General features: G+C 34.2%; 14 protein-coding genes and 1 long non-coding RNA gene across 15 annotated transcripts in view; 2 read left to right on the forward strand and 13 right to left on the reverse strand.

Annotated features, from left to right (window-relative positions):
- Window positions 1-6,084: 6,084 nt before the first annotated feature.
- On the reverse strand, window positions 6,085-7,289 carry LOC131928629 (venom toxin OcyC11-like). Its single transcript, XM_059284699.1, has 3 exons — window positions 7,097-7,289; window positions 6,778-6,871; window positions 6,085-6,278 (listed from the first exon to the last, which is right to left on the reverse strand). Exons 1-3 carry the CDS (start codon window positions 7,173-7,175, stop codon window positions 6,164-6,166), a joined length of 288 nt encoding a protein of 95 aa, XP_059140682.1. The 5' UTR covers window positions 7,176-7,289; the 3' UTR covers window positions 6,085-6,163.
- A 5,761-nt stretch (window positions 7,290-13,050) lies between these two features.
- On the reverse strand, window positions 13,051-18,523 carry LOC131928626 (uncharacterized). Its single transcript, XM_059284696.1, has 3 exons — window positions 18,376-18,523; window positions 16,113-16,206; window positions 13,051-13,254 (listed from the first exon to the last, which is right to left on the reverse strand). The coding sequence occupies exons 1-3, from the start codon at window positions 18,518-18,520 to the stop codon at window positions 13,152-13,154; spliced, it is 342 nt and encodes a 113-aa protein (XP_059140679.1). The 5' UTR covers window positions 18,521-18,523; the 3' UTR covers window positions 13,051-13,151.
- Window positions 18,524-24,812: 6,289 nt separating this feature from the next.
- LOC131928630 (venom toxin OcyC11-like) lies at window positions 24,813-25,973 on the reverse strand. Its single transcript, XM_059284700.1, has 3 exons — window positions 25,830-25,973; window positions 25,511-25,604; window positions 24,813-25,011 (listed from the first exon to the last, which is right to left on the reverse strand). The coding sequence occupies exons 1-3, from the start codon at window positions 25,906-25,908 to the stop codon at window positions 24,897-24,899; spliced, it is 288 nt and encodes a 95-aa protein (XP_059140683.1). The 5' UTR covers window positions 25,909-25,973; the 3' UTR covers window positions 24,813-24,896.
- Window positions 25,974-33,744: 7,771 nt separating this feature from the next.
- On the reverse strand, window positions 33,745-40,603 carry LOC131928628 (uncharacterized). The gene is made up of 3 exons (XM_059284698.1): window positions 40,443-40,603; window positions 38,849-38,942; window positions 33,745-33,928 (listed from the first exon to the last, which is right to left on the reverse strand). The coding sequence occupies exons 1-3, from the start codon at window positions 40,585-40,587 to the stop codon at window positions 33,826-33,828; spliced, it is 342 nt and encodes a 113-aa protein (XP_059140681.1). The 5' UTR covers window positions 40,588-40,603; the 3' UTR covers window positions 33,745-33,825.
- A 6,571-nt stretch (window positions 40,604-47,174) lies between these two features.
- On the reverse strand, window positions 47,175-48,364 carry LOC131928634 (venom toxin OcyC11-like). The gene is made up of 3 exons (XM_059284704.1): window positions 48,169-48,364; window positions 47,850-47,943; window positions 47,175-47,350 (listed from the first exon to the last, which is right to left on the reverse strand). The coding sequence occupies exons 1-3, from the start codon at window positions 48,245-48,247 to the stop codon at window positions 47,236-47,238; spliced, it is 288 nt and encodes a 95-aa protein (XP_059140687.1). The 5' UTR covers window positions 48,248-48,364; the 3' UTR covers window positions 47,175-47,235.
- A 2,848-nt stretch (window positions 48,365-51,212) lies between these two features.
- On the forward strand, window positions 51,213-67,571 carry LOC131928637 (uncharacterized). Its single transcript, XR_009383817.1, has 4 exons — window positions 51,213-51,256; window positions 51,442-51,491; window positions 64,773-64,822; window positions 67,433-67,571. It is a non-coding gene; the product is annotated as an uncharacterized LOC131928637 (long non-coding RNA).
- LOC131928636 (venom toxin OcyC11-like) lies at window positions 62,505-63,736 on the reverse strand. The gene is made up of 3 exons (XM_059284706.1): window positions 63,501-63,736; window positions 63,171-63,264; window positions 62,505-62,668 (listed from the first exon to the last, which is right to left on the reverse strand). Exons 1-3 carry the CDS (start codon window positions 63,577-63,579, stop codon window positions 62,557-62,559), a joined length of 285 nt encoding a protein of 94 aa, XP_059140689.1. The 5' UTR covers window positions 63,580-63,736; the 3' UTR covers window positions 62,505-62,556.
- A 1,885-nt stretch (window positions 67,572-69,456) lies between the features above and the next one.
- LOC131928635 (uncharacterized) lies at window positions 69,457-76,318 on the reverse strand. Its single transcript, XM_059284705.1, has 3 exons — window positions 76,157-76,318; window positions 74,557-74,650; window positions 69,457-69,640 (listed from the first exon to the last, which is right to left on the reverse strand). The coding sequence occupies exons 1-3, from the start codon at window positions 76,299-76,301 to the stop codon at window positions 69,538-69,540; spliced, it is 342 nt and encodes a 113-aa protein (XP_059140688.1). The 5' UTR covers window positions 76,302-76,318; the 3' UTR covers window positions 69,457-69,537.
- A 6,954-nt stretch (window positions 76,319-83,272) lies between these two features.
- Window positions 83,273-84,503, reverse strand: LOC131928638 (venom toxin OcyC11-like). The gene is made up of 3 exons (XM_059284708.1): window positions 84,294-84,503; window positions 83,962-84,055; window positions 83,273-83,459 (listed from the first exon to the last, which is right to left on the reverse strand). The coding sequence occupies exons 1-3, from the start codon at window positions 84,370-84,372 to the stop codon at window positions 83,348-83,350; spliced, it is 285 nt and encodes a 94-aa protein (XP_059140691.1). The 5' UTR covers window positions 84,373-84,503; the 3' UTR covers window positions 83,273-83,347.
- A 2,882-nt stretch (window positions 84,504-87,385) lies between these two features.
- On the reverse strand, window positions 87,386-88,725 carry LOC131928639 (venom toxin OcyC11-like). The gene is made up of 3 exons (XM_059284709.1): window positions 88,461-88,725; window positions 88,122-88,215; window positions 87,386-87,543 (listed from the first exon to the last, which is right to left on the reverse strand). The coding sequence occupies exons 1-3, from the start codon at window positions 88,537-88,539 to the stop codon at window positions 87,441-87,443; spliced, it is 276 nt and encodes a 91-aa protein (XP_059140692.1). The 5' UTR covers window positions 88,540-88,725; the 3' UTR covers window positions 87,386-87,440.
- Window positions 88,726-90,594: 1,869 nt separating this feature from the next.
- LOC131928647 (neuropeptide Y receptor type 4-2-like) lies at window positions 90,595-91,611 on the reverse strand. The gene has a single exon (XM_059284723.1). The coding sequence runs from the start codon at window positions 91,609-91,611 to the stop codon at window positions 90,595-90,597; it is 1,017 nt and encodes a 338-aa protein (XP_059140706.1).
- Window positions 91,612-108,391: 16,780 nt separating this feature from the next.
- LOC131928648 (uncharacterized) lies at window positions 108,392-108,976 on the reverse strand. Its single transcript, XM_059284724.1, has one exon. It carries the CDS (start codon window positions 108,974-108,976, stop codon window positions 108,392-108,394), a length of 585 nt encoding a protein of 194 aa, XP_059140707.1.
- Window positions 108,977-128,835: 19,859 nt separating this feature from the next.
- On the forward strand, window positions 128,836-129,864 carry LOC131928649 (G-protein coupled receptor daf-37-like). The gene has a single exon (XM_059284725.1). The coding sequence runs from the start codon at window positions 128,836-128,838 to the stop codon at window positions 129,862-129,864; it is 1,029 nt and encodes a 342-aa protein (XP_059140708.1).
- Window positions 129,865-133,176: 3,312 nt separating this feature from the next.
- LOC131928650 (uncharacterized) lies at window positions 133,177-139,506 on the reverse strand. The gene is made up of 8 exons (XM_059284726.1): window positions 139,328-139,506; window positions 139,027-139,042; window positions 138,720-138,765; window positions 137,113-137,379; window positions 136,276-136,403; window positions 134,584-134,672; window positions 133,799-133,872; window positions 133,177-133,478 (listed from the first exon to the last, which is right to left on the reverse strand). The coding sequence occupies exons 1-8, from the start codon at window positions 139,504-139,506 to the stop codon at window positions 133,177-133,179; spliced, it is 1,101 nt and encodes a 366-aa protein (XP_059140709.1).
- A 294-nt stretch (window positions 139,507-139,800) lies between these two features.
- Window positions 139,801-144,179, reverse strand: part of LOC131928651 (uncharacterized) — a 7,349-nt gene continuing 2,970 nt past the window's right edge. The window contains exons 5-8 of the mRNA XM_059284727.1: window positions 143,806-143,869; window positions 140,899-140,993; window positions 139,974-140,108; window positions 139,801-139,824 (exon numbers count right to left, since the gene is read on the reverse strand). Coding sequence (XP_059140710.1) covers window positions 139,801-139,824; window positions 139,974-140,108; window positions 140,899-140,993; window positions 143,806-143,869 — 318 coding nt within the window. The remainder of the gene's footprint in view (window positions 139,825-139,973; window positions 140,109-140,898; window positions 140,994-143,805; window positions 143,870-144,179) is intronic.

A 144,179-nucleotide genomic window follows, 5' to 3' on the forward strand; every position in this document is an offset into this window, starting at 1 on the left:
TTAAGTGTTTTACATATGGGTAAGTGTTTTACATATGATTAAGTGTTTTACATATGGGTAAGTGTTTAACATATAGTTAAGTGTTTTACATATGGCTAAGTGTTTTACATATGGGTAAGTGTTTTACATTTAAGTGTTTTACATATGGTAAGTGATGTACATATGGCTAAGTGTTTTAGATATGGCTAAGTGTTTTACCTATAGCTAACTGTTGTACAGTGTTGCATTAATCACATGGTGTAGCCTAGGTGTTTTACAAAATGTGGTTACGTTTTTTGTTATATTTAAAAATTAGCTTTTGTGTCATTTATTATCCAAAACATCTTCATTCAATGATTTAATCTCGACAACTCGTGGAATCAAGTTAGCCTCTGCAATTACTTGGGCCCCCGCATATCACAGCTGCATCGAACACGTTAATCTTACAATCACAAACATGTTGGTGTAAAATTGTGAAATAGCGCTCTTCGTATTTTGAATGCAACATGTGTTGCCATTTAACTATTATACAATTGTGACTCAATGGAATCGAACTTAAGTTTTCAAACAAAACCATCGAATATCTATCAACGTGTGATTATGAACAGGCTTACGCTTGTCAGTTTACAAGTCAGCATTATGTACAAATGTACCGGGTTCGATACATTGTACTTGTAGTTATTTTGTTATTCTCTTATTCAAATTAAAAAAAAAATGTTCCATGTTTCAAGTAGGGCCTACTGCAGGCCATGTTGTAAACAGCTGTAATGTTTAAGCGTTTATATGTTGCCATAATAAATATACATTGCCATGGCCGCCGTGAAATGTTTTCAGAGAACTATTTCAACATTTGTTATAATGTTATAGAAAAAGGTGTTCATTTGTTATATTTTAGCCATAATGGACTATTATGATTATTGTTTTTATGATTATTGTTAATCTGTTTCTTAATTTCGGTTTTATTTGGTGCTTGTTTTGATTATGTGGACTAATTGTTTGAGAATTATATAAATCATTATTATAAAGAAATTACATTTTGTTTTAAATACCCTATTGTTATCGTTTAATAATGGTTTTCTAGTATATAAATAAGCTAGTTTAAAATACAGTATGGAGTGGCGATATTTAAATATTTACCTCAATAAAGAGATTGCATGAAAGTTACATTTTTCAGATCTTAAGTTAACTTGTATGTTTGAGATCCATCTCGCTCACACCCCACATTTTTTTTTAATTATATCACACGTGAGCACGTTCTAAAAATAAATTGATATACTCAAAAACAACCTGAAAGATGTTAGATTTCATTTTCGTTTACAGAAGTGGAGCTTTAAAATTAAATTTCAGTTGATTATGTTTAGAATCTTGAAAACATCTTGATTTATCATTTAATTCTGTGGGCAGTCAAGTTTAGGAACACAGCAATCCGGGTACTTTTTGGTCGTGTCGTAGGTAACCTTACACTCAGGTGGGAAGCTCACGCTACCGCATCTGAAAAAGATGATAAAATAGCAGCGTGAATTAGTGATCTCAAAGTATGATCGGTAGCTCTGTCAGTTCACAATGTTTCCACCATGTCGAAAACATCTATAAATATAATTCTCTTCTGGGAGACGCTAGAAAACAAGATGTAAACGCGCTCCTTACCATCCCCACCCTTTCATGGTCTTAGTGAGCTGTGTTCACTCTAAATGTTTACAAGCAGAGTCGGGTTTAGTGACGACTATTAGGGGCAGATAATTTAGTTTGAAACGATTTTAAACGTAGGGGGTGGGGACGGAGGGGGTGGGGATGGAAGGGGGTGTTAGGGTCCATAACGTGCAACTTATAGTGTTTTAAAGAAATATTTTCAGTGGCAGCGTTGGTACTGTCGAATTCACAAATTAAGAATTACTGAAAAGTAGAAAAAACAACAACTAAATAGCGGCGTATGTTATGCCGCGGGCCGGCTCGTACCATATAGTTTTGTCAGTTCACAATGTTTCCACCATGTCGCAGCTGGCATGTAAATCTAATAACACTACCAATATGTTCACAAGGATTTTTTAAGACAGCTTACCTAAAAATGAAGCGGGAGTGATCTCCCCTAAACTTTCTCGAGTATTCTTATAAAACACTACGGGGGATGGCTACTCGGGATATAGACATGCTTTTTAATCAATTTTATAAAATTTAGCTTTTAAAAATAGAATTGAATCGCGTAGAAAAAAAAGAATTACGCACCAAGTGAACAGCAAACAATACGTGTAAAATTAACATAGTAAGGAACAATAGCACTTTATTCATTCATATAAGTTTCTGAGAAATCGGAAATAGATTAAAGTATTACTTTCGGGCACTGGAAATTACAAATCATTTGACAGAAAACAGAGAATTAGATCTTTTACTTATATGTGAAATTTTGTCAATCAGAGAAACAGTATTTAAGTAATATGCTTTTAAAAAGCCGAAAGTAGACTAAGTTCCACTTCCGGTTTCCGTAAATCGCTGAAAAGTTGATACCGAACTACAAATTTGATACGATATTAATACATATGACATTTCATCATCCTATCTGTAAAGGTACTTAATTTATCGTTTTCAAAGACAAGCATACACACATCACACACACAGACATACGGACACAATTGCAAAACTATTTTTTCCGTCTCATGGAGGTATAAAACGTCGATTTTTTCACGATTACATACTTCCTTTATACTTCTTAAACGAGAAAGTAATAGTTCTCGAAAAATTTTATTTGGAATGAATTATTAGTATCATTAATATATTTCACAAGTGGTGGAAATAAGGCATATGTAAATGAAGAGTAAATCAAAAACTCTTTTTAAACTAAAAAAAATGAAAAGACTTACGTGTAGCATTGGTAGCTTCCCTTATAACAGTCACATTTCTGACATCCCTCGGGGTACCATGATTTGCCTGGTTTCACTCCTTTAGGACAAGACCCTGGTGAAAAAACGAACATGTTCGCTTAAAAAAACAGCAATCACGGTGTTTTTTGTTTGTTGGGTGAATGTATTGGCAAAATATGCAATCCAAATTTTAAATTTTAAATTAAAAATTCTAGCGTGTGTAATGGGGTCTACGATTATATTTATCTGCGACATTACTACTATAAATTACACTATAACTTAGGTGAAGGCGTGGTCTAGCGGTAGAGCGCTAGACCGCTAATCCAGGTTCAAGTCTGAAGAATGTCCCAGAGTCCACTCAGCTCTAATGGGTACCTAACTCACGTTAGGCCTAACCACACTATACATTCTTGTGAGGAGGTCTTTGAAACAGATGAGCTCTACTTCATCTGCCCAAGTGTCTGGATGACACCATATCTTCATTGATAAGTACGGCATAAGACACATTTCCGTGCATACTAATTAGACACATTAAAGATTAATACTTGTAATTGCTATGCAGAATTCAACTCATGTTGTCACTATCTTATTCATAAACTATCCCCAAATCATGTCTAGTAATTACTCTGTACTCGTCTCGCCATACTCACACTGTACACATTAATACAGATAAAACAACAGCAAATACTCTCTATGATCAATACAAACTAACCCTAAAGATTCTTTAGTCATTCTTTATGTATTACTGTATCGTCTTACCAGTCACAAAATAATTCCACACTATGACAGCTTGCGTTGTTTCTACTCTACTTTAAGGACAAGATCAAAACGAAAAAAAGTAACTAATATCACGTACAAAAAAAATTAAATTAATTTAAATCTCTTACCTAATCCCATGGATACTGAGGCCGAGGCGCAGCTGACTAGACTGAGGCAGACGACGAGGGTTAAAACTATCTTGTTCATTTTGGACTGGTACTGTGTGATCACTACGTGAAATCTTTCCTAGAGTAGACTAAACACCTAACCACTTATTATATAGATCTAAAACCTACATTTGTAATCGTGCTTTAAAGTTAATTTCAATAAATTATGCAAATTGGATTGCTTCAGAATAAATATCCGTTGAAATTTGACGTAAATAAGCAGTTAATTTCTCATCAGATAGTAATTTAAATCGTGTAATTAAATCAGATGTGACACTAAATACATGTAAATTTGCTGACAAGGTTATTTCTAGTGTGCTGCTCTCTTTTAAAACTGAAAACAAGTATAGCGTAAGCCAGTGGTGAAGGTAGTGATGGTTGTGTTCGATGTGGTGTTATATCCTTCTCAGGAACCAAATAATAATATTGACGGCGTAACGATTATGCCAGTTTATTTTTACATTACACATTATTCAAATTTTAATTATAATACACACACATACATACATACATACATATATATATATATATATATATATATATATATATATATATATATATATATATATATACATGTATACATGTATACATATATACATATATACATATATACATATATATAAATAGATAGATAGATAGATATAAATATAAATAAATATATATATATATATATATATATATATATATATATATATATATAATTATATATATATATATATATATATATATATATATATATATATATATATATATATATACATATTCATATATATTTCTGTCTACTCCACTGGACTAAGCAACTATACAGAGGCTTGTGATAGGTGTTAACTGTGTATGTGTTGGTGTCTTTTTATCAATGTGCCTGTTTTTAACCTTTTTTTATCTGAATGTATTATGTATCTGTTTGTTGTTTGTGTTATTATGCGTTATCCCGATGTCTGCTATATTCCCGTGTTTCTGTTTTGCTTCAAATAAATGTGTATAAAGTTTTCTTCATATAATAAAATCGAACTGTACTTCATTCGCCGATAACCCTTCTACTTTAAAGTATAAAATAAGTGTTATGAATTATAAGAAGTTAGGCATAGATCAATGTTTACCTCAAAATATTGGAAATCATCTCATAGGTGAAAAATAAAGAAATCACAAATATCAAATACGATTTATTCCACATGTTTTACTTAATTATCGTTTTTTATATGTTGTTTGGTATTTGCAAAGTATTATGCAAACTGATGATCAGAATTATAAGAAGATAGGCATAGACCAATGTTTACCTCAAAATGTTTAGAGTCATCTCATAGGTGAAACAAAAAGAACAAAAATATAAAAAACAATATATTCCACCTGTTTTACTTAATGTTCGTGTTTTGTTTGGTATTTGCACAGTGTTAACTATAGGCTACAAGACATGCAAGAAAAAGTTGATGCAATAGGGGCCATCTCTCAGCGTAGGTCTCAAGATCAACAAAGAAAAGACAGAAGTGATGAGAATTAACAATAACCAGGAGGCCCCAGTGACAATAGACGGAAGACAGGTAAATGATGTGGAAGAGTTTGTCTACCTTGGCAGCAAGATCAGCACGTCGGGAGGCACAGATAAGGAAATAATTTTTTGAATTAGTAGAGTTATTTGCGATTTCACAGTTCTGCGACCCATATTGAAAAATTCTGCCATCTACAACACGACAAAAATTAGGATACGAACTCAAATGTCAAGTGAGTTTTACTATAAATGAGCAGAGACATCGAGAGTCTCTCAGGCAAGCACAGAGAAGATACAGACCTTCGTGAACAAATGTCTAGGACAGAATTTGAAATTAAAGTGGTAGGACAAAGTGCCGAATATAGAATTATGGCAAAAGGAATGCAGGAGTTTATGATAGTACAAATAAGAAGAAGGAAGTGGCGCTGGGTGGGGCACACTGCGAAAGGCTCAATCAAATGTACCACCCACAATGGAAAGCAGAAGAGAGAGCGCACAAGACAGACCTGCAGGCGGAGTCATCTCGAAGAACTGAAACCAACAGGGATACCTTGGCAGATTGCAAAATTAATAGCCGGAGATCGAACGAAATGAAAGGAAATAGTGGAGGCCCTATGTTACATAAGGAGCAAAGAGTAAGGGTTAATGCATCTAATTAAGTGTAATTTTATGCCATTATGAATTTCCTCATTGTCTTGACCTGCATGTGAAATTTAAAACAACTTGGTATAGTAGTTTGGTTTTGAATTTTGTCCTCAATTTTGGACTTAAGCCGCAGCAAAGGAAAAAACGCAAAAGCACGAACAAGGAATCAGTTTCAATAACTGCTGGTAAAAAAAAAGTTGAACTTCATTATTTGCATTGGATTTAAATTTTAATTTTGTTATGTTCTTAACGTTTTGGAACTTGTTAACATTTTAATCTTCACTTAAATCGTCTGGACAGACAAGTCTAGGTTCACAGCAATCTGGGTAATTTTTGGTGGTATCGTAAAACGCCGTGCACTCAGGTGGGAAGCTGACACTACCGCATCTGAAACAGTGGTAAATACAACAGAAAGATTAATTGTACTCTGTTTATGATGATAACAGTGCCGTATTTTCAAACGTTACAAATACAATGTAACTACAAGAAATTAGGTATTTGGAGAATTTATCTAAATAATCTCGCTGAAAAAATAATTCTTGTCGGGGATGAACTAGTGTTATATTAAAGAACTATCAACAGATGTTTCAAGTTATGAAAAGTGGGGTTCGGAAAAAAGTGTTAGTGTTAGTTTAAAAATGTGTTATGGTTGGTATGTAATATATTTTGCCCCTTGTACAACCAAGCGCGATCCAAAACATTGGCCCCATACGCCCTACTCAAGGAAAAACTTAGGGGGCACCCGCGGATCTGGTGACCACAATCCAGTTTAACGACGAAGTTAGACATATTGTTTGAATCCTTCTAACATAAACTCAATTAAGAACGCACAAGAAGATGAAGAAGTTAAACAATGTGTTCTAGTTGGTATGTAATAAAAACTTACGAGTAGCATTGGTAGCTTCCACCATAACAGTCGCATCGCTGACATCCCGATGGGTACCATGATTTGCCAACCTCTACTCCATCAGGGCAAGCTCCTGGTAAAGGCAAGGAACTTTAATGTTTAGGAAACAAAGCTGTATAACCTTTTTTGCGACTAAAAAAATAAATGTACGGGCGAAAGATTTAATACAACTTTAAAAAAATAATAACTTCTGTATATTGATAGAAATGCAGTTTCCTTTCTGGTACGTATCACATGAAAACAGAAACAAAAATAACTTGAACAAAAAATGATACTGAAAACGAAATTTTTCTCTTACCCATTCCATACGACGTAGAAGCCGACACGTAACCAACAAGACCGAGGCAGACGACGAGAGTTAAAACTATCTTGTTCATGTTGAGACTGGTCTGATAACAGATGATAAGTGGTAACGTTTGCTGGCGTAGACTCAACAACTGACTAGTCGAAACAACTTGTTATATACACTTTTATTTTGGGTCCAATTTGAAAATTAATTTAAATATTTAAATTACGCACTTTCTATTGCCTTGAAAAAAAAAACTAGAAGTAGACAATTGGCGAAAACAAACAGCCCGTTTATTTTCAGACTGTAATTTGAAAAGGTAATCAATTCAGGTACATGGTTGACGAAGTAAAACGTTAACTACGTTTTAATTTGCTGAGGTGGGTTTTTTTTTTGTCACATCGTTATCATGCAAATAAAAACATTTACAGCCTTTTCTAGTCAGGATCATCATGTGGGATGAGTAATAACAGAGTTCTCTCCCTCGCTTCCCTCTAATTGACTCACAAATTGCTAACCGTCTCATGTTAAGTTTAAGTTTGGGGGTTTCAGTCTCAATGGAAGTGTTGTTTGTTAGGGGGTTTATGACCGTGTGGTTTATGTCCAGTTGGTTTATGTAAGAGTGAGGACATGTCGCGGACGATTTGGCCAGGGGTTTATGTGAGGGGGGGGGGCTGTTATGTCTAGGGGGGATGGAAGGGAGGGTAGTGTCGAATTCACTAACTATGAAATATTAAAAAATAGAAAATCAAACAACTAAATAGCGGCGTATTATACGACGCGGTTCAGCTCATAAGAAATAAATATCATAAGTTTATTAAACAGTTTATGTAATAATTCGTTACGTGTTTGTTAGTTACGTGTTACTTTTTGTTACGTTGTGTAGTTTGTATATGCTAAATACTTTCGCTCATTATCAAACCTTCTTTTTGTAAAAATGTTTGTTTGAAGTTCTGCGCTACGTTAATTCAATCGAACAGGTGTCGCCGAGTGAATCATTACCTTATTCAACTGCGACTTAACTAAAATGTTTAGAACAAGTTGTTCGTGATCTAAAAGCTAGAAATGAAATTAATTTACATACCTTTTGACACAACCGTCTGACACGTAGTCCGACAGGTATGATAAGGTTTACTTATATCTATCTACTTAATACTTTATTGTTTATGTAAAATAATTGTACATTCCTAACTAGGATGTTGGGAATGCAAAATCGTGTTGTTAATACTTTCATAGCACATTACGACACCATACAATAATGTCGCATCTGTAATAATGGTTTTTATCTCCTGTAATAATTATAGATTTACAGGCTGTTGAAGCTGTGATGATGGAAGACGAAAGAAACTATCACGTAAGTTTTAAAATGCATGCGCTTTTTGGTGTGAATTATTTAACGATTTCCGGTAACCGGAAGGAGTGCTTTATTGTTATGGAAATAAAATAACTTGAATACTACTTTATTCAGGTAGATGAAATGTCATACATAAGCCCACGATTATATAACTGGATTAATTTGTTTAAATTCTTGATTTCCTTGACATATCCTAAATTTTGTTTTCTAAAAAACTTATAACTTTAGTACTCTTAGGGTGACTAAACAGTATGTATAAAAATTACCTATTTTTCTATCAACATTTGAATAATTTCCGGTAATCAAAAAGGGACACTTTACTCCTTTTCCAGTTTCTCAGAAACCGTCAGAATTTGATGATTTTATATCGTAAATACATTCTAAAATCTTTTAAAATCAGACATCCCGTAAAGTACCCCTTTCGGTTACTGGAAATTACCCACGATTCAGAGGATTCAAAAGAATAATATTTTAACCTTTTATGACATTTTTCCCAATTACCTGAAAAGGTACTTATGTTTTCAGTACTTAAGAAACCAGAAATTGAACAAAATACCATCGTATTCAAAGTCGAGGTCAGTCGAGGTCACCTATTGACCCCTCTTCGTGAATTTTTCGGCCAACCGGCACCTGTCCTCGTGTTCTATTGACCCAAGGCAGGATTCTGCCAAAATTTGACGCACCTGCGACGCCGGGAAGTGCCCTGTCGGGTACCCGACTACTTTGCTTTATATATATAGATTTCTTCTTAGTTTCTTGTGACGTCGTTCTCGCTGCCTGTGAAAGTTTAATTTTTGAGTTTTTTATTATATGCATGCCTTCCGTACGCATACATTTTACATGCACACATACGTAGACACATAGCCCATTTCATTTGTATATAGTAGATTACATTTTCAACACATCTTGAAAACTTACCTCCGACGAGTTGCGAAGTGTATTGCTACATGTATTTACAGAATTACCCGTAAGCCCAGCTTTTTAAAATAATGTAAAAGATTTATCGTGCTAATATTGCAACATCTTATGTGAAGCTGTCAAATGGCCACTGTCGTAGCAAAGTGTAGTGCACTGACCAATCTTCCATTATAATTTAGTTAGTTCACTTCTCGCGTGTCCTCTGATTCCCGATCAATCCTCTAGCAAATTGGTGTTAAAAATTCTTATTTGTTTAAAGGTGAACTTGAAAATAGAACTTTAGCAATGTCGACAATATGTGCAGTTTTATAAAAAAAAATTGGAAAGCCAATCAAACGTGTTAAATTTTACTTCCATAGTGATAGTAATATAAAGTTAACAAAATAATGTTTTTCCATTCTTGTCTTCTGATTACATTTATTTGAATTAATTTATATTTTAATTCATTCATGAATATAAGAATTTTATGATTGTTTTTAGGGGAAACCTTGGTTGTAAGTTTATTCAAGAAAATAAAGCGGGAGTGATCTCCCCTAAACTTCCTCTAATATTCTTAGATAACAGTAATTGTGATAAAAATTCTTAAGTAAGAAGATGAAAAGTAAAAGCTCAAATTTTCTACCTTCTGTCAAATTTTGAGAAATGTTTGTGGACCAAAACAACTTTTCAGCGATTTCCGGAAGTGTAATTTATTCTATTTTCAATTTTTCAAAAGCCTATAACTTGAGTACTATTGTATATAGATAAATGCAATTTCACATGTAAGTAAAATATCTAATTGTCTGCTTTCTGTCAAATTTCGAGTAATTTCGTTGACCGAAAGAAGTAATTTAGGCTATTTCCGATTTCTCAAAAATCTCATGTGAATTTATAAACTACTAATAATATTCTACACTAGTATGAACATTTAATTTGGCGTTTACTTGGTGCGCAATTCTTCTTTCTACGAGATTCTATTCTATTTTAAAAAGTTTAAGTATTTAAAATGGATTAAAATTATGTCTATATCCCGAGTTGCCATCCCCTGTTGTTTCATATAAAAAAAATTCGAGAAAGCTTAGCGGAGATCACTCCCGGTTTATTTTTTTAAATTCCAGGCAAGTGTCCTGAACAAGGCGAACATTGGGTTTCAATTTTCATTACTTTTAAGACTCGCGACATGTGTCATTTACTCAAATTTATGTAATCAAACATCTCGACTTGCAAAATTTGGATTTGCGACAGTTCTTTGATATAAGTAAACGTAATAATAATACTTCATTAGAAAAACCATGAGGAAATTTATTGATAAAAAAATGATCAATATTATTTCATAACGACCCAATTGCAATTGTTTGCACAAAGCTGAATTGTGATTGAATATACAATGTAGCTTTTGGAGGGTTAAAGAAGTAGCTTCACAAGTCGTAGGTTGTTTGTAAGGTCGGAACCAAGTGACACCATTTAGAGGGTAAAACCAAATAAACAAAAAAATAGTAGAATGTAATTACTAAACAATGCTTTAACCAGTTACTATGGTAGAATATTGAAAGCAAGCGAAGTTTTTGGAAACGGGGTAGGGTAACACCCTCAATTACCACACCGGGTGACACATGCCCTTGTGACGCCACTGACATTACTAAGTGTTACCATAGCCCAACATCAATAACCTGAGTACGACTATACGCCTTGTTGTTTTTCTCCGCTGTTCAGGTGCGGAGTCGCCAACTTTCCCTCTGAATGTACGGTGACCTACGACTACACCAAAAAGTACCCTGCTTGCTGTGATCCTACCCTTGATTGCCCATCGGATTTAAATGAAGATGAAATTGTTTACGTACTTTAAAACGTAATCAAGGGAAAAATTCATTGAAAATAAATAAAATATTTAAATCTAACATAGTTTTACATAGTTTATTCCCACGTTTTATTTAACTTGCTTTTGCGTCTGTTTGTTTGTTTGGTTCTCCATCAAATCTTGCGATCGAAATTTTGGAGCACTTCCCAGTTAGCTAGCGCGTTGAAATTTTCAGGGAAGCTTTGTTTCCGATGACAATAGAATATTCAATTGTTATTATTACTAAATTGATCCATGGAAACATTTTATTGATCATTTTAGACCACTATATATTTGTACAAAAAAACGTGGGAAAAGGGGACATAACCCAGTCATTGTAATTTGATGAAAACAAGGTTCGGTACTCTCCCTCTTTTGGCTTACGGAGTTTTTGGTCACGCGGTGTTTGTGTACAAACAACCGGAACAACTGGTGAACAGTATGGGGGAGACGATATGGTCGAGTGGTTGGGCACACGATTGCTAACCCACTCGACACGGGTTCAAGGCACGTGTTTTTTACGAGTTGTCTTCGTTTACCCAAAAAAAAAGTGAATGCGAAAAGATAAAATCGATAGCAAGATTTTAATGCGAACAAACAGACAAAGACTAAAAAGTAGAAAATAATTATCATTAAAAAAAGTTTTAAAAAACCCACGTTTTCTGATTGAACTAAAAAGTAGAAAATAAATGCTATAAATCACAATAATGCAAGCGATCACTCTACTATAAGCGATGAAAAACGTTGGGCGCCGTGATTTTCTTACAGTTTCTAATACAGTTGACTCTCTACAAGCTCCCTAATAAAAGTCAATAGTATTATCTAATCAATAGTAATATAACTTTTACTTCGGCGCCCCACGTTTTTCATCGCTTATAGTAGAGTGATCGCTTGCATTATTGTGATGTTTAGCATTTATTTTATACTTTTTAGTTCAATCAGAAAACGTGGTTTTTTTTAAAACTTTTTTAATGATAATTATTTTTTTAATTAAAATCATTTATGTAAGTTTAACAAAGAAACGTAAAGGGTTCGTGCCTCACATGGATAAAATTCGAAGAGAGAGAGAGAGAGAGAGAGAAAGAGAGAGAGAGAGAAGAGAATTATGGAAAAATGTGAAAATTATGGACACACGGACAAGATTGCAAAACTATGTTTTTCCGACAACATGTGTTGCCATTTATCTATTATTTAACTGTGACTCATAGAAATCAAACAAAGCCATCGAATATGTATCAGCGTGTGATTAGGATCAGGCTTACGCTTATCAGTTTACAAGTCAGCATTATGTACAAATGTTCCGGGTTCGATGCAGTTTACGTGTAGTTATTTTCTTATTCTTTTAATGTGAATGTTAAAATACTTTTTAAAAAAATGTTCCATGGTTTAAGTAGGGCCTACATCCGGCCTAACTGTAAAGAGCTGTAGTGTTTATGCACCATAATTATGTTGCAATAATTATTATCCATTGTCATGTCAGTGAAATGTTTTCAGAGAACTATATCAACATTTGTGAAAATGTTAAGAAAAAAGTTCTTTTTTTATATTTTAACCATAAATGACTTTTATGATTATTGTTTTCTTTTTTTTTTTAATTTCGGCTTTTTATTTGGTTTTGTTTTGATTAAGTTAACTAATTATTTAAAACATTTACATTATTATAAAGAAATTACATTTTCATTTACTATCGATTAATAAGGGGTTTCTAGGGAAAAAAAAGAAAGATTAAAATGCAGTCTAGATTGACGCTATTTAAATGTTTGCCTTACTTTTGCAGATTATATGTTAACTTTTATGTTTCAGATTCATCTGACCCCCACGTTGTTATTGTATCACACGTGCGCACGTACTAAAAATAAATTGATAAACTCAAAAAAAAATCAGAAAGATGTTAGATTTAATTTTCGTTTACAGCAGAGTTTTAAAATTAAATTTCAGTTGATTGTGTTTAGAATCTTCAAAACACCTTGATTTTTCATTTAATTCTGTGGGCAGTCAAGTTTAGGAACACAACAATCTGGGTACTTTTTGGTCGTGTCATAGGTAGCCTTGCACTCAGTCGGGAAGCTGACACTACCGCATCTGAAAAGATGTAAAAATAGCAGGGTGAATCAGTGATCTCAAGTTGTCTGTCAGTTCACAATGTTTTCACCATGTCGCAGCTGGCATGTAAATCTAATAACAATTCACATAGGAGCACACTAACGATACGTTCATGGGGAATTTTTAAGACAACGTATCTAAAAAAAAGGGGGAGTGATCTCCCCTAAACTTTCTCGAATCTATATATATAAAAAGCAATGTATGTCTGTGTGTCTGTGTGTCTGTGTGTCTGTCCTTTATGCATTACTACACCTCTCATGACATCGCCGTGAAACTTTGGGAAGTTGTTGAGAATATTCCAGGGGAGGTTTCTGCGGAAAAAAATATTTCAAATTCGCAGGGGTGGCGCCCCGACAGGGCGCGATTTGTTTTTTTCTATATACGGTATATAAAAATAAAAGTCGATTTTGGTTTGGCATCGTTCATCCGATAGCCATGAGACTTTGGGGAGTTCATTATACCACTCTAGGGAAGGGTTCTGTATAAAAAAATAATTTTTAATTTCGCAAGGGCGGCGCCACGGGAGGGTCCGATTTTTCTCTATATACGGTATATAAAAATAATAAAAGTAATTGCAGTGACACCGTTCATCCGATAGGCATGAAACTTTTGGGAGTTCATTATAACACTCTAGAAAATGGTTCTGTAAAAAATAATTTTTAATTTCGCAATGGCGGCGCCACGGGAGGGTGCGATTTTTCTCAATGTAAGCTATATAAAAATAAAACTCGATTTTGGTCTGACACCGTTAATCCAATAAGCATGAAACTTTGGTGAGTTCATAAGAACACTCTAAGGAAGGGTTCTGCAAAAAAAAAAAGTAATTTGGCAAGGGCGGCGCCACGGGAGGGTGCGATTTTTCTCTATATGCGGTTTATAAAATTTCGGTTTCACACCGTTCATCCGTGTACCATGAAACTTTGGGGGAGATGATTAGATCACTCAATAGTAGGGTTCTGCAAAAAATATTGTTTAATATTGCAAGGGCGGCCACCCCGGGGGGGGACGATTTTTTTTTTCTCTATACACGGTTTATAAAAAATAAAACTCGGATGCGGTTCATCCGAGTACCATGAAACTTTAGGGAGTAGATGAGAATACTCCCGAGAATATTTCTGCGAAAAAGAAAACTAAAGTTTCTTATGGGCGGCGCCATATAGGGTACAACTTTCGTCAATACACGGTTTGGCGCCCAGAGTATTAGAGCGACTATGTTGGCACTTGGCATCCGTTAATCGAGCGTCCTGCATAGCGAGTAAGTGGTACTACTATATTCAGCGGTAAAACAACAACAGGCTTCTTAAAAATAACTTTGTAACGCGAGGAAATCCTGTACAGTTTCGTCACCTTGCGAAAGATGAAAAAATAACTTTTTAAATATTATCAGCCTACTGTAGAGTTTCGTCACCTTGCGAATGCTGCAATAAGCATCTCTTATTAGACGACTCAGTCAAAAATTGAGATCGAGCATCTAATAATAGAACATTAGTAACACTAGCATATTGCATCAGTCACACTGATGTTTAAAACACGTCAAATAATTTATTTACGTGTTAAACAAAAATTTCTGTTTATTTGTGTCACTTTAGCGAATGACGAAATCTGCATCATTATTAACAGGATGCTATTTGGCACGATGGCGCCTGTTAGTTTTAAGGAGACAGGGGCCGTACGCTACGCCTATGCGATAGTGTAATCGGGGGTTGGGGGGCTCCTGAGAGCGCCCCTCTACGTCCCTGACACATGGGTGGTCACCGAAGTGTGTTCTACCTCATTATTTCGATGAGTGATTAATGTGAACTCAAGGAAAACCCGTGTCCCGATCATTATTATCCAAGCGCAAGCATTGTTTACATTTAAATAACACAGTTTTAGAAAAGAAGGACACGCGTTTAACAACATATGATTGGTAATGCATTGGTGATATCCTTCTAATATATTTCGTCAGACTTTCTTCTATATCCGCGGCAACGCGCGGGGGTCGGGTACGCTAGTATTCTTATAAAACACTACAGGGGATGGCAACTTGGGATATAGACATGCTTTTTAATCAATGTTTAAATATTTAAAATAGAATTGAATCTCTAAGGAAAATGAATTACGAACCAACTTAACAGGAAACAATACGAGTAAAACAGTGCGGGACATTAGTATGTTATATATTCAAATAGCTTTTTGAGAAATCGAAAATAGCTTAAAGTACTACTTCCGGAAATTACAACACATTTGACAGAAAACAGAGAATTAGATCGTTTACTTATATGTGAAATTATTTTGTCTATCAGTGCTCAAGTAATATGATTTTGAAAAACCGAAAGTAGACTAAGTTCCACTTCCGTTTACCGGAAATCGTTGAAAAGTTGATACCGTACTAAAAATGTGATATAATACTAATATATATATAATATATATACATATATATATATATATATATATATATATATATATATATATATATATATATATATATATATATATGTGACATTTCATCAAACTAGCTGTAACGGCACTCAATGTTTCGTGTTAAATGGTAAGCATACACACATCACACACACAACACATACACACACAGACACACGGTCACATTATTGCAAAACTAAGTTTTTTCGACTCAGTGAGGTATAAAACGTCGAGATTTTTGAAAATCTCGAATTCGATTTTTTGCACGATTTCAATATTTCCTTTAATACTTCGTATACGAGAAAGTAATAATTCTCAAAACTTTTCTTCCTGAATAAAATATTAGAATCATATGTCACAAGTAGTGGAAATAAGGCATGTGTGAATGACGAGATAATCTAAATTCTTTTTAATTAGAATAAAATGAATAGACTTACGTGAAGCATTGGTAGCTTCCCTTATAACAGTCACATTTCTGACATCCCTCGGGGTACCACGATTTGCCTGGTTTAACTCCTTTAGGACAAGCTCCTAGTAAAATAAAGAAAATGTACGGTTGAAAAAAACCCAGCAATCACGGTGGTTTTGTTTGTTGGGTGAATGTATTGGAGAAATTTTAAATTTTAAATTAACTTCTAGCGAGTGTGATGGTGTCTACGAGTATATATATATATATATATATATATATATATATATATATATATATATATATATATATATATATATATAAATATATATATATATATCTATATCTATATATATATCTATATATATATATATATATATATATATATATATATATATATATATATATATATATATATATATATATACGCGACATTACCACTATACATTACTCTATAATTTATGTGAAGTCGTTGGAGAGAGCTAGACTGCTAAACTGAAAGTCTCGAGTTCGAATCTGTGTTCAACTCAGAAGAATGACTAAGAGTCCACATCTGGGTACCTAACTCATGTTAGTCCTGACTACACTATCCTTTCTAAAGCCGAAGTTTTTAAACATAAATTCATGTGCCCAAAGCATCTGGATTATACTATGAGTAAGGCATCAGACAAATATTTCCGTGCATGCTAGTTAGACACATTAAAGAATATATATATATATATATATATATATATATATATATATATATATATATATAATTATAAATATATATATAAGTATATATATATATATATATATATATATATATATATATAGATATATATATATATATATATATATATATATATATATATATATATATATATATGTATATATATATATATATATATATATATATATATATATATATATATATATATATATATATATATATATATATTATGTATATATATATATATATATATATATATATATATATATATATATATATATATATATATATATATATATATATATATATATATACTAGCCGTCCCGGCCAGGCCCTGCTCTGGCTTCTGTGAAAAACCTTTCTGTTAAAGACCGTTACCTTTGTCTTTAGTAATCATCATAAACCCGGCATTGCCCACCCAAACCACAACCAACCAAAACAACAAAACGCAAACATAACGCTAACACAATTACAATTACAAATACAAACGAAAACAAAAACCTAACAACAAACCCAACCACAACCACAAACACCAATACAAACACAAAGAAAAAACAAACAAAAAAGCAAACGAAAACTAAAACCTAACAACAAACCCAACCACAAACACCAATACCAACAAAAAAAACAACGAAAAAGCAAACGAAAACAAACCAAATCCAAACGCAAAACCAACCAAAAACACAAATACAAACCCAAACAAAAAAAACACAAACAAAAACGAAAAAAGAAAGAACAAAAACGAACCAAATCAAAACGCAACCACTAACGCAAACCCACCTAAACACAAAGAAAACACTAACGCGAACATAAACGCCCGGGGCGGAATCACCTGTTTTAGCTTAATGAACGACTATAGTACCCCAACTTATTCATAGTCTTTTGCACTCACTTAAACGAACGCGCCTGTTTCAATTTAATGAACAATTTTAATACTCCAAGCTTATCCGTAAAATACCTACAACATTTGCTTTGATCAATCCCCGCTAATTATGTAATTATTTTTTTTTTCCCAACACCAAAACAAAGTAATTAAAAAGTAAATTATTTTCCACAAAATGCAATGGTTTTATAAAGGGAAGTAATTTTGTTTTCCTAATTTATCAAAGGGAAGTAAGTGCTATAGGACTAAATAAAGACATAATTAGAATTTTTGTAAAAGATGATATTTTTTTAAAACTTGTGTTGAATGAACATGCCGACAATTATTACTTTAATTTGAAAAAATGAAAATTATTTCCCAACACTTTCAATAGTAATTTTTTAGCTCATAAATTTAGACAAATGCGCACGATAATTTTCTAACACTTAAATTAATGCAAGACCAACGACAAACATATGCATTACATACAGAACTGAGCTTTATATATTAGATATATATATATATGTATATATATATATATATATATATATATATATATATATATATATATATATATATATATATATATATATATATATATAGGCCTACTTCTCTTCTTGGAGACGTTAGAAAACAAGCTGTAAGCGCGCTTTGCAGTCTCCTCTCTTCCTCTCTAGTATGATACGCCGCGGATCGGCTCGTATAATTAATTAATCTTACCCTTTCCCCGCATAACAGCTGACAACACGCAGCCAACAAGACCGAGGCAGACGGCGAGAGTTATAATTATCTTGTTCATGTTGAGACTGGTCTGACAATGAATGACCTGTGCATGAAATATTTGCTCGTGTAGATTGTACATCATATTGTCCCCAACCACGCATTATATAGGCCTAAGTTAGCTATCACTTTCTAAAATTAACTTAAATAAATTATGCTAATCCGAACATTTTAATTAACTAAATATTGACATTGGGCATAAAAAACGGACGGATTATTTTCAAAGTGTAATTGAAGTAAGGATTAACGTATGAACGAAATGAACCATTAATAATGTATTAGTTTATTAAAGCTGACATTTTTATGCTGCTTTCTCAAAAAGCAAACATCGATTCATATTATGAAAATCTGGTATGTTTGTGTTTGTGTGTGCGTATATGAGCGTGGGTGTTTCACTTGAAATTTCTTCCACCTAATTGATATCGGATTCAACGTCTCGTGTAAACAAAATACACACACATATGGTTAAGTTTTTACATTTGGTTAAGTGTTTTACATATTGTTAAGTGTTTTACATATGGGTAAGTGTTTTACATATAGTTACGTGTTTTACATTTGATTAAGTGTTTTACATGTGGTTAAGTGTTTTACATTTGGTTAAGTGTTTTACATTTGATTAAGTGTTTTACATATGGGTAAGTGCTTTACATATGGCTAATGCTTTACATATGGTTAAGTGTTGTACATATGGTTAAGTATTTTACGTATAGTTAATTGTTTTACACAGTGTTGCATTAATCACATGGTGTAGCCTACATGTTTTACAAATGGTGGTTTCGTTTTTGTTATTTTTAAAAATTAGTATTTGTGTAATTGATTATCCAAACCACCTTCGTTCAATAATTAAATCTTGACAACTCGTGGGTTTCCCTCAGCAATTACTTGGGCCCCCGCATATCAAAGCTGCATCGAACACGTTAATCTTACAATCACAAACATGTTGGTGTGAAATTGTGAAATAGCGCTCTTCGTATTTTGAATGCAACATGTGTTGCCATTTAACTATTATACAATTGTGACTCAATGGAATCGAACTTAAGTTTTCAAACGAAACCATCGAATATCTATCAACGTGTGATTAGGAACAGGCTTACGCTTGTCAGTTTACAAGTCAGCATTATGTACAAATGTACCGGGTTCGATACATTTAACTTGTAGTTATTTTGTTATTCTCTTATTCAAATTAAAAAAAAATGTTCCATGTTTTAAGTAGGGCCTACTGCAGGCCATGTTGTAAACAGCCATAATGTTTAAGTTTAAGCGTCTATATGTTGCCATAATAAATATACATTGCCATGGCCGTGAAATGTTTTCAGAGAACTATTTCAACATTTGTTATAATGTTATAGAAAAAGGTGTTCATTTGTTATATTTTAGCCATAATGGACTATTATGATTATTGTTTTTATGATTATTGTTAATCTGTTTCTTAATTTCGGTTTTTATTTGGTGCTTGTTTTGATTATGTGGACTAATTGTTTGAGAATTATATAAATCATTATTATAAAGAAATTACATTTTGTTTTAAATACCCTATTGTTATCGTTTAATAATGGTTTTCTAGTATATAAATAAGCTAGTTTAAAATACAGTATGCAGTGATGATATTTGAATATTTGTCTCAATAAAGAGATTGCATGAAAGTTACATTTTTCAGATCTTAAGTTAACTTGTATGTTTGAGATCCATCTCGCTCACACCCCACATTTTTTTAATTATATCACACGTGAGCACGTTCTAAAAATAAATTGATATACTCAAAAACAACCTGAAAGATGTTAGATTTCATTTTCGTTTACAGAAGTGGAGCTTTAAAATTAAATTTCAGTTGATTATGTTTAGAATCTTGAAAACATCTTGATTTATCATTTAATTCTGTGGGCAGTCAAGTTTAGGAACACAGCAATCCGGGTACTTTTTGGTCGTGTCGTAGGTAACCTTACACTCAGGTGGGAAGCTCACGCTACCGCATCTGAAAAAGATGATAAAATAGCAGCGTGAATTAGTGATCTCAAATTATGATCGAAAACATCTATAAATATAATTCTCTTCTGGGAGACGCTAGAAAACAAGCTGTAAACGCGCTCCTTACCATCCCCACCCTTTCATGGTCTTAGTGAGCTGTGTTCACTCTAAATGTTTACAAGCAGAGTCGGGTTTAGTGACGACTATTAGGGGCAGATAATTTAGTTTGAAACGATTTTAAACGTAGGGGGGTGGGGACGGAGGGGGTGGGGATGGAAGGGGGTGTTAGGGTCCATAACGTGCAACTTATAGTGTTTTAAAGAAATATTTTCAGTGGCAGCGTTGGTACTGTCGAATTCACAAATTAAGAATTACTGAAAAGTAGAAAAAACAACAACTAAATAGCGGCGTATGTTATGCCGCGGGCCGGCTCGTACCATATAGTTTTGTCAGTTCACAATGTTTCCACCATGTCGCAGCTGGCATGTAAATCTAATAACACTACCAATATGTTCACAAGGATTTTTTAAGACAGCTTACCTAAAAATGAAGCGGGAGTGATCTCCCCTAAACTTTCTCGAGTATTCTTATAAAACACTACGGGGGATGGCTACTCGGGATATAGACATGCTTTTTAATCAATTTTATAAAATTTAGCTTTTAAAAATAGAATTGAATCGCGTAGAAAAAAAAGAATTACGCACCAAGTGAACAGCAAACAATACGTGTAAAATTAAAATAGTAAGGAACAATAGCACTTTATTCATTCATATAAGTTTCTGAGAAATCGGAAATAGATTAAAGTATTACTTTCGGGCACTGGAAATTACAAATCATTTGACAGAAAACAGAGAATTAGATCTTTTACTTATATGTGAAATTTTGTCAATCAGAGAAACAGTATTTAAGTAATATGCTTTTAAAAAACCGAAAGTAGACTAAGTTCCACTTCCGGTTACCGTAAATCGCTGAAAAGTTGATACCGAACTACAAATTTGATACGATATTAATACATATGACATTTCATCATCCTATCTGTAAAGGTACTTAATTTATCGTTTTCAAAGACAAGCATACACACATCACACACACAGACATACGGACACAATTGCAAAACTATTTTTTCCGTCTCATGGAGGTATAAAACGTCGATTTTTTCACGATTACATACTTCCTTTATACTTCTTAAACGAGAAAGTAATAGTTCTCGAAATTTTTTATTTGGAATGAATTATTAGTATCATTAATATATTTCACAAGTGGTGGAAATAAGGCATATGTAAATGAAGAGTAAATCAAAAACTCTTTTTAAACTAAAAAAAATGAAAAGACTTACGTGTAGCATTGGTAGCTTCCCTTATAACAGTCACATTTCTGACATCCCTCGGGGTACCATGATTTGCTTGGTTTCACTCCTTTAGGACAAGACCCTGGTGAAAAAACGAACATGTTCGCTTAAAAAAAACAGCAATCACGGTGTTTTTTGTTTGTTGGGTGAATGTATTGGCAAAATATGCAATCCAACTTTTAAATTTTAAATTAAAAATTCTAGCGTGTGTAATGGGGTCTACGATTATATTTATCTGCGACATTACTACTATAAATTACACTATAACTTAGGTGAAGGCGTGGTCTAGCGGTAGAGCGCTAGACCGCTAATCCAGGTTCAAGTCTGAAGAATGTCCCAGAGTCCACTCAGCTCTAATGGGTACCTAACTCACGTTAGGCCTAACCACACTATACATTCTTGTGAGGAGGTCTTTGAAACAGATGAGCTCTACTTCATCTGCCCAAGTGTCTGGATGACACCATATCTTCATTGATAAGTACGGCATAAGACACATTTCCGTGCATACTAATTAGACACATTAAAGATTAATACTTGTAATTGCTATGCAGAATTCAACTCATGTTGTCACTATCTTATTCATAAACTATCCCCAAATCATGTCTAGTAATTACTCTGTACTCGTCTCGCCATACTCACACTGTACACATTAATACAGATAAAACAACAGCAAATACTCTCTATGATCAATACAAACTAACCCTAAAGATTCTTTAGTCATTCTTTATGTATTACTGTATCGTCTTACCAGTCACAAAATAATTCCACACTATGACAGCTTGCGTTGTTTCTATTCTTCTTTAAGGACAAGATCAAAACAAAAAAAAGTAACTAATATCACGTACAAAAAAAATTAAATTAATTTAAATCTCTTACCTAATCCCATGGATACTGAGGCCGAGGCGCAGCTGACTAGACCGAGGCAGACGACGAGGGTTAAAACTATCTTGTTCATTTTGGACTGGTACTGTGTGATCACTACGTGAAATATTTACTAGAGTAGACTAAACACCTAACCACTTATTATATAGATCTAAAACCTTCATTTGTAATCGTGCTTTAAAGTTAATTTCAATAAATTATGCAAATTGGATTGCTTCAGAATAAATATCCGTTGAAATTTGACGTAAATAAGCAGTTAATTTCTCATCAGATAGTAATTTAAATCGTGTAATTAAATCAGATGTGACACTAAATACATGTAAATTTGCTGACAAGGTTATTTCTAGTGTGCTGCTCTCTTTTAAAACTGAAAACAAGTATAGCGTAAGCCAGTGGTGAAGGTAGTGATGGTTGTGTTCGATGTGGTGTTATATCCTTCTCAGGAACCAAATAATAATATTGACGGCGTAACGATTATGCCAGTTTATTTTTACATTACACATTATTCAAATTTTAATTATAATACACACACACATACATACATATATATATATATATATATATATATATATATATATATATATATATATATATACATGTATACATGTATACATATATACATATATACATATATACATATATATAAATAGATAGATAGATAGATACAAATATAAATAAATAAATATATATATGTATATATATATATATATATAATTATATATATATATATATATATATATATATATATATATATATATATATATATATATATATATACATATATATATACATATTCATATATATTTCTGTCTACTCCACTGGACTAAGCAACTATACAGAGGCTTGTGATAGGTGTCAACTGTGTATGTGTTGGTGTCTTTTTATCAATGTGCCTGTTTTTAACCTTTTTTTTATCTGAATGTATTATGTATCTGTTTGTTGTTTGTGTTATTATGCGTTATCCCGATGTCTGCTATATTCCCGTGTTTCTCTTTTGCTTCAAATAAATGTGTATAAAGTTTTCTTCATATAATAAAATCGAACTGTACTTCACTCGCCGATAACCCTTCTACTTTAAAGTATAAAATAAGTGTTATGAATTATAAGAAGTTAGGCATAGATCAATGTTTACCTCAAAATATTGGAAATCATCTCATAGGTGAAAAATAAAGAAATCACAAATATCAAATACGATTTATTCCACATGTTTTACTTAATTATCGTTTTTTATATGTTGTTTGGTATTTGCAAAGTGCTACCTATAGGCTACAAGACATGCAAGAAAAAGTTGATGCAATAGGGGCCATCTCTCAGCGTAGGTCTCAAGATCAACAAAGAAAAGACAGAAGTGATGAGAATTAACAATGACCAGGAGGCCCCAGTGACAATAGACGGAAGACAGGTAAATGATGTGGAAGAGTTTGTCTACCTTGGCAGCAAGATCAGCACGTCAGGAGGCACAGATAAGGAAATAATTTTTAGAATTAGTAGAGTTATTTGCGATTTCACAGTTCTGCGACCCATATTTAAAAATTCTGCCATCTACAGCACGACAAAAATTAGGATACGAACTCAAATGTCAAGTGAGTTTTACTATAAATGAGCAGAGACATCGAGAGTCTCTCAGGCAAGCACAGAGAAGATACAGACCTTCGTGAACAAATGTCTAGGACAGAATTTGAAATTAAAGTGGTAGGACAAAGTGCCGAATATAGAATTATGGCAAAAGGAATGCAGGAGTTTATGATAGTACAAATAAGAAGAAGGAAGTGGCGCTGGGTGGGGCACACTGCGAAAGGCTCAATCAAATGTACCACCCACAATGGAAAGCAGAAGAGAGGGCGCACAAGACAGACCTGCAGGCGGAGTCATCTCGAAGAACTGAAACCAACAGGGATACCTTGGCAGATTGCAAAATTAATAGCCGGAGATCGAACGAAATGAAAGGAAATAGTGGAGGCCCTATGTTACATAAGGAGCAAAGAGTAAGGGTTAATGCATCTAATTAAGTGTAATTTTATGCCATTATGAATTTCCACATTGTCTTGACCTGCATGTGAAATTTAAAACAACTTGGTATAGTAGTTTGGTTTTGAATTTTGTCCTCAATTTTGGACTTAAGCCGCAGCAAAGGAAAAAACGAAAAAGCACGAACAAGGAATCAGTTTCAATAACTGCTGGTAAAAAAAAGTTGAACTTCATTATTTGCATTGGATTTAAATTTTAATTTTGTTATGTTCTTAACGTTTTGGAACTTGTTAACATTTTAATCTTCACTTAAATCGTCTGGACAGACAAGTCTAGGTTCACAGCAATCTGGGTAATTTTTGGTGGTATCGTAAAACGCCGTGCACTCAGGTGGGAAGCTGACACTACCGCATCTGAAACAGTGGTAAATACAACAGAAAGATTAATTGTACTCTGTTTATGATGATAACAGTGCCGTATTTTCAAACGTTACAAATACAATGTAACTACAAGAAATTAGGTATTTGGAGAATTTATCTAAATAATCTCGCTGAAAAAATAATTCTTGTCGGGGATGAACTAGTGTTATATTAAAGAACTATCAACAGATGTTTCAAGTTATGAAAAGTGGGGTTCGGAAAAAAGTGTTAGTGTTAGTTTAAAAATGTGTTATGGTTGGTATGTAATATATTTTGCCCCTTGTACAACCAAGCGCGATCCAAAACATTGGCCCCATACGCCCTACTCAAGGAAAAACTTAGGGGGCACCCGCGGATCTGGTGACCACAATCCAGTTTAACGACGAAGTTAGACATATTGTTTGAATCCTTCTAACATAAACTCAATTAAGAACGCACAAGAAGATGAAGAAGTTAAACAATGTGTTCTAGTTGGTATGTAATAAAAACTTACGAGTAGCATTGGTAGCTTCCACCATAACAGTCGCATCGCTGACATCCCGATGGGTACCAGGATTCGCCAACCTCTACTCCATCAGGGCAAGCTCCTGGTAAAGGCAAGGAACTTTAATGTTTAGGAAACAAAGCTGTATAACCTTTTTTGCGACTAAAAAAATAAATGTACGGGCGAAAGATTTAATACAACTTTAAAAAAATAATAACTTCTGTATATTGATAGAAATGCAGTTTCCTTTCTGGTACGTATCACATGAAAACAGAAACAAAAATAACTTGAACAAAAAATGATACTGAAAACGAAATTTTTCTCTTACCCATTCCATACGACGTAGAAGCCGACAGGTAACCAACAAGACCGAGGCAGACGACGAGAGTTAAAACTATCTTGCTCATGTTGAGACTGGTCTGATAACAGATGATAAGTGGTAACGTTTGCTGGCGTAGACTCAACAACTGACTAGTCGAAACAACTTGTTATATACACTTTTATTTTGGGTCCAATTTGAAAATTAATTTAAATATTTAAATTACGCACTTTCTATTGCCTTGAAAAAAAAACTAGCAGTAGACAATTGGCGAAAACAAACAGCCCGTTTATTTTCAGACTGTAATTTGAAAAGGTAATCAATTCAGGTACATGGTTGACGAAGTAAAACGCTAATTACGTTTTAATTTGCTGAGGTGGGTTTTTTTTGTCACAGAATTATCATGCAAATTAAAGCATTAAGTCTTTTCTAGTCAGGATCATCATGTGGGATGAGTAATGACAGAGTTCTCCCTCTCGCTCGCCTCTAATTGACTCACAAATTGCTAACCGTCTCATGTTAAATTTAAGTTTAGAGGTCTCAGTCTCAATGGGATTGAGGTTTGTTAGGGGGTTTATCTCCGTGTGGTTTATGTCCGTGTGGTTTATGTCCAGTTGGTTTATGTCCGTGTGGTTTATGTCCGTGTGGTTTATGTCCGTGTGGTTTATGTCCGTGTGGTTTATGTCCAGTTGGTTGATGTCAAGTTGGTTTATGTCCGTGTGGTTTATGTCCGTGTGGTTTATGTCCGTGTGGTTTATGTCCGTGTGGTTTATGTCCAGTTGGTTGATGTCAAGTTGGTTTATGTCCGTGTGGTTTATGTCCGTGTGGTTTATGTCCGTGTGGTTTATGTCCAGTTGGTTGATGTCAAGTTGGTTTATGTAAGAGAGTGAGGACATGTCGCGGTAGTTTTTGTCCAGGGGTTTATGTGGGGAGGGGGGGGGGGGGTGTTATATCTAGGGGAGAAAAATTAACTTAACTAAAAGTGGTCAATGAACTATTATTTTATCAGATAAATTTCGTATTGCTGGATAATTTAATAAGGTAAAAAAATTAAAACAATATTAGAAAAATTATCAGAAAACATATTGTCTATATATTGTCTATAAAGCTACAACCCCCACCCCCACCATGCTGGTGAGCTAAGGTTCACCCCGAATGTTTACAATTGTAGAGCCGGTGCGCGGACCTTTGACCACAATGTGGTTTGACCATAGGGGCTTTGACCACTGCGGGGCTTTGACCATATCGGGGTTTTGACCTTAGGGGCTTTGGCCATAGCGGGTTTGACCACAGGTGTTTTCTCAGCAGAGGATCTTTGATCACAGGTGGTTTGTCAAATGGGGGCGTTTGATAACAAGCTCTTGGTCCATATATGGTACGGATTAAATTTTTAAAAATTGGAATCAAATACACACGATTTGCGATGGTGTAGCATAAACAAATAACATTTGAGAGGGATGGCATTACAGTCTTCAGTCTCTCCTCCAATGTTGTCACCCAACAATGTGGCATTCCTTGAAGGTCTATATATGGACTGCAAACAACAAAAGACAACTTTCTTGCAAAGTGTCGCAGAAGCAAGCTACCCAACTGAGAAGCTACAATGAATACTGCAAAAAAAATTACAACGTGCTGTTCAGACATAATGGTCAAACAGATGTACTGATATATGGTCAAATGTGTACGGACATGTGGTCAAGCAGATGTACTCAGTGGCGTAGCGAGGTCGGGTGTCACCCCCACCCCACCCCCAGAGGCGTAGCGACCCTTCCCGGGGACAAACTTTCAAATTATCGATTTGCACCCCCCCCTCAAATTTTCGATTTGCACCCCCTCCCCCCCCCCTCGAACTTTCGGTTTGCACCCCCCCTCAAGTTTTTCTCTATATATTTTGCTATTTTTTGCCTTGGTGTCACCCCCCCCCCCCACTAAGTGATGTCACCCGGTGCGGTCCGCACCCCCCCCCCTCGCTACGCCTCTGGATGTACTGATATATTTGCGTGCTATAGCACAACTGCCATTTAGTTAACCATACAAGTATTACTTCTTTGACTATGCTGTTAGCATGCTTTTTTATCCTTAATGTATGCTATGCATTTTCAGGTTCATCTACATTATTTATTTGTGAAACTTTTTATGTCTCATTATTTGATTTCTATTTAAAATAAATCTACCACCACCCCTTATGTGGAGACTAAACTATCGTTATTGAATTTTTAAAGTAGGCCTACATGTTAATTTCAATTAATGGACTCTCAGGAAACATGTATAAAATCGTATGAAATGTATCATAAATTTAAATCAAATAACAGTTTCTAATTTCTATTTTAAAATCTATATATTATGGTTAACCACCCTCTGTGGTCAAAGCTCCGCTGTGGTCAAACCCCCTGTGGTCAAACCCATTGTGGTCAAACCCCCTATGGTCAAAGCACCTATGGTCAAAGTACCTAAGACCGTAGAGCAGTGTCGAATTAGTAACGGCTATTAGAGGCAGATAATTTAGCTTTTGAACGATTTGAAACTAAGGAGATGTCAGAAGTTCTGCTTGATCTTTTCATTTTCGTCGTAAACTGTCGTCACGGAAGGCTGCCTCGCTGGGGGGGGGGGATGGAAGAGAGGGTAGTGTCGAATTCACTAACTATGAAGTATTGAAAAGTAGGAAATAAAACAACTAAATAGCGGAATATTATACGACGCGCGTCAGTTCGTAAGAAATAAATATCATATACTTAATCCGTTTTTGTAATAATTCGTTACGTGTTAGTTATGTGTTACTTTTAGTTATGTTGTGTACTTTTTATATGCTAAATACTTTAGCTCATTATCAAACCTTCCCTTTGTAAACATTTTTGTTTGAAGTTCTGCTCTACGTTAATTGAATCGAACAGGTGTCGCCGAGTGAATCATTACCTTATTTGACTGCAACTGCGACTTAACTAAAATGTTTAAAACAAGTTGTTCGGGATCTAAAAGTTACAAAATGAAATTGATTTACATACCTTTAGACACAACCGTCTGACACGTAGTCCGACAGGTATGATAAGGTTTACTTATATCTATCTACTTAATACTTTATTGTTTATGTAAAATAATTGTACATTCCTAACTAGGATGTTGGGAATGCAAAATCGTGTTGTTAATACTTTCATAGCACATTACGACACCATACAATAATGTCGCATCTGTAATAATGGTTTTTATCTCCTGTAATAATTATAGATTTACAGGCTGTTGAAGCTGTGATGATGGAAGACGAAAGAAACTATCACGTAAGTTTTAAATTGCATGCGCTTTTTGGTGTGAATTATTTAACGATTTCCGGTAACCGGAAGGAGTGCTTTATTGTTATGGAAATAAAATAACTTGAATACTACTTTATTCAGGTAGATGAAATGTCATACATAAGCCCACGATTATATAACTGGATTAATTTGTTTAAATTCTTGATTTCCTTGACATATCCTAAATTTTGTTTTCTAAAAAACTTATAACTTTAGTACTCTTAGGGTGACTAAACAGTATGTATAAAAATTACCTATTTTTCTATCAACATTTGAATAATTTCCGGTAATCAAAAAGGGACACTTTACTCCTTTTCCAATTTCTCAGAAACCGTCAGAATTTGATGATTTTATATCGTAAATATATTCTAAAATCTTTTAAAATCAGACATCCCGTAAAGTACCCCTTTCGGTTACTGGAAATTACCCACGATTCAGAGGATTCAAAAGAATAATATTTTAACCTTTTATGACATTTTTCCCAATTACCTGAAAAGGTACTTATGTTTTCAGTACTTAAGAAACCAGAAATTGAACAAAATACCATCGTATTCAAAGTCGAGGTCAGTCGAGGTCACTTTTGACCCCTCTTCGTGAAGTTTTCGGCCAACCGGCACCTGTCCTCGTGTTCTATTGACCCAAGGCAGGATTCTGCCAAAATTTGACGCACCTGCGACGCCGGGAAGTGCCCTGTCGGGTACCCGACTACTTTGCTTTATATATATAGATTTCTTCTTAGTTTCTTGTGACGTCGTTCTCGCTGCCTGTGAAAGTTTAATTTTTGAGTTTTTTATTATATGCATGCCTTCCGTACGCATACATTTTACATGCACACATATGTAGACACATAGCCCATTTCATTTGTATATAGTAGATTACATTTTCAACACATCTTGAAAACTTACCTCCGACGAGTTGCGAAGTGTATTGCTACATGTATTTACAGAACTACCCGTAAGCCCAGCTTTTTAAAATAATGTAAAAGATTTATCGTGCTAATATTGCAACATCTTATGTGAAGCTGTCAAATGGCCACTGTCGTAGCAAAGTGTAGTGCACTGACCAATCTTCCATTATAATTTAGTTAGTTCACTTCTCGCGTGTCCTCTGATTCCCGATCAATCCTCTAGCAAATTGGTGTTAAAAATTCTTATTTGTTTAAAGGTGAACTTGAAAATAGAACTTTAGCAATGTCGACAATATGTGCAGTTTTATAAAAAAAATTTGGAAAGCCAATCAAACGTGTTAAATTTTACTTCCATAGTGATAGTAATATAAAGTTAACAAAATAATGTTTTTCCATTCTTGTCTTCTGATTACATTTATTTGAATTAATTTATATTTTAATTCATTCATGAATATAAGAATTTTATGATTGTTTTTAGGGGAAACCTTGGTTGTAAGTTAATTCAAGAAAATAAAGCGGGAGTGATCTCCCCTAAACTTCCTCTAATATTCTTAGATAACAGTAATTGTGATAAAAATTCTTAAGTAAGAAGATGAAAAGTAAAAGCTCAAATTTTCTACCTTCTGTCAAATTTTGAGAAATGTTTGTGGACCAAAACAACTTTTCAGCGATTTCCGGAAGTGTAATTTATTCTATTTTCAATTTTTCAAAAGCCTATAACTTGAGTACTATTGTATATAGATAAATGCAATTTCACATGTAAGTAAAATATCTAATTGTCTGCTTTCTGTCAAATTTCGAGTAATTTCGTTGACCGAAAGAAGTAATTTAGGCTATTTCCGATTTCTCAAAAAACTCATGTGAATTTATAAACTACTAATAATATTCTGCACTAGTATGAACATTTAATTTGGCGTTTACTTGGTGCGCAATTCTTCTTTCTACGAGATTCTATTCTATTTTAAAAAGTTTAAGTATTTAAAATGGATTAAAATTATGTCTATATCCCGAGTTGCCATCCCCTGTTGTTTCATATAAAAAAAAAATTCGAGAAAGCTTAGCGGAGATCACTCCCGGTTTATTTTTTTAAATTCCAGGCAAGTGTCCTGAACAAGGCGAACATTGGGTTTCAATTTTCATTACTTTTAAGACTCGCGACATGTGTCATTTACTCAAATTTATGTAATCAAACATCTCGACTTGTAAAATTTGGATTTGCGACAGTTCTTTGATATAAGTAAACGTAATAATAATACTTCATTAGAAAAACCATGAGGAAATTTATTGATAAAAAAATGATCAATATTATTTCGTAACGACCCAATTGCAATTGTTTGCACAAAGCTGAATTGTGATTGAATATACAATGTAGCTTTTGGAGGGTTAAAGAAGTAGCTTCACAAGTCGTAGGTTGTTTGTAAGGTCGGAACCAAGTGACACCATTTAGAGGGTAAAACCAAATAAACAAACAAATAGTAGAATGTAATTACTAAACAATGCTTTAACCAGTTACTATGGTAGAATATTGAAAGCAAGCGAAGTTTTTGGAAACGGGGTAGGGTAACACCCTCAATTACCACACCGGGTGACACATGCCCTTGTGACGCCACTGACATTACTAAGTGTTACCATAGCCCAACATCAATAACCTGAGTACGACTATACGCCTTGTTGTTTTTCTCCGCTGTTCAGGTGCGGAGTCGCCAACTTTCCCTCTGAATGTACGGTGACCTACGACTACACCAAAAAGTACCCTGCTTGCTGTGATCCTACCCTTGATTGCCCATCGGATTTAAATGAAGATGAAATTGTTTACGTACTTTAAAACGTAATCAAGGGAAAAATTCATTGAAAATAAATAAAATATTTAAATCTAACATAGTTTTACATAGTTTATTCCCACGTTTTATTTAACTTGCTTTTGCGTCTGTTTGTTTGTTTGGTTCTCCATCAAATCTTGCGATCGAAATTTTGGAGCACTTCCCAGTTAGCTAGCGCGTTGAAATTTTCAGGGAAGCTTTGTTTCCGATGACAATAGAATATTCAATTGTTATTATTACTAAATTGATCCATGGAAACATTTTATTGATCATTGTAGACCACTATATATTTGTACAAAAAAACGTGGGAAAAGGGGACATAACCCAGTCATTGTAATTTGATGAAAACAAGGTTCGGTACTCTCCCTCTTTTGGCTTACGGAGTTTTTGGTCACGCGGTGTTTGTGTACAAACAACCGGAACAACTGGTGAACAGTATGGGGGAGACGATATGGTCGAGTGGTTGGGCACACGATTGCTAACCCACTCGACACGGGTTCAAGGCACGTGTTTTTTACGAGTTGTCTTCGTTTACCCAAAAAAAAAGTGAATGCGAAAAGATAAAATCGATAGCAAGATTTTAATGCGAACAAACAGACAAAGACTAAAAAGTAGAAAATAATTATCATTAAAAAAAGTTTTAAAAAACCCACGTTTTCTGATTGAACTAAAAAGTAGAAAATAAATGCTATAAATCACAATAATGCAAGCGATCACTCTACTATAAGCGATGAAAAACGTTGGACGCCGTGATTTTCTTACAGTTTCTAATACAGTTGACTCTCTACAAGCTCCCTAATAAAAGTCAATAGTATTATCTAATCAATAGTAATATAACTTTTACTTCGGCGCCCCACGTTTTTCATCGCTTATAGTAGAGTGATCGCTTGCATTATTGTGATGTTTAGCATTTATTTTATACTTTTTAGTTCAATCAGAAAACGTGGTTTTTTTAAAACTTTTTTAATGATAATTATTTTTTTAATTAAAATCATTTATGTAAGTTTAACAAAGAAACGTAAAGGGTTCGTGCCTCACATGGATAAAATTCGGAGAGAGAGAGAGAGAGAGAGAGAGAGAGAGAGAGAGAGAGAGAGAGAGAGAGAGAAGAGAATTATGGAAAAATGTGAAAATTATGGACACACGGACAAGATTGCAAAACTATGTTTTTCCGACAACATGTGTTGCCATTTATCTATTATTTAACTGTGACTCATAGAAATCAAACAAAGCCATCGAATATGTATCAGCGTGTGATTAGGATCAGGCTTACGCTTATCAGTTTACAAGTCAGCATTATGTACAAATGTTCCGGTTTCGATGCAGTTTACGTGTAGTTATTTTCTTATTCTTTTAATGTGAATGTTAAAATACTTTTAAAAAAAAATGTTCCATGGTTTAAGTAGGGCCTACATCCGGCCTAACTGTAAAGAGCTGTAGTGTTTATGCACCATAATTATGTTGCAATAATTATTATCCATTGTCATGTCAGTGAAATGTTTTCAGAGAACTATATCAATATTTGTGAAAATGTTAAGAAAAAAGTTCTTTTTTTATATTTTAACCATAAATGACTTTTATGATTATTGTTTTCTTTTTTTTTTTTAATTTCGGCTTTTTATTTGGTGCTTGTTTTGATTAAGTTAACTAATTATTTAAAACATTTACATTATTATAAAGAAATTACATTTTCATTTACTATCGATTAATAAGGGGTTTCTAGGGAAAAAAAAAGAAAGATTAAAATGCAGTCTAGATTGACGCTATTTAAATGTTTGCCTTACTTTTGCAGATTATATGTTAACTTTTAAGTTTCAGATTCATCTGACCCCCACATTGTTATTGTATCACACGTGCGCACGTACTAAAAATAAATTGATAAACTCAAAAAAAAATCAGAAAGATGTTAGATTTAATTTTCGTTTACAGCAGAGTTTTAAAATTAAATTTCAGTTGACTGTGTTTAGAATCTTCAAAACACCTTGATTTTTCATTTAATTCTGTGGGCAGTCAAGTTTAGGAACACAACAATCTGGGTACTTTTTGGTCGTGTCGTAGGTAGCCTTGCACTCAGTCGGGAAGCTGACACTACCGCATCTGAAAAGATGTAAAAATAGCAGTGTGAATCAGTGATCTCAAGTTGTCTGTCAGTTCACAATGTTTTCACCATGTCGCAGCTGGCATGTAAATCTAACAACAATTCACATAGGAGCACACTAACGATACGTTCATGGGGAATTTTTAAGACAACGTATCTAAAAAAAAAGGGGGAGTGATCTCCCCTAAACTTTCTCGAATCTATATCTATCTATATATATAAAAAGCAATGTATGTGTATCTGTGTATCTGTGTGTCTGTGTGTCTGTGTGTTTGTCCTTTATGCATTACTACACCTCTCATCACATCGCCGTGACACTTTGGGAAGTTGTTGAGAATATTCCTGGGGAGGTTTCTGCGAAAAAAATAATTTCAAATTCGCAGGGGTGGCGCCCCGGCAGGGCGCGATTTGTTTTTCTCTATATACGGTATATAAAAATAAAAGTCTATTTTGGTTTGGCATCGTTCATCCGATAGGCATGAAACTTTGCGGAGTAGATTAGAACACTCTAGGGAAGGGTTCTGTTCAAAAACCATTTTTAATATCGCAAGGGCGGCGCCACGGGAGGGTGCGATTTTCCTCTATATACGGTATATAAAAATAATAAAAGTAAATTGCAGTGACACCGTTCATCCGATAGGCATGAAACTTTGGGAAGTTCATTATAAAACTCTATGGAAGGGTTCTGTAAAAAATAATTTTTAATTTCGCAAGGGCTGCGCCACGGGAGGGTGCAATATTTCTCTATATACGGTATATAAAAATAATAAAAGTGAATCGCAGTGACACCGTTCATCCGATAGGCATGAAACTTTGGGGAGTTCATTATAAAACTCTAGGAAAGGGTTCTGTAAAAAACCATCTTTAATTTCGCAAGGGTGGCGCCACGGGAGGGTGCGATTTTTCTCTATATACGGTATATAAAAATAAAAGTCGATTTTAGTGTGACACCGTTATCCGATAGCCATGAGACTTTGGAGGAGTTAATTAGAACAATTCAAAGAAGGGTTCGGTAAAAAAAAAATCCTTTTTAAATTTCGCAAGGGCGGCGCCACGGGAGGCTGCGATTTTTTCTCTATATACGGTTTATAAATATAAAAGTCTATTTCGGTTTCACACCGTTCATCCGTGTACCATGAAACTTTGGGGAGATGTTTAGATCACTCAATAGTAGGGTTCTGCAAAAAAAAAATGTGTTTAATATTGCAAGGGCGGCGCCCTCCGGGGGGGGGGGAGCGATTTTTTTTCTCTATATACGGTATATAAAAAATAGAACTCGGGTGCGGTTCATCCGAGTGCCATGAAACTTTAGGGAGTAGATGAGAATACTCCCGAGAATATTTCTGCGAAAAAGAAAACTAACGTTTCTTATGGGCGGCGCCATATAGGGTTCAACTTTCGTCAATACACAGTTTGGCGCCCAGAGTTTTAGAGCGACTATGTTGGCACTTAGCATCCGTTAATCGAGCGTCCCGCATTGCGAGAAAGGGGTACTATAATATTCAGCGGTAAAACTACAACACGCTTCTAAAAATAACTTTGTAACGCGAGGAAATCCTTCAGTGTAGTTTCGTTACCTTGCCAAAGATGAAAAAAATAACTTTTTGAATATGAGGAGCCTACTGTAGAGTTTCGTCACTTTGCGAATGATGCAATAAGCATCTACTATTAGACAAGCCAGTCAGAAATTGAGATCGAGCATCTAATAATAGACCATTAGTAACGCTAGCATATTGCATCAGTCACACTGATGTTTAAAACACGTTAAATACTTTTTTACGTGTTAAAGAAAAAATCCTGTTCATTTGTGTCACTTTAGCGAATGACGAAATCTGCATCATTATTAATAGGATGCTATTTGGACGATGGCGCCTGTTAGTTTAAGGAGCCAGGGGTTGTACGCCGCGCCTGTGCGGTAGTCTAATCGTGGGGGTGGGGGCCCTGAGAGCGCTCCTGTGCGTCTCTGACACATGGGCGGTCACCGAAGTGTGTTCTAACATTATTTCGGTGAGTGATTAATGTACACTCAATGTTTACATGCGGTAGTGTAGGTAAACCTGTGTCCCGATATTTATGATTTAAGCGCAGGCATTGTTTACATTTAAATAACTCACTTTTAGAAAAGACGGTCACGCGTCTTAGAACATATAATTGGTAACGCGTTGCTGAAATCCTAATACATTTCGTCAAACTTACTTCTACCCCGCGGCAACGCGCGGGGGACGGGTACGCTAGTATATATATAAAGCAATGTATGTCTGTGTGTCTGTGTGTCTGTCCTTTATGCATTACTACACCTCTCATCACATCGCCGTGAAACTTTGGGAAGTTGTTGAGAATATTCCTGGGGAGGTTTCTGCGGAAAAAAATATTTCAAATTCGCAGGGGTGGCGCCCCGGCAGGGCGCGATTTGTTTTTTTCCAAATACGGTATATAAAAAAAAAGTCGATTTTGGTTTGGCATCGTTCATCCGATAGCCATGAGACTTTGGGGAGTTCATTATACCACTCTAGGGAAGGGTTCTGTAAAAAAAATAATTTTTAATTTCGCAAGGGCGGCGCCACGGGAGGGTCCGATTTTTCTCTATATACGGTATATAAAAATAATAAAAGTAATTGCAGTGACACCGTTCATCCGATAGGCATGAAACTTTTGGGAGTTCATTATAACACTCTAGAAAATGGTTCTGTAAAAAAATAATTTTTAATTTCGCAATGGCGGCGCCACGGGAGGGTGCGATTTTTCTCAATGTAAGCTATATAAAAATAAAACTCGATTTTGGTCTGACACCGTTAATCCAATAAGCATGAAACTTTGTTGAGTTCATAAGAACACTCTAAGGAAGGGTTCTGCAAAAAAAAAGTAATTTGGCAAGGGCGGCGCCACGGGAGGGTGCGATTTTTCTCTATATGCGGTTTATAAAATTTCGGTTTCACACCGTTCATCCGTGTACCATGAAACTTTGGGGGAGATGATTAGATCACTCAATAGTAGGGTTCTGCAAAAAATATTGTTTAATATTGCAAGGGCGGCCACCCCGGGGGGGGGGACGATTTTTTTTTTCTCTATACACGGTTTATAAAAAATAAAACTCGGATGCGGTTCATCCGAGTACCATGAAACTTTAGGGAGTAGATGAGAATACTCCCGAGAATATTTCTGCGAAAAAGAAAACTAAAGTTTCTTATGGGCGGCGCCATATAGGGTACAACTTTCGTCAATACACGGTTTGGCGCCCAGAGTATTAGAGCGACTATGTTGGCACTTGGCATCCGTTAATCGAGCGTCCTGCATAGCGAGTAAGTGGTACTACTATATTCAGCGGTAAAACAACAACAGGCTTCTAAAAAATAACTTTGTAACGCGAGGAAATCCTGTACAGTTTCGTCACCTTGCGAAAGATGAAAAAATAACTTTTTAAATATTATCAGCCTACTGTAGAGTTTCGTCACCTTGCGAATGCTGCAATAAGCATCTATTATTAGACGACTCAGTCAAAAATTGAGATCGAGCATCTAATAATAGAACATTAGTAACACTAGCATATTGCATTAGTCACACTGATGTTTAAAACACGTCAAATAATTTTTTTACGTGTTAAACAAAAATTTCTGTTTATTTGTGTCACTTTAGCGAATGACGAAATCTGCATCATTATTAACAGGATGCTATTTGGCACGATGGCGCCTGTTAGTTTTAAGGAGACAGGGGCCGTACGCTACGCCTATGCGATAGTGTAATCGGGGGGTGGGGGGCTCCTGAGAGCGCCCCTCTACGTCCCTGACACATGGGTGGTCACCGAAGTGTGTTCTACCTCATTATTTCGATGAGTGATTAATGTGCACTCAAGGAAAACCCGTGTCGCGATAATTATTATCCAAGTGCAAGCATTGTTTACATTTAAATAACACAGTTTTAGAAAAGAAGGACACGCGTTTAACAACATATGATTGGTAATGCATTGGTGATATCCTTCTAATATATTTCGTCAGACTTTCTTCTATATCCGCGGCAACGCGCGGGGGTCGGGTACGCTAGTATTCTTATAAAACACTACAGGGGATGGCAACTTGGGATATAGACATGCTTTTTAATCAATGTTTAAATATTTAAAATAGAATTGAATCTCTAAGGAAAATGAATTACGAACCAACTTAACAGGAAACAATACGAGTAAAACAGTGCGGGACATTAGTATGTTATATATTCAAATAGCTTTTTGAGAAATCGAAAATAGCTTAAAGTACTACTTCCGGAAATTACAACACATTTGGCAGAAAACAGAGAATTAGATCGTTTACTTATATGTGAAATTATTTTGTCTATCAGTGCTCAAGTAATATGATTTTGAAAAACCGAAAGTAGACTAAGTTCCACTTCCGTTTACCGGAAATCGTTGAAAAGTTGATACCGTACTAAAAATGTGATATAATACTAATATATATATATAATATATATATATATATATATATATATATATATATGTATATATATATATATATATATATATATATATATATATATATATATATATATATATATATAAATATATATATATGTGTGACATTTCATCAAACTAGCTGTAACGGCACTCAATGTTTCGTGTTAAATGGTAAGCATACACACATCACACACACAACACATACACACACAGACACACGGTCACATTATTGCAAAACTAAGTTTTTTCGACTCAGTGAGGTATAAAACGTCGAGATTTTTGAAAATCTCGAATTCGATTTTTTGCACGATTTCAATATTTCCTTTAATACTTCGTATACGAGAAAGTAATAATTCTCAAAACTTTTCTTCCTGAATAAAATATTAGAATCATATGTCACAAGTAGTGGAAATAAGGCATGTGTGAATGACGAGATAATCTAAATTCTTTTTAATTAGAATAAAATGAATAGACTTACGTGAAGCATTGGTAGCTTCCCTTATAACAGTCACATTTCTGACATCCCTCGGGGTACCACGATTTGCCTGGTTTAACTCCTTTAGGACAAGCTCCTAGTAAAATAAAGAAAATGTACGGTTGAAAAAAACCCAGCAATCACGGTGGTTTTGTTTGTTGGGTGATTGTATTGGAGAAATTTTAAATTTTAAATTAACTTCTAGCGAGTGTGATGGTGTCTACGAGTATATATATATATATATATATATATATATATATATATATATATATATATATATGCGACATTACCACTATACATTACTCTATAATTTATGTGAAGTCGTTGGAGAGAGCTAGACTGCTAAACTGAAAGTCTCGAGTTCGAATCTGTGTTCAACTCAGAAGAATGACTAAGAGTCCACTTATGGGTAAATAACTCATGTTAGTCCTGACTACACTATCCTTTCTAAAGCCGAAGTTTTTAAACATAACTTCATGTGCCCAAAGCATCTGGGTTATACTATGAGTAAGGCATCAGACAAATATTTCCGTGCATGCTAGTTAGACACATTAAAGAATATATATATATATATATATATATATATATATATATATATATATATATATATATATATATATATATATATATATATATATATATATATATATAATATATATATATATATATATATATATATATATATATATATATATATATATATATATATATATATATATATATATATATACTAGCCGTCCCGGCCAGGCCCTGCTCTGGCTTCTGTGAAAAACCTTTCTGTTAAAGACCGTTACCTTTGTCTTTAGTAATCATCATAAACCCGGCATTGCCCACCCAAACCACAACCAACCAAAACAACAAAACGCAAACATAACGCTAACACAATTACAAATACAAACGAAAACAAAAACCTAACAACAAACCCAACCACAACCACAAACACCAATACAAACACAAAGAAAAAACAAACAAAAAAGCAAACGAAAACAAAAACCTAACAACAAACCTAACCACAAACACCAATACAAAAAAAAAAAAAACAACGAAAAAGCAAACGAAAACAAACCAAATCCAAACGCAAAACCAACCAAAAACACAAATACAAACCCAAACAAAAAAAAAACACAAACAAAAACGAAAAAAGAAAGAACAAAAACGAACCAAATCAAAACGCAACCACTAACGCAAACCCACCTAAACACAAAGAAAACACTAACGCGAACATAAACGCCCGGGGCGGAATCACCTGTTTTAGCTTAATGAACGACTATAGTACCCCAACTTATTCATAGTCTTTTGCACTCACTTAAACGAACGCGCCTGTTTCAATTTAATGAACAATTTTAATACTCCAAGCTTATCCGTAAAATACCTACAGCATTACATACAGAACTGAGCTTTATATATTATATATATATATATATATATATATATATATATATATATATATATATATATATATATATATATATATATATAGGCCTACTTCTCTTCTTGGAGACGTTAGAAAACAAGCTGTAAGCGCGCTTTGCAGTCTCCTCTCTTCCTCTCTAGTATGATACGCCGCGGGTCGGCTCGTATAATTAATTAATCTTACCCTCTCCCCGCATAACAGCTGACAACACGCAGCCAACAAGACCGAGGCAGACGGCGAGAGTTATAATTATCTTGTTCATGTTGAGACTGGTCTGACAATGAATGACCTGTGCATGAAATATTTGCTCGTGTAGATTGTACATCATATTGTCCCCAACCACGCATTATATAGGCCTAAGTTAGCTATCACTTTCTAAAATTAACTTAAATAAATTATGCTAATCCGAACATTTTAATTAACTAAATATTGACATTGGGCATAAAAAACGGACGGATTATTTTCAAAGTGTAATTGAAGTAAGGATTAACGTATGAACGAAATGAACCATTAATAATGTATTAGTTTATTAAAGCTGACATTTTTATGCTGCTTTCTCAAAAAGCAAACATCGATTCATATTATGAAAATCTGGTATGTTTGTGTTTGTGTGTGCGTATGTGAGCGTGGGTGTTTCACTTGAAATCTCTTCCACCTAATTGATATCGGATTCAACGTCTCGTGTAAACAAAATATACACACATATGGTTAAGTTTTTACATTTGGTTAAGTGTTTTACATATTGTTAAGTGTTTTACATATGGGTAAGTGTTTTACATATAGTTACGTGTTTTACATTTGATTAAGTGTTTTACATGTGGTTAAGTGTTTTACATTTGGTTAAGTGTTTTACATTTGATTAAGTGTTTTACATATGGGTAAGTGCTTTACATATGGCTAATGCTTTACATATGGTTAAGTGTTGTACATATGGTTAAGTATTTTACGTATAGTTAATTGTTTTACACAGTGTTGCATTAATCACATGGTGTAGCCTACATGTTTTACAAATGGTGGTTTCGTTTTTGTTATTTTTAAAAATTAGTATTTGTGTAATTGATTATCCAAACCACCTTCGTTCAATAATTAAATCTTGACAACTCGTGGGTTTCCCTCAGCAATTACTTGGGCCCCCGCATATCAAAGCTGCATCGAACACGTTAATCTTACAATCACAAACATGTTGGTGTGAAATTGTGAAATAGCGCTCTTCGTATTTTGAATGCAACATGTGTTGCCATTTAACTATTATACAATTGTGACTCAATGGAATCGAACTTAAGTTTTCAAACGAAACCATCGAATATCTATCAACGTGTGATTAGGAACAGGCTTACGCTTGTCAGTTTACAAGTCAGCATTATGTACAAATGTACCGGGTTCGATACATTGTACTTGTAGTTATTTTGTTATTCTCTTATTCAAATTAAAAAAAAAATGTTCCATGTTTCAAGTAGGGCCTACTGCAGGCCATGTTGTAAACAGCTGTAATGTTTAAGCGTCTATATGTTGCCATAATAAATATACATTGCCATGGCCGTGAAATGTTTTCAGAGAACTATTTCAACATTCGTTATAATGTTATAGAAAAAGGTGTTCATTTGTTATATTTTAGCCATAATGGACTATTATGATTATTGTTTTTATGATTATTGTTAATCTGTTTCTTAATTTCGGTTTTTATTTGGTGCTTGTTTTGATTATGTGGACTAATTGTTTGAGAATTATATAAATCATTATTATAAAGAAATTACATTTTGTTTTAAATACCCTATTGTTATCGTTTAATAATGGTTTTCTAGTATATAAATAAGCTAGTTTAAAATACAGTATGGAGTGGCGATATTTAAATATTTACCTCAATAAAGAGATTGCATGAAAGTTACATTTTTCAGATCTTAAGTTAACTTGTATGTTTGAGATCCATCTCGCTCACACCCCACATTTTTTTAATTATATCACACGTGAGCACGTTCTAAAAATAAAATAAAAATAAAAATAAATTGATATACTCAAAAACAACCTGAAAGATGTTAGATTTCATTTTCGTTTACAGAAGTGGAGCTTTAAAATTAAATTTCAGTTGATTATGTTTAGAATCTTGAAAACATCTTGATTTATCATTTAATTCTGTGGGCAGTCAAGTTTAGGAACACAGCAATCCGGGTACTTTTTGGTCGTGTCGTAGGTAACCTTACACTCAGGTGGGAAGCTCACGCTACCGCATCTGAAAAAGATGATAAAATAGCAGCGTGAATTAGTGATCTCAAAGTATGATCGGTAGCTCTGTCAGTTCACAATGTTTCCACCATGTCGAAAACATCTCTTCTGGGAGACGCTAGAAAACAAGATGTAAACGCGCTCCTTACCATCCCCACCCTTTCATGGTCTTAGTGAGCTGTGTTCACTCTAAATGTTTACAAGCAGAGTCGGGTTTAGTGACGACTATTAGGGGCAGATAATTTAGTTTGAAACGATTTTAAACGTAGGGGGTGGGGACGGAGGGGGTGGGGATGGAAGGGGGTGTTAGGGTCCATAACGTGCAACTTATAGTGTTTTAAAGAAATATTTTCAGTGGCAGCGTTGGTACTGTCGAATTCACAAATTAAGAATTACTGAAAAGTAGAAAAAACAACAACTAAATAGCGGCGTATGTTATGCCGCGGGCCGGCTCGTACCATATAGTTTTGTCAGTTCACAATGTTTCCACCATGTCGCAGCTGGCATGTAAATCTAATAACACTACCAATATGTTCACAAGGATTTTTTAAGACAGCTTACCTAAAAATGAAGCGGGAGTGATCTCCCCTAAACTTTCTCGAGTATTCTTATAAAACACTACGGGGGATGGCTACTCGGGATATAGACATGCTTTTTAATCAATTTTATAAAATTTAGCTTTTAAAAATAGAATTGAATCGCGTAGAAAAAAAAGAATTACGCACCAAGTGAACAGCAAACAATACGTGTAAAATTAACATAGTAAGGAACAATAGCACTTTATTCATTCATATAAGTTTCTGAGAAATCGGAAATAGATTAAAGTATTACTTTCGGGCACTGGAAATTACAAATCATTTGACAGAAAACAGAGAATTAGATCTTTTACTTATATGTGAAATTTTGTCAATCAGAGAAACAGTATTTAAGTAATATGCTTTTAAAAAGCCGAAAGTAGACTAAGTTCCACTTCCGGTTTCCGTAAATCGCTGAAAAGTTGATACCGAACTACAAATTTGATACGATATTAATACATATGACATTTCATCATCCTATCTGTAAAGGTACTTAATTTATCGTTTTCAAAGACAAGCATACACACATCACACACACAGACATACGGACACAATTGCAAAACTATTTTTTCCGTCTCATGGAGGTATAAAACGTCGATTTTTTCACGATTACATACTTCCTTTATACTTCTTAAACGAGAAAGTAATAGTTCTCGAAAAATTTTATTTGGAATGAATTATTAGTATCATTAATATATTTCACAAGTGGTGGAAATAAGGCATATGTAAATGAAGAGTAAATCAAAAACTCTTTTTAAACTAAAAAAAATGAAAAGACTTACGTGTAGCATTGGTAGCTTCCCTTATAACAGTCACATTTCTGACATCCCTCGGGGTACCATGATTTGCCTGGTTTCACTCCTTTAGGACAAGACCCTGGTGAAAAAACGAACATGTTCGCTTAAAAAAACAGCAATCACGGTGTTTTTTGTTTGTTGGGTGAATGTATTGGCAAAATATGCAATCCAAATTTTAAATTTTAAATTAAAAATTCTAGCGTGTGTAATGGGGTCTACGATTATATTTATCTGCGACATTACTACTATAAATTACACTATAACTTAGGTGAAGGCGTGGTCTAGCGGTAGAGCGCTAGACCGCTAATCCAGGTTCAAGTCTGAAGAATGTCCCAGAGTCCACTCAGCTCTAATGGGTACCTAACTCACGTTAGGCCTAACCACACTATACATTCTTGTGAGGAGGTCTTTGAAACAGATGAGCTCTACTTCATCTGCCCAAGTGTCTGGATGACACCATATCTTCATTGATAAGTACGGCATAAGACACATTTCCGTGCATACTAATTAGACACATTAAAGATTAATACTTGTAATTGCTATGCAGAATTCAACTCATGTTGTCACTATCTTATTCATAAACTATCCCCAAATCATGTCTAGTAATTACTCTGTACTCGTCTCGCCATACTCACACTGTACACATTAATACAGATAAAACAACAGCAAATACTCTCTATGATCAATACAAACTAACCCTAAAGATTCTTTAGTCATTCTTTATGTATTACTGTATCGTCTTACCAGTCACAAAATAATTCCACACTATGACAGCTTGCGTTGTTTCTACTCTACTTTAAGGACAAGATCAAAACGAAAAAAAGTAACTAATATCACGTACAAAAAAAATTAAATTAATTTAAATCTCTTACCTAATCCCATGGATACTGAGGCCGAGGCGCAGCTGACTAGACTGAGGCAGACGACGAGGGTTAAAACTATCTTGTTCATTTTGGACTGGTACTGTGTGATCACTACGTGAAATCTTTCCTAGAGTAGACTAAACACCTAACCACTTATTATATAGATCTAAAACCTACATTTGTAATCGTGCTTTAAAGTTAATTTCAATAAATTATGCAAATTGGATTGCTTCAGAATAAATATCCGTTGAAATTTGACGTAAATAAGCAGTTAATTTCTCATCAGATAGTAATTTAAATCGTGTAATTAAATCAGATGTGACACTAAATACATGTAAATTTGCTGACAAGGTTATTTCTAGTGTGCTGCTCTCTTTTAAAACTGAAAACAAGTATAGCGTAAGCCAGTGGTGAAGGTAGTGTTGGTTGTGTTCGATGTGGTGTTATATCCTTCTCAGGAACCAAATAATAATATTGACGGCGTAACGATTATGCCAGTTTATTTTTACATTACACATTATTCAAATTTTAATTATAATACACACACATACATACATACATACATATATATATATATATATATATATATATATATATATATATATATATATATATATATATATATATACATGTATACATGTATACATATATACATATATACATATATACATATATATAAATAGATAGATAGATAGATATAAATATAAATAAATAAATATATATATGTATATATATATATATATATATATATATATATATATATATATATAATTATATATATATATATATATATATATATATATATATATATATATATATATATATATATATATATATATATATATATATATATATATATATATATATATATATATACATATTCATATATATTTCTGTCTACTCCACTGGACTAAGCAACTATACAGAGGCTTGTGATAGGTGTTAACTGTGTATGTGTTGGTGTCTTTTTATCAATGTGCCTGTTTTTAACCTTTTTTTATCTGAATGTATTATGTATCTGTTTGTTGTTTGTGTTATTATGCGTTATCCCGATGTCTGCTATATTCCCGTGTTTCTGTTTTGCTTCAAATAAATGTGTATAAAGTTTTCTTCATATAATAAAATCGAACTGTACTTCATTCGCCGATAACCCTTCTACTTTAAAGTATAAAATAAGTGTTATGAATTATAAGAAGTTAGGCATAGATCAATGTTTACCTCAAAATATTGGAAATCATCTCATAGGTGAAAAATAAAGAAATCACAAATATCAAATACGATTTATTCCACATGTTTTACTTAATTATCGTTTTTTATATGTTGTTTGGTATTTGCAAAGTATTATGCAAACTGATGATCAGAATTATAAGAAGATAGGCATAGACCAATGTTTACCTCAAAATGTTTAGAGTCATCTCATAGGTGAAACAAAAAGAACAAAAATATAAAAAACAATATATTCCACCTGTTTTACTTAATGTTCGTGTTTTGTTTGGTATTTGCACAGTGTTAACTATAGGCTACAAGACATGCAAGAAAAAGTTGATGCAATAGGGGCCATCTCTCAGCGTAGGTCTCAAGATCAACAAAGAAAAGACAGAAGTGATGAGAATTAACAATAACCAGGAGGCCCCAGTGACAATAGACGGAAGACAGGTAAATGATGTGGAAGAGTTTGTCTACCTTGGCAGCAAGATCAGCACGTCAGGAGGCACAGATAAGGAAATAATTTTTAGAATTAGTAGAGTTATTTGCGATTTCACAGTTCTGCGACCCATATTGAAAAATTCTGCCATCTACAACACGACAAAAATTAGGATACGAACTCAAATGTCAAGTGAGTTTTACTATAAATGAGCAGAGACATGGAGAGTCTCTCAGGCAAGCACAGAGAAGATACAGACCTTCGTGAACAAATGTCTAGGACAGAATTTGAAATTAAAGTGGTAGGACAAAGTGCCGAATATAGAATTATGGCAAAAGGAATGCAGGAGTTTATGATAGTACAAATAAGAAGAAGGAAGTGGCGCTGGGTGGGGCACACTGCGAAAGGCTCAATCAAATATACCACCCACAATGGAAAGCAGAAGAGAGGGCGCACAAGACAGACCTGCAGGCGGAGTCATCTCGAAGAACTGAAACCAACAGGGATACCTTGGCAGATTGCAAAATTAATAGCCGGAGATCGAACGAAATGAAAGGAAATAGTGGAGGCCCTATGTTACATAAGGAGCAAAGAGTAAGGGTTAATGCATCTAATTAAGTGTAATTTTATGCCATTATGAATTTCCTCATTGTCTTGACCTGCATGTGAAATTTAAAACAACTTGGTATAGTAGTTTGGTTTTGAATTTTGTCCTCAATTTTGGACTTAAGCCGCAGCAAAGGAAAAAACGCAAAAGCACAAACAAGGAATCAGTTTCACTAACTGCTGGTAAAAAAAAAGTTGAACTTCATTATTTGCATTGGATTTAAATTTTAATTTTGTTATGTTCTTAACGTTTTGGAACTTGTTAACATTTTAATCTTCACTTAAATCGTCTGGACAGACAAGTCTAGGTTCACAGCAATCTGGGTAATTTTTGGTGGTATCGTAAAACGCCGTGCACTCAGGTGGGAAGCTGACACTACCGCATCTGAAACAGTGGTAAATACAACAGAAAGATTAATTGTACTCTGTTTATGATGATAACAGTGCCGTATTTTCAAACGTTACAAATACAATGTAACTACAAGAAATTAGGTATTTGGAGAATTTATCTAAATAATCTCGCTGAAAAAATAATTCTTGTCGGGGATGAACTAGTGTTATATTAAAGAACTATCAACAGATGTTTCAAGTTATGAAAAGTGGGGTTCGGAAAAAAGTGTTAGTGTTAGTTTAAAAATGTGTTATGGTTGGTATGTAATATATTTTGCCCCTTGTACAACCAAGCGCGATCCAAAACATTGGCCCCATACGCCCTACTCAAGGAAAAACTTAGGGGGCACCCGCGGATCTGGTGACCACAATCCAGTTTAACGACGAAGTTAGACATATTGTTTGAATCCTTCTAACATAAACTCAATTAAGAACGCACAAGAAGATGAAGAAGTTAAACAATGTGTTCTAGTTGGTATGTAATAAAAACCTACGAGTAGCATTGGTAGCTTCCACCATAACAGTCGCATCGCTGACATCCCGATGGGTACCATGATTCGCCAACCTCTACTCCATCAGGGCAAGCTCCTGGTAAAGGCAAGGAACTTTAATGTTTAGGAAACAAAGCTGTATAACCTTTTTTGCGACTAAAAAAATAAATGTACGGGCGAAAGATTTAATACAACTTTAAAAAAATAATAACTTCTGTATATTGATAGAAATGCAGTTTCCTTTCTGGTACGTATCACATGAAAACAGAAACAAAAATAACTTGAACAAAAAATGATACTGAAAACGAAATTTTTCTCTTACCCATTCCATACGACGTAGAAGCCGACACGTAACCAACAAGACCGAGGCAGACGACGAGAGTTAAAACTATCTTGTTCATGTTGAGACTGGTCTGATAACAGATGATAAGTGGTAACGTTTGCTGGCGTAGACTCAACAACTGACTAGTCGAAACAACTTGTTATATACACTTTTATTTTGGGTCCAATTTGAAAATTAATTTAAATATTTAAATTACGCACTTTCTATTGCCTTGAAAAAAAAACTAGAAGTAGACAATTGGCGAAAACAAACAGCCCGTTTATTTTCAGACTGTAATTTGAAAAGGTAATCAATTCAGGTACATGGTTGACGAAGTAAAACGCTAATTACGTTTTAATTTGCTGAGGTGGGTTTTTTTTGTCACAGAATTATCATGCAAATTAAAGCATTAAGTCTTTTCTAGTCAGGATTATCATGTGGGATGAGTAATGACAGAGTTCTCCCTCTCGCTTCCCTCTAATTGACTCACAAATTGCTAACCGTATCATGTTAAGTTTAAGTTTAGAGGTCTCAGTCTCAATGGGATTGAGGTTTGTTAGGGGGTTTATCTCCGTGTGGTTTATGTCCGTGTGGTTTATGTCCAGTTGGTTTATGTCCGTGTGGTTTATGTCCGTGTGGTTTATGTCCGTGTGGTTTATGTCCGTGTGGTTTATGTCCAGTTGGTTGATGTCAAGTTGGTTTATGTCCGTGTGGTTTATGTCCGTGTGGTTTATGTCCGTGTGGTTTATGTCCAGTTGGTTGATGTCAAGTTGGTTTATGTCCGTGTGGTTTATGTCCGTGTGGTTTATGTCCGTGTGGTTTATGTCCGTGTGGTTTATGTCCGTGTGGTTTATGTCCAGTTGGTTGATGTCAAGTTGGTTTATGTAAGAGAGTGAGGACATGTCGCGGTAGTTTTTGTCCAGGGGTTTATGTGGGGAGGGGGGGGGGTGTTATATCTAGGGGAGAAAAATTAACTTAACTAAAAGTGGTCAATGAACTATTATTTTATCAGATAAATTTCGTATTGCTGGATAATTTAATAAGGTAAAAAAATTAAAACAATATTAGAAAAATTATCAGAAAACATATTGTCTATATATTGTCTATAAAGCTACAACCCCCACCCCCACCATGCTGGTGAGCTAAGGTCCACCCCGAATGTTTACAATTGTAGAGCCGGTGCGCGGACCTTTGACCACAATGTGGTTTGACCATAGGGGCTTTGACCACTGCGGGGCTTTGACCATATCGGGGTTTTGACCTTAGGGGCTTTGGCCATAGCGGGTTTGACCACAGGTGTTTTCTCAGCAGAGGATCTTTGATCACAGGTGGTTTGTCAAATGGGGGCGTTTGATAACAAGCTCTTGGTCCATATATGGTACGGATTAAATTTTTAAAAATTGGAATCAAATACACACGATTTGCGATGGTGTAGCATAAACAAATAACATTTGAGAGGGATGGCATTACAGTCTTCAGTCTCTCCTCCAATGTTGTCACCCAACAATGTGGCATTCCTTGAAGGTCTATATATGGACTGCAAACAACAAAAGACAACTTTCTTGCAAAGTGTCACAGAAGCAAGCTACCCAACTGAGAAGCTACAATGAATACTGCAAAAAAAATTACAACGTGCTGTTCAGACATAATGGTCAAACAGATGTACTGATATATGGTCAAATGTGTACGGACATGTGGTCAAGCAGATGTACTCAGTGGCGTAGCGAGGTCGGGTGTCACCCGGTGCGGCACTTAATGGTGTCACCCCCACCCCACCCCCAGAGGCGTAGCGACCCTTCCCGGGGACAAACTTTCAAATTATCGATTTGCACCCCCCCCCCCTCAAATTTTCGATTTGCACCCCCTCCCCCCCCCCCTCGAACTTTCGGTTTGCAACCCCCCCCCCCCCCCCTCAAGTTTTTCTCTATATATTTTGCTATTTTTTGCCTTGGTGTCACCCCCCCCCCCCCCACTAAGTGATGTCACCCGGTGCGGTCCGCACCCCCCCCCCCTCGCTACGCCTCTGGATGTACTGATATATTTGCGTGCTATAGCACAACTGCCATTTAGTTAACCATACAAGTATTACTTCTTTGACTATGCTGTTAGCATGCTTTTTTATCCTTAATGTATGCTATGCATTTTCAGGTTCATCTACATTATTTATTTGTGAAACTTTTTATGTCTCATTATTTGATTTCTATTTAAAATAAATCTACCACCACCCCTTATGTGGAGACTAAAATATCGTTATTGAATTTTTAAAGTAGGCCTACATGTTAATTTCAATTAATGGACTCTCAGGAAACATGTATAAAATCGTATGAAATGTATCATAAATTTAAATCAAATAACAGTTTCTAATTTCTATTTTAAAATCTATATATTATGGTTAACCACCCTCTGTGGTCAAAGCTCCGCTGTGGTCAAACCCCCTGTGGTCAAACCCATTGTGGTCAAACCCCCTATGGTCAAAGCACCTATGGTCAAAGTACCTAAGACCGTAGAGCAGTGTCGAATTAGTAACGGCTATTAGAGGCAGATAATTTAGCTTTTGAACGATTTGAAACTAAGGAGATGTCAGAAGTTCTGCTTGATCTTTTCATTTTCGTCGTAAACTGTCGTCACGGAAGGCTGCCTCGCTGGGGGGGGGGGGGGGGGGATGGAAGAGAGGGTAGTGTCGAATTCACTAACTATGAAGTATTGAAAAGTAGGAAATAAAACAACTAAATAGCGGAATATTATACGACGCGCGTCAGTTCGTAAGAAATAAATATCATATACTTAATCCGTTTTTGTAATAATTCGTTACGTGTTAGTTATGTGTTACTTTTAGTTATGTTGTGTACTTTTTATATGCTAAATACTTTAGCTCATTATCAAACCTTCCCTTTGTAAACATTTTTGTTTGAAGTTCTGCTCTACGTTAATTGAATCGAACAGGTGTCGCCGAGTGAATCATTACCTTATTTGACTGCAACTGCGACTTAACTAAAATGTTTAAAACAAGTTGTTCGGGATCTTACAGTTAAAAATGAAATTGAATTACATACCTTTAGACACAACCGTCTGAGACGTAGTCCGACAGGTATGATAAGGTTTACTTATATCTATCTACTTAATAATTTATTGTTTATGTAAAATAATTGTACATTCCTAACTATGATGTTGGGAATGCAAAATCGTGTTATTAATACTTTCATAGCACATTACGACACCATACAATAATGTCGCATCTGTAATAGCTGTTTTCCTCTCCTGTAATAATTATAGATTTACATGTTGATGGAGATGTTATGATGGAAGACGAAAGAAACTATCACGTAAGTTTTAGATTGCATGCGCATTTTGGTGTGAATTATTTAACGATTTCCGGTAACCGGAACGAGTGCTTTATTGTTATGGAAATAAAATAACGTGAATACTACTTTATTCAGGTAGACGAAATTTCATACATAAGCCCACGATTATATAATTGAATTAATTTGTTTAAATTTTTTATTTCCTTGACATATCCTTAATTTTGTTTTCTAAAAAACGTATAACTTGAGTATTCTTAGGGTGACTAAAAATTATGTATAAAAATTATCTATTTTTCTATAACATTTGAATTATTTCCGGTAATCAAAAAGGGACACTTTACTCCATTTCCAATTTCTCAGAAACCGTAAGAATTTGATGATTTTATATCGTAAATATATTCTAAATTCTTTTAAAATCAGACATCCCCTAAAGTACCCCTTTCGGTTACTGGAAATTACCCACGATTCAGAGGATTCAAAAGAATAATATTTTTTTAACCTTTTTATGACATTTTTCCCAATTACCTGAAAAGGCACTTATGTTTTCGGTATTTAAGAAACCAGAAATTGAACAAAATACCATCGTATACAAAGTCGAGGTCAGTCGAGGTCACTTTTGACCCCTCTTCGTGAATTTTTCGGCCAACCGGCACCGGTCCTCGTGTTCTATTGACCCAAGGCAGGATTCTGCCAAAATTTGACGCGCCTGTGACGCCGGGAAGTGCCCTATCGGGTACCCGACCACTTTGCTTTATATATATATATTTCTTCTTAGTTTCTCGTGACGTCGTTCTCGCTGCCTTCCACACAGATACATTTTGCATTCACACATACGTAGACACATAGCCCATTTCATTTGTATATAGTAGATTTTATTTTCAACACATCTTTAAAACTTACCTCCGACAGAACTACCCTTTAAGCCCAACTTTTTAAAATAATGTCAAAGATTTATCGTGCTAATATTGCAACATCTTATGTGAAGCTGTCAAATCGCCACCGTCGTAGCAAAGTGTACTGCACTGATCAATCTTCCATTTTAATTTATTTTGTTCACTTCTCGCGTGCCCTCTGAATCCCGATCAATCCTCTAGCAAATTGATATTAAAAATAATTGCGATTGTTTGCACAAAGCTGAATTCTTATTGAATATATAATGTAGCTTTTGCAAGGTTAAAGAAGTAGCTTCACAAGTCGTAGGTTGTTTGTAAGGTCAGAACCAAGTGACACCATTTAGAGGGTGACACGAAATAAGCAAAAAAATAGAATGTAATTACAAAACAATGCTTTAACCAGTTAATATGGTAGAATATTGAAAGAAAGCGAAGTTTTTTAAAACGGGGTAGGGTAACACCCTCAATTACCACACCGGGTGACACATGCCCTTGTGACGCCACTGACATTACATTTCAGATTCATTTCACCCCCACATTTTTATTGTATCACACGTGCGCACGTTCTAAAAATAAATTGATAAACACAAAATCAATCAGACAGATGTTAGATTTCATTTTCGTTTACAGAAGTGGAGTTTTAAAATTAAATTTCAGTTGATTATGTTTAGAATCTTCAAAACATCTTGATTTTTCATTTACTTCTGTGGGCAGTCAAGTTTAGGAACACAACAATCTGGGTACTTTTTGGTCGTTTCGTAGGTAGCCTTACACTCTGGTGGGAAGCTGACACTACCGCATCTGAAAAGATGTACAAAGAGCAGGGCGAATTAGTGATCGGTAGCTCTGTCAGTTCACAATGTTTCCACCATGTCGCAGCTGGCATGTAAATCTAATAATAATTCACATAAGAGCACACTAACGATATGTTCATGGGGAATTTTTAAGACAACGTATCTAAAAATAAAAAAGGGAGTGATCTCCCCTAAACTTTCTCGAATATTCTTATAAAACACTACAGGGGATGGCAACTTGGGATATAGACATGCTTTTTAATCAATGTTTAAATATTTAAAATAGAATGGAATCTCTTAGGAAAAAGAATTACGCACCAACTAAACAGGAAACAATACGAGTAAAATAGCGCGGGACATTAGTATTTTATATATTCATATAGCTTTTTGTAAAATCGGAAATAGCTTAAAGTACTACTTCCGGAAATTACAACACATTTGACGGAAAACAGAGAATTAGATCGTTTACTTATATGTGAAACTATTTTGTCTATCAGAAACAGTGCTCAAGTTATAAGCTTTTGAAAAACCGAAAGTAGACTAAGTTCCACTTCCGTTTACCGGAAATCGTTGAAAAGTTAATACCGAACGAAAAATGTGATATAATACTAATATATATATATAAATAATATATATATATATATATATATATATATATATATATATATATATATATATATATATATATATATATATATATATCCTGTTAAATGGCAAGCATACACACATCACACACACATACACACACAGACACACGGTCACATTATTGCAAAACTAAGTTTTTTCGACTCGGGGAGGTATAAAACGTCGAGATTTTTGAAAATCTCGAATTTGATTTTTTGCACGACTTCAATATTTCCTTTAATACTTCGTATACGAGAAAGTAATAATTCTCAAAACTTTTCTTCCTGAATAAAGTATTAGAATCATATTATGTCACAAGTAGTGGAAATAAGGCATGTGTGAATGACGATATCATCTAAATTCTTTTTAATTAGAATAAAATGAATAGACTTACGTGTAGCATTGGTAGCTTCCTTTATAACAATCACATTTCTGACATCCCTCGGGGTACCATGATTGGCCTGGTTTCACTCCTTTGGGACAAGATCCTAGTAAAATAAAGAAAATGTACGGTTGAAAAAAAACCCAGCAATCACGGTGGTTTTGTTTGTTGGGTGAATGTATTGGAGAAATGTACAATCTAAATTTTAAATTTTAAATTAACTTCTAGAGAGTGTGATGGTGTCTACGAGTATATATATATATATATATATATATATATATATATATATATATATATATATATATATATATATATATATATATATATATATGCGACATTACCACTATACATTACTCTATAATTTATGTGAAGTCGTGGTAGAGAGCTAGACTGCTAAACTGAAAGTCTCGAGTTCGAATCTGTGTTCAACTCAGAAGAATGACCAAGAGTCCACTTATGGGTACCTAAACTCATGTTAGTCCTGACCACACTATCCTTTCTAAAGCCGAAGTTTTTAAAACATGACTTCATGTGCCCAAACCATCTGGATTATACTATGAGTAAGGCATCAGACAAATATTTCCGTGCATGCTAGTTAGACACATTAAAGAATATATATATATATATATATATATATATATATATATATATATATATATATATATATATATATATATATATATATACTTCTCTTCTTGGAGACGTTAGAAAACAAACTGTAAGCGCGCCTTGCAGTCTCCTCTCTTCCTCTCTAGGAAATTTGGTGAGCTGTGGTTCACGCTAAATGTTTACAATCGTAGAGCCGGGTTTAGTGACGGCTATTAGGGGCAGATAATATAGTTTCAAACGATTTTAAACTTAGGGGAGGTAACTAAGAGGAGTTTGCTTTCAAGGGGGTGGGGGAGCGTGGGGGGTGGGGTAGGGGTTGGGGAAAAGGAGGGGGGTATCGTCCTTAACGACCATCTGATAGTATTTTAAAGCAAATATTTTCAGTGGCAGCATTGGTACTGTCGAATTCACAAATATGAATTACTGAAAAGTAGAAAAACAAACAACTAAATAGCGGCGTATGATACGCCGAGGGTCGGCTCGTATAATTAATTCATCTTACCCTCTCCCCGCATAACAGCTGACGACACGTAGCCAACAAGACCGAGGCAGACGGCGAGAGTTATAATTATCTTGTTCATGTTGAGACTGGTCTGACAATGAATGCCTTGTGCGTGAAATATTTGCTCGTGTAGATTGTACATCATATTGTCCCCAACCACGCATTATATAGGCCAAAGTTAGCTATCACTTTCTAAAATTAATTTGAATAAATTTATTTTGCTAATCCGAACATTTCAATTAACTAAATATTGACATTGGGCGTAAAAAAAACGGACAGATTATTTTCAAAGTGTAATTGAAGTAAGGATTAACGTATAAAAGAAATAAACCATTAATAATGTATTAGTTTATTAAAGCTGTCATTTTTATGCTGCTTTCTCAAACAGCAAACATCGATTCAAATTATGAAAATCTGGTATGTTTGTGTTTGTGTGTGCGTATGTGAGCGTGGGTTTTCACTTGAAATTTCTTCCACCTAATTGATATCGGATTCAACTTCTCGTGTAAAAAAAATACACACACGTTTAGTTAAGTGTTTTACATATGGGTAAGTGTTTTACATATGGTTAAGTGTTTTACATTTGGTTAAGTTTTTTACATATGGTTAAGTGTTTTACATTTGGTTAAGTGTTTTACATATGGGTAAGTGTTTTACATATGGGTAAGTGTTTTACATATAGTTAAGTGTTTTACATTTGAGTAAGTGTTTTACATATGGTTAAGTGTTTTACATATGGTTAAGTGTTTTACATATGGTTAAGTGTTTTACAAATGGTTAAATGTTTTACATATAGTTAAGTGTTTTACATTTGATTAAGTGTTTTACATAAGGTTAAGTGTTTTACAGATGGTTAAGTGTTTTACATATGGTTAAGTGTTTTACATATGGTTAAGTGTTTTACTTATGGTTAAGTATGTTACGTATAGTTAACTGTTTTACACAGTGTTGCATTAATCACATGGTGTAGCCTACATGTTTTAAAGAGGGTGGTTACGTTTTTGTTATTTTTAAAAATTAGTGTTTGTTTACTTGATTATCCAAACCATCTTCGTTCAATGATTTAATCTTGACAACGCGTGGAATCAAGTTACACTCTGCCATTACTTGGGCCCCTAGCATATCACTGCTGCATCGAACACGTTAATCTTACAATCACAAACATGTTGGTGTGAAATTGTGAAATAGCGCTCTTCGTATTTCAAATGCAACATGTGTTGCGATTTAACTATTATACAATTGTGACTCATTGGAATCGAACTTAAGTTTTCAAACGAAACCATCGAATATCTATCAGCATGTGATTAGGAACAGGCTTACGCTTGTCAGTTTAAAATTAGCATTATATATAAATGTACCGGGTTCGATACATTTAACTTGTAGTTATTTAGTTATTCTATTATTCAAATTAAAAAAAATGTTCCATGTTTCAAGTAGGGCCTACTGCAGGCCATGTTGTAAACAGCTGTAATGTTTAAGCGTCTATATGTTGCCATAATAAATATACATTGCCATGGCCGTGAAATGTTTTCAGAGAACTATTTCAACATTCGTGATCATGTTATAGAAAAAGGTGTTCATTTGTTATATTTTAGCCATAATGGACTATTATGATTATTGTTTTTATGATTATTGTTAATCTGTTTCTTAATTTCGGTTTTTATTTGGGGCTTGTTTTGATTATGTGGACTAATTGTTTGAGAATTATATAAATCATTATTATAAAGAAATTACATTTTGTTTTAAATACCCCATTGTTATCGTTTAATAATGGTTTTCTAGTATATAAATAAGCTAGTTTAAAATACAGTATGGAGTGGCGATATTTAAATATTTACCTCAATAAAGAGATTGCATGAAAGTTACATTTTTCAGATCTTAAGTTAACTTGTATGTTTGAGATCCATCTCGCTCACTCCCCACATTTTTTTAATTATATCACACGTGAGCACGTTCTAAAAATAAATTGATAAACTCAAAAACAACCAGAAAGATGTTAGATTTCATTTTCGTTTACAGAAGTGGAGCTTTAAAATTAAATTTCAGTTGATTATGTTTAGAATCTTGAAAACAACTTGATTTATCATTTAATTCTGTGGGCAGTCAAGTTTAGGAACACAGCAATCCGGGTACTTTTTGGTCGTGTCGTAGGTAACCTTACACTCAGGTGGGAAGCTCACGCTACTGCATCTGAAAAAGATGTTAAAATAGCAGCGTGAATTAGTGATCTCAAATTATGATCGAAAACATCTATAAATATAATTCTCTTCTGAGAGACGCTAGAAAACAAGCTGTAAACGCGCTCCTTACCATCCCCACCCCTACATGGTCTTAGTGAGCTGTGTTCACTCTAAATGTTTACAAGCAGAGCCGGGTTTAGTGACGACTATTAGGGGCAGATAATTTAGTTTGAAACGATTTTAAACGTAGGGGGGTGGGGACGGAGGGGGTGGGGATGGAAGGGGGTGTTATGGTCCATAACGTGCAACTTATAGTGTTTTAAAGAAATATTTTCAGTGGCAGCGTTGGTACCGTCGAATTCACAAATTAAGAATTACTGAAAAGTAGAAAAAACAACAACTAAATAGCGGCGTATGTTATGCCGCGGGCCGGCTCGTACCATATAGTTTTGTCAGTTCACAATGTTTCCACCATGTCGCAGCTGGCATGTAAATCTAATAACACTACCAATATGTTCACAAGGATTTTTTAAGACAGCTTACCTAAAAATGAAGCGGGAGTGATCTCCCCTAAACTTTCTCGAGTATTCTTATAAAACACTACGGGGGATGGCTACTCGGGATATAGACATGCTTTTTAATCAATTTTATAAAATTTAGCTTTTAAAAATAGAATTGAATCGCGTAGAAAAAAAGAATTACGCACCAAGTGAACAGCAAACAATACGTGTAAAATTAAAATAGTAAGGAACAATAGCACTTTATTCATTCATATAAGTTTCTGAGAAATCGGAAATAGATTAAAGTATTGGAAATTACAAATCATTTGACAGAAAACAGAGAATTAGATCTTTTACTTATATGTGAAATTTCGTCAATCAGAGAAACAGTATTTAAGTAATATGCTTTTAAAAAACCGAAAGTAGACTAAGTTCCACTTCCGGTTACCGTAAATCGCTGAAAAGTTGATACCGAACTACAAATTTGATACGATATTAATACATATGACATTTCATCATCGTATCTGTAAAGGTACTTAATTTATCGTTTTCAAAGACAAGCATACACACATCACACACACAGACATACGGACACAATTGCAAAACTATTTTTTCCGTCTCATGGAGGTATAAAACGTCGATTTTTTCACGATTACATACTTCCTTTATACTTCGTAAACGAGAAAGTAATAGTTCTCGAAACTTTTTATTTGGAATGAATTATTAGTATCATTAATATATTTCACAAGTGGTGGAAATAAGGCATATGTAAATGAAGAGTAAATCAAAAACTCTTTTTAAACTGAAAAAAATGAAAAGACTTGCGTGTAGCATTGGTAGCTTCCCTTATAACAGTCACATTTCTGACATCCCTCGGGGTACCACGATTTGCCTGGTTTAACTCCTTTGGGACAAGATCCTAGTAAAATAAAGAAAATGTACGGTTGAAAAAAACCCAGCAATCACGGTGGTTTTGTTTGTTGGGTGAATGTATTGGCAAAATATGCAATCCAAATTTTAAATTTTAAATTAAAAATTCTAGCGTGTGTAATGGGGTCTACGATTATATTTATCTGCGACATTACTACTATAAATTACACTATAACTTAGGTGAAGGCGTGGTCTAGCGGTAGAGCGCTAGACCGCTAATCCAGGTTCAAGTCTGAAGAATGTCCCAGAGTCCACTCAGCTCTAATGGATACCTAACTCACGTTAGGCCTAACCACACTATACATTCTTGTGAGGAGGTCTTTGAAACAGATGAGCTCTACTTCATCTGCCCAAGTGTCTAGACGACACCATATCTTCATTGATAAGTACGACATAAGACACATTTCCGTGCATACTAATTAGACACATTAAAGATTAATACTTGTAATTGCTATGCAGAATTCAATTTCATGTTGCCACTATCTTATTCATAAACTATCCACAAATCATGTCTAGTAATTACTCTGTTCTCGTCTCGCCATACTCACACTGTACACATTAATACAGATAAAACAACAGCAAATACTCTCTATGATCAATATAAACTAACCCTTAAGCTTCTTTAGTCATTATTTATGTATTACTCCAGGGGTCTCCAAACTACGGCCCGCGGACCGGATGCGGCCCGCGATGTCCTCTCATCCGGCCCGCGGAGATCTTTTTGTCCAAGGAAAAATCGTTTGTCGGTGATTGCTGAGGAACTTTGCCCAGAAATATCATACCTGGAAGAAACTGGCCCCCGAACTTCTTCTCTTCTTCTTCGTTCTTAATTTTTAGTGTTGGGAGGGATCGAGCCTTATCTGCCAGAGGGTTGAACTCGATACTTTTTCGAATTTATCAACCATGAGCTTTTGCCGACTCGACCACGCCTCCATCACAATTAAGGATACGTGTCAACTGGTTATGCGCCATTGAGGCCATAGACTCCGATTTCAGCCTGCTTTTCTTTTTGGATTTGCTTCCATAGCCTTTGTTCAACCAAGAACAAACTACAAGGCAGCAGTTGTTTGATATTGAAGTTGTCTCTCCTAGAAGAGTTGCTGTCCCCAGCTAACGAGCCTCATCTGCCCGAGGCCGCCGAACTGAAATTTGATAGTTAATGTGGACTGAAATGTTTGGAAACCCCTGTATCACTCTATCGCCAGACCAGTCACAAAATAATTCCACACTATGATAGCTTGTGTTGTTTCTACTCTACTTTAAGGACAAGATCAAAACGAAAAAAGTAACTAACATCACGTAAAAAAATAAATTAAATTAATTTAAATCTACATCTCTTACCTAATCCCATGGATACTGAGGCCGAGGCGAAGCTGACTAGACCGAGACAGACGACGAGGGTTAAAACTATCTTGTTAATTTTGGACTGGTACTGTGTGATCACCACGTGAAATCTTTGCTAGAGTAGACGGAACACCAAACCACGTATTTTATAGATCTAAAACCTTTTTTAACCGTGTTTCAATGTTAATTTCAATAAATTATGCAAATTGGATTGCTTCAGAATAAATATCCGTTGACAGTTGACGTAAATAAGCAGTTAATTTCTCATCAGATAGTAATTTAAAATGTGTAATTAAATCAGAAGTGACACTAATTACATGTTAATTTGCTGACACGATTATTTCTAGTGTACTGCTCTTAAACCTGAAAACAAGTATAGCGTGAGCCAGTGGTGTAGGTAGCGATGGTTGTTTTCAATGTGGTGATGTATCCTTCACGGGAACCAAATAATAATATTTGTTCTACGTTTAAGCAGTTGACGGTGTAACGATTGTGCCAGTTTATATTTACATTATTAAAATTTTATTTCTAATACACACACACACACACACACACACATATATATATATATATATATATATATATATATATATATATATATATATATATATATATATATATATATATATCTGTCTACGCCACTGGTCTAAGCAATTATACAGAGACTTGTGACAGGTGTTAACTCTGTGTGTATGTATCGGTGTCTATTTATCAATGTGCCTGTTTTTTTTTTTAATCTCTATGTATTATGTTTGTGTTTGTTGTTGGTGTTATTATTCGTAATCTGATTTCTGATATATTCCCATTTTTTGTACTCTTGCTTCAAATAAATGGGTAGAAAATTTTCGTAACAGTAAAATCGTACGGCATTTGATTTGCCAGTAACCCGTCTACTTAAAAGTATAAAATAAGTATTATGCAAACTGATGATCAGAATTATAAGAAGATAGGCATAGACCAATGTTTACCTCAAAATGTTTAGAATCATCTCATAGGTGAAACAAAAAGAACAAAAATATAAAAAAACAATTTATTCCACCTGTTTTACTTAATGTTCGTTTTTTGCTTGGTATTTGCATAGTGTTACCTATAGGCTACAAGACATGCAAGAAAAAGTTGATGCATTAGGAGCCATCTATCAGAGCGTAGGTCTCAAGATCAACAAAGAAAAGACAAACTTTATGAGAATCAACAATAACCAAGAGACCTCAGTGACAATAGACTGGAGACAAGCACGTGATGTGGAAGTTTGTCTACCTCGGCAGCAAGATAAGCAAATTGCGAGGCACAGAGGAGGACATACGTGCTAGAGTTAATAGAGTCCTAACCGCTTTCACTGTTCTGCAACCCATATGGAAAAATTCTACCAACTCCAACACGAAAAATATTAGGATACATAACTCAAAAGTCAAGGCAGTTTTGCTATATGGAGCAGGGACATGGAGAGTCTCCAAAGCAAGCTCAGCGAAGATACAGACCTTCATTAACAGATGTTTTTTTTTCAAAAGCCCATAACTTGAGTACTATTTCAGATAGATAATAAAAATTCACATGTAAGTAAAAGATCTAATTTTCTACCTTCTGACAAATTTTGAGTACTTTCCTTTGAACGGAAGTAGTAATTTACGCTATTTCCGATTTCTCAAAAAAACGAATTCAAATTTATAAAGTACTTATAATATTCCGCACTATTATGCACTTTTATTTGGCGTTCACTTGGTGTGCAATTCTTTTTTCTAGGAGATTTTATTTTATTTTTATAAGTTTAAGTATTTAAAATGGATTAAAAATCATGTCTATATCCCGAGTTCCCATCACCTGTTGTTTAATATAAGAATATTCGAGAAAGTTTAGGGGAGATCATTCCCGGTTTATTTTTAAATATTTTTATTCACTAAAGCATTATAGTTCCACCAAGAGTATACCGTTTTTCTTTTTATCTCGTTTATCACAATATGCGTATAAGCAGTGTTGTTTTATTTAAAATGGAAGAGATTTGTAAGCATTTTTAAAAGCCAACAGGACCGCACGAATCTTAAACAACTAAATTAATAGATAAATATCAAGGTAGGGCTACACAATAATTAGATTTAAAAAGTTAATACATCTAATTAAATCTAATCTTACGTCATTATCAATGTTTACATGGTCTTGACCTGCGTGTCAAGTTTAAAACAACTCGGTATGGTAGTTTTGTTTAGAATCTTGTAGTCAATTTTGGACTCAAGGCGCAGCAAAGGGAAAAAACAAAGTTGAACTCCGTAATTTGCGTTGGGTTTAAATTTTAATTATGTTATGTTCTTAACGTTTTTGGAACTTGTAAACATTTTAATTTTCAGTTAAATTTGGACATTCAAGTGTAGGTTCACAGCAATCTGGGTATTTTTTGGTGGTATCGTACGTCGCCGTGCACTCAGGTGGGAAGCCATAAGAACCGCAACTGAAAGAGTGGTAAATACAACAGAAAGATTAATAGTACTCTGTTTATGGTGATAACAGTGCCGTGTTTTTTCATACGTTACAAATACAATGTAACTACAAGAAATTGGGTCTTGGGAGAATGTATCTAAATAATCTCGCTGAAATAATAACTCTTGTCGGGGATGGATTGGCGTTATATTAAAGAACTATCAACAGATGTTTCAAGTTATGAAAAGTGGTGTTCGGAAAAAAGTGTTAGTGTTAGTTTAAAAATGTGTTATAGTTTGTATGTAACATATTTTGCACGTTGTACAACCAAGCGCAATCCAAACTACTGGCCCCATACGCTCCACTCAAGGAAAAACTACATGGGGCACCCGTGGATCTGGTGACCACAATCCAGTTTAACGACGAAGTTAGACATATTGTTTGAATCCTTCTAACATAAACTCAATTAAAAACGCAGAAGAAGATGAAGAAGTTAAACAATGTGTTCTAGTTGGTATGTAATAAAAACTTACGAGAAGCATTGGTAGCCTCCGTCACCACAGTCACAAATCTCACATCCCGGTGGGTACCAGGATTCGCCAAACTTTACTCCATCAGGGCAAGCTCCTGGTAAAACACGGAACTTTAATGTTCAGGAAACATAGCTGTATAATTTACTTATTTATTTTTGTGCAAATATTTATACGGGCAAAACATTTAATACTACTTGTTAAAAATTAAATAACATCTATACATAGATAGAAATGTAGTTTACTTTCTGGTACGGATCAAATGAAAACAGAAATGAGGATAACTTGCACAAAAAAAGATCCTGAAACAAAATTGATTTTTTTTTCTCTTACCCAGTCCCATCGACGTAGCCGCCGACACATAACCAACTAGACCGAGGCAGACGACGAGAGTTAAAACTATCTTGTTCATGTTGAGACTGGTCTGATCATAGATGATAAGTGGTAACGTTTGCTGGCGTAGACTGAACAACTGACTAGTCGAAACAACTTGTTATATAAACTTTTATTTTGGGTCCAATGTGAAAATTAATGTAAATTTACGCAATTTCCTTTGCCTTGAAAAAAACTAGAAGTAGACAATTGTCGAAAATAAACAGCTCGTTTATTTTCAGACTGTAATTTGAAAAGGTAATCAATTCAGGTACATGGTTGACGACGTAAAGCGCTAATTACATTTTAATTTGCTGAGGTGTGTTTTTTTTGTCACATCGTTATCGTGCAAATAAAAACATTTACAGCCTTTTATAATCAGGATCATCATGTGGGATGACAGAGTTCTCTCCCTCGCTTCCCTCTAATTGACTCACAAATTGCTAACCGTCTCATGTTAAGTTTAAGTTTGGGGGTTTCAGTCTCAATGGGAGTGTGGTTTGTTAGGGGGTTTATGACCGTGTGGTTTATGTCCAGTTGGTTTATGTAAGAGTGAGGACATGTCGCGGACGATTTGGCCAGGGGTTTATGTGAGGGGGGGGCTGTTATGTCTAGGGGGGATGGAAGGGAGGGTAGTGTCGAATTCACTAACTATGAAATATAAAAAAAATAGAAAATCAAACAACTAAATAGCGGCGTATTATACGACGCGGTTCAGCTCGTAAGAAATAAATATCATAAGTTTATTAAACAGTTTATGTAATAATTCGTTACGTGTTTGTTAGTTACGTGTTACTTTTTGTTACGTTGTGTAGTTTGTATATGCTAAATACTTTCGCTCATTATCAAACCTTCTTTTTGTAAAAATGTTTGTTTGAAGTTCTGCGCTACGTTAATTCAATCGAACAGGTGTCGCCGAGTGAATCATTACCTTATTCAACTGCGACTTAACTAAAATGTTTAGAACAAGTTGTTCGTGATCTAAAAGCTAGAAATGAAATTAATTTACATACCTTTTGACACAACCGTCTGACACGTAGTCCGACAGGTATGATAAGGTTTACTTATATCTATCTACTTAATACTTTATTGTTTATGTAAAATAATTGTACATTCCTAACTAGGATGTTGGGAATGCAAAATCGTGTTGTTAATACTTTCATAGCACATTACGACACCATACAATAATGTCGCATCTGTAATAATGGTTTTTATCTCCTGTAATAATTATAGATTTACAGGCTGTTGAAGCTGTGATGATGGAAGACGAAAGAAACTATCACGTAAGTTTTAAATTGCATGCGCTTTTTGGTGTGAATTATTTAACGATTTCCGGTAACCGGAAGGAGTGCTTTATTGTTATGGAAATAAAATAACTTGAATACTACTTTATTCAGGTAGATGAAATGTCATACATAAGCCCACGATTATATAACTGGATTAATTTGTTTAAATTCTTGATTTCCTTGACATATCCTAAATTTTGTTTTCTAAAAGAACTTATAACTTTAGTACTCTTAGGGTGACTAAACAGTATGTATAAAAATTACCTATTTTTCTATCAACATTTGAATAATTTCCGGTAATCAAAAAGGGACACTTTACTCCTTTTCCAATTTCTCAGAAACCGTCAGAATTTGATGATTTTATATCGTAAATATATTCTAAAATCTTTTAAAATCAGACATCCCGTAAAGTACCCCTTTCGGTTACTGGAAATTACCCACGATTCAGAGGATTCAAAAGAATAATATTTTAACCTTTTATGACATTTTTCCCAATTACCTGAAAAGGTACTTATGTTTTCAGTACTTAAGAAACCAGAAATTGAACAAAATACCATCGTATTCAAAGTCGAGGTCAGTCGAGGTCACTTTTGACCCCTCTTCGTGAATTTTTCGGCCAACCGGCACCTGTCCTCGTGTTCTATTGACCCAAGGCAGGATTCTGCCAAAATTTGACGCACCTGCGACGCCGGGAAGTGCCCTGTCGGGTACCCGACTACTTTGCTTTATATATATAGATTTCTTCTTAGTTTCTTGTGACGTCGTTCTCGCTGCCTGTGAAAGTTTAATTTTTGAGTTTTTTATTATATGCATGCCTTCCGTACGCATACATTTTACATGCACACATACGTAGACACATAGCCCATTTCATTTGTATATAGTAGATTACATTTTCAACACATCTTGAAAACTTACCTCCGACGAGTTGCGAAGTGTATTGCTACATGTATTTACAGAATTACCCGTAAGCCCAGCTTTTTAAAATAATGTAAAAGATTTATCGTGCTAATATTGCAACATCTCATGTGAAGCTGTCAAATGGCCACTGTCGTAGCAAAGTGTAGTGCACTGACCAATCTTCCATTATAATTTAGTTAGTTCACTTCTCGCGTGTCCTCTGATTCCCGATCAATCCTCTAGCAAATTGGTGTTAAAAATTCTTATTTGTTTAAAGGTGAACTTGAAAATAGAACTTTAGCAATGTCGACAATATGTGCAGTTTTATAAAAAAAATTTGGAAAGCCAATCAAACGTGTTAAATTTTACTTCCATAGTGATAGTAATATAAAGTTAACAAAATAATGTTTTTCCATTCTTGTCTTCTGATTACATTTATTTGAATTAATTTATATTTTAATTCATTCATGAATATAAGAATTTTATGATTGTTTTTAGGGGAAACCTTGGTTGTAAGTTTATTCAAGAAAATAAAGCGGGAGTGATCTCCCCTAAACTTCCTCTAATATTCTTAGATAACAGTAATTGTGATAAAAATTCTTAAGTAAGAAGATGAAAAGTAAAAGCTCAAATTTTCTACCTTCTGTCAAATTTTGAGAAATGTTTGTGGACCAAAACAACTTTTCAGCGATTTCCGGAAGTGTAATTTATTCTATTTTCAATTTTTCAAAAGCCTATAACTTGAGTACTATTGTATATAGATAAATGCAATTTCACATGTAAGTAAAATATCTAATTGTCTGCTTTCTGTCAAATTTCGAGTAATTTCGTTGACCGAAAGAAGTAATTTAGGCTATTTCCGATTTCTCAAAAATCTCATGTGAATTTATAAACTACTAATAATATTCTACACTAGTATGAACATTTAATTTGGCGTTTACTTGGTGCGCAATTCTTCTTTCTACGAGATTCTATTCTATTTTAAAAAGTTTAAGTATTTAAAATGGATTAAAATTATGTCTATATCCCGAGTTGCCATCCCCTGTTGTTTCATATAAAACAAATTCGAGAAAGCTTAGCGGAGATCACTCCCGGTTTATTTTTTTAAATTCCAGGCAAGTGTCCTGAACAAGGCGAACATTGGGTTTCAATTTTCATTACTTTTAAGACTCGCGACATGTGTCATTTACTCAAATTTATGTAATCAAACATCTCGACTTGTAAAATTTGGATTTGCGACAGTTCTTTGATATAAGTAAACGTAATAATAATACTTCATTAGAAAAACCATGAGGAAATTTATTGATAAAAAAATGATCAATATTATTTCATAACGACCCAATTGCAATTGTTTGCACAAAGCTGAATTGTGATTGAATATACAATGTAGCTTTTGGAGGGTTAAAGAAGTAGCTTCACAAGTCGTAGGTTGTTTGTAAGGTCGGAACCAAGTGACACCATTTAGAGGGTAAAACCAAATAAACAAAAAAATAGTAGAATGTAATTACTAAACAATGCTTTAACCAGTTACTATGGTAGAATATTGAAAGCAAGCGAAGTTTTTGGAAACGGGGTAGGGTAACACCCTCAATTACCACACCGGGTGACACATGCCCTTGTGACGCCACTGACATTACTAAGTGTTACCATAGCCCAACATCAATAACCTGAGTACGACTATACGCCTTGTTGTTTTTCTCCGCTGTTCAGGTGCGGAGTCGCCAACTTTCCCCCTGAATGTACGGTGACCTACGACTACACCAAAAAGTACCCTGCTTGCTGTGATCCTACCCTTGATTGCCCATCGGATTTAAATGAAGATGAAATTGTTTACGTACTTTAAAACGTAATCAAGGGAAAAATTCATTGAAAATAAATAAAATATTTAAATCTAACATAGTTTTACATAGTTTATTCCCACGTTTTATTTAACTTGCTTTTGCGTCTGTTTGTTTGTTTGGTTCTCCATCAAATCTTGCGATCGAAATTTTGGAGCACTTCCCAGTTAGCTAGCGCGTTGAAATTTTCAGGGAAGCTTTGTTTCCGATGACAATAGAATATTCAATTGTTATTATTACTAAATTGATCCATGGAAACATTTTATTGATCATTGTAGACCACTATATATTTGTACAAAAAAACGTGGGAAAAGGGGACATAACCCAGTCATTGTAATTTGATGAAAACAAGGTTCGGTACTCTCCCTCTTTTGGCTTACGGAGTTTTTGGTCACGCGGTGTTTGTGTACAAACAACCGGAACAACTGGTGAACAGTATGGGGGAGACGATATGGTCGAGTGGTTGGGCACACGATTGCTAACCCACTCGACACGGGTTCAAGGCACGTGTTTTTTACGAGTTGTCTTCGTTTACCCAAAAAAAAAGTGAATGCGAAAAGATAAAATCGATAGCAAGATTTTAATGCGAACAAACAGACAAAGACTAAAAAGTAGAAAATAATTATCATTAAAAAAAGTTTTAAAAAACCCACGTTTTCTGATTGAACTAAAAAGTAGAAAATAAATGCTATAAATCACAATAATGCAAGCGATCACTCTACTATAAGCGATGAAAAACGTTGGGCGCCGTGATTTTCTTACAGTTTCTAATACAGTTGACTCTCTACAAGCTCCCTAATAAAAGTCAATAGTATTATCTAATCAATAGTAATATAACTTTTACTTCGGCGCCCCACGTTTTTCATCGCTTATAGTAGAGTGATCGCTTGCATTATTGTGATGTTTAGCATTTATTTTATACTTTTTAGTTCAATCAGAAAACGTGGTTTTTTTAAAACTTTTTTAATGATAATTATTTTTTTAATTAAAATCATTTATGTAAGTTTAACAAAGAAACGTAAAGGGTTCGTGCCTCACATGGATAAAATTCGGAGAGAGAGAGAGAGAGAGAGAGAGAGAGAGAGAGAGAAGAGAATTATGGAAAAATGTGAAAATTATGGACACACGGACAAGATTGCAAAACTATGTTTTTCCGACAACATGTGTTGCCATTTATCTATTATTTAACTGTGACTCATAGAAATCAAACAAAGCCATCGAATATGTATCAGCGTGTGATTAGGATCAGGCTTACGCTTATCAGTTTACAAGTCAGCATTATGTACAAATGTTCCGGGTTCGATGCAGTTTACGTGTAGTTATTTTCTTATTCTTTTAATGTGAATGTTAAAATACTTTTAAAAAAAAATGTTCCATGGTTTAAGTAGGGCCTACATCCGGCCTAACTGTAAAGAGCTGTAGTGTTTATGCACCATAATTATGTTGCAATAATTATTATCCATTGTCATGTCAGTGAAATGTTTTCAGAGAACTATATCAACATTTGTGAAAATGTTAAGAAAAAAGTTCTTTTTTTATATTTTAACCATAAATGACTTTTATGATTATTGTTTTCTTTTTTTTTTTTTAATTTCGGCTTTTTATTTGGTGCTTGTTTTGATTAAGTTAACTAATTATTTAAAACATTTACATTATTATAAAGAAATTACATTTTCATTTACTATCGATTAATAAGGGGTTTCTAGGGAAAAAAAAAGAAAGATTAAAATGCAGTCTAGATTGACGCTATTTAAATGTTTGCCTTACTTTTGCAGATTATATGTTAACTTTTAAGTTTCAGATTCATCTGACCCCCACATTGTTATTGTATCACACGTGCGCACGTACTAAAAATAAATTGATAAACTCAAAAAAAAATCAGAAAGATGTTAGATTTAATTTTCGTTTACAGCAGAGTTTTAAAATTAAATTTCAGTTGACTGTGTTTAGAATCTTCAAAACACCTTGATTTTTCATTTAATTCTGTGGGCAGTCAAGTTTAGGAACACAACAATCTGGGTACTTTTTGGTCGTGTCGTAGGTAGCCTTGCACTCAGTCGGGAAGCTGACACTACCGCATCTGAAAAGATGTAAAAATAGCAGTGTGAATCAGTGATCTCAAGTTGTCTGTCAGTTCACAATGTTTTCACCATGTCGCAGCTGGCATGTAAATCTAATAACAATTCACATAGGAGCACACTAACGATACGTTCATGGGGAATTTTTAAGACAACGTATCTAAAAAAAAAGGGGGAGTGATCTCCCCTAAACTTTCTCGAATCTATATCTATCTATATATATAAAAAGCAATGTATGTGTATCTGTGTATCTGTGTGTCTGTGTGTCTGTGTGTTTGTCCTTTATGCATTACTACACCTCTCATCACATCGCCGTGACACTTTGGGAAGTTGTTGAGAATATTCCTGGGGAGGTTTCTGCGAAAAAAATAATTTTAAATTCGCAGGGGTGGCGCCCCGGCAGGGCGCGATTTGTTTTTCTCTATATACGGTATATAAAAATAAAAGTCTATTTTGGTTTGGCATCGTTCATCCGATAGGCATGAAACTTTGCGGAGTAGATTAGAACACTCTAGGGAAGGGTTCTGTTCAAAAACCATTTTTAATATCGCAAGGGCGGCGCCACGGGAGGGTGCGATTTTCCTCTATATACGGTATATAAAAATAATAAAAGTAAATTGCAGTGACACCGTTCATCCGATAGGCATGAAACTTTGGGAAGTTCATTATAAAACTCTATGGAAGGGTTCTGTAAAAAATAATTTTTAATTTCGCAAGGGCTGCGCCACGGGAGGGTGCAATTTTTCTCTATATACGGTATATAAAAATAATAAAAGTGAATCGCAGTGACACCGTTCATCCGATAGGCATGAAACTTTGGGGAGTTCATTATAAAACTCTAGGAAAGGGTTCTGTAAAAAACCATCTTTAATTTCGCAAGGGTGGCGCCACGGGAGGGTGCGATTTTTCTCTATATACGGTATATAAAAATAAAAGTCGATTTTAGTGTGACACCGTTATCCGATAGCCATGAGACTTTGGAGGAGTTAATTAGAACAATTCAAAGAAGGGTTCGGTAAAAAAAAAATCCTTTTTAAATTTCGCAAGGGCGGCGCCACGGGAGGCTGCGATTTTTTCTCTATATACGGTTTATAAATATAAAAGTCTATTTCGGTTTCACACCGTTCATCCGTGTACCATGAAACTTTGGGGAGATGTTTAGATCACTCAATAGTAGGGTTCTGCAAAAAAAAAATGTGTTTAATATTGCAAGGGCGGCGCCCTCCGGGGGGGGGGAGCGATTTTTTTTCTCTATATACGGTATATAAAAAATAGAACTCGGGTGCGGTTCATCCGAGTGCCATGAAACTTTAGGGAGTAGATGAGAATACTCCCGAGAATATTTCTGCGAAAAAGAAAACTAACGTTTCTTATGGGCGGCGCCATATAGGGTTCAACTTTCGTCAATACACAGTTTGGCGCCCAGAGTTTTAGAGCGACTATGTTGGCACTTAGCATCCGTTAATCGAGCGTCCCGCATTGCGAGAAAGGGGTACTATAATATTCAGCGGTAAAACTACAACACGCTTCTAAAAATAACTTTGTAACGCGAGGAAATCCTTCAGTGTAGTTTCGTTACCTTGCCAAAGATGAAAAAAATAACTTTTTGAATATGAGGAGCCTACTGTAGAGTTTCGTCACTTTGCGAATGATGCAATAAGCATCTACTATTAGACAAGCCAGTCAGAAATTGAGATCGAGCATCTAATAATAGACCATTAGTAACGCTAGCATATTGCATCAGTCACACTGATGTTTAAAACACGTTAAATACTTTTTTACGTGTTAAAGAAAAAATCCTGTTCATTTGTGTCACTTTAGCGAATGACGAAATCTGCATCATTATTAATAGGATGCTATTTGGACGATGGCGCCTGTTAGTTTAAGGAGCCAGGGGTTGTACGCCGCGCCTGTGCGGTAGTCTAATCGTGGGGGTGGGGGCCCTGAGAGCGCTCCTGTGCGTCTCTGACACATGGGCGGTCACCGAAGTGTGTTCTAACATTATTTCGGTGAGTGATTAATGTACACTCAATGTTTACATGCGGTAGTGTAGGTAAACCTGTGTCCCGATATTTATGATTTAAGCGCAGGCATTGTTTACATTTAAATAACTCACTTTTAGAAAAGACGGTCACGCGTCTTAGAACATATAATTGGTAACGCGTTGCTGAAATCCTAATACATTTCGTCAAACTTACTTCTACCCCGCGGCAACGCGCGGGGGACGGGTACGCTAGTATATATATAAAGCAATGTATGTCTGTGTGTCTGTGTGTCTGTCCTTTATGCATTACTACACCTCTCATCACATCGCCGTGAAACTTTGGGAAGTTGTTGAGAATATTCCTGGGGAGGTTTCTGCGGAAAAAAATATTTCAAATTCGCAGGGGTGGCGCCCCGGCAGGGCGCGATTTGTTTTTTTCCAAATACGGTATATAAAAAAAAGTCGATTTTGGTTTGGCATCGTTCATCCGATAGCCATGAGACTTTGGGGAGTTCATTATACCACTCTAGGGAAGGGTTCTGTAAAAAAAATAATTTTTAATTTCGCAAGGGCGGCGCCACGGGAGGGTCCGATTTTTCTCTATATACGGTATATAAAAATAATAAAAGTAATTGCAGTGACACCGTTCATCCGATAGGCATGAAACTTTTGGGAGTTCATTATAACACTCTAGAAAATGGTTCTGTAAAAAAATAATTTTTAATTTCGCAATGGCGGCGCCACGGGAGGGTGCGATTTTTCTCAATGTAAGCTATATAAAAATAAAACTCGATTTTGGTCTGACACCGTTAATCCAATAAGCATGAAACTTTGTTGAGTTCATAAGAACACTCTAAGGAAGGGTTCTGCAAAAAAAAAGTAATTTGGCAAGGGCGGCGCCACGGGAGGGTGCGATTTTTCTCTATATGCGGTTTATAAAATTTCGGTTTCACACCGTTCATCCGTGTACCATGAAACTTTGGGGGAGATGATTAGATCACTCAATAGTAGGGTTCTGCAAAAAATATTGTTTAATATTGCAAGGGCGGCCACCCCGGGGGCGGGGACGATTTTTTTTTTCTCTATACACGGTTTATAAAAAATAAAACTCGGATGCGGTTCATCCGAGTACCATGAAACTTTAGGGAGTAGATGAGAATACTCCCGAGAATATTTCTGCGAAAAAGAAAACTAAAGTTTCTTATGGGCGGCGCCATATAGGGTACAACTTTCGTCAATACACGGTTTGGCGCCCAGAGTATTAGAGCGACTATGTTGGCACTTGGCATCCGTTAATCGAGCGTCCTGCATAGCGAGTAAGTGGTACTACTATATTCAGCGGTAAAACAACAACAGGCTTCTAAAAAATAACTTTGTAACGCGAGGAAATCCTGTACAGTTTCGTCACCTTGCGAAAGATGAAAAAATAACTTTTTAAATATTATCAGCCTACTGTAGAGTTTCGTCACCTTGCGAATGCTGCAATAAGCATCTATTATTAGACGACTCAGTCAAAAATTGAGATCGAGCATCTAATAATAGAACATTAGTAACACTAGCATATTGCATTAGTCACACTGATGTTTAAAACACGTCAAATAATTTTTTTACGTGTTAAACAAAAATTTCTGTTTATTTGTGTCACTTTAGCGAATGACGAAATCTGCATCATTATTAACAGGATGCTATTTGGCACGATGGCGCCTGTTAGTTTTAAGGAGACAGGGGCCGTACGCTACGCCTATGCGATAGTGTAATCGGGGGGTGGGGGGCTCCTGAGAGCGCCCCTCTACGTCCCTGACACATGGGTGGTCACCGAAGTGTGTTCTACCTCATTATTTCGATGAGTGATTAATGTGCACTCAAGGAAAACCCGTGTCCCGATAATTATTATCCAAGTGCAAGCATTGTTTACATTTAAATAACACAGTTTTAGAAAAGAAGGACACGCGTTTAACAACATATGATTGGTAATGCATTGGTGATATCCTTCTAATATATTTCGTCAGACTTTCTTCTATATCCGCGGCAACGCGCGGGGGTCGGGTACGCTAGTATTCTTATAAAACACTACAGGGGATGGCAACTTGGGATATAGACATGCTTTTTAATCAATGTTTAAATATTTAAAATAGAATTGAATCTCTAAGGAAAATGAATTACGAACCAACTTAACAGGAAACAATACGAGTAAAACAGTGCGGGACATTAGTATGTTATATATTCAAATAGCTTTTTGAGAAATCGAAAATAGCTTAAAGTACTACTTCCGGAAATTACAACACATTTGGCAGAAAACAGAGAATTAGATCGTTTACTTATATGTGAAATTATTTTGTCTATCAGTGCTCAAGTAATATGATTTTGAAAAACCGAAAGTAGACTAAGTTCCACTTCCGTTTACCGGAAATCGTTGAAAAGTTGATACCGTACTAAAAATGTGATATAATACTAATATATATATATATAATATATATATATATATATATATATATATATATATATATATATATATATATATATATATATATATATATATATATATATATATATATATATAAATATATATATATGTGTGACATTTCATCAAACTAGCTGTAACGGCACTCAATGTTTCGTGTTAAATGGTAAGCATACACACATCACACACACAACACATACACACACAGACACACGGTCACATTATTGCAAAACTAAGTTTTTTCGACTCAGTGAGGTATAAAACGTCGAGATTTTTGAAAATCTCGAATTCGATTTTTTGCACGATTTCAATATTTCCTTTAATACTTCGTATACGAGAAAGTAATAATTCTCAAAACTTTTCTTCCTGAATAAAATATTAGAATCATATGTCACAAGTAGTGGAAATAAGGCATGTGTGAATGACGAGATAATCTAAATTCTTTTTAATTAGAATAAAATGAATAGACTTACGTGAAGCATTGGTAGCTTCCCTTATAACAGTCACATTTCTGACATCCCTCGGGGTACCACGATTTGCCTGGTTTAACTCCTTTAGGACAAGCTCCTAGTAAAATAAAGAAAATGTACGGTTGAAAAAAACCCAGCAATCACGGTGGTTTTGTTTGTTGGGTGATTGTATTGGAGAAATTTTAAATTTTAAATTAACTTCTAGCGAGTGTGATGGTGTCTACGAGTATATATATATATATATATATATATATATATATATATATATATATATATATATATATATATATGCGACATTACCACTATACATTACTCTATAATTTATGTGAAGTCGTTGGAGAGAGCTAGACTGCTAAACTGAAAGTCTCGAGTTCGAATCTGTGTTCAACTCAGAAGAATGACTAAGAGTCCACTTATGGGTAAATAACTCATGTTAGTCCTGACTACACTATCCTTTCTAAAGCCGAAGTTTTTAAACATAACTTCATGTGCCCAAAGCATCTGGGTTATACTATGAGTAAGGCATCAGACAAATATTTCCGTGCATGCTAGTTAGACACATTAAAGAATATATATATATATATATATATATATATATATATATATATATATATATATATATATATATATATATATATATATATATATATATATATATATATATATATATATATATATATATATATATATATATATATATATATATATATATATATATATATATATATATATATATATATATATATATATATATATATATATATATACTAGCCGTCCCGGCCAGGCCCTGCTCTGGCTTCTGTGAAAAACCTTTCTGTTAAAGACCGTTACCTTTGTCTTTAGTAATCATCATAAACCCGGCATTGCCCACCCAAACCACAACCAACCAAAACAACAAAACGCAAACATAACGCTAACACAATTACAAATACAAACGAAAACAAAAACCTAACAACAAACCCAACCACAACCACAAACACCAATACAAACACAAAGAAAAAACAAACAAAAAAGCAAACGAAAACAAAAACCTAACAACAAACCTAACCACAAACACCAATACAAACAAAAAAAAAACAACGAAAAAGCAAACGAAAACAAACCAAATCCAAACGCAAAACCAACCAAAAACACAAATACAAACCCAAACAAAAAAAAACACAAACAAAAACGAAAAAAGAAAGAACAAAAACGAACCAAATCAAAACGCAACCACTAACGCAAACCCACCTAAACACAAAGAAAACACTAACGCGAACATAAACGCCCGGGGCGGAATCACCTGTTTTAGCTTAATGAACGACTATAGTACCCCAACTTATTCATAGTCTTTTGCACTCACTTAAACGAACGCGCCTGTTTCAATTTAATGAACAATTTTAATACTCCAAGCTTATCCGTAAAATACCTACAGCATTACATACAGAACTGAGCTTTATATATTAGATATATATATATATATATATATATATATATATATATATAGGCCTACTTCTCTTCTTGGAGACGTTAGAAAACAAGCTGTAAGCGCGCTTTGCAGTCTCCTCTCTCCCTCTCTAGTATGATACGCCGCGGGTCGGCTCGTATAATTAATTAATCTTACCCTCTCCCCGCATAACAGCTGACAACACGCAGCCAACAAGACCGAGGCAGACGGCGAGAGTTATAATTATCTTGTTCATGTTGAGACTGGTCTGACAATGAATGACCTGTGCATGAAATATTTGCTCGTGTAGATTGTACATCATATTGTCCCCAACCACGCATTATATAGGCCTAAGTTAGCTATCACTTTCTAAAATTAACTTAAATAAATTATGCTAATCCGAACATTTTAATTAACTAAATATTGACATTGGGCATAAAAAACGGACGGATTATTTTCAAAGTGTAATTGAAGTAAGGATTAACGTATGAACGAAATGAACCATTAATAATGTATTAGTTTATTAAAGCTGACATTTTTATGCTGCTTTCTCAAAAAGCAAACATCGATTCATATTATGAAAATCTGGTATGTTTGTGTTTGTGTGTGCGTATGTGAGCGTGGGTGTTTCACTTGAAATCTCTTCCACCTAATTGATATCGGATTCAACGTCTCGTGTAAACAAAATATACACACATATGGTTAAGTTTTTACATTTGGTTAAGTGTTTTACATATTGTTAAGTGTTTTACATATGGGTAAGTGTTTTACATATAGTTACGTGTTTTACATTTGATTAAGTGTTTTACATGTGGTTAAGTGTTTTACATTTGGTTAAGTGTTTTACATTTGATTAAGTGTTTTACATATGGGTAAGTGCTTTACATATGGCTAATGCTTTACATATGGTTAAGTGTTGTACATATGGTTAAGTATTTTACGTATAGTTAATTGTTTTACACAGTGTTGCATTAATCACATGGTGTAGCCTACATGTTTTACAAATGGTGGTTTCGTTTTTGTTATTTTTAAAAATTAGTATTTGTGTAATTGATTATCCAAACCACCTTCGTTCAATAATTAAATCTTGACAACTCGTGGGTTTCCCTCAGCAATTACTTGGGCCCCCGCATATCAAAGCTGCATCGAACACGTTAATCTTACAATCACAAACATGTTGGTGTGAAATTGTGAAATAGCGCTCTTCGTATTTTGAATGCAACATGTGTTGCCATTTAACTATTATACAATTGTGACTCAATGGAATCGAACTTAAGTTTTCAAACGAAACCATCGAATATCTATCAACGTGTGATTAGGAACAGGCTTACGCTTGTCAGTTTACAAGTCAGCATTATGTACAAATGTACCGGGTTCGATACATTGTACTTGTAGTTATTTTGTTATTCTCTTATTCAAATTAAAAAAAAAATGTTCCATGTTTCAAGTAGGGCCTACTGCAGGCCATGTTGTAAACAGCTGTAATGTTTAAGCGTCTATATGTTGCCATAATAAATATACATTGCCATGGCCGTGAAATGTTTTCAGAGAACTATTTCAACATTTGTTATAATGTTATAGAAAAAGGTGTTCATTTGTTATATTTTAGCCATAATGGACTATTATGATTATTGTTTTTATGATTATTGTTAATCTGTTTCTTAATTTCGGTTTTATTTGGTGCTTGTTTTGATTATGTGGACTAATTGTTTGAGAATTATATAAATCATTATTATAAAGAAATTACATTTTGTTTTAAATACCCTATTGTTATCGTTTAATAATGGTTTTCTAGTATATAAATAAGCTAGTTTAAAATACAGTATGGAGTGGCGATATTTAAATATTTACCTCAATAAAGAGATTGCATGAAAGTTACATTTTTCAGATCTTAAGTTAACTTGTATGTTTGAGATCCATCTCGCTCACTCCCCACATTTTTTTAATTATATCACACGTGAGCACGTTCTAAAAATAAATTGATAAACTCAAAAACAACCAGAAAGATGTTAGATTTCATTTTCGTTTACAGAAGTGGAGCTTTAAAATTAAATTTCAGTTGATTATGTTTAGAATCTTGAAAACATCTTGATTTATCATTTAATTCTGTGGGCAGTCAAGTTTAGGAACACAGCAATCCGGGTACTTTTTGGTCGTGTCGTAGGTAACCTTACACTCAGGTGGGAAGCTCACGCTACCGCATCTGAAAAAGATGTTAAAATAGCAGCGTGAATTAGTGATCTCAAATTATGATCGAAAACATCTATAAATATAATTCTCTTCTGAGAGACGCTAGAAAACAAGCTGTAAACGCGCTCCTTACCATCCCCACCCCTACATGGTCTTAGTGAGCTGTGTTTACTCTAAATGTTTACAAGCAGAGCCGGGTTTAGTGACGACTATTAGGGGCATATATTTTAGTTTGAAACGATTTTAAACGTAGGGGGGTGGGGACGGAGGGGGTGGGGATGGAAGGGGGTGTTATGGTCCATAACGTGCAACTTATAGTGTTTTAAAGAAATATTTTCAGTGGCAGCGTTGGTACCGTCGAATTCACAAATTAAGAATTACTGAAAAGTAGAAAAAACAACAACTAAATAGCGGCGTATGTTATGCCGCGGGCCGGCTCGTACCATATAGTTTTGTCAGTTCACAATGTTTCCACCATGTTGCAGCTGGCATGTAAATCTAATAACACTACCAATATGTTCACAAGGATTTTTTAAGACAGCTTACCTAAAAATGAAGCGGGAGTGATCTCCCCTAAACTTTCTCGAGTATTCTTATAAAACACTACGGGGGATGGCTACTCGGGATATAGACATGCTTTTTAATCAATTTTATAAAATTTAGCTTTTAAAAATAGAATTGAATCGCGTAGAAAAAAAGAATTACGCACCAAGTGAACAGAAAACAATACGTGTAAAATTAAAATAGTAAGGAACAATAGCACTTTATTCATTCATATAAGTTTCTGAGAAATCGGAAATAGATTAAAGTATTACTTTCGGGCACTGGAAATTACAAATCATTTGACAGAAAACAGAGAATTAGATCTTTTACTTATATGTGAAATTTCGTCAATCAGAGAAACAGTATTTAAGTAATATGCTTTTAAAAAACCGAAAGTAGACTAAGTTCCACTTCCGGTTACCGTAAATCGCTGAAAAGTTGATACCGAACTACAAATTTGATACGATATTAATACATATGACATTTCATCATCCTATCTGTAAAGGTACTTAATTTATCGTTTTCAAAGATAAGCATACACACATCACACACACAGACATACGGACACAATTGCAAAACTATTTTTTCCGTCTCATGGAGGTATAAAACGTCGATTTTTTCACGATTACATACTTCCTTTATACTTCGTAAACGAGAAAGTAATAGTTCTCGAAACTTTTTATTTGGAATGAATTATTAGTATCATTAATATATTTCACAAGTGGTGGAAATAAGGCATATGTAAATGAAGAGTAAATCAAAAACTCTTTTTAAACTGAAAAAAATGAAAAGACTTACGTGTAGCATTGGTAGCTTCCCTTATAACAGTCACATTTCTGACATCCCTCGGGGTACCACGATTTGCCTGGTTTAACTCCTTTGGGACAAGATCCTAGTAAAATAAAGAAAATGTACGGTTGAAAAAAACCCAGCAATCACGGTGGTTTTGTTTGTTGGGTGAATGTATTGGCAAAATATGCAATCCAAATTTTAAATTTTAAATTAAAAATTCTAGCGTGTGTAATGGGGTCTACGATCATATTTATCTGCGACATTACTACTATAAATTACATTATAACTTAGGTGAAGGCGTGGTCTAGCGGTAGAGCGCTAGACCGCTAATCCAGGTTCAAGTCTGAAGAATGTCCCAGAGTCCACTCAGCTCTAATGGATACCTAACTCACGTTAGGCCTAACCACACTATACATTCTTGTGAGGAGGTCTTTGAAACAGATGAGCTCTACTTCATCTGCCCAAGTGTCTAGACGACACCATATCTTCATTGATAAGTACGACATAAGACACATTTCCGTGCATACTAATTAGACACATTAAAGATTAATACTTGTAATTGCTATGCATAATTCAATTTCATGTTGCCACTATCTTATTCATAAACTATCCACAAATCATGTCTAGTAATTACTCTGTACTCGTCTCGCCATACTCACACTGTACACATTAATACAGATAAAACAACAGCAAATACTCTCTATGATCAATATAAACTAACCCTTAAGCTTCTTTAGTCATTATTTATGTATTACTCCAGGGGTCTCCAAACTACGGCCCGCGGACCGGATGCGGCCCGCGATGTCCTCTCATCCGGCCCGCGGAGATCTTTTTGTCCAAGGAAAAATCGTTTGTCGGTGATTGCTGAGGAACTTTGCCCAGAAATATCATACCTGGAAGAAACTGGCCCCCGAACTTCTTCTCTTCTTCTTCGTTCTTAATTTTTAGTGTTGGGAGGGATCGAGCCTTATCTGCCAGAGGGTTGAACTCGATACTTTTTCGAATTTATCAACCATGAGCTTTTGCCGACTCGACCACGCCTCCATCACAATTAAGGATACGTGTCAACTGGTTATGCGCCATTGAGGCCATTGACTCCGATTTCAGCCTGCTTTTCTTTTTGGATTTGCTTCCATAGCCTTTGTTCAACCAAGAACAAACTACAAGGCAGCAGTTGTTTGATATTGAAGTTGTCTCTCCTAGAAGAGTTGCTGTCCCCAGCTAACGAGCCTCATCTGCCCGAGGCCGCCGAACTGAAATTTGATAGTCAATGTGGACTGAAATGTTTGGAAACCCCTGTATCACTCTATCGTCAGACCAGTCACAAAATAATTCCACACTATGATAGCTTGTGTTGTTTCTACTCTACTTTAAGGACAAGATCAAAACGAAAAAAGTAACTAACATCACGTAAAAAAATAAATTAAATTAATTTAAATCTACATCTCTTACCTAATCCCATGGATACTGAGGCCGAGGCGAAGCTGACTAGACCGAGACAGACGACGAGGGTTAAAACTATCTTGTTCATTTTGGACTGGTACTGTGTGATCACCACGTGAAATCTTTGCTAGAGTAGACGGAACACCAAACCACGTATTTTATAGATCTAAAACCTTTTTTAACCGTGTTTCAATGTTAATTTCAATAAATTATGCAAATTGGATTGCTTCAGAATAAATATCCGTTGACAGTTGACGTAAATAAGCAGTTAATTTCTCATCAGATAGTAATTTAAAATGTGTAATTAAATCAGAAGTGACACTAATTACATGTTAATTTGCTGACACGGTTATTTCTAGTGTACTGCTCTTAAACCTGAAAACAAGTATAGCGTGAGCCAGTGGTGTAGGTAGCGATGGTTGTTTTCAATGTGGTGATGTATCCTTCACGGGAACCAAATAATAATATTTGTTCTACGTTTAAGCAGTTGACGGTGTAACGATTGTGCCAGTTTATATTTACATTATTAAAATTTTATTTCTAATACACACACACACACACACACACACACACACACATATATATATATATATATATATATATATATATATATGTATATATATATATATATATATATATATATATATATATATATATATATATATATATATATATATATATATATATATATATATCTGTCTACGCCACTGGTCTAAGCAATTATACAGAGACTTGTGACAGGTGTTAACTCTGTGTGTATGTATCGGTGTCTATTTATCAATGTGCCTGTTTTTTTTGTTTTTTTTTAATCTCTATGTATTATGTTTGTGTTTGTTGTTGGTGTTATTATTCGTAATCTGATTGCTGATATATTCCCATTTTTTGTACTCTTGCTTCAAATAAATGGGTAGAAAATTTTCGTAACAGTAAAATCGTACGGCATTTGATTTGCCAGTAACCCGTCTACTTAAAAGTATAAAATAAGTATTATGCAAACTGATGATCAGAATTATAAGAAGATAGGCATAGACCAATGTTTACCTCAAAATGTTTAAAATCATCTCATAGGTGAAACAAAAAGAACAAAAATATCAAAAACAATTTATTCCACCTGTTTTACTTAATGTTCGTGTTTTGTTTGGTATTTGAATAGTGTTAACTATAGGCTACAAGACGTGTAAGAAAAAGTTGATGCATTAGGAGCCATCTATCAGAGCGTAGGTCTCAAGATCAACAAAGAAAAGACAAAATTAATGAGAATCAACAATAACCAGGAGACCTCAGTGACAATAGACAGAAGACAAGCACATGATGTGGAAGTTTGTCTACCTTGGCAGCAAGATAAGCAAATTGCGAGGCACAGAGGAGGACATACGTGCTAGATTTAATAGAGTCCGAACCGCTTTCACAGTTCTGCAACCCATATGGAAAAATTCTACCAACTCCAACACGAAAAATATTAGGATACATAACTCAAAAGTCAAGGCAGTTTTGCTATATGGAGCAGGGACATGGAGAGTCTCCAAAGCAAGCTCAGCGAAGATACAGACCTTCATTAACAGATGGTTTTTTTTGCAAAAGCCCATAACTTGAGTACTATTTCAAATAGATAATAAAAATTCACATGTAAGTAAAAGATCTAATTTTCTACCTTCTGACAAATTTTGAGTAGTTTCCTTTGAACGGAAGTAGTAATTTACGCTATTTCCGATTTCTCAAAAAAACGAATTCAAATTTATAAAGTACTTATAATAATCCGCACTATTATGCACTTTTATTTGGCGTTCACTTGGTGTGCAATTCTTTTTTCTAGGAGATTTTATTTTATTTTTATAAGTTTAAGTATTTAAAATGGATTAAAAATCATGTCTATATCCCGAGTTCCCATCACCTGTTGTTTAATATAAGAATATTCGAGAAAGTTTAGGGGAGATCATTCCCGGTTTATTTTTAAATATTTTTATTCACTAAAGCATTATAGTTCCACCAAGAGTATACCGTTTTTCTTTTTATCTCGTTTATCACAATATGCGTATAAGCAGTGTTGTTTTATTTAAAATGGAAGAGATTTGTAAGCATTTTTAAAAGCCAACAGGACCGCACGAATCTTAAACAACTAAATTAATAGATAAATATCAAGGTAGGGCTACACAATAATTAGATTTAAAAAGTTAATACATCTAATTAAATCTAATCTTACGTCATTATCAATGTTTACATGGTCTTGACCTGCGTGTCAAGTTTAAAACAACTCGGTATGGTAGTTTTGTTTAGAATCTTGTAGTCAATTTTGGACTCAAGGCGCAGCAAAGGGAAAAAACAAAGTTGAACTCCGTTATTTGCGTTGGGTTTAAATTTTAATTATGTTATGTTCTTAACGTTTTGGAACTTGTAAACATTTTAATTTTCAGTTAAATTTGGACAGTCAAGTGTAGGTTCACAGCAATCTGGGTATTTTTTGGTGGTATCGTACGTCGCCGTGCACTCAGGTGGGAAGCCATAAGAACCGCATCTGAAAGAGTGGTAAATACAACAGAAAGATTAATAGTACTCTGTTTATGGTGATAACAGTGCCGTGTTTTTTCATACGTTACAAATACAATGTAACTACAAGAAATTGGGTCTAGGGAGAATGTATCTAAATAATCTCGCTGAAATAATAACTCTTGTCGGGGATGGATTGGTGTTATATTAAAGAACTATCAACAGATGTTTCAAGTTATGAAAAGTGGTGTTCGGAAAAAAGTGTTGGTGTTAGTTTAAAAATGTGTTATAGTTTGTATGTAACATATTTTGCACGTTGTACAACCAAGCGCAATCCAAACTACTGGCCCCATACGCCCCACTCAAGGAAAAACTACATGGGGCACCCGTGGATCTGGTGACCACAATCCAATTTAACGACGAAGTTAGACATATTGTTTGAATCCTTCTAACATAAACTCAATTAAAAACGCAGAAGAAGATGAAGAAGTTAAACAATGTGTTCTAGTTGGTATGTAATAAAAACTTACGAGAAGCATTGGTAGCCTCCGTCACCACAGTCACAAATCTCACATCCCGGGGGGTACCAGGATTCGCCAAACTTTACTCCATCAGGGCAAGCTCCTGGTAAAACACGGAACTTTAATGTTCAGGAAACATAGCTGTATAATTTACTTATTTATTTTTGTGCAAATATTTATACGGGCAAAACATTTAATACAACTTGTTAAAAATTAAATAACATCTATACATAGATAGAAATATAGTTTACTTTCTGGTACGGATCACATGAAAACAGAAACGAGGATAACTTGCACAAAAAAAAGATCCTGAAACAAAATTTAATTTTTTTTTCTCTTACCCAGTCCCATCGACGTAGCCGCCGACACATAACCAACTAGACCGAGGCAGACGACGAGAGTTAAAACTATCTTGTTCATTTTGAGACTGGTCTGATAACAGATGATAAGTGGTAACGTTTGGCGGCGTAGACTGAACAACTGACTAGTCGAAGCAACTTGTTATATAAACTTTTATTTTGGGTCCAATGTGAACATTAATTTAAATTTACGCAATTTCCTTTGCCTTGAAAAAAACTAGAAGTAGACAATTGTTGAAAATAAATAGCTCGTTTATTTTCAGACTGTAATTTGAAAAGGTAATCAATTCAGGTACATGGTTGACGACGTAAAACGCTAATTACATTTTAATTTGCTGAGGTGTGGTTTTTTTGTCACATCGTTATCATGCAAATAAAAACATTTACAGCCTTTTCTAGTTAGGATCATCATGTGGGATGACAGAGTTCTATCCCTCGCTTCCCTCTAATTGACTCACAAATTGCTAACCGTCTCATGTTAAGTTTAAGTTTGGGGGTTTCAGTCTCAATGGGAGTGTGGTTTGTTAGGGGGTTTATGTCCGTGTGGTTTATGTAAGAGAGTGAGGACAGGTCGCGGATGTTTGGGTCCAGGGGTTTGTGTGGGGGGGGGGGACTGTTATGTCTAGGGGAGAAAAATTAACTTAACTAAGAGTGTTCGATGAAATATTTATCAGATAAATTCCGTTTTGCTGAATAATTCAATTAGGTAAAAAAAAATTAAATCAATATTAGAAAAATCATCAGAAAAAATATCTATCTTCTATATATATAATTCAGCAAGCTGTAAGCGCGCTCCCTACCACCACCACCCCTACATGGTCTGGTGAGCTTTGGTTCACGCTATTATTATTATTGACTATTAGGGGCAGATAATTTATTTTGAAACGATTTTAAACTTAGGGGAGGTAACTAAGAGGAGTTTACTTTAACTGGGGGGGGGGGAGGTTATCGTCCTTAACGAGCTACTGATAGTGTTTTAAAGCAAATATTTTAAGTGGCAGCGTTGGTACTGTCGAATTCACAAATTATGAATTACTGATAAGTAGAAAATAAAACAACTAAATATTGGCGTATTATACGACGCGGGTCAACTCGTAAGAATTAAATATCATAAGTTTACTAATTTCGTTTATGCAATAATTCGTTACGTGTTTGCTAGTTACGTGTTACTTTTTGTTACGTTGTGTACTATGTATATATTAAATACTTTCGCTCATTATCAAACCTTCCATTTGTAAATTTTCGTGTTTGAAGTTCTGCTCTACGTTAATTGAATTGAACAGGTGTCGCCGTGTGAATCATTACCTTATTTAACTGCGACTTAACTGAAATGTTTAGAACAAAATGTTCGTGATCTAGCAGTTTAAAAAAATTGCTTTACATACCTTTAGACACAACCGTTTTCTTATAATCTATCTACTTAATATTGTATTGTTCATGTAAAATAGTTGTACATTCCTAACTAGGATGTTGGGACTGCAAAATCGTGTTATTAATACTTTCATAGCACATTACGACACCCTACAATAATGTCGCATCTGAAATAGTGGTTTTTCTCTCCTGTAATAATTATAGATTTACATATTGTTGAAGCTGTGATGATGGAAGACGAAAGAAATTTCGCACGTAAGTTTTAGATTGCATGCGCTTTTTGGTGTGAATTATTTAACGATTTCCGGTAACCGGAACGAGTGCTTTATTGTTATGGAAATAAAATAATGTGAATACTACTTTATTCAGGTAGACGAAATTTCATACATAAGCGTACGATCATAGAATTGGATTACTTTTTAAACGTTTTCCGGTATCCAGAAGTAGTTTTTTTTATAATTTTTTTTGGAAAAACGAGCAATTGAATATTGTTTCAGACAGGTAGACAAATGCATACATAAGTATACATTTTATACTTTTGGAATCCTGTCAATTTTGAGTGACCTTCGTTATGTGGAAATGGTATTTTGCATATAATCTAATATTTATGTTTGAAATGTCGTCCACTTAATTTGATTGGTATTCAAATTATAGAATTTTAAGAAGCTGGAAGAAGACTTAGTCCCGTTTCCTAAAAACCACTCCAAAGTTTTGGAGAAAACTGTAAATTTGATATGATACTTATAAATAAAATTTCGTCAATCTACCTGATAAAAAACTTAAACTACCCTGCTTCCATACTCACATACATAGACAGGCAAAATTACTAAACTATGATTATTCAGGTTCCGGAATGTGTAAAACGTCGAAATTTTTAAAAATCTTGATTTTGATTTTTCGCAGGCTCAGAATGCATACTTTACATTCCGTATAAGATAAAGTAGTAAGGTGTAAAACTGTGAACATTGTCTACTTAAATAAAAAGTTAGTCAGTCTTGCATTTTCATTGAATATTAAAGTATCTGAAAAGTTTGAACGAAATCGCTCTTTTAAAAGTAAGTGATAATTGAGTTATCATATTTGACGCAAACAAGCAAACAAAAAATAAAACAGACTTCTTCTTCTTCTTCGTTCTTAATTTTCAGCGTTGGAGTGGATCGAACCTTATCTGTCATAAGGTTTGAACTCGAGACTTTTTTTCCGAATTTATCAACCATGAGCTTTTGCCGACGCGATCACGCTTCCATCATAATTAAGGATACGTGTCAACTGGTTATGCGCCATTGAGGCCATTGACTCCGATTTCAGCCTGCTTTTCTTTTTGGATTTGCTTCCATAGCCTTTGTCCAACCAAGAACAAACTACAAGGCAGCAGTTGTTTGAAGAGTGGCTGTCCCCAGCTAACGAGCCTCATCTACCCGAGGGTTCGTATTCGAGTCTTCTCGGTTTAAACACACAAACGTAAACTTTTTTTTTATTTTAATGTAAGTGGCGTTAAATTTTGATTTATGGGCAGTCTAATTTTATGCCAGAATTTTCAAATTCTATTGACCTGCGTGTCAAGTGTGAAACAAATCGTTATGGTAGTAACGTTTAGAATTTCGTCCTCGACTCTCGACTCTAGACGCAACAAAAAAATCAGTAACTGCTTTTAAAAACGAAGATGAATTGTATTATTGAATGTATTTATTTCCATTGGAATATTTTGTTTTTAAATGTTCTTAACGTTTAGGAACTTGTTAGCGATAGATCTTTCATTTATTTTTTTTGGCAGTCAAGTTTTGGAACACAGCAATCTGGATATTGCTTGGTGGTGTCGTACGTCGCCTTGCACCCAGGTGGGAACCTATAAGTACTGCACCTGAAAGAGTGGTTAATACAAAAGAGATTAATTATACTCTGTTTATGATCTTAGCAGTGTGCGTGTTTTACAAATGTTACAACTACAAAGTAACTACAAGAAATTGTGTCTTTCGGGAATTTATCTAAATAACCTCGCTGAAAAAAATTACTCTTATGTCTTTTGTAAATAGTGTTACATCAAATAACTATAAACAAATTATGGTCCAGGTAGTAAAAAGAGGAGTTCGAAAAAAAACGTGTTAGTTTTAGTTTTAAAATGTGCTATATCTGGTAAATATAGAATCTTTCAAGTAGCCTACCATTCTTAGCCTCAAACATAATTCACATTTCTGACATACCGGTGTCAGAGCACTTCCTTTAGGATTGCCCCTTGTACAACCAGACGCGGTCTAAACACTGACCCTTTTACACCCACTCAAGGAGAAACTGTAGGGGGAACTCACAAATCTGGAGACCACAGTCATGTACATCCACGACGTTGGACGTATTGTTTAAATCATCCAAAATAAACCCAATTAATAACGCAGAAGAAGAAGTTTAAAATTGTGTTAAAGTTGATATGTAATAAAAACTTACGAGTAGCATTCATAGCTTCCATCATAACAGTCACATTTCTCACATCCAGATGGGTACCAGGATTCGCCAATCTTTACTCCATCAGGGCAAGCTCCTGGTAAAGATAAGATGTTTTAATGTTTAGGAAACAAAAAATTCTTTTATTTATTTTTTTTTTTGCAAATATTTGTACAGGCATAATATTTAATAGAATTTTTTTTAATAGTTGAAATAACATCTATACACTGATAGAAATGTAGTTTCCGTTTTTTTAAAAAAAAACTGATCACATGAAAAAAGAAACAAAAATAATTTGCACAAAAAAAAGATCCTGAAACAAAATTGAAAATTTTCTCTTACCCAGTCCTATCGATGTAGCAGCCGACACGTAACCAACAAGACCGAGGCAGACGACGAGAGTTAAAACTATCTTGTTCATGTTGAGACTGGTCTGATAACAGATGATAAGTGGTAACGTTTGCTGGCGTAGACTGAACAACTGACTAGTCGAAACAACTTGTTATATAAACTTTTATTTTAGGTCGAATTTGAAAATTAATTTAAATAAATTATGCTATTTCTATTACCTTGAAAAATCTAACTAGTTACTAAACAGTCCCAGTTTATTTTCAGACTGAAACTTGAAAGTGTAATCAATTCAGGTCTATGGCTGACAACGTAAAACGCTAATTACGTTTTAATTTGCTGAGGTGGGTTTTTTCGTTACAGCTTTATCATGCAAATAATAACATTTACAGTCTTTTCTAGTCAGCTTTTTTATGCGGGATGAGAAATAGAAGTATTCTCCCTCTCTCCATTACAATTTACTCGCTAATTGCTAACCGTCTCATGTTAAGTTTAAGTTTGGGAGTTTCAGCCTCAATGGAGAGGGTGGTGTTTAGGGGATTTTGTCCGTGTTGTTTATGTCCGTGAGGTTTATGTCCGTGAGGTTGATGTCCAGGGGGTTTATGTCCAGCGGGTTTAGGTTAGAGAGTAGGGATATGTCCAAGGTGTATTTGTCCAGGGTGTTTACGTAGGGAGTGTTATGTCTAGCGACTAATGACCAGACGGTAAACCAAAATCATGCGAGAAAAATTAACTTAACTAAAAATTTCGATTAACTATTCAAGAGATAGATCCAGTTTAGCTGGGTAATTTATAACGGTAAAAACAAAATGAAACAATATCAAAACATTATCAGTAAAAATATAATAAATAAATATATAAATATCATACGTTTACTTAATCTCTTTATGTAATAATTTGTAATGTAATTGTTAGTTTTGTGTTATCAATAGTTTACTTTCATATGCAAAATACTTTCGCTCATTATCAAACCTGTCCTTTGTAAACATGTTTGTTTGAAGTTTTGCTCTACGTTAATTGAATCCAACAGGTGTCGCCGTGTGAATCATTACCTTATTCGACTGCGACTTAACCAAAATGTTTATAACAGGTTATCTAACCGTCCGCTACGTTTGTACAAGTCAAACAGGAACTCAATTCTTTTACTATTACATCATTGTAAATTCCTAACTTGGATGTTGAGACTGCCCAAATCTTGTTCTTAAAACTTTCATAGCACGTTACGAAACAATACAATACTGTCGCATCAGTAATAGCAGTTATTCTCTCCTGTTGAAGCTGTTTTAATTGAAGAAGAAAGAAATTTCTCACGTAAGTTTTAGGTTGTATGTGCTGGTTGTTGTCAATTATTTAACAATTCCCGGTAACCGGAAGGTATATTTTATTGTTATGGGAACATAAGAACTTGAATACTGTTTCATTTAGATAAACGAAATTTCATACATAAGCATACAATCATATATACCTGGACTATCCTTAATTTTAGCTTTTTAGAATACTGATATCTTAAGTGCCGCTAGGATGACGAAATCTCATTTATAAAAAGCTATATATTTTTATCTGAATATTTGAATAATTTTCGGTAACCGAAAAAGTGTAATTTACTTTATTTCAGATTTATTTATCATAAAGTATATGCTAAAATCATTTTGACTCAGTTTTCTTTCAAAATAAAATAAAGTATTATATTTTACGATTTTATTTAATTATGTTATTGTAGATGGAAATGTAAACATGATGGTAGCATTCCTTTTTTATATCGTGAAAAAATGTCTTGTATAAAAGCAATTAAAATTATAAGGTTTTTAATGTAAAAACCTTTTTTTTTTTTTTTTTTTTTTTTGCTAATGAATAACAAATTCATTTGTTCATTTGAGCTAAATTATAACACAATAATTAAAGAGTGTTTTAAAAAGTTTCGCGAAAAACAATTTTAAAATAATCTAAAAAATTTTAAACATGTATATTCTGAGTAGATGTATTTATTGTTTAATAAGAAATTGTTTTTGACGCTATCATGTACTTAAAAATACTGCATTCAAACTAAAGAATTAGAAAATACGCTTAGCATAAAGTTGAAGTTGTTTTTTGTTTCACGTTCGTTAATTTTCTAAATTACAACAACCATCTATTTCTTTGATGACCCGTGTATGAGTGTTTTGTAAGTCTCGGCAAACTTGGAGCTCATCGTGATGTAGATGAAGAAGTTGACGCAGGAGTTCACCTGATACGTAACGGGGATAAGGTAAACGATAAGGTCGTAGAAATTCCAAGAAAGCTCCTCGAAGTGTGTTGTCAGGTAGGTGTTGATCACATGCTCTGGTACCAACACCATGAAGCTGACGAGACAAACAACCAGCAACATCTTCACGACTTTTATTTCCTTCACCTGCTTTGAGGATCTGCCCGACAACCCTTTTCTTTTTAGCTGCGTAAGTTGAAAGATAATCAACGTGGAACAAATAAACACTATGATAATTGGTATTGTAGTTGTAGTATTGTTAACAAAGTAATTCACGTAGTCAAGTATGATTGTCATGTTATTTACAAAAAAATCTGTGTACGCCAAGACAGCGATAGTTTTCTTTATGCTTGGAACAAACACCCATCTGTAAGTAAAACGGTAGTAGTAAGGCCAAACAGGAATAGACCCGAATAGGTATAAAGCAAGCAACATCCATTTGGCTCTGTAGGGTGTGAATATACGAGACACGTGAAAGGGAAATAACACGGCGATGGCTCTTTCAATTCCTATAGCTGTGACGTGGAGTATTGTGATGACGAAGCACACAGCGTTAGGCATAAGAACCGCTAACTTTATAAACGTTTGGTAGGTGATAGCAAAATATGGATCAATAAGTTTAATCAGGCTAGGTAAACGTAAGAAAATCGACGTGATAGAATAAAAGAGATCCAGTGAAGACAGAGACAGCAACATTATGTTGGTGGTTTCCTTCAGGTTGTGTCGTGACAAGACCAGCAGGTTTAAAATGTTGACCACAACTCCAAGGACACCCAAAGATAAACCTAACCCAACGTTGAGAAATATTTCAAGAACCCACAGATCGTAGTCACTGAAGTTCAACAAAGTATGTGGTAAATGTTGAGTAGCTGCTACGGGCTGGGGTGAACTATTGTTGGTCATGGTTGTAGTGCGCTGAAGAAAGACACGTTATCTAAAAATAATTTTTACAAATTAATACATTATTTAAAATATGTTGGAAAAATAAATAATCATGAAAACAATTCTTACAATGTCTAAAAACCAACATACCTTATAAAGGCTACATATTCTCTTACAAAAATTGTTCTTAACTTTGTATATTCTTTTTATGATTAATATAAAAAAATTAATTCTATTTTATTTGTCTTACTTTCTGTTTAAGACACTTGAAAACCGTCCTTATTAACTAGCTTGAGTTGTTTACATCAGTGAATTCATTGAATATTAAACGCTTTTGATTATGGTCTTTCCTTTTATTTTAGTGAGACATTTAGTGCTTGGAATATTATTATAGACATCTGGAAATCTCTGTCTAGGCTAACAGATTTTGCTCTTACAATTTTACTGCCTTCCTAATAAACCCAGATATCTAGAATTCAATACTCTTCTGAAGTTACAATGTCGGTGGAGACTGTTCCTGATATATTGCTTGATACCTGATGACGCTTTTTTAAATCTATCTCAGAGTAAATATTTTTATATTTTTCAGACGGATGATACGCAATGATTATTTCGCCGCAGTCTAATATACATGTAAAAACAACAGCAGTATACAATGTATCATTTCGTGTCTCTCCTTTTGGACACTTTACAATACGTATAGACGTTTTTGTTTCATAGAACACTAGATGTTTAGTCAACTATCGGTTTACTGCGTAATTTAGTTTACACTCAATAACACAATATTGTTTCCCATACACATTTGTTTTAAATTTACAATTACATAAATGACCCCTCGAGCATAAGCAAAACTAAGTGATGTCGATATAAACCGTTATTAAACCTTGTTTTTTTACTATCTTACGACTCATTATCCCGCAGATCGAAATTCTTCCACGTAGCGTTTGCCCTTGAGGTAGAAAAGTAAAATTATTGTCAGCATTGATTCACTCTTAGGATAAATTGTTTGTGAATTTCGTTAAATTAGTTAACTAGCTTAGTATTACGAATTTTTCTTTATCTTAGCTGGTAGACTATCGGAAAACACTTTTCTTAACTTTCAAGCTATTTTATTTTGATCCCAAATATACAGATAATTTGTATTGAATTCAAAACTTACAAACAAATTTTGGGAACAACATAAAATTGTTCTATGTATAAAAATGTTATGGTTAATTAAAAAGTTTACCAGATGAAGCAAACGCTAAACATATTTTTAGAATTGAGAGCCACGAACAATGACTAACAATTTTTGTTGTTGTTGCTGTTGTTGTTAAATTGCTTATTAGTTTATAGCTAGATAGAAAATGTGTTAATGTTGGAGTCAGAACCAAAATATTAACAGATTTACTTGATGTATAACTACTGTATTATGACAATATTTTCAATTAATGTTCTCACGTGAATTACAGTTTACGTCAGTAGCAATTGTAAAATTTCCTCAGCGGGGATGTAGAAGATGGTCACCCAGTTCGTAATAAAGCATTTATGAACTGATCCCGTTTAGAAAACACAAGTCACAGATGTGAGTGATAATAGACCAATGCTAGGAATACATTACCTCAAGAGAAGCAACGCGTTTCTTCAACAGCATGACACATAGGCCTAAACCCGCCAACAGAAGCAAGTAGGCTTACAGCTCTTGACGATTAGACTTTTTTAGTGGCTTTTACAGTTGTATTTACTTTAAATATTTTTTTTAAATAAAAAAATAAAATCTCTGAGGGGACTGACGTTAACAATGACCGCCGTTGACATATTTATAATACATTTCAAATGGACTGTGTTGCATATACAAATCAGGCCCACTTTTAATCATAGTCTTCTTTTTTACGTGGATTTTCAGTAAACACACTTTTAGGTACATTTTGCTAATTCATATTCGGCTTAAATAATTTGTAATTTTGTAAACGTTTCGTTTTATTAAATTAAAAGATATTGACATTATAAAAGATTTCGTAAAGACTAAAAAATGTAAAATAATGAAGTGGGAGTGAGATCTCTAAACTTTCTTCTCGGATGTTCTTATATACCATTAGGGTGGATGGCACCTCGGGATATAGACATGATTTTAATCCATTTTTAATTTCTTTAATTTTTTAAAATAGAATAGAATCTCATAGAAAAAAGAATAGCGCACCTAGTGAACGCCAAACAATATATGTATAATAGTGCGGAATATTATTAGTACTTTATAAATTCTTATTCGTCTTTTTGAGAAATTGGAAATAGCGTAAATTACTACTTCCGGTCAACTGAAATTACTCAAAATTTGACATGTGAAAATTCGTTTATTTATCTGAAAAAGTAATCAGGTTATATACTTTTGAAAAACCAAAAGTAGAATGAGTGCTGCCTCCGGTTATCGGAAATTGCTGAAAAGTTGAAACAGGACTACAAATTTAAAATAGTACTTGTATATGAAATTTCATCAACCTAGCTGTAACGGTATCCAAGTTATCGTGTTCACAGACATACACACACATACACACACACTCACACAGACATACAAACAGAATTGCAAAGCCCAGTTTTTCCGACTCGATTTTGCATAGAACACAGAAATTTTGATAAATCTGCATTTATTATATTTGCATTGCCTGATTTTAAAAAGTCCCCTATACTCCGCATATGATGAAGTACTGAGGTATAAAACGATGAAAACTGTAAAATTTTTATGTGATTTGTGTGCACGATTACAAAACTTCCTCTATACTCTGTATACGAGAAAGTATAAATTAATGGGTAGAAATGCTTCTAAATGTCCTTGCTGTTTTGGGAAACATTTTCAACATCACCATATTAGCACGTCGCAGACGATACAATACATCAGACGTCATCTTGACATCATTGTCTGTCTGCAACTTGTTTTATTACGTCACAACCCTCGCCATGAGGATGGTGAGCTTTCAGCTCCTGACGGCTGCCACTGACCACGAGTTCCCGTACGGGCTGTACCTGGTGTCCAACGACATTGGTCTTGTAATCAACGTGTGTCATCTATCAACACTAGCCATCCTACAGGCTACCACTGTCTTGTACCCTGCTACTAGATACTTGCTCAACACTAACACGACTAAACTAGCACTGGTTACGCTAAACATTTACGTTATTCTGACAGTCACGTATATCTTTTATCAACAACATTATACCTGGGGTTTCACTTCTGAATCTAACCAAAAATCAGGGCTACCTACAAAAACAAGACTGATTTATGACAAATGGAATTCTTCTTTAAAAATGAATAACCTTAGTGTCATAATAATTACTATGTTTATTCCAGTAGTAGTATTCATGATCATTTTCCTTATATTATTTAAAATGTTGCTAAGCAGGAGAAATAGGAAGTGCACAACCTCTAATCACATAGGAAATGTTAAAGTTTTTAGGTGGTTTAGTGTAATGTGTGTGATTAATTTTATTATCTTATTTTTTTCACGTAACTTGAATTCGTTCTACACGAACAATGAAAAGAATTGTGGTTTTATAGTAGTTTTATTTGTTGAAAATCTTTTACAAACTTTGTTTCAGTTAAGTATTTGTTTGAATATATGTTCAGTGCGTTAAATAACTAAGATTATATTTCTATAAAGGCGTGTATTTGAACTCTATTAAATTGAAATATCAAGCCTACAAAATGCGTAACTCCGATTACTGGCATTAGGACAATAAATTTACATTTTATTAATTTTAGTTTCAAATGACGATTTGTTATTATCATTGTACATCAGAAGGTTAAAAATCAGAAAGATATCAAACTGCAGAAAACATTTTAATTTAACTGAAAAGCTAATATGAAATATTGCAAACATAATTTCAGTGTTGCTTTATAAAACACATAATTTTAAAAATGTATATATATATATATATATATATATATATATATATATATATATATATATATATATATATATATATATATGCAATATCTGTGATTTGACACATAAATAAAGTAATTCTCATTGTGAAGAGAAAAAAATAGGATATTTGTGATTTTCTGCTGAGCATATCCCCATAATACATTTTTACAATATTCGCATTCTGTTCTTACCCTCATTGTTAAAACAGAATGCGAATATGGTAAAAATAATGTACACGTTTTTATGAGTAGAAAAACAGTATTGAACTACTCATCAATAAGTCTTTTAACGCAGATCTATTTACAACATGTGATGAATCGCTTTATAAAGAAAAACTCACGGGCGGATCCACAGTGCCGCCAGACCCCGCAATGCCGGGGGCCCACGCCACTTTGGGGGTCCACAGCCGACCATAATAAAAAAATTAGAGTTATATAATTCGCTTGCATTTTTTACTTGATGGTTGTCTTGTAAAAAGAATACTGTAGCTGCGGGTGGATGATCTTTATTCTATAGACGCCATCCCACGCTCTTGTATATTCTTTTTCCCTTTGTTTTTAAACCACTGTGAAAGCGGAGTCCTCTTTCTCCTACAATCAAACACACGCTGCAGTCGCCAAAATTCATTTTATACTAAAAAATCAAAGTCCATTGCACGAGCGGCCGCTAGATATTAAGACGACTTTCGCTTTTTTATAGCGTTGGAAAGGGGCCCACAATCCATTGTGATTTTACAATGTAAAATGTAAGTTTTTTTGTATTTGTAGAACTAATATTCTGTAATATCCTGTATTCTATAAATATAATACATAATATAATATTAATAATTTCGGTTTTATGTACGTTTGCTTATGTTCGTTTTACAAAATATTTGATAGTAAACGTGTATAATTTTAATTCTCTCCATTGAATGTTTTACAATAAGGCTTTAGGAAAAGTAGTTGAGATCATCCCAAGTTCAGTACTGATGGATAGAAGTACATCAGCGCTTTGTTGTCCTTTTTAAGTTCCTTTCCATGCCCCCCCCCCCCCGTTCTTAGCCTTACGTGTAGCTAACTTCCTAGCTGTACATTCACCACTTCTCACATTTTATCAGACACAAGTATTATTAATTAGTTTGACGAAGCATAATATATATATATATATATATATATATATATATATATATATATATATATATATATATATATATATATATAATATTTTCTATTAAATATCTTTATTAAAGTTTAAATAGTAGTGCATTATTATGTATTTACGAAAATCGTTTATTTTCTACTTTTTAGTGCAATATTATAATTTAAATTCTCGTTATTAAAACGTTTCTTAATTAAATTGGTTGGCGTTTTTATCCGACAAAACTTTTTACATAAAAATGTATAAATGTTGACAGTTTCTTCTAATATCCTGAAAAAAATGCATGTATTAAATCAATTATAAGGTGTGTTTGTTTTAACTAACGTAGGCTCAAGTGAAAGTTGCCTTTGCCACAACCAATGTCTTAAAATCAATATGTTAAGTTATAATACGCAAAATAATTTGGTAAGAAAATACTTTTTTAAAGCATAACATATTTCTTTTTCATATTTGTAGTTATGTGAACCGGGTTTAAATGTTTTAAATACTAAAATATTTTAATAATTAGCTTATTCTAGGAAAGTTGATTGATTTGTACAATGACCATAACATTTTGAGTACAAGTTTATTTTTCAGTTTCGCCCCTCTCACTCTTCTACTTTCAAGTTGTATCACGTATTATCGATTTCTTGTAAACAATCGAAATATTAGAAGGAAGACGGTAGATCCCATTATTGTATTTCCTTTATTGAAATCAAGTTTTTTAAAAACTAAATTCCATTGTTTAAGGTCGGCAACTTATAAACAGTTTCTCCTCCTTCAGAATATTGTGGGCAGTCAAGTCTAGGTATACAGCAATCCGGGTACTTTTTGGTCGTGTCGTATGTCACGCCGCACTCAGGTGGGAAACTGACACTATCGCAGCTGAAAAGGTGGGAAAAATATTAAGGCGAATAAGTGATCACGTTGGTGCTATATAATTTAACTTCACTACCTTATTTATTTATTTTTTTAAATTTTTTTTATTTTTTGCCTCAGACATGTAATTTGCAGCGTCAGTATGCCTTGCATGTTCGCTTCAGTATTACAGTTTTCATCATCGGCTTGTGAGGACTGATACAGATTTACAATAATAATACTTCTTTCTTACAAGCAGCCTACTTTCATTCATTTAAGATGGTTTACTTAAACATGCATCTAATACAAAACCTCTAATTACAATTTTATTTTTAAACCTGAAAATGCAAATGTGTAATTAAATTGTGCTTCCGGGGATTTGTTTTTCATCCGCGTGGAAGGGTTGAAGGGGTTTGGGCTTTTAAGTAGAGCTGAAATAAATTTGGGATTAAAGAATAATGATATTATAAATTATAAGCAGCCGGAATGGTATGTTGAGTACACTGAAACAAACATTCTTCCCTTTCAGTCCTCCCACACTTGTTTTAAAATTTATTTTTTAATATTTAAAATAGAAATAATAAGTTATTTTTTAGTTTTATATTATTATACTTTCAAAGACATGAACATCAATTGTATTTATCTATCTATATACTATACACTACTAAAACTCAAGTTTGTTTACATGTTTGAATATTTTTTTTGTTTGTTTGTTTGTCCGTTTGGTTACAGGAGAGAATCTGCACTATGTGTAGAGCTATAAAATTGTATGTAGGTAGAGAACAATTTTCTTTTTCAGACAGACTGTTAATCACAAATTAATTTAAAGACGTTAATTAATTAATTGATTTATTCATTGGTAGATTAACCACATTAATTATAAAAGTTCAGAACAATGACTTTACTTAGAGTAAGTAGTGACTTAGAGTGAGATACTAGATCTAGATCTAGGGCCTCTGCGCGTAAATCACGTTTTATAAGGAGAATCAAAGAATATAGGAAAGAAAAAACGTCAATGACGTCACGAGCCTAGATAGCTAAGATGATAGTGTAATTGGCTTCCATGCGGGAGGCACGGGTTCTAGACACATCATGTCTATGTTATTTTTTTTTTCAATTTACGTCTTTTTGAACGTGATGTCATTTATGGATGACCACCCCCCCCCCCCCTAAAACCCACAGTTATATAACTAGATAAAGGGTAGCCTAGTAGTAATTAAATGGTGTAAGTAAGATGGCATAAGAACTCTGTTTCTTTTGACTGCTTAGTTTACTGTGCTCCATCCTCAGCTGTGAAGCCAAAAGTTGACATTGTGGCTACCCATGGCCAGAAACAAAAACGGCCGTGTGAAAAGGCTCTCTGTAATACTCATACTGATCTATCATTCCAAAATTTTCAATTACCCAAAATTAATCTTCCTTTGATCTCTCCGCCAGTCCGATTGGGTGGGGGAAGAGGAGTGTGGTGTGGATCTCTTACTGCTATTCAGACTGTGCCCCTTTAAACTTTAGAAACCCATGGACTGCTCTAACGCTAATTTACCCGAGGGTTGATCAATTGATGTTTGGCTTGAGACTGTCTTAATTAATATAAATACTTTTTTCTACTATTTTTTTAGTTGGTAAGAGTTCCCAGTCTATGTCCTAGGTTTGCTTGAAATATTTCTTTTAACTCGGTGTCAGAGTATTTTTAGAAAAAAAAAACTTAATTTTGTTCCTATATTTCCATATTGTCGATCTATAAATAGCCGTGGCTACAAGTCTGTTTTCGTCTTCTGTTCTTTGTCTAGTCATGTTAATTAAGTTAAGTTTGTGTGTTTTATTTGTCAACCTCACTACAACAAAGCTTTTAAATCTAAAGCAGCCTTTGTAAATGGTCTCGGAACACAATCTAAAGTGCCTTCCTGAACTTTGAATCACAGTGACTTTCTTACGGCAATGACCTAGTAGAATTATATCAGAGAATTAATAATATGTGTCTGAAGTTATAACAATAAAACAGGTCTGAATAAAAGTTAAGATTAAAAAAAACGTACGTGTAACATTGGTAACTTCCCTTATTACAGTCACATTTCTGACATCCCTTGGGGTACCATGACTGGCCAGGTTTAACTCCCTTAGGACAAGCTCCTGATAAAAGCAAGAAAAAGTACAGTTGAAATGCGAACGTTATCACTTTGCTATTGTTGGCAAAATATGTAAGATTTTTTTCCCATTTTTTTAACATTAAAGTACCATATTCACATTGATAGGTTAACTGGTTTCTATTCTCTTATGGTCGACATATTTGAGTCACTGGCTCTTAACACTCGTAAAAAGGAAATAAATCTTGAAAATAAACCTAAATTTATATCTCTTACCTACTGCCGTTGTCACTACAGCCGCCGCAGAGCTGACTAGACCGAGGCAAACGACGAGAGTTAAAACTAACTTGTTCATGTTGGCCTGGTACTGTGTGATTCCTGCGTGGAATCTTAGCTAGCAAAGACTGAACATCTGACTAGTTTTAACCAAGTAATATATATAGATCCAAACCTACATTTTTAATTGCATTTTGAAATAAATTTTAATAAATTATGTAAAGTCGAATTTTTTAGAATAAATATCTGTTCCCTGCGTACATAAGCAGTTTGATTCTTGTCAGATTAGTATTTAAAAAAATATTTTTTAAAATTATTTAGATTTGCTGACTAAGTTATTTTGTGATGTGTTAGCATGTCTTGCATTATCATGCAAATAAAATTATTTATAGTCTTTTTCTTTAATTTAATAGATTTTTTTTCGTTTTTTTATTGATCCCTTAAATTTACAATTCCAAAATTTTAAATATTTTTAACACAGACTGTACTTTCATCTTTTAAGAATATATTGACCAATCTTTTGCCTGAATGACACTTGCCCAGATGACCGTTTGCTCTAAGACGTTTTCCTTAATGGACATTTGCCTAAACGCAACAAATGCCCAAATGATGTTGCCACGAATGGGATAAATGCCCTAAATTTACAAGCCTGACAGTCGTTTGCCTAACAAAACTATATTAATATATTAATCAAGCAGAGGTTTGTAATGAATTTGTATTTGAAAATTTATATTTAAGACAATTCTACGCATACATTCTAAGCATTCATATTCTTTTTTTGAGATTTAGTTTTTAATTTTTTAAACTTACTATTACTCACTATTTTTAGTTCTGTTTAAGGAGAATGCATGCATCGCATAATTTCATTAAAAATTTAATAGAAGAGAGTGGTCAAAAGAGGGAGTAGATTTTACCACTAAATTTTTTTTTTCTTATTTATGTTTTCCAATCGCTTTTATATGCTACGAGCCGACCCGCGGCATATCATACGCCACTATTTTGTTGTTTTATTTTCTACTTTTCAGTAATTTATAATTTGTGAATTCCACGGTACCAATGCTGCCACTGAAAATATTTGCTTTAAAAAACTATCAGTAGGTCGTTAAGGACGATACTACCCCCACCCTCCTTTCCCCAAACCCCTACCCTACACCCCCCCCCCATGAAAGCAGCCTCCTCTTAGTTACCTCCCCTAAGTTTAAAATCGTTTCAAACTAAATTATCTGTCCCTAATAGCCGTCACTAAACCCGGCTCTACGAATGTAAACATTTAGCGTAAACCACAGCTCACCAGACCATGTAGGGGTGGGGTGGTAGGTAGCGCGCTTACAGTTTGTTTTCTAGCGTCTCCAAGAAGAGAATTATATATATAGATTGTTTAAGATTTGACATAGTCTTCTATACTCTGGATAAAAAAAAAGGTAGATTTATATGACATAATATTTTAGTCATTATGTTGGCGAGATGTGGGACAGGCAAAATGAGAAGTGGGATGGTCATGGAGCAGGAGAAATTATGACCACAAACAAAATATTGTTACAAAAATACAGACGAGTGCAATGAAATAATGTGTGTATAGTTTTTTATAGTGAGTTTGGAAAACTCAAGATACTTTTTTTAAATCGTTACACTTCATATTTTTCAACAGTAAAAATTAAGAACGAAGAAGAAGAAGATATTTTGTTTAATAAAAAAAAATTAATCTTTTTATTTATTTTTTATTTTTTATTTTTTATTTTTTGGAGCTGGTAAACGGTTTGCTCTTTCAATTAAATATCAGAGCAGTCAAGTTGAGCGCAGCAACCCGGAAATTGTTTTGTGGTGTCGTAGATTGCTTTACACTCAGGCGGGAAGTTTACACTACCGCACCTGAAATAGTGGAGAAAAATTGCACTATTACAGGGCGAATAACTGTTATCGTTGGTTTACCAATGTAACAGGTCGCGGTGTTTTCACAGTGAAATATTTACACTGTATTTTGAAAGGGCATAGAACTAGAACACCCGGGAAACAAGCTAGGATAAACAGCGTAGCTAGTTCCTTAGTAATTTATTCTTAGAGAAAAAAATATGAATAATTTATTAATTTTTCAAAGAGCTAGCTTGAAATAAAAGTGAATGTGGCGATATATTTTAGCAATTAAATATGTCAAAATAATTATTATTTATCCCTGGTTTTAAAAATAAGAAAGATTTTTAGTTTCATTATATATATTTAATTATACTAGAAAGGGATAAAAAAAAACAACTTACGAGTAGCAGGTGTAACCGCCCTCCTCACAGTCACATTTCTGACATCCCTCGGGGTACCAGGACTGGCCAGGTTCGACTCCATTAGGGCAAGCTCCTTGTTGACACAAAAGGGAAAAAAAATATTTAAAAAACACTAAATATTTCATAAATTATACAAAGGTTGACAAATATCAAATCAAAGTTTTAATGTTTACACTACCTAAAAATAACATGAAAAGATCAATTTAAAAAACAACGAAACAAAATACAGTTCAAATTTTCTATTTTTGTTTGTCTTACCCACTCCCTGAACAACAGCAGCAGATCCGTGGCTAACAAGACCGAGGCAGACGACAAAAGTTAAAACAATCTTGTTCATGTTGAGACTGGCTTTACTGTGGGTAAATCCTTCGTTTAATATCAGCTTGCGTACACAGTACAACAGATTATACAGGTATTATAAAAGCCCACGTTTTTTTTTGTAGCCCTCTTGAATGTTTCAAATAAGTATAGGCTGACACGAAATATACAATAGCATATTTCTTTACAGGCAGCAGTGAGACTGTATAATTGTATGAGGGATTATAAGTTTTAAAAATGTGCAACACTTGGAACGTATTAACTTGCTGACGTTTTTCTTTGGGCTGAATTATCAAACATGTGTAATTATGTAAATGTCCATCGATTTTACAGGTGTTAGAGACAGATGTCAACTGACTATATATATATATATATATATATATATATATATATATATATATATATATATATATATATATATATATATATATATATATATATATATATATATATATATGGGGGGAGATGTGCGTGCATGCGTGCGGTTGTAATTTGGTTTTATAACTTTTTTTTTATAAACGGTCAGCTGTCAATAAAGCAGAAGCAACCGAAATGACATGGTCCGACTTGGACGAATTACACAGATCCGAGTTTGTTGGAGAAGTGTGGATGCGACCTTAGGCTCCAAAAGGGGTCCACGGCAATGATGATAATGACGATATATAAATATAAAATGTAGAAATCTTAAAAAGGTTAAGCTCATCCTTAACTTTAATAATAATAATAATGAAAAATATCAAATGTGAACATGTTAGCCTCTTTTCTTTCTAGTAAAAACTTACAAGTTACAATATGTATGCGCAGAATCACCTTATAATTATGTAACCACAGTGAGTTATTGATCTAAGGTGTGTTTTAATTTGCTTGCAGCTCCAAAAGGGACAGATGTGTGTAGCCACTTGTCTTGTTTGTTTTTTCGTCCACGCCTAGCAATGTTGGCTATGTACACGTCATTTAACATTGACGTATCCAATTTTAAAAAGAAACACACTCTGGCTGCAGGTTCGAGATTATTTCAATTTACTTGATCTAGATGAAAACCATCGACCCAGAAAAATAATACTAAAACCAACATATCTCCATTGTTATTTCTGCATACACTGGTTCCTTCCATAACTTTCACATTTTATTGACACTGTTCTCTCATCAACAGTAGCGTAGCGAGGGGGGGGGGGCGGGGGGGGGGACATGTGTCCCCGGGCGCCGACCTTAGGGGGTGCCAAAATGGGTTGGAAAAATAAATTGAAATGTTGAGGGGGGTGCAAATCGAAAGTTTGAGGGGGGTGCAAATCGAAATCTCGAGTGGGGGGGGGTGCAAATCGAAAGTTTGTCCCCGGGCGCCGGGAAGGGTCGCTACGCCTCTGCTCATCAAACACGTCAGATCCTTGTTACGCCTGACGTTGAATCATTGACAACACCACTACAGTCTTCTAGAGGCAAACGAAACGACCCATTATTGTCTTCTATCCGCATTCTTCATCTCTCGTCTCAGAACATCTCTTTCCTAATACAATAGTTCTCCACAACTTTCCCAGGCCTACTGTGTCTACTGTAAAGTTTGGGTTTCTTTTATACCCACACATACTGTGTCTCTTTCACACAAACACTTGTTTTCCAGAAAGTTTCTATTTTTGGTTAAACTTTTATATATTGGTACACATTATATTGTAATTGTTTACATAAGTTGCTCCACCTGTGTCTATTGTTACCAATTAGGTCTACGTGTGCTTCTAACTATACGCTAGTTACAGTAAGCTCAACATAAAAAAGAAATGACAAGATGGAGTTTATTATTTAATTTCGTCGTTTAAGTGAAAATATTTAAATTTATTTACTTTTTTTACTTTCTCGTCTACGAAGTATAGAGAAAGTATTGTAATCGAGCAAAAAGAAAACTCGAGATTTTTTTCAAATCTCGACGTTGTACACCTCCCTGAGTCGGAAAAACATAGTTTTGCAATCTTGTCCGTATGTCTGTGCGTATGTGTATGTGTGTCTGTGAACACGATAACTTGAGTACCGGTACGGCTAGCTTGATGAAACTTCATATACAAAAATTATATCAAATTTGTAGTTCTGTATCAACTTTGCAGCTATTCCGATAACCGGAAGTGGAACTTATTCGACTTTTATTTTTTAAAAGCCTATAACTTGAGTACTGTTTCAGACCGATACATGAAATTTCACATGTAAGTTAAAGATATAATTCTCTGTCTTCTGCCAAAATTTGAGTACTATTCATTGACCGACAGTTGTAATTTACGCTATTTTCCGATTTCTCAAAACAACGCATGTGAATTTATAAAGTACTAATAATATTACGCACACAGATTTTTTGGCGTTCACTTGGTGCGCAATTCCTTATTCTACGAGTTTCTATTCTATTTTAAAAGTTTAAGTAAATAAAACTGGATTAATAAAAGCTTGTAAAAATCACGCTTATATCCCAAGTTGCCATTCCCCGTAGTTTTATATAAGAATATTCGAGAAAGTTTAGATGAGAGCACTCCCTATTTATTTAATTAGCTACTGCTTTTTGTGTTCTTTAAACATTTATTTTTTAACATAATCATGAGGTATGTGTTAGATCACTTTATTGCTCACACACCTCTTTACTGGTAATTGCAAAAACAATATTCACCGAGTTTTACCTGTTTCAAAAACTATGCTTCTGATTGTAAAAACAAAACAACTATAGTTTTTCTTTATTTGAAGTTTGATTTAATCATCATTTGGAGGCAGTTTTACTCCTATCCATATTGGTTTTTATTGTTTTAGCACAATTTACCCGATAGATTTAAATATATGTTCGTTAAGTACATCTGTACGTGCTAATGTGCTGATCATCTTGACTCATACTAAAAAATCTTAAAGTTGTTTGAGGATGTGTTTATTTGTGTGCACATTTAATCAGCTTCCTCCCCACCCCCTCCCCATATAGATGCACAGAGCTTTCAACCTAATCCATCTAAAAAGATGTGCATCTATACAAGATGCCTTTGGAAAATAAAGATCAGCTGACAGGCAAGGCATCGGCAGTTTCCCTTCCTGCTAGTATTGACATATAAAAAATAAGCAAAATTGTATTCTACTGGGCACACTAGGTAAACAATTACGCTACATTTCTATAATGATCAAAAAACCCAAAAAAACAATCTATCTATATACTACTAAAAGTCAAGTTTGTTTACATGTTTGAATATTTATTTGTTTGTTTGTTTGTTTGGCTGATTGACTATTGTGATATGTTCGACTCTATCTGGAGAGCTGTAAAATAGTATGTAGGTAGAGAATAATTTTTTAATGCAGACAGACTGTTAATCACAAATTTATTTAAAGACGTTAATTAATTTATTGATTTATTCATACGTAAAGTAACCCATTTTTTTTTTAAATGTTAAAACATTGACTAAACTTTGTGGGAATAGTGACGTCACAGGTTTTTGTTTACTCTTTAGTACAATAAAATGGCGGCGTCTATCGAAGAAAATTGTGTTCCCATTCAAAAGTTTAACGCGTTCTAAAGCTAATTTTCTGTCGGTCATAACTTTAACAATACGTCCGTTTGCTGTATTTATTACGTTCCAACACGTATATCAATTTTCAACTGTCTTTTTCATTTAGTTTTACGATAAATTTCTCTAGATCTAAAATCTGTCCGAGAAAGTTATTTATAGATCTAGATCTAGAATCTAGAATCTAGATCTAGGACAATCTAGGTCAAATCAAAGATTTATTAGTTATAAATACAATAAAAAAAACGAGACTTAAGCAAACCAGTCGTAGATTTAGAATATAGATAATTCTATCTAGATTTAGATAATAATGAGTTTCTATATACTAAACTATTTTAGACCTTTATTATTTTGTATAAATCTTTGTTTGGAATATGGTAATTATGAAATGCTCGCTCCCGGGCCTATTGGTGTAGCTTAAGATTCATACGCGGCTTAGATGCCGGTAATGTTGCTAAATTATAAACGTAAATTCTAAATATAGCTCAGTCGTAGATCTAAAATATAGATAATTTTCTTTCTAGATTTAGATAATAATGATTTTCTATATACTAAACTATTTTAGACCTTTATTATTTTATATAAATCTTTGTTTGGAATATGGTAATTTTGAAATGCTCGCTCCGGGCCTAATGATTATATCTAGATAAGTGACACTGCAGTAGCGTAGCGAGGAGGGGGGGGGCGGGAGGGGAGAGGAGGCGTGGGGAGGCGTGGGGGGAGGCGGAGGGAGGTGGAGGGGGGAAGGGTGGGCGGGGGGGGACATATGTTGGGGTGCCTCTGAGTGACAGACGTGATGTTTTTTGATGGATGACCCCCGAAACCCACAGTTATCCAACGGATGACGGGTATTCTAGTATAGTATAAAAGTATGGATGACTAAATTGAGCCTACAACTCAAGCAAAGACTACATTTGTGAATCACGATCGACCTGTATGTGGTTAACAATTTTTATCAAGAAGGAATAAGAAAAACAGCAGATGTACAGGCACAAAACTGGACAGACCTTGTGACAAAAAAAAAACGCGCCTCGTACATGCCTGGCGCTGAGCTAGGCGACGATACGTAAGCGAAAAATGTATACTATAGATCTACTTGCGATTGGTTATTAAAAATGAGATATTTAGTGTACATAACATGACAGTATTTAAACTTATGTGCTTGCTCTTTTTGTTGTTGTTTGCGTGTGTGTGTGTGTCTGCGTGTGTGTGTATGTGTGTGTGTGTGTATGTGTGTGTGTGTGTCAGACCTTGATTTAAATGTTGTTCAATTATCCTCCGAAAAAGGTGCCATTATCCTTAAATTGGTCGTCGAGGGAGCCGCCGCTCCCCCTGCTCCTCCTCTGCATACGCTACTGCCCCAGCCCCCTTGATTAGACATTATGATTTTTACCTAATCATGACTATCTGAGAATACAACTATTTATCCTATCCTCCTGACAAAGGAGGTCACTTTAAAATTTAAGGTATCTATACATGAAATTTCGCTTACATCATGTAACCTAAAATCGTTTGAAAGTTGAAAGAAATATGTGCATGAAATATAATACTTAAATGTGAAATTCCGTTCACCTAACTTAAAAGGTAATGTTACCGTCTTTTAAGAAAAAGGAAGTAAAGAAAGCACCACTTTCGATTACCAAATTCGCTCAAATTTGAAACTGAAACGGTACTCAATTCAGCGTGTTTAGAGACAAACAGACACTGAACACGCACGAAGAAAAAAGACAAACACAATACTAAAACTTTCCGACTGAGGGAGGTGTAAAACTTCAACATTTGAGCTAAATTATAGTACAGTATATTTAAGAGTGTTTTTAAATAGTACTGCGAGGGGGGGGTCAAAAAGTCAGATTTTATATTTTTTACTCCCTTGATAAACATCTGTTACGTACATCGTTAGTTATGAAAACTCTTTCTTACACAATCATTTGGTTGAAAGAAAGAGTACAAAGGATACGTGGAAATGTGAAGTAACATAGTGTTGTTTCACGTTGGTTATGTTAAAAAGTTACAATAACCGTGTTGCGTTTCAAACAATTGATTTCTTGTATTGCCTTGACGACCCGTGAATGAGTGTCTTGTAAGTCTCGGCAAACTTCGAGCTCATCGTGATGTAGATAAAGAAGTTGACGCAGGAGTTCACCTGATACGTCACAGGTATAAGATATATGACCAAGAAATTAAAGTTCCATGAGAGATCATTGACGTAGTACGACATGTAGGTATGGAGAACATGCTCTGGTACCAACACCATGAAGCTGACGAGACAAACAACCAGCAACATCTTCACGACTTTTAGTTCCTTCACCTGCTTTGATGATCTGCCCGACAACCCTTTCCTTTTTAGCTGCGTAAGTTGAAAGATAATCAACGTGGAACAAATAAACACTATAATAATTGGTATCGTAGTTGTGGTGTTGTTAACAAAGTAATCCACGTAGTCCAGTATGATGTTCCTATTATTTAGAAAAAAAATCTGTAAACGTCAATCCAGCAATAGATTTGTTTAAGCTTGGAACAAACTCCCATCTGTAAGTTAAACGGTAGTAGTACGGACAAACAGGGACAGATCCAAACAGGTATAAACCTAGCAGCATCCACTTGGCTCTGTAGGGTGTGAATATACGAGATACGTGAAAGGGAAATAACACGGCGATGGCTCTTTCAATTCCTATAGCTGTGACATTGAAAATAGCGATGACGAAGCTCACAGCGTTAGGCATAAGAAGTACTACCTGTACAAAAGTGTAGTAAGTGTTCGCAAAATCGGGATCAATAAGTGTAATCAGACTAGATAAGCGTAAGAAAATCGACGTGAAAGAATAAAAGAGATCCAGTGAAGACAGAGACAGCAACATTATGTTGGTGGTTTCCTTCAGGTTGTGTCGTGACAAGACCAGCAGGTTTAAAATGTTGACCACAACTCCAAGGACACCCAAAGATAAGCCTAATCCAACGTTGAGAAATATTTCAAGAACCCAAAAATCGTAGTCACTGAAGTTTAACCAAGTATGTAGTAAATGGTGTGCACTGTTGTTCGCCATGTTTAAAAATACTTGATGAAAGCCAAATTATCTATTGAAAAAAATAATATCACACATTAAACAATTTTTTTTAAAATATGAGCTATAAAAGCAATGTTAGCAATGAACAAAGTGTCTTATTATTTATTACTCGTACCAAAATTGCAACTTTTTTTGTAATGCTTTTTGCATAATATTTTAATATAGACCGGTATTAATTAAGGTTTTTATTTTGTACGGAAAGGGTGGTCATGCTTATTAAGAAACATAAACGCAAACAATAATGATAAATAATGAAAAAAATAAACGCGAACATAAAAACAATCGCAAAAATAAGCGCAAACAGAAATGAAAATATATAGGGTATTTAGGAACAGTTACTAAACTATTATTAATTAATGATAATAATTGTTAAACGGCACTTGAAGTGAAGTTATTGGTGTAAGGGGATGTAATTTGCATAATTTTTAGACTAATTCAAAATTATTTTAATTTTTGTTCACTGCACTTCACGTCAATCAAAAAGATACGTTGTAAACTTAAAATTTATTTCAAAATTAAAACTATTGAGTTTTATAGACATCAACCTCGGTTTAAATACGGAAATTAAAACCGTAAGAATGTTGCACAAAGGAGATCAGATCGATTTTTTAACGAAATAAATGTTACCCTCAAACAGGCATATATATATATATATATATATATCTATATATATATCTATATATATATCTATATCTATATATATATCTATATATATATATATATATATATATATATATATATCTATATATATATCTATATATATATATATATATATATATATATATATATATATATATATATATATATATAGTATATATATTTATATATATATATATATATATATATATATATATATATATATATATATATATATATATATATATATATAAACAAGAGTCCATTTTATCTCTCTAGTGTAGATTGTTAACAGCGAAATTTAAAACGCGGAATTATATACAAATAATATATATATATATATATATATATATATATATATATATATATATATATATATATATATATATATATATATATATATATAATATGTACTTGTAACGCTGTAAGGGCATAAAATCTGTTCACATGTTATGATCATTATACATTTAATTTTTGTTTTTATTAACTTATTTTTTTATTGCACACCTTTTTCTTAACATGTTTTTCTTAATCTAAAATTTAACTAAGGCATCAAGAAAGCAACGTCATGAAATAATGCACCACACTTGGGTTAATATTTGCAGAAATGCATCAGTTGAATTACATTTCTTTTTTTTTCTATGAAATTTTTACGAACTAGTTTTGAAAACATTCCGTATTACAAGATAGCGTCGGTAACGTCGTTGAATACTTTAAATCAGGGGTCTCCAAACTTTTCAGTCCGAGGGCCGCATTAACTATCAAATTTCAGTTCGGGGGCCAGTTACTTCCACACATGTCTTTGATTTTTCTGGGCAAAGCTGCTTAACCATCACCAACAAACGTTTTGTCCGTGGACAAAAAGATCTCCGCGGGCCGGATGAGAGGACCTCGCGGGCCGCATCCGGCCCGCGGGCCGTAGTTTGGAGACCCCTGCTTTAAATAATTAAACGGTTTTGGTCATGATTTAACGTATATACCTTTTTTATTATTATTTAGAGAGGAACTTCGTGTTTGATATATTGTAACAGATAGTTGTCTGTCACTTCGATATGAATGTTTGCTCTAACATTTCACAGAATAAAGAAAAAAACCAGACATAATAAATGACGAGTCAACTCTGCAGGAGTTAAAATTTCGCTGGAGAATGTTCTAGTATACACATGTAGGATCTTTATACATTACAAAGCTTTTTCCATATTTGCTATATACGCGGATGATACATTGAAAAATGATTTACAAATAAATAAACGAAGCTCAAGTATAAGGTAAAAAAATATTAACACAAACAACAAATTAAAGTTTTATTTCTTATTAGCTTACGACCCTTTATCATACGAACGGAAATTCTTCCACGTGGCATTTGCCTCGGGATAAATGTATTGATTTATTCCCAAGCTAAATTGGTGTGTGTTCTTCGTTAAATTAGTCAAATTTTGTTCGATGTCAATTTTCTGTGCAAACGTGTTTTCTATCCAAGCTTCTTGGTTATCGGAAAACACTTTTCTTGCTTTCCGGTAATTGTAATTCGAACCCGGATTACAGTTTATTCGTATTGAATTTAGCGTTTAGAATCTTTATCGGGTACGACGAAAAATTGTTTTATCCATACACATTTATTACCTGTGGCAAAGTGTTCAGGTAAATTTAAAATTATACTGGATGACGCAAATGCAAAACAAAATAATTTTCGAATCGAAAACTTATAATATAGCTTGACATTGCTTTTAACAGAGATAAAATATTGTTAAATTATTAAAAAATTTTAAAGCCATATTTTTAAAAATATTTTAAGGTCAGAGTCAGAGGCAAATGAGTCACACGCGTACTTCAATCACAGTTGTAGTATAACAATATTCGCAACGAATACACACAAAATGCTTCCAAGTGAGTAAAAATTTATCTCCGAATCAAATGTAAAACTTCCTCAGTGGGGATGTACGTGATGTCCACCCACTGCGGTGTAGTTTAAGAGGCTGATCGCTGTGGAAAGACACAAGTCAAAGCTGTAAGGGATAATATCAAAATGCAAGAGACACAAAATTTCTAAGCGAAGCTGTGTTTACAACGCACCGTCGCAAATAGGTTCAGCACTAAGAGGTACAATGTTTTTTGTGAAACTCTAGACTATTAGACTCTACTTATATTTTTACGGTGCTGTTTACAATGACCGACAAGTACAGGATGATATCCAATGTTTGTTGAAAATAACACATAAAATATGATCCAATATCAGTCACTACAATATTTAAATTTCTTGCTATATGACTATAAGTACAATGTATTAAAAATAACTAGATCTATAAAATAATATCTAAATAATCTTCGTACAAACAACTTTAGGTATATTTTGATAATTCATATGTGAGTTAACATTTTTAAACCTTTTTTATTGTTGCCTTTATACAATTTCGCTGTCTAGGAAAGATTTAGCAAAGAAAATAATACATTAATGTGTAAAAAATGCCTCTTACTGTTGTTGGTATTTTGGGAAATATTTTTAACATCGCGATGATATCAAGATACAGAAAAAACAATACATCAGACGTCATACTGACGTCACTGTCTGTCTGCAACTTGTTTTATTACGTCACAACCCTCGCCATGAGGATGGTGAACTTTCAGCTCCTGACGTCTGCCACTGACCACGAGTTCCCGTACGGGCTGTACCTGGTGTCCAACGACGTTGGTGTTGTAATCAACGTGTGTCATCTATCAACACTAGCCATCCTGCAGGCTACCACTGTCTTGTACCCTGCTACTAGACACTTGCTCAACACTAACATGACCAAACTGGTGCTGGTTACTCTAAACATTTGCATTATTTTGACTGTCACGTATTGCTTTTTAAAACAATACTTTACATGGGGTTTAATATCAGATGCTAAGCAATCAAAACAAAGACTTATTTATTACATATTGGATTTTTCTTTAAAAAATAACAATTTTAATTCCATAAAAATTGTTACCATGCTTATTCCAGTAGTGATATTCTTGATCATTTTCGTTATAGTATTTAAAATTTTGCTAAGCAGGAGAAATAGGAAGTGCACAACCTCTAAACACATAGGAAATGTTAAAGTTTTTAGGTGGTTTGTTGAAATGTGTTTGATTAGTTTTATTATCTTATTTATTTCACATAATATTAACTCGTACTACATGAACATTGAGAACTTTCATGCTTTTGTTGTACTTTTATCTATTGAATCTCTTTTTCAAATTTTATTTCAGCTAAATATTTGTTTAAATATTCATCCAATGTCACCATTCTTCTTTTAAGAATTTTAAAATTTAGCCTAGCACAGTGTGGCTCCGAAGAAGCCTCAATGAAAATTAAATTCTACAGATTTTATTTTCATTTACGTTTTATGATCCACGACTTTTAATTCTTGCAAACTTTTTATGTATTTATATTTTGACTAAAGATTCGAATACAAATATAACAACCTTAACGAAAAACTTTTAAATGCACTATAAGTTAGAAAATATAACTAATTTAGTGTGCATGCAAGCAAGGCAGTATTAGTGGTGATTTCCAAGCTATGGCTTTTCTCGGTACCTCGCAGAAATGGTATAGGACATTAGTTTCTTGTGAATGTATGTTTATAAAAGCCGTAAGTGGAGCAGCAGGCAAAGAGGTTAGGAAATGTGAAGTTAGAACATGTCGAGCAAGAGTTCACTCAATAGATTATCACAAAGTTTTGGAGAGGTGTGATTGTCACATCCCTTTTGTATGACTGGGTTCATGGCACAAACTAAAGGCAAATACAAACCACATTATTGGTGATTTTACAGTCTTTTATTAATATCAGATAATATAGCAGCAGTGGCGGAACTAGAAAAAAATGGCCACCCCGCAAAAAAGAATTTTAGCCCCCCCCATATATATATATATATATATATATATATATATATATATATATTTACACACACAAACACAAAATATGAACAGCATAGGATACTCATTGCTGGCCTGTTCGGATTTTGAAAAAAAAGTGTTTTCTTTTTCAATTAAAATTAAAACAAATTACTACATCATGTCATGTGTGTAAGTGCATCAGTGTGTTTTGAGAAATCAGTTTCATTTTATCTGCTATAGGTTCACATAACATCTATCTGGCCAAAAGAATATAAAACATGAAATCTTTGTAGAAGTAATGGTGTTTCGTGTTATGATTATTTTTATGTTTTTGTGTATTTATATTATTAATTTTAAATACATTTCCTTTTTATACAAAATCAGTCTTTAGTAAGTACTTTATGAAAAATTATTTAGTAAGAGAAGTAATTGCTTTTTAATATGTTTAGTACAAATCTATTAAAAGGAGCTTATGAGCACCCAAATTTGACTATTTAAAAAAGGGAAATAAGTCATGGAAGTGGTTTGAACGTTTGCTTACCTTTGTTAAGTTTAATTGTAGAAGAGAGAGGACTTGGCTTTCACAGCGGTTCAAAATGAAAGGGAAAAAGAATATACAAGAGCGTGGGGATGGTGTCTATAGAATAAAGATAGTCAAACCGCAGCTATGGTAATCGTTTTACAAAACAAACATCAAGTCAAAAATTGCTAGAAATTTTTTTTTAACTATAATAAAAACTATTAGGGTCTGCCGTGGGCCCCTAAATGGCGTGGGCCCCCCCGCATTGCGGGGTCTGGCGGCACTGTAGTTCCGCCCCTGTATAGCAGCTACACTACTAGAACCACGACTTCAGTTTTGTCATCTCCTCGCGCTCTATCTGCCTCTCTCTGCTTCCTTTCCTTAGCGCATGCGCACACCCATCCTATATTTTATATTCATATCGCCTTTTTAAGATACACACTCGAAACATACATTGATCTACATTTAACTGTTACAGTGATCATAACCATGTACCGGCCAGCGAAGGAACGTGCGCGTCATGTTTGTGTTGATGATGCAATAAAAACAAGGGTTTTAAGTTACGAACCTGAAGACCCGATCACATTTTTAAAACATAGTTCGCGTGTTCTGAACATTAATGTTGTTTAACTACCTTTTTTTTTAAATTCATTACCATTTATTATACCTTTCAAATTAAAGGAGTCATTTTAATTTTAACTTTTTCGAATCAAATGCTGTTACAAAGATTACATTTAATAAATCGTTTTGCGAAGTTTAACTAATTCATTTTATTCACAATTATTATGTGTAAACAAGTAAACAAAACCATATGACAGCCAATTAAAAAAATGTTAAAATCAACTAAAATCATCGAATGTGCTATTACAATAATTTAGCTGTGAGATTTTTGTCTGAGATATTTTGTCTGAGATCAATTGTCCATGGTATCATTTGTCCTGATATATTTTGTCCTGGTATCTTTTGTCCGTGAGATCATTCGTCTGAGATATTTTGTCTGAGATCATGTGTCATGGAACCTTCTTATAAGTCATTATTTCCAGATAACCTAGCGATTAATGTCTTCCTTTTTTTCTGCCACTATTTCTATTTTACCGAACTGTATCCTTATTTTTTTAGACCTATAAATGTGGAAACATGTATTTCTAAATATAATATGTAAAAGCACACTATACATATCTTAGTCTTATGTATGACTTAATATTTATGAGTAAAGTGGAAATATTATTTGTCTATAAACCAAGGGCAACACGTGTGACTGCATTTACAATATGTCAATTTTATAGTTGTAAATAAAGAGCAATCAATTCAATAAGCTTACAAATATTGTATATATCACGTAAAGTGTCTTATAACAAGGTAGAAATAGAAATTAGATATATATATATATATATATATATATATATATATATATATATATATATATATATTCTTTATATATTGTTTCATATTATTTTTAATTCAATTTTTAATTAAATTTTTAATTTAATGGGTGTAAAAAGCAAATACAAAATATATGCCGAAATGCTGCATATTCAATAATTGAATTAGTAACTTGTATATTTTTATTTTTATTTATGCAATTGTGAACACATGCCGTGCATTAGAGATTTAAAGGTCTTTGCAAACTTGGAGCTCATCGTGATGTAGATAAAGAAGTTGGCGCACGAGTTGATCTGATACATTAAAGGGATTACATAAAGAACAATGTTCCAAAAGTTCCAGGACAGCTCATCTTGATTATACAACAGGTAATTGTGGATGACGTACTCCGGCACCAACACCATGAAGCTGACGAGACAAACAACCAACAACATCTTCACGACTTTTATTTCCTTTTTCTGTTTGGATGTTTTGTTTGACATTTCGTTTCTTTTCATTTGGGTTAGCTTGTAAATGATTAAAAAAGCACAAATGAAAATTACAACTATAGGTACTGCTGTGGTGGTGTTGTTTACAAAATAATTCACGTACTGTAATATAATGGGCTCGTTATTCAAATAAAACTCTGTTGGTAATAAAATTGCGATAGTCCTGTTAACAGATGGGAAAAATATCCACTTATAAGTCAAGCGGTAGTAGTAAGGCCAAATAGGTACAGACCCGAATAGGTATAAAGCAAACAGCATCCATTTGACTCTGTAGGGTGTGAATGTACGAGAAACGTGAAAGGGAAATAACACGGCGATGGCTCTTTCAATTCCTATAGCTGTGACGTGGAAAATTGTGATGACAAAACACACAGCGTTGGGCATTGTTAGACTTAGCTGTGTTAATACGTCGTACGAATAAGATAAATAAAAATCTACTAATCTCAAAACAGCGAATAAACGTAAAAATATAGAGGTGAAGGAATAAAACAAATCCAGGGCAGATAGAGAAAGCAATATTATGTTGGTTGTTTCCGTCAGGTTGTGTCGTGACAAGACCAGCAGATTTAAAATGTTGACCACAACTCCAAGGACACTCAACGGTATGCCTAAAGCAACGTTGAGAAATATTTCGAGAATATTAAAATCATAGTTACTGAAATTTAGGAAAGTGTGTAGTAAATGTGGAGTCGTCTGTATCGATTTTGACGTATTGGAGCTCTCCATGACACAATAATTTTCTGCTGAAATAAAAAATTGGATTGCATGATTATTTAAATTGGTTATCAGTAAAAATACATTTTTTTAAAAGTTATATTCGCATTTTATTTACGAAACTTTGGAATTCATATATCTTTTTTTAAGCAATATGGTAAAAATTATTTTAGAAATAAACGGGAGTTATCGCCCCTAAACTTCTAGAATATTATGATACGAGTCAACTTGCGGCATGGTATACGACGCTATTTAGTTATTCATAATTTGTGAATTTCGACACTACCAATGCTGTGACTGAAAATCAGTGGCTCGCGAAGGACGATTATCCTCACCCTTCCTTCAACCCCCCCCCCCCTTCCCTACACCGCCCCCGTGAATGAAGGCGTCCGTGAAAATGTAAATATCAAGCAGAACTTGTTACCTCCTCTTAGTTTCAAATCGATTAAAAAATAAATTATCTGCTCCTTATAGCCGTCACTAATTCGACCCGGCTTTACGATTGTAAACATTTGGCGTGAACCAAAGCTCAACAGACTGGTTTCATTGGGGTTGATAGCGAGGTAGTGGTACCTGGCGGTGGTGGTGTCGCGCATGTTCCCACCTAGATAATTATATATACGAGCCCACCCGCGACATAGCATACGCCGCTTTTTAGTTGTTTTATTTTCTACTTTTCAGTAATTCGTAATTTTGCGAATTCGACACTACCAATGCTGCGACTGAAAATATTTTGCTTTTAAACACTATCTGTAGCTCAAGAAGGACGATTATCCTCATACTCCCTCTCAACCCCCCCCCCCCCCCACACACACACACGTGAATGCAGCCGTCAGTGACAGCAGTTTACAAACCACAATGATAAGATGATGTAGAATTTGTTATTACCTCCCCTAAGTTTCAAATCGATTGGTCGTCGAAGAGAAAAATATATAAATAGATAGATAACCCTACGGGGTGGCGACTCGGAATATAGACATAATTTTGAATTAATTTTTAATTATTTAAACTTCTAAAAATAGAATAGAATCTCGTAGAAAACAGCATTGCGCACCAAATAAACAGCAACAATGTGTATAATAGTGCGGAATATTAGTACTTTATAATTCATATGCGTTTTTTTTAATCGAATATACGGCTGAAGTACACTTTCGATCAGTGTTCAAGTATCGACCCACGTGAAAAGTTTAAATAAGTTTAGGTAAAATAACTCAGTCCGGTTGAAGTGTTAGATTTTTTTTTTCACACGTTTCAGAATATAACGGCAGAAAGACAGATGAACTAAGTTAAAATAAATTTAAAATGCATTTTTGAGAAATCGGAAATAGGGTCAAGTATTAGTTCCGGTCACCGAAAATTACTTAACATTTATCTATATAAAAAAAACAGAGAATTCAATCTTCTAAAAAAACAGAGAATTAAATCTTCTACATATATGTGAAATTTACTCTATCTAACTGAAACAGTACTGGCTTTTGAAAAGCAGAAAGTAGAATAAGTTCTACCTCTGGCTATCGGAAACTGCTGAAAAGTTGATACCGAACTACAAATTTGATATAATACTTATATGAAATTTCGTCAACCAGGCAGTAACGGTACTCGAATTATCGTGTTCACAGAAAGACAGACACACATACAGACACAGACACAAATATAGACACTCAGACACGCAGACATACAAATTAAATTGCAAAACTAAGTTTGTCTGAATCAGGGAGAGGTAAAACGTTGAGATTTGTGAAAAAAATCGATTTCGATTTTTTTGCACGACTACAATATTTCTTCTATACTCTTTAGGCTATACGAGAAAGTAAAAATAGAGATATTATCAAAAACGCATGATTTTCCAATAAAATAAAGACATTGCCTAATTAAATACTTTTTCATTTTAATACCGAATGAATTTGAATAGTTATTTTACTTTCTCTCCATTTCGAAATCGGATGTTTTAGGTGCTAGGGTAAACGTAGTATTAGACGACAATGGATGCATCTCGCATGGTTTGAACCACGAAAGATTTTGTATCTGTACTTTATTTATTCTCTGTAAATCATGTTAAATATTAAATAAACTGAATTGAAACGTTTTCATACAATTTTATCTCTGTATATATTTTTGGATAAGTATCTTTTACATTTAAAAAACTATTTTACATAGATAACAATATTTAACGAAAGTCTGATTTTTATATATAGAAAGTAATATTATCTCTTAAACTATCTTTTGCTTGCTTTAATGCACAATCAAAATGCAATAACATGATATTGTTTATCATTTATTTTTTATTTTTTTTAGTTATATTTATTTACTTATTTATTAATTAATTAATTTTATTTTTTTATTTATGTATTTATTTATTTGTGTATGTGTGAGTGTAAACACGATAACTTGAGTAACGTTACAGCTAGGTTGAAGAAATTTCATATCTAAGTATTAAATCAAATTTGTAGTTCCCTATCAACTTTCCAGCGATTTCCGATAAACGGAAGTGTAACTTATTCTATTTTCAATTTTTCAAAAGCCTACAACTTGAGTACTATTGTATATAGATAAATGCAATTTCACATGTAAGTAAAAGATCTAATTCTCTGCCTTCTGTCAAATGTTGAGTAATTTCGTTGACCGAAAGAAGTAATTTACAATATTTCCGATTTTTCAAAAAACGCATGTGAATTTATAAAGTAGGTTACTAATAATATTCCGATCTATTATACACATTTTGTTTGCCGTTCACTTAATCGCAATTATTTTTTATACGAAATTCTATTTTCTACGAGATTCTATTCTATTTTAAAAAGTTGAAGAAATTAAAAATGGTTTTAAAATATTGTCTTTATCTCGAGTTGGCAGTGTCATCTAAGATTAATAAAGAAAGTTTAGGGGAGATTACTCACGGTTTATTTTATTATTATTTTATTTTAGTACTTAAATATTTGATATAAATCTTTGTTCTTTTAGCAATGGTATTGATTAAATTAGGATGTAATGAATTTAATTTAAAAAAGATTGGGCTTGATTTTACTTTCTTAAAAAGGCTAAGTAAAATTAACTAAATATTTTCTATCAAAATATGTATCTGGTGGTCTGGCAGAGTCGACATCATGTTAGACACTTTTATCAAAGTTAGGGGTCCGAAATCGAGGCAGTCACTATTTCAGTGGGGTTTTTTTTTAAATTTTTTTTTTAGTTTTATGTGATGGTGTGTGACAGTTGGGACGGTATGGGGGGGGGAGATAAAAATCATCAAAAATGAGACGTAATTTATGAATGACACAGAAGCCCAAAGTTATCCCAAGAAAAAGGGTGGTCTAGTTATCTATTAAAGTCACGATAATCGTACATAGACCCTCAAATCGGAGACAAATTTATTTATTTTTACAGTGGTAAATATATTTTAGTCAACAGTCGACAAAGCACTGTATATTTAAAATTTTATTTTAATATTTTCAATATCTCTACCAAGCAGATTTTTCTCAACAGATGCTCAGTGTAAACTAAATACAAGTAACGTACAGTTCTTCTTGGATACTGTACAATACATTTAAAACTTTTAGCTAAGAAACATTTTAGGCCTACTACTACCTTAGTATCTATTTCAACAATGGATATTCCAAAATATTTTAAGTCTATGATGCAGCAGTAGCATCTAAAACAAACAGCATTCACAATATGTTTTTAGCGATAAACTAGTATGCGATTTCATTCCAAGTCACATTAATGAATACGTCGATAATAATTTATTGATTTTAAATGTACGGCTACTAACTACCCCCACCCACCCCACCACCCCCCAACCTTTTCTGCAACAATCAACTTATCAGTTACTCGCATCCCCGCTCCCCGCCCCGCTCACCTGTAGTAATAATAAAATTATCCTCGTGTCTTCTACCCCCGGGCAGATGTATCCTGTATGCACAGTAACTATTTACTACTAAATTGGCCTTAGTTGTACACACAAATACAAAATTCACAATATTTTTTTTTTTTCTTGAATACTGGCAGTTAGTAAAATGTAGATTTGACATTGAGTGGGATGTTACATCAACAAAATGTTATTTTGTTGTCAACGTCAATTATTTACTCATGTTTACATCCTTAGGCTTACATTTGAGCTGCTTACGTGCGAATTCTCCAAGACACTAAATTGTTTTAATATTCTAGAAAGAAATTATGATTATTATTGTTTACAGCAAATAGAGAGAGAGAGAGAGAAAGCAAAAAGTTATTATATTGGTCGTTTTCATAAAAAGCATCTCGCAAAACCAATACTAATCAACAGACCAGTCATTGTTGGGATGCAATTTTAAGTTAAACACCAATGACTTTTACTGCTGTCCAGAATATTACAAATATATTTTGCTTGATGAATGTTTTGATAGAGAAATTGAGAGTTTTAAACAGACACTTCTTAAAACTGTTAACACTTAAAAACAAAACAAAAAGCGCCATTTCATAAATTTTATTTATACACATGTCAAACTAGACAGTTAATTCCAGTAAAGTGTATATTTTTTTCTATTATTTGCTATTATTCACGTCAAGTTATTTGATTTGGAAATTTAATTTTTACTTGCACTGAAACACATGTTAGTTTACACCAACCCTACTCAATTTCGGGTTTTTTTTAGTTTAAAACAGCGCAAGTACTGCTAAATTTGATGTAACTGTTTCCCTTTCTAGGGAAGAAAATGTATGAAACGACATAACATATTTTATTTCCTTTTTTAACTTATCATGTTGCGAATAATTTCTTTCAATTCTAATATTAGTTTGTTGTACCACAATAGCGAAGAATATACTTCACCTGGATTTGTTAAAACGTATCTTTCAATGAAATCGGATGCTTTATTCCTTTTGGGCTTTGAGATATCTCTAAATGTTATTGGAATTCTGGTTAATATTTTAAATATCTCCATTTTGTTACGACGCAGACGAAGCAATTCATCAAACGTCATCTTGACGTCACTGTCTGTCTGCAACTTGTTTTATTACGTCACAACCCTCGCCATGAGGATGGTGAACTTTCAGCTCCTGACGTCTGCCACTGACCACAAGTTCCCGTACGGGCTGTACCTGGTGTCCAACGACGTTGGTCTTGTAATCAACGTGTGTCATCTATCAACACTAGCCATCCTGCAGGCTACCACTGTCTTGTACCCTGCTACTAGACACTTGCTCAACACTAACACAACTAAACTGGTACTGGTTACTCTAAACATTTACATTATTTTGACAGTCACCTATCAAATGCATCAACAATACAATGGCTATTTAATTATAACCACTAACTATCCAACGTTTTTCATGTTTTTTAGCGTAAGACTGAGTTATGATAGTCAAGCTTTTGGTTCCAATTACATTTCGAGTGCTATAAAAACATTTATATTTTTTATTTCTATGTTTATATTATTAGTGATTACATTTACTTTATTTAAAACTTTGTTAAGAAGAAAAGTAAAAAATGGGTCATCTTATAAACAGGTCCAGAATATTAAGATTTTTATAACACTTTTTGTTATTTGTATAATTTGTTTTATTATTTTATTTGTGTCCCACATTTTTAGCATGTTTTATACAAATACATATTTTTTCTATAAAATAGTTATGGAAATCGAATATCTTGTTCAAATTATTTTTCAAATGAGCATTTGTTCACATATTTTGTCTAATCGTTTATAAATTAACTTTTTCTTTAAAAAAAAATAACCATGTACTACATGAGAGGCTATCACTAATATCTTGATATCCTTAATGATTATGATGTATTTCTTTGATTATATCATTTTTCGGTTGCATTATTTGCTAAGGTTTGAGAAAACAAATTATTGAATTGTATTAATATAAACCAGAGGCTTAGCGAGGGGAGGGGGGGACGGGGGGTACATATGTCCCCGGGCGCCGACCAAAGGGGGCGCCAAAATGGGTTGGAAAAAACAAATTAAAATCTCATTTTAGCTACAGTTTTTCATTATAAATATAAAAAATATATGGGGGAGGGGGTTCAAATTAAAATTTTGAGGGGGGGGGGGGGTTGGCAAATTGAAAATTGAAAGGTTGTTCCCGAGGGGGGGGGGGGCGCCAAATTAAAAGTTTTTTTCCCGGGCATCGAGAAGGGTCGCTACGCCTCTGATCTAAACATGCATATGTACATTGTTTAATTTTACTTCTTGATAAATTTAATTAAGATGTAGATAGAAAAGTAAAGTTAATGCGAATGTCAATATAATAACGTATAGGCTAGCTATTCTACTTCATTTTTATTTTATTATTATAAGTTTTCATTTCGATCACTCTTACCTATTTTACCAACCAATGCTTTATTTGAAGAAAACAAATTAGTTTGGTTTTCTTATTTTCATAGCATTTAAAATATTATTATTAAGCTTTTTATATTTATCCTTTTTTTTTACTTTTTAGTGATCAGGTTAAAGTAAAAAAAAAATTTGCCTTAAAACTCGACCAGTAGCATGGGATCTCTAAAAGTTATTTGCCCATTGCCCCTACTTAGTTCATGGTCGACGCTCAGACGCGAAATCAACCAGCCGTGACGAACAGATCACACGCGACGATCTAGCAATCGCTAGAATTTAATCTTTTTATCTCCTCTTTTATTATTTGAACGTTTTAGTTTTTAAATTAATTTTGAAAGACTAACACAATGTCTAACGAGATTTAAAAATAGATATACTTGATTTGACATTGAATAAAAAAACTATCTGGAAAGTTTTAACAAAATCGTTGAATTCGAAGAGGGTCAACATTTAGTTACATGAGTTGCCATTAATCCACAAACGAACATTGTGAACTAAATAAAAGCTTGTGATACATAGACACAGGCGTCTTCATTAATTCATTTTACAACTGCAAGCGCATAGTACATGTGAATTCACTAAACAAACAAAAAAATTTAAATTAATAATAAAATATGAGTGATTACAAATGATACAGTAAATACAGTGACACAACCCGCTCCCTTCCCCTCCACCCACCCCCACCCCCTGCGTGCAGGTTGGGTATGTATAGCCCTTATACCTGGCGCAAATGAGTACCCATACAAGACAACTCTGAAAGGAAAAACAGAGTTAAGGAACTGAAATATACTGTTGCATGCCCTTTTATGGGCATCTGCGCTTGACTTACCACGTGAGCATCTCGGACTCACGAGATTTGTCGCTATCGTAACTCTTACCCAATTAGACAGTGTGGTGACCGGTCGAAAGGTCGCGGCAGCTATCCCCGTTATGCCACAGATTAGAGGGGGGGGGGGGGGGCGCAGGTAGAGGCTAGAAGTCGCCACAAAATGATGTTTCAATGGCTTTTTTTTTCAATTTCTATAGCTGTAACGTGAAAAATTGTGAAGGCAAAGCACACAGCGTAAAAGATTTCTAGATAGATAGCTGCATAAATGTGTTGACGAGTTCGCTAAAAGAGCTATCAATGATTTTTAAAACTCTAAGCGAATGAAAATTCACGTGAAAGAATAACAGTCATCCAGTGAACATTATGTGGGTCGTTTCCTTCAGGTTGTGTCTTGACAAGGAAAGTTAAAAATGTTAACCACACCGTTGAGAAATATTTCCTGAACCCACATGTGGTATTCACTAGAGAATACAAATGTGTGGAGCGGCCAGAGTTTGTGTTTAACCACACATATTACTTTGTGAGTCACCATATCTTACCACAAGATGTTTCGTTGCTAAATAAAGGAGAAAAAACCTATTGATTTTGCTTAAAAATAGCTTTTTACTATTACATTTTACAAAGGAAATGGTAAATTTATTTTAAATGTATTTTTTTGTAAAAAAACCAAACATTGTATAATAATGGATCTTATTAAAATGAAGAAATGTCCAAGCACATTCATACTTTTAATACTGGATAAACAAACATGTGCCTTAAATAGAAAGCTTTAAACATTGTGTCGACTTTATATTACCAAAGAGACCACCAAAGAGAAGTATTTTATATCGTCATATGGATATATAACAATATTCTGGAAGGAACGCCAACTCATATACTCAGGTCCAGTTATTTCCAGAAAATAATTTCTACAGTCCTTCTTCTTCTTCTTCTTCTTCGTTCTTAATTATTAGTATTGGAGGGGATCGAGAATTATCTGCCAGTGAGTTTAAACTCAAGACTTTGTTCGAATTTATCAACTATGAGCTTTTTGCCGACTCGACCACGCCTCCAACACAATTAAGCGTTACGTGTCAACTGGTTATGCGCCATTGAGGCCATTGACTCCGATTTCAGCCTGCTTTTCTTTTTGGATTTGCTTCCATAGCCTTTGTCCAACCAAGAACAAACTACAAGGCAGCAGTTGTTTAATTTTGGAGTTGTCTCTCCTAGAAGAGTGACTGTCCCAGCTAACGAGCCTCATCTGCCCGAGGGTTCGAACTCGAGACTTTTCGGTTTAGCAACCATGAGCTTAACCGACTCGACCACGCCGACCCCAATAAACAGCAAAATCTCTGTTAATTAAACTCGTATTTAATTAATTGAATTTAAAAAAATAAAATGGTATAAAAACGTTTGCTGCGTTTTATTCGATATTGTCTGTTGTGGTTTTATATATATATATATATATATATATATATATATATATATATATATATATATATATACATATATATATATATATATACATATATATATATATATATATATATATATATATATATATATATATATATATATATATAAGTTATAGCTAAAAGAATGTGTTTATATTAATAAAGCAGCTTAGGTATATATAGTAGTGTGTGTGTGCATTTTATAGTCTGACCTCACTTACAATAAAAGATACAACAGTCGTGAAGGTTCGGTAAGAACGTCAAGTACAATATTAAATTTTGAAGCAATGACGTCGCATATAAATAGTGTGGGCAGCATTATGTCCAGCTTTCTTACTATAATGAGAACTTGTTAATACAACGGATACGAACACTACCACTCAAGCATACCATCATCCAGCTATATTAAGTTTTGGTTTTATTTTATCAACACATTCGATATTACAAGATCCATAAAACAGTTCAAGTACGTCTAATTTAAACTCCAAGACGTAGTCAAGGTGAAAACAACATTCATCCATGGTATTCATTAAAACCTAAACATTGATCATTTACATTTTGGCATTTTACATTCAACTTTAAATATATTTTAATAATATACCAATTACAAAGCATTCTACAGACACGCCGATAATAATTAATGTGTAAGTTTTGTCAATAACCAGAACCCAATAGCTTAGACGGAAGTGAATGACGACTCCTTTACTTCTCACATCAGCAATATCAAAGCTTGCGGGGGAAAACACCAGCCACACTACAAATTTGGTGAAAATAATTACAACTTTTGTGAAAATAATTACAACTTTTGTGATAAGAATCACAACTTTTGTGACAAGAATTACAACTTTTGTGATAAATGTAACACTATTACAGTGGAGCAGAACATCTGATTTTCTAATGTCGACTACTGTTCTGCAACATGACAGAATGATGGTAGAGCCGGTACGTTGTTCGTATAACTGAATGACAATAAAATGTGTCCCCACGGTGGTGCGCGAGAATCCTTGAATAAGTTGTGCCCCCATGCTGGCGAGTCCGTGAATCACTAGAGGACAATCACAAGTTATTACTTTCCATTCCTTGTCATATTAATAGTTCAGTTTCTTTCCGTTTCTGCTGGGTAGAGTTATCTCTTACAGTTTAGTTAGAAATTCTAACAGGTTTAAAACTATCTTTGGATAGAGCTCACATACACAATTGAAATATTGTTTTTCAAATAACTTTGTTGTGGGGGCGCTTTCTTCAATAACACATCTGTGTAGAATCAAGAATTTAAGCAAACTTGTTAAACAAAACAAACAAAAAAACCTTTATAAAATGGATTTAAAAATATGTTTTTTAAATACCATTTTTTTTTATCCCGACACCTAAAACTAAAAATGTATATAATTATAAAATCAAACGATGAAATGTTGCTAAAAATAAATAAAATTGAACTTCGAAATTTGGCAGTGATCAGTAAACAACCAATACTACTGTTGTTGTTTTTTTTTTTTTTTTTTTTTTTTTTTTTAAATATATTATTTTAAATAAGCTTGGAGGTTTGACTCAGCCATGGCCTGGCCAAAAAAAAACGGAATGATTAAAGTTTCACTACACTCAAACACAAACCAAAAAGTCTTATGAAGTACTTATTGGTATATAAAATATAGTGTTATTGTGTTTACGGAGAATAGAGTTAGAGTGAAAATCGATAGCTTGGGACAATCTATTCATTCGATAGTTTTAAAATTAACCCCGGGAGTCCTTAATAACAGAGTCGAGAAGAAACATCGCCGACGGTCGTACTAATTACCCGCAACCCCGAGGTTAAGAGATAACTATATACTACATAACTATACACTGTACAGTGATATAGAAGTTAAAAAACAATAACTGTTTAACAAACAAAAACGGATACTACCAACAGTCATTTATTTATTGATTTTAAAAAACGTATTAGATAATTACTGGTCTGTGGAAAATTGACAATTAAAGTTTCCCGTAAATAGTCAGACGAAGCGAACACTGTCTGATTCACTTGTCATTACGTACAATATAGATACGTTATTATTTTAAACGTTGATTATCAAATTAAATTAATAATTTAATTGCCTAATAATTAACTAATGAGTGGTAATAACGTAGGGTTGACACGAAAATTTACAGTTATATTTTTAATTTCCCATTAATATTTTAGGCATTACTAATTAATATGTTTTTATATAGCTGTGTATTCTAAAGCTTATCCTATATCCTGTCTCGTTCTCATTTGTTATTTTAGGATTTGGTGTAGTGTAAGAAAATATTGTTTTATTAGAAATAAAATGCCAAGAATATATTTAATTGTATTTACCTATTACATTAAAACAATGTGATATCTTTGTCAATGTTCATCACCAGATTAATTTTATCTAAGATAGTAACTGTAATTTTAGGTTTAAAGCATTTGTATAGAAAACGATTTTTTAAAATTATAAATTACATTTATTTTTAAAACCATTTAGGGAGAAAAAATTAAAAAAAACTAATTTAAAATATGAAACAATATATAAAGCAATATATTTAAAATATTTTTTTTGTATTTCCCGTAGTTTTAAACTCCTATTGATTAATACCTTGATAGATCAACATTGTGTAGCGGCAGTAATCATCGTGTGTGCAGTAAAATACACCCCCTCTCTTATTAGGATAGATATGTTCGCAAAGGAGTAGTTTTATTATAAAATGGTATTTAAGTTTGCATATAGTATTTACAGGGCTAATATTTTATTCTTTACCTGAATTCAGGCATCGAGTATAGAAATGTTAACTACAACACAGAGATAGTTGACTTTTTTCAAGTTCTTACTCGTGTCTGTATATACAAAATTTTAGAAAAATTTTTAAAAGACATTTATTTTTATTTTTAAACTCACTAGAAATAAAATAAAAAACGCTTACTTATATCTGTGTCATTTATTACCTTTTTGCTTTAGAATATTCAAAAAATTTAAACAAATGAGGCTTACAAATTTAACTACAACATACACCAGTTATGTTATATTTTATGTAGGCCCTATTTGTTAAATAGTTATTTGTATTAAATATTATAAAGGATTTGACTTTATCACGTATTCGTATAACGCAATCAAATTTAGCGTGTAACAATTTTTTTAAAAAAAAGGGTGGAAAGTTGTTAGTTTGATATAAGAGAGAAATATTTCTCTATCGCAATGGGTTATCTGAGTTCCTATTATAAATTTTATCATATGTTTGAAAAGTATAGTTCAAATAATAATAACAGAACGGAACGTTAATCAAATATTCAGAGGCGTAGCGAGGGGGAGGGGGGGTGCGGACCGCACCGGGTGACACCTTTTAGGGGGGGCGACACCAAGGCAAAAAATAGCAAAATATATAGAGAAAAACTTGAGGGGGAGGGGTGCAAATCGAAAGTGAGGGGGGTGAGGGGGGATGCAAATCGAAAGTTTGAGGGGGGGTGCAAATCGAAAATTTGAAAGTTTGTCCTCGGGAAGGGTCGCTGCGCCTCTGGGGGGGGGGGGTGACACCATTAAGTGCCGCACCGGGTGACACCCGACCTCGCTACGCCACTGCAAATATTCCATGTTTCAGCCTTCGACAAAACAAAACATTTTTTCGTAACATTTCAGAGCCAGGAGGTTAAACTCTAAAGCCTGACAATGGCAACGAATCAGTCATCGAAAACTCTGGAACACAAAGACGGGCTGCTCCTAGACTTCAGTGATACGGATATGTGGATTCTAGAGCTGTTTTTCAACGTGTGTATCGGCATACCGTTGAGTGTCCTTGGAGTTGTGGTCAACATTTTAAACCTGCTGGTCTTGTCACGACACAACCTGAAGGAAACCACCAACATAATGTTGCTGTCTCTGTCTTCATTAGATCTGTTCTATTCTTTCACGTCGATTTTCATTCGATTGCCCAGTCTTATAAAACTTTTCGACCAATACTATGCTATAACATTTGACGCTTTCGCAAATGTCGTTGTTTTAATGCCCAACTCAGTTTCTTTTGTGATCACAATTTTCCACGTCACAGCTATAGCTATAGAGAGATTAATAGCCGTGTTGTTTCCCTTTCATGTATCTCGTATATTCACACCCTACAGAGTCAAATGGATGTTGCTTGGTTTATACCTGTTCGGATCTGTGCCTGTTTGTCCGTACTACTACCGACTTACGTATAAATGGATATTTATTCCAAACCAAAACATTACAATAGCAGTTTGGACTTTCACAGATTTTTACATAAAGAACGTGGACATCGTACTACCGTACGTGAGTTATTTTATCAACAACACCACGACAACCATTCCGATTATTTTAATTCTCATCAGCGGAAGTTTAATCATCGGCCAGCTGATCAGACAGAGATCTAAGGAGACGCTGAGCAAGGCGTCGAAACAGAAGAAGGAGATGAAGGTGGTGAAGATGTTGATGACGGTGTGTGCTGTCAGCTTCTTTATCCTGGTGCCAGAGTACATCATCCACACCTACCTGACGTACCACTACTACGAAATGTCAAACAATGCCTTTATTTTAATAACGCTGCTCATTCAACTTCTGTACCAGCTTAACTCTTGCGTCAACTTTTTTATTTACATAACAATGAGCTCCAAGTTTGCCGATACGTATAAAGCATTGGTCAGTTCAAAATTTAGCAAAAAAGTTAAATATGATCAAAATTAAGAAATAATTACTATAAGTTTAATTAATTGAAGTCGCATGTGTTATATTTTCATGCAATATAAGTTCTAATTTAGTCTAAGAATATAATGAGCAAATGTTTAAAAGACAATTGGAAGAGAAAACCGTCCTCTGATAAATTAAGAAACAATAGATCTAGCAATTTTTTTACAAATATAAAAACGTAGCAAAACGTAACACTTTTATTGATTTAATAAATTTGTCTTTGACTTTATACTTTACTGTTTTGGTTACCAAACTTAACTACGCAAGATATAATCGATAAATGTGTGTTGAAGCAAATTCAATTAACAATTAAGCTATTTCAATAGCAAATAATTAAATTGAATGGTAGCGAAAAAAGTGCTTTTTAATGTAAAAATGGTGATTGTTGTTTAAACTGATAGAGTTATTAACTATTCCTTTATGATATTCCGAGAGGAAATATGGCTATTTTTTTTAGTTCCGCTACTGTTTTGATAATACGTTTGATAAGTATTTTATATTTTTATGTACATTTTTAAAACTGAAACATGCACAGAAAAATTGTACTTTAAAATGTAGAGTGTATTAATCGCTACGTAGAAAAAAATGTTATAAAAACTGATGCCTTAACCAAAAGTAAAAAAATATATACTGTGATCGCTCTTTATTAGCAAATGTAATTATTGTATTATTTATTCTACTATATTACTGTAGAATTTGTTTCCTTTGGAAGATGAAAAGGGAATTTTTTTTCAAATTATCTACAAATAAAATGGTACAATGCCGAGCCAATTTGGTATCCTCTATGAAAAAGTTTTACTTGTTTTATATACATTATTTAATACATTTGTAACACGTTCGCATTCACATATTATATATTCATAATTTAAACTTTTCTATTACTAGCGTCAAAGTCTTTAAAGTTATCTGTCCGCGAGTATCTAAGCACAATCGTCTGCCAAGATTATGAGCATGTTCAAAAGCAATCGGAAATTTAGCCTTTTAGTAAATGTGCTTTACATACTTTTATTTAACTTGCTTCCCCTGTTTTAGTGCTTTCTCCGTCGATTTGTCATGGGTGAAAACTGCCGAGCGAAATTTCAACCATTTCTACCGGACCGACTTCTTTTAAATTTAGCATTTAATGTGACACCAAATTCGACTTAATTGGATGTTTAATTAATTTTTTTCCAGAATCAATCAGTTTCCTTTGTAAAGTAATATTCCCAGCTCAATATATGCATATTGATTGTGTTCAGTTGATGCGCAGTTGTCTTTAGTCATGCAACTCTATTGAATTAATATTTATATTTGCAGTATAAAAAATATAATAAACATTTTTAAAACAAACTTTAAAAGTTAATGCACTAAACACTAATGATTTTCTTTAAATATACAATAATGAACCATTATTTTATTTAAATTTGATAAAAAAATTCGTGTCAACGTTATTTAATTACCAATTAATTACATTTTATGAAACAAGCATTGAAAAAACGAAACATTTATCAATATTAATTGTACAGTTATGTTGATAGTAGAATTTTTATAATTATAAAATAATTTTATCTGACTACCAACAACACTCATTTTAATACTAAAATTACTGAGTATTAATGGAAACTACTAGTTGTAGTCTACAATTAAAGTATCGCTGTTATCCACTCATCGATATATGACTGTCTCAAAATGCTCTGCATTGATTGTTCTCATTTTAAACCTTACGCTACGATTTAGCTTAAGTGTTGTGACTGTTCCTTTTGTCTTGTCACCTATTAGAATTGGTTATCTGATAAATTATACTCCAGTGGTGTATGTAATAAAAATAAATTATAGTGTGGAAAAATATTAAGACCTTCCAGATGTGGACCGCAGAATAAACATTCCGCAGAACGAAAGTTCAAACGAACAAACTGTACAGCAGTTAAGGGAGAAGTGAAGTAAAAACATCCTCTTTCATAGACCGAATAATCCTCAAACTTAATTGCAAAATTTTTGGAGGATAATATATTATTTGACATTTTTTTAAAGAAACTACGTTGTTGTTCTTATTTGGTTCAATTGTTTAGGATTATTTTGATGTGTTATTTGAAGGTTGGGTTAAAATTGGAAAGAGATTTCTATGGCGGCCTCGTGTCTCTAGGGCACAAAAGTGAAAAAATTATGAATAGAGTTTTTACAGATTAGACCAGCGTTCATATTTAACTTCATTCTATTAGAATCTCTCATGATCTTTACGCTTCTACATCTTTAACATCGTACCACATCAATATCACGCCATGTAGTTTGAAAAAATATGGTAAAAATAATCAATCGTCGGGAGACAGCTATGAGCAAGACAGCTACTCCGTGATAAGGGAAGCAGCTATGAACAAGACAGCTACTCCGTGATAAGGGAAGCAACTTTAAACAGGACAGCTACTCCGTGATAAGGGAAGCAGCTATAAAAAGGACAGCTACTCCGTGATAAGGGAAGCAACTTTAAACAGGACAGCTACTCCGTGATAAGGGAAGCAGCTATAATAAACCGGGAGTGAGCTCCCCTAAACTTTCTCGAATATTCTAATATAACACTACGTGGGATGTCAACTCGGAATATAGACATGATTTTTGTTTACTTAAACTTTTAAAAATAGAATAAAATCTAGTAGAAAAAAAAATTGCGCACCAAGCGAGCACCAAAACCAAATGTGCGTAATAGTGCGCAATATTATTAGTACTTTATAAATTTACATGCGTTTTTTGAGAAATCGGAAATAGCGTAAATTAGTACTTCCGGTCAACGGAAACTACTCAAAATTTGATAGAAGGTAGAGAATTAGATCTTTTACTTACATGTGAAATTTCATTTATCTATCTCAATTAGTACTCAAGTTATAGGCTTTTGAAAAATTCAAAGTAGAAAAAGTACCACTTCCGGTTATCGGAAATCGCTCAAAAGTTGATACGGATCTACGATTTTGATATAATACTTATATATGAAATTTCATCAACCTAGCTGTAACGGTACTCAAGTAATCGTGTTTACACACAGACAGACACACAGACACACAGACACACAGACACACACACACACAGACATACGGACAAGATTGCAAAATTATGTTTTTCCGTATCAGTGAGGTGTAAAACGTCGAGATTTGTAAAAATCTCGATTTTTTTTTGCACGATTACAATACTTTATACTACGTATATACGAGAAAGTAAAAAGGACAGCTACTCCGTGATAAGGGAAGCAACTTTAAACAGGACAGCTACTCCGTGATAAGGGAAGCAGCTATAAAAAGGACAGCTACTCCGTGATAAGGGAAGCAACTTTAAACAGGACAGCTACTCCGTGACAGACGATTCACCCGAGACAGTCGAGACAGCAGAGGCCGTATCCGACTGCGACAGCACGGCCACGGAAACGTTGGAGGCGGTGACGACGTCGTCCAGGGTGAAGTTGGCCGTCTTCAGCTTCTCCTGGATCCTCTCGGCCTTGGCCCGCTTGATAGAGCTCAGAATCTTCATGTGCTCGATCATCAGCTTGACCGCCCACGTCATCAGGATCAAGCAGAAGGTCAACTCGAGACCGTACAGTATGATGAACAGGTCGACTCCTTCTTTTGTCACCAGCATAACGACAATATCTGCGGCGATATATATATATATATATATATATATATATATATATATATATATATATATATATATATATATATATATAACACAGATAAATAGATATAGATATGGATGTAGACGTAGACGTAGCAGTAGAAAGAGATAAGAAATTAGATATTGGAGATTGGAGATTGGACCTCTAATTGGACAACATAGAAGCCTGGAGTTTCCTTTAAGTTCAATGATAAACTACTTAGTATATAACACAAAATTCCGTTAACATCTGCTAGTAGGTGTATCATGTTGCCAAGCCACCATTGGTTGACACAAAATCACGTGACCAACCTACCATTGGATGTGATAGAAACGTGCACCAATCGTCTATCACCCGGTGGGATACACTCCGTAGCTTTCCCTTCAATCCTGTGAATAAATATTTAACTGTAAGTTACCGCCCTTATCCTAACTATGGATACTCAGGATTAGTTCCCTTATCCTTACTATGGATACTCAGGATTAGCTCTATCGTTACCAGTGTTTCTTCCAGACTTTTTTCTCCGGGGGCACTTGAAATTTTCGGGAGGGGGGGGCGGTAGACTTTCTTCGGGGGGGGGGGGGGCGGACACTGTTAAAAGTATATATTTTCTATATAAATTATATACATTTCATTTCGTTCAGGGGGGGGGGGGGTAAAAAATTTCGGGGGGGGGGGGGGCTTTCCCTCCCCTCCTCTTCCCCACGAAGAGATGCCTGGAAGAAACTCTGATCGTTACTATGGATACCTTTTGATCACCTCACTGGAACTTGCTTAGGATACACAGGATTAGCTCCCACAACATAAGCGTGAATCAGTCGGATTATCTCTTAACCCTTACAAGTATACCACGTCATACCTCCATGATCGCTACCTTAAAGACCTTTCAAATATTTTCCTCACCTTTGGCCTCCACAAATAGGCTTTAGGGTGTTGGTACTATATTTTAATACTTAGTATGTTATTATGGTTGAAGTTAGGGATCGGTTATGTTCTGACTTCCGTTATGGTTTAAGTTGAAGCGAGAGGTAAAGTTGACATAAAAAGTATAAATATAACCATGAAAAGTAAAAAAAACATATGTTTGCAGTGAACCTTACCCGCAAGAAAAATTACTTTCACTTTGATACGGGAGACTGAACGATACCTTGCGGCTGTTGGATCGGGTGGTGAGCACGTGATCGTTGTGCTGAAACACGGCATAATAGGAGTCAGACTGCGGTCAATTATATATATATATATATATATATATATATATATATATATATATATATATATATATATATATATATATATATATATGTCTATGGTCGCCTCTAGATTAAGTCTTTGGGTCCCTGATGTATCTAGGTCTATGGTGGCCTCTATAAAGAGTCTTTGTGTCACTGATGTATCTAGATGTGTGATGGCCTTTAGAATGAGTCTTAGATCTGATGTATCTAGGTCTATAGCCTCTTTTTTGTTTTCATCTTCGTTCTTAATAATTGTAATGTTTGTCGGAATTTCCTTCCCCACAATTAAGTACGACGGGTCAATGTGTTATGCTCTATTAGGCCGCGTCTGGATTTGATACCGGACCCCTTTTCCAACGAAAAATAAACTTCAAGGCAGCAGTTGTTTAATTGATGTGTTTTTTCTCCTATATTGGTTGCTGTACCCAAATGTCGAGCTTTCGATTTCGGGACTTTTGGGTCTAGTAACCTTGAACTTTACAGGCTCTACTGGCAGATCTCTGTATGTCACCTAGAGTGAGTATTTACCAACTGATGTATCTAAATATTTTTTTCTTATATTAAGTCTTAGGCGGCCACTTATGTTTTTTTATATTGTATCTTGAGATAAAGTGTAGAGGACGTCGCACTATGAATAAAGATGTTTTTCGCAGTATTGCTCAATATTAAACCAACCCACAGAATATACTCTAAGTTTCTTTATCTGCCATGATCTTTGTCTAGTGATAGAACACATGTTGGTTTTCATGGAAATTTACAGTCATGCCGTTGGTCAAAAATTACAGGCGGTGCCACCACTTTAGCGCTCAGTAAACGGAATTCAACTCACTCGGGAGTAAAATGAAAACTGTGTGTAAACAAACGGCCGTAGGTGCTAACAGTTAGTTGCAAGAAAACTACGCAAACGGAAAACTGCGCGAACGGAAAACTGCGCGAACAGAAAAATGCGCGAATACAAATTAATTATACTAAAATACGTTAATGTGTCTGTATTTCGTGGTAAAGTGTTTTATTACGCTACGATGTCCAATGGCGATTCTTTGCTAATGTCTATAAATGCTCGATTTAAGAAACCCAAATGCCCTTGCGCAATTTTTGTACGCATTTTTTCAATGCGCATCTTTCCGATCACCAGGCTATACACAATGGTATCAGATAATACTTCCTTGCGCACTGTCACTGTTTGTTTATCTACCTCTTCCTGATGCAATTAACAAGCTTTTTTTCACCGATAAACAACAATGCTTGCGAACACATACTTGACAGCAGCAATTTATGTTTTTCATTCCACATTTTTAAAAGAATAAAAGACAAGCCTGTCATAGTATTACGACCGAGTAGGGCTAAAAAAACTTTGCACACGATGGCAATACGCTCAGTACTCACCCATATTGTTGTGTTCTAACAAAACTTTGCACACGATGGCAATACGCTCAGTACTCACCCATATTGTTGTGTTCTAACAAAACTTTGCACACGATGGCAATACGCTCAGTACTCACCCAGATTGTTGTGTTCTAACAAAACTTTGCACACGATGGCAATACGTTCAGTACTCACCCAGATTGTTGTGTTGACAGGCGGAATACCCAGAAAGTGCATGTGCATCAACTCGCAGGTAATGATCACACTTCCGGTGATGGTCTGAAGACCGTACAGTTTGAATGAGCCCCCTTCTGTAGGTGGCGCTATAATTTTGAGTCAAACGTAAAGTGTGATATGTAATTATTTTTTTTTACTGAAATTTTTCAATCTTTTTTTCTGTTTTATTTCTATCAATGTTAAAAATAAAAAGTTTAACAGTCATTTAATATGGTTATTAACTTAATGAAGGATACTGAGTTGAGTGCTAACCGATTTCTAATTTGTAGCCTACCTGCCTGTAGACGATAAGGTTTAGTTTAGCCGCAATTTTTTTTGTGTCCGTTAATCTCATAATAAGAATTACGCCTAGTAGGTATTGTGTATATCTTGAAGCTAGGATTTTGGCAGATCAAACCAAAATCTTACCTGTTAAATCATCCATTCGGTATATTTAACTAGAAAATTATTTTCCTGCGGCAGTTTGGTGCGTTTAGCTCTGGATAGAGTTGATTCACTCGACGTTCGTTTAAAAAATACACAAACCTGTGACAGTGCGTTGTACTATGGATAAAGTTAATTAGACCGACACTTACCTGTGACAATCAAATGAATTGAACTCTGTATAAAGTTGATGGGACCAACACTTACCTGTGTCAATCAAATGAGTTGAACTCTGTATAAAGTTGATGGGACCAACACTTACCTGTGTCAATCAAATGAGTTGAGCTCTGTATAAAGTTGATGGGACCAACACTTACCTGTGTCAATCAAATGAGTTGAACTCTGTATAAAGTTGAGTGGACCGACACTTACCTGTGACAATCAAATGAGTTGAACTCTGTATTATCCTTGGTACGTAGGTCGGGACAAAATACACAGGCTTTGGTGTAGTAGTAGTAGTAGCTGTTGTTGGTGTTGGTGTTGTGGGTGTTGTGGTTATTGTTGTTGTTTTCTTCGTCGTCGTCGCCGTCGTTGTTCTTGTCGTCGTTGCTGTGCTGTTCGTCTGTGTCACTGGCTTTGTCGTTGGATGGATCGTCGTGGGTTCCTTCTCCGTGGCTTTTCGGTAGACAAGATAGTGTGCTACAAGAACATACGCTGTTATAAAAATGTGCTACAAGAACATACGCTGTTATAAAAATGTGCTACAAGAACATACGCTGTTATAAAAATGTGCTACAAGAACATACGCTGTTATAAAAATGTGCTACAAGAACATATGCTGTTATAAAAATGTGCTACAAGAACATACGCTGTTATAAAAATGTACTACAAGAACATACGCTGTTATAAAAATGTGCTACAAGAACATACGCTGTTATAAAAATGTGCTACAAGAACATACGCTGTTATAAAAATGTGCTACAAGAACATACGCTGTTATAAAAATGTGCTACAAGAACATACGCAGCTATAAAAATGGCCTACAAGAACATACGCTGCCATAAAAATGGCCTACAAGAAAATACGCTGGTATAAAAATGTGCTGCAAGAACATATGCTGGTATAAACATGTGGTATAAGAACATACACTGCTATAATAAACTGCTATAAAATGTGCTACAAGAATATACGCTGCTATAATAAACTGCTATAAAATGTGCTACAAGAATATACGCTGCTATAATAAACTGCTATAAAATGTGCTACAAGAACATACGCTGCTATAATAAACTGCTAAAAAATGTGGTATAAGAACATACACTGCTATAATAAACTGCTCTAAAATGTGCTATATGATAGTGTGCTTTTAAACATTGTGAATCCCAACTGAGGCTGATGATGTAGTCACGTTGCCAGAAAAAATTTCGATGTTTGTATTTAAGTAAAGGTATAGTGAGTCTAGAACCCTGAGTAGACACCAATTAATGGCTAATGTCATTGGGAAATCAATAGGTCAACACAACATAAGATCTGAAGTTTAAATGTTCATTATAGACTCACCAAACCTTTACTCTTGCTCTCTCCTCTCCACGAATCAGGGATTACTTTATTGTAAAAATGTATCAAGTTTAATCATTTTATTTTGTTACATTGGTTAAAATTATTTTCCTTTAAATGATTAAAACTCGAGATAGGATGGTGTAATGTGTTTATAAACACCATAATGTACTTTGCTAGTTCGATCTCAGACTTTTATCGTCTACACCTTAGACCAACATTTATTCTAGACTTCATGACCAGATCTCACTGCTAGTTAACGAAACTGTCTCATTACTCTCTATGACGTTCGCGCAGATTTTCCCGACAGAATGACTGGCACACTACCTAGCGGTTTATATTAAGGATGCACCTCCTTAAATGGCCTCTACCTATTTGCTTTTTTTAGACTGATCAGTTTGAAATGTTTACATCTTTAAAACGGTTACTTCCGCCTTGATTAACATAAGTGAATTTAAAATAAATATGTAACATTTATTTACCTGGTATAACAGGAAGACGCTTTCCATACGCTGCATTTGACCGTAGCTGAAACGTTACATTTATTTTTATTCTTTGACAAGGGTTTCAGATAGATTATAATGTGTTTTTGTTTAGATCAGTAATTCAGTAGTACCTTTTTTATGTATTTCATAATATACAACTTATCGTTATTTAACTTAACAAATAACTATAAAATACTTGATTGCCTATAATTTTTTTTAAAAAATGCTTCTTCGTTAAAATTGTAGTTGTTACTAAAAATTTGAAAAAAAAAACCGTATGGAACAATTTTATATTGAAACTTACACTTGGCTCGCCGGATCTGAAATAAATATTCGTTTGTGAGGGTTTAAAATAAATAAACATAAAATATAGAAATAAAACAATAAACTATCCGAAGCTACAACCCCCTACCCCCCACCACTTCAACCTCCTTTCTCACAATCACTGCAAATGTGTAACTTACTTATCTTCTCCGTAAATACTATGCTGTCCGCCCCCCCCCCCTCTCAACTTTCTTATCTAACAACCACGTCAAATGTGTGACTTCTGATCTTCTCCGTTAACCCTCCCCCCCACCCCCTCCTCAACTAGATATGTTACTCACTGATCCTCTGGGGTCCCCCTGCACTCAGTACTCCCGGGCGTATCAGGCGAGTCCAGGAAGTACAGGAGCACGCGGATATACATGGAGTCCTGCTCTCGTAGATTCCACATGGACAGTTTGGGGAGGGTCCAGCCTTCCTCTTTGGTCAGGTTCAGATTATACAGGGTCTTGACATTCATGGAGGGGGCGGGCTGTCGTTATAAGATCAAGAAACATGATATATATATATATATATATATATATATACATATATATATATATATATATATATATATATGTGTGTATGTATGTACGTGTAAATATTTCTATACTTCCTATAACATGCAGTGTGAGGTCACTAATACGAAAAACATTCAGTAAATAACGTGATGTCAATTGATCAGAATTTAAAAAGACAGCATAGAATGCGTGGACACATGGTCAGGTTCAAGTTCACATTGTCACCTGTATAACTGTTCCCATAGTATACGAGGTCACCTGGTCAGGTTCAAGGTCCCCTGGTCAGGTTCAAGTTCACATTGTCACCTGTATAACTGTTCCCATAGTATACGAGGTCACCTGGTCAGGTTCAAGGTCCCCTGGTCAGGTTCAAGGTCACCTGGTCAGGTTCAAGGTCACCTGGTCAGGTTTAAGGTCACCTACTCACCTGTATAACTGTCAATAGAATCGAATGTGACCTCACCTGGTCAGGTTTGGGAAAGCTGTAGTACGCCAGCTCCGTCTCGCTCTGGGTGAGTACCTTGGTCTTCCTCCACCTCATCACACAAAGCGGGTACTCTTGCTATAGACACAGCGGGTACTCTTGCTATAGACATTCACACAGCGGCTACTCTTGCTATAGACATTCACACACCGGGTACTCTTGCTATAGACATTTTCACACAGCGGGTACTCTTGCTATAGACATTCACACACCGGGTACTCTTGCTATAGACATTCACACACAGCGGGTACTCTTGCTATAGACATTCACACAGCGGCTACTCTTGCTATAGACATTCACACACAGCGGGTACTCTTGCTATAGACATTCACACACAGCGGGTACTCTTGCTATAGACATTCACACACTGTTCAATGACCCTACAGACAACAACCATACATTATTCAACAATACACAACAAAAATGAACACTAAATTGTAAAACAGAAAATAAAAAATTGGAGGTTATTTTGTTGGAAATCTAATTATCAGTAAAAAGGACATGTACCCTATTACATCAATCTTATATTAATCATATTATCCATTTTTTTCTCATCTACATTGTCTTTTGACTGTTTTATTCTTTTTTACTTCCCTTACTTCCACCTTCGTTCTGTATATAATTTGTCACCTTGTTCAGTGTGTATAAAAATACACGTTAATTTTTGGCAACAACAACAAATCTTTTTTCACGTAAAATTTTATATTGACTATGTTGTTGTATTGATGCATTCGTTGTTAAGGGTGTTTAAACAATATACTACATGTATTTCTATTTTCGTCAAATCTTTTTTCATGCAAAAATTTATATTGACTCTGGTGTTATATTGATTATTCGTTTTTTTAAGGATGGTTAAATAATGTCCTACCTGTATTTCTATTTTCGTCACCTCGTACTCCCAGTTGAGGGTGACTGACCTCCCTCTACAGATGTGGAGGTTTTTCTCTGGAGTGGCAGTAAAGGCTAGCAAAAACAAATTCAATTTTAACATTTCAGTTTAGTTTTTTTTTTCAAAATGGCAGAAAAGGCTAGCAAAAATAAATTCATTTTTTACATTTCACCTTAGCTTTTTTTTTAAATATGGCAATAAGGGTTGCAAAGATAAAATCAATGTTTACATTTCAGTTTAGCTTTTTTTTAAAAAAAATTGCATTCAATTTTTACATATCAATTTACCTTTGTTTTTCAAAGTGGATGTTAACGATATCAAATAAATTCAAATTTTACATCAACGTAAATTTGTTTTTAGAAATAGTTTTGATGAGTGTCGGCAAACTAAATACGGGTCTACGACAAATTCCCGAAAGACACTTGCCCGAATGCCGTTTGCCCGAAGGCCGATTTCCCGAATGGACACTTGCCCGAATGCGACAAATGCCCGAATGGACACTTGCCCGAATGCGACAAATGCCCGAATGGACACTTGCCCGAATGCGACAAATGCCCGAATGGACACTTGCCCGAATGCGACAAATGCCCGAATGGACACTTGCCCGAATGGGACAAATGCCCGAATGGACACTTGCCCGAATGCGACAAATGCCCGAATGCCACTTGCCCGAAGGCCGTTTGCCCGAAAAATGTTAACATTATATATTACTAAATAATCATTCGTAATCAATTTAAATTTAAAATGTTGGTAAACAAAACACATCTACGCAAAAAGAAAGTGAAAAAATAATATTATATATTACCACGAAGACATTGTAAATTAATATGTATTTGATATTTAAAAAGTGTAGAAACATATTTTCTCTTCCAAATATGAAATTAGACAAAAATACAATTTTCATTCATCTCCGGATCGTAAAATGAGTTTTGCTTTCTTTATTAAGTAATCGCTTCAAAACATTGTCTTAACAAGGTGCATTAAATGGAGATCAAACATATTTGACTAGGTTTAGTTTTTAAATTGGCCACCCAGACCTCGCCTCATTCTTTTGTTAAATGATCACCACACAAGTTAAGCATAACAAGATAAACAAACAAACGCGCCTCTGTTCAATGTTGCGAGACGCCGCGCCGCCTACACCGTGTCATAAAAGCTATATAACCACCGCAACACGTCGGCTAAACAAGGTGTTCAAAACATTCATCAAAAGAATGTTAGAACACCGCCGCCAACATCACCTCACATTAATTAAAGAATAAAAATTTTCTTACTGCACTTACGCAATTTTGAAAAAAAAATAAACCGGTAGTGATCTCCCCTAAACTTTCTCGAATATTCTTATATAAAACAACAGGGGATGGTAACTGGGGATATAGTTATGATCTTTAATCCATTTTAAATACTGAAACTTTTAAAAATAGAATAGAATCTCAGTAAAAAACAATTGCGCACCAAGCGAACGCCTAATAAAGGTGTGTATAATAGTGCGCAATAGTATTAGTACTTTATAAATTTACATTAGTTTTTTGAGAAATCGGAAGTAGCGTAAAGTACTACTTCCGGTCAACGGAAATTACTCAAAATTTAACAGAAGGTAGAGAATTAGATCTTTTACTTACATGTGAAATTTCATTTATCTATCTGAAATAGTACTCAAGTTATAGGCTTTTGAAAAATTCAAAGTAGAAAAAGTACCACTTCCGGTTATCCGAAATCGCTCAAAAGTTGATACGGATCTACGATTTTGATATAATACTTGTATATGAAATTTCATCAACCTAGCTGTAACGGTACTCAAGTTATCGTGTTTACACACGGACACACACACACACAGACACACACACACACACGGACACACAGACATACGGACAAGATTGCAAAATTATGTTTTTCCGTATCAGTGAGATGTAAAACGTCGAGATTTGCAAAAATCTCGATTTTTTTTTTTTTGCACGATTACAAGACTTTCTCTATACTTCGTATATACGAGAAAGTAATAAAAGCTAAATTAAAAATATAAACAACTTTGTTTTATGCTTAGATATGCGTTTATAATCAAAATTTTAAACTTAAATTAATTAAAGAATGTCTATTTGGAAATATTATTTATTATCTAATATTAACATTTTTCGGGCAAACGGCCTTCGGGCAAGTGGCATTCGGGCATTTGTCGCATTCGGGCAAGTGTCCATTCGGGCATTTGTCCCATTCGGGCAAGTGTCCATTCGGGCATTTGTCGCATTCGGGCAAGTGTCCATTCGGGCATTTGTCGCATTCGGGCAAGTGTCCATTCGGGCGTTTGTCGCATTCGGGCAAGTGTCCATTCGGGCATTTGTCGCATTCGGGCAAGTGTCCATTCGGGAAATCGCCCTTGGGGCAAACGGCATTCGGGCAAGTGTCTTTCGGGAAAACGTCCGGCTCCCACTAAATACTCCTATACCAATACACATACACACAACACAAACCTCAAGCACAAGATAAATAATAAGACGTCGATCAGTAACCGTAACTCGGTAAATATAAGAGCTCTACTAGAGTGTTAGTAAGGTTCTGTCCCCTACTAAAGTGTTTTAAATTCCTTCAATGAGATAGTTTGAGCTCAAACGAGACCTACTGATGGTATGTAAGAGGTTTAAACTAGACCTACTGATTGTATGTGAGAGGTTTAAACTAGACCTACTGATGTCGTGTGAGAGGTTTAAACTAGACCTACTGATGGTATGTAAGAGGTTTAAACTAGACCTACTGATGGTATGTAAGAGGTTTAAACTAGACCTACTGATGGTATGTAAGAGGTTTAAACTAGACCTACTGATGTCGTGTGAGAGGTTTAACTTAAACTAGACCTACTGATGTCGTGTGAGAGGTTTAAACTAAACCTACTGATGGCGTGAACCTCCTTTGTCTCCCTTATCTGTGTCCCCACCGTACATTTGACGATTTCCCCCTACGGAAAACAAAACAGGTAATGTTGTTACTGGACACATTTAGCTTTAAAGAAATTTTTTTATAACACAGTCACGGTTTAACAAGTATGGATGAATATTTTATTAATATTATATTTTAAAGACAATTAAACCTGACGCAACACATGTTAATGTAAGCTTCCATAACATGATTCCGCACATATAAGTGTGTGCTAAGGCCTGCAGGTGTAAGCTATATCTGATCCAGCACATGTAATTGTAAGGTTACATAACCTAACCCAAAACATGTAAGTGTAAACTTAAATATCCTTACCCCTGTATTTGTAAGTG

The sequence above is a fragment of the Physella acuta genome, unplaced genomic scaffold (genome assembly GCF_028476545.2).
Source record: "Physella acuta isolate Inbredline_101_S28 unplaced genomic scaffold, ASM2847654v3 ptg001528l, whole genome shotgun sequence".
Classification (NCBI taxonomy): domain Eukaryota; kingdom Metazoa; phylum Mollusca; class Gastropoda; family Physidae; genus Physella; species Physella acuta.

Excerpts from the sequence above, each read along its gene's own strand:
- LOC131928629 (XM_059284699.1), bottom strand. The coding sequence starts at position 7,175 with ATGAACAAGATAGTTTTAACTCTCGTCGTCTGCCTCGGTCTTGTTGGT. Across the intron at positions 6,872-7,096 it reads TTCTACGTCGTATGGAATGG|GAGCTTGCCCTGATGGAGTA; the intron begins GTAAGAGAAAAA and ends TGCCTTTACCAG. Across the intron at positions 6,279-6,777 it reads GGAAGCTACCAATGCTACTC|ATGCGGTAGTGTCAGCTTCC; the intron begins GTAAGTTTTTAT and ends CCACTGTTTCAG.
- LOC131928626 (XM_059284696.1), bottom strand. The coding sequence starts at position 18,520 with ATGATGTACAATCTACACGAGCAAATATTTCATGCACAGGTCATTCAT. Across the intron at positions 16,207-18,375 it reads AGCTGTTATGCGGGGAAAGG|GAGCTTGTCCTAAAGGAGTT; the intron begins GTAAGATTAATT and ends TTATTTTACTAG. Across the intron at positions 13,255-16,112 it reads GGAAGCTACCAATGCTTCAC|ATGCGGTAGTGTCAGCTTCC; the intron begins GTAAGTCTATTC and ends ACATCTTTTCAG.
- LOC131928630 (XM_059284700.1), bottom strand. The coding sequence starts at position 25,908 with ATGAGCAAGATAGTTTTAACTCTCGTCGTCTGCCTCGGTCTTGTTGGT. Across the intron at positions 25,605-25,829 it reads TTCTACGTCGTATGGAATGG|GAGCTTGCCCTGATGGAGTA; the intron begins GTAAGAGAAAAA and ends TGCCTTTACCAG. Across the intron at positions 25,012-25,510 it reads GGAAGCTACCAATGCTACTC|ATGCGGTAGTGTCAGCTTCC; the intron begins GTAAGTTTTTAT and ends CCACTGTTTCAG.
- LOC131928628 (XM_059284698.1), bottom strand. The coding sequence starts at position 40,587 with ATGATGTACAATCTACACGAGCAAATATTTCATGCACAGGTCATTCAT. Across the intron at positions 38,943-40,442 it reads AGCTGTTATGCGGGGAGAGG|GAGCTTGTCCTAAAGGAGTT; the intron begins GTAAGATTAATT and ends TTATTTTACTAG. Across the intron at positions 33,929-38,848 it reads GGAAGCTACCAATGCTTCAC|ATGCGGTAGTGTCAGCTTCC; the intron begins GTAAGTCTATTC and ends ACATCTTTTCAG.
- LOC131928634 (XM_059284704.1), bottom strand. The coding sequence starts at position 48,247 with ATGAACAAGATAGTTTTAACTCTCGTCGTCTGCCTCGGTCTTGTTGGT. Across the intron at positions 47,944-48,168 it reads TTCTACGTCGTATGGAATGG|GAGCTTGCCCTGATGGAGTA; the intron begins GTAAGAGAAAAA and ends TGCCTTTACCAG. Across the intron at positions 47,351-47,849 it reads GGAAGCTACCAATGCTACTC|ATGCGGTAGTGTCAGCTTCC; the intron begins GTAGGTTTTTAT and ends CCACTGTTTCAG.
- LOC131928636 (XM_059284706.1), bottom strand. The coding sequence starts at position 63,579 with ATGAACAAGATAGTTTTAACTCTCGTCGTCTGCCTCGGTCTAGTTGGT. Across the intron at positions 63,265-63,500 it reads GGCTACGTCGATGGGACTGG|GAGCTTGCCCTGATGGAGTA; the intron begins GTAAGAGAAAAA and ends GTGTTTTACCAG. Across the intron at positions 62,669-63,170 it reads GGAGGCTACCAATGCTTCTC|TTGCGGTTCTTATGGCTTCC; the intron begins GTAAGTTTTTAT and ends CCACTCTTTCAG.
- LOC131928635 (XM_059284705.1), bottom strand. The coding sequence starts at position 76,301 with ATGATGTACAATCTACACGAGCAAATATTTCATGCACAGGTCATTCAT. Across the intron at positions 74,651-76,156 it reads AGCTGTTATGCGGGGAGAGG|GAGCTTGTCCTAAAGGAGTT; the intron begins GTAAGATTAATT and ends TTATTTTACTAG. Across the intron at positions 69,641-74,556 it reads GGAAGCTACCAATGCTTCAC|ATGCGGTAGTGTCAGCTTCC; the intron begins GTAAGTCTATTC and ends ACATCTTTTCAG.
- LOC131928638 (XM_059284708.1), bottom strand. The coding sequence starts at position 84,372 with ATGAACAAGATAGTTTTAACTCTCGTCGTCTGCCTCGGTCTAGTTGGT. Across the intron at positions 84,056-84,293 it reads GGCTACGTCGATGGGACTGG|GAGCTTGCCCTGATGGAGTA; the intron begins GTAAGAGAAAAA and ends GTGTTTTACCAG. Across the intron at positions 83,460-83,961 it reads GGAGGCTACCAATGCTTCTC|ATGCGGTTCTTATGGCTTCC; the intron begins GTAAGTTTTTAT and ends CCACTCTTTCAG.
- LOC131928639 (XM_059284709.1), bottom strand. The coding sequence starts at position 88,539 with ATGAACAAGATAGTTTTAACTCTCGTCGTCTGCCTCGGTCTTGTTGGT. Across the intron at positions 88,216-88,460 it reads TGCTACATCGATAGGACTGG|GAGCTTGCCCTGATGGAGTA; the intron begins GTAAGAGAAAAT and ends TATCTTTACCAG. Across the intron at positions 87,544-88,121 it reads GGAAGCTATGAATGCTACTC|GTGCAGTACTTATAGGTTCC; the intron begins GTAAGTTTTTAT and ends CCACTCTTTCAG.
- LOC131928647 (XM_059284723.1), bottom strand. The coding sequence starts at position 91,611 with ATGACCAACAATAGTTCACCCCAGCCCGTAGCAGCTACTCAACATTTA.
- LOC131928648 (XM_059284724.1), bottom strand. The coding sequence starts at position 108,976 with ATGGCGAACAACAGTGCACACCATTTACTACATACTTGGTTAAACTTC.
- LOC131928649 (XM_059284725.1), top strand. The coding sequence starts at position 128,836 with ATGGCAACGAATCAGTCATCGAAAACTCTGGAACACAAAGACGGGCTG.
- LOC131928650 (XM_059284726.1), bottom strand. The coding sequence starts at position 139,506 with ATGAATGTCAAGACCCTGTATAATCTGAACCTGACCAAAGAGGAAGGC. Across the intron at positions 137,380-138,719 it reads GCGTCTTCCTGTTATACCAG|CACACTATCTTGTCTACCGA; the intron begins GTAAATAAATGT and ends ATGTTCTTGTAG. Across the intron at positions 133,479-133,798 it reads CGTTTCTATCACATCCAATG|ATATTGTCGTTATGCTGGTG; the intron begins GTAGGTTGGTCA and ends ATATCGCCGCAG.